Here is a 144,179-nt window from a genome sequence, read left to right as displayed (position 1 = left end):
TGCTGTGGTGGGAGCTGACCCCGCTAAGGGCTGGATCTTTTGAAATACAGAGTCCGTTTATGAGCTTGTCTAGGGGCAGACCAAGAGGTCTCAGTGACCCTTGACGGACAGCTCAGTGGTTTGAGTGTCAGGGGACATTTATCACACAGCTATTTGTGCTGACATGCACTCTAAACATAGGCTCACATGCTCATGTAAAATGGTTTTGGATGCAGCTTGGTTGACAAAGGCGTTGTATGTTCTTCAAGCATGCCAACACACACGCACACACACACACACACACACACACACACACACACACACACACACACACACACACACACACACACACACACACACACACACACAAACACACACACACACACACGCACACGCACACACAGTTATTGTGACCGCATGTCGCATTTACTATGAAATCGTACATTTCTATCCGTCAGTCAGTCAGTGACTGCCAATGCCAAAGCGCCAGCGCTCGCCAAGCAGTCTGCTGGCGGATGCGTGCACGTGAGGTCGCTTCTCACCCTCAGGCGTCCTACTCAACTGGTATTAAACTAGTTTGATATGCATGCGCATTGCGTATACTTAAGGGCTGTATTTAATACATATTTGCCTTAGCGCAATTGTATCCCCTTCCATAATTCCAAACCGATTCTGATCTATCAAACTGTCTGCACAAGGTGCAAGGCAGGTTGAGGGACTGAGCAAGAAGTGTGCCTGGCCTCATTAATACACATACAGTATTAAGTATTGTGAATCTAAGTGTAGTGTCTGTAACGAGGATTTCAAAACTGCTACCGTAAGTGTGAAAAGGTGACATGACCACGGTCATTTGAGCAGGCCGCCAAAGCAGAGAAGAATGTTTGAGCACAATGCTCCATTCCCTATGTAGTACGTAACGCAATAGCAAAAACAACAGATCTAGCTCACAACGCTTGCATCACAAGATGTTGTGGGATTGGCTATTTTTTTTAAATAAATAAACAATTTTGAATTTAAAAACAGTTGGACAAAATAGGGATGCAGGGTTATTATGGAACACAATTCTACCCTTTTTAAATGAAATTGTTACATTGGGAAATCATCAAACATATCAGTCTACATTTCCCAATGTGTTTAATTCAGTCTGACCAGAAGTAGGGTTAAGGTGGCTCTCCACCAAACAGACTACTTCAGACTACTACAGACTGGCAGTCTGGTTTGACGTCGGATGATGTCGGATTTTCTGGTGCCCAAAAGTTCTGGTCGCCACATCGCACAAAACTATTGCAAACGATTGGCCGATGGCACCATGTTATGTGCATGTGTTAGAGGAAATCAGATGAAATAACTATACACGCCAGGAGCCTGCAGTCCTCAGAGAGCTTGGACCAAAACAAAAACACATTTTTGCGCTAGTCGTACTACTGCTTTGCTTTGAAGTTGATCGGTATAAGAATTGAGAGTTGACATAGTTCAAAATGTGCAACAGGCAATGTCTCTGTCTTATCTAGGCTTGCTCCTCAAGAGATCTACTTCTCTACGGAGCCTTTACCCCCCAGCTCTCCACCACCCCGCTGCTACTGACGGGCAGTAGCTGTCAGTAGCCGACCGAGCAGGTTTGGTCGGCTTTCGACGTTTCCCTACAATTTACGCCCCGACACGACAGCACGCACACCACCCAATCGACACATTTCGGCCACAGAAGCTTTCCAACGCACAGTGGAGTGGAGAGCTACTTCTAAACATATACCCCAACAAACAATAGCCTTCACTGCGGTGATGACAAATGGGCATCTGTAACAAACAATAAAAAGTCGATAAAAATGAATGACCAAATAGAATGTGGGTCAACTGTAACGGAGAGTGTTTCTCCCTGGTGTACGATACGATGACAATGACTGTGACCCATGATGTGACCCATGACCTTGTTTGTTGTATATTGTTTTTTGTTATGTTGTTGTTATGCTTTGTGGTGCTGTTTACTTGTTCTTTCTTTGGGGGGGATTGTACGTTGTTTTTTTTGTTTCGTTTTGTGATGTGTTAAAAAAGGGTGAGAAAAAGGGAGACATTATTTGCAATGACCTTTGTCAAATTATGCTATTTAATTGTCCTCAAATAAATAAATTAATATATTAAAAAAAATTACAGGGGATATCAAAAGCAGAGGCATGGATCCCCCCTCAGCTCCTTGATATGATTACGTGGATTACAGACGTACACACACGTACAGACACGTGTTGCATTTTATAGTAGGATGGTAACAGTAGAGATGTGTTGGGTGGACATCTAAACTATCTACAATGAAGCCAATATTCTAGCTAGGGATGTCATGTGGGTAGAAGAAGCATGCGCGCACGCACGCACACGCACACACACACACACACACACACACACACACACACACACACACACACACACACACACACACACACACTTATCCCATTACTGGTTTGTTGTCTTTCCACAGCTCATGTTCACCAGATGCGCCAAGAAACAGATGAGAAGGGAGAAAGGGAAAGAGCAAAAAAGAGAGGAGAGAGAGAGAGAGAGAGAAGAGAAGGAGAGAGATACTTGACAGTCTTGGGAAGGTGAGATCAGAATGGAAGGAGTGTAGACGTAAAAGAAAGGACATCGAAAAAGAGAGAGAGAGAGAGAGAGAGAGAGAGAGAGAGAGGAGGGGGGGGGGGGTTCGGGGAAAGGGAAGGAATAGAGATATGTGCGTGTCTGATGACTCACGCCTGCAGGGTGGAGGAGTGGAGGGGTCAAGGGGGCTGCGGGGAGGGGGGAGACAAGCCCCCTTGGCCAAGCTGAGGAAAACACATGCTGGTCTCTCGCTGATGTCTGTGTTAGCCACGGGGCCAGTCAGGACAGGTCTCCTCTTCTCTCTCTCTCTGTCTCTCTCTGGTAGTACTCTTTCACTCATTCCCTACTCTCATTGTTCCTTCTCACACTCACACAGACCATTTGCTCCCTTCATCCTCGCTCTCCCTCATTTCGTCTCCTTATGGTTTGCCTTCCACTACAGTAATTTCGCTCTCTTCTCTCTTGCGCTCTAACTCTCTCTCTCTTGCTCTGACAGCATTTTTGGGCCGTAACTATATACATCCAACCAAAAGAGATGGGGAAAAAACCTTCCCTTTTGAGATATGCACTAGACTAGCTTTAGCTGGTCTCTAGCAGCTGTGCCTCTAAACATGTTGGACTGTACATTCACTCTGCAGCAGAGTTCTATGTTGGCTATAGAGTGAAAGCAGAGAACTCCGGAAACACCCAGGAGAACCCCTTAAGGGTGATTTATACTTCATAAATAGCAGGTCTACAAGCTCACAATATGTTACAGTGCGACGTGTTGTGAGCTTGTAGATTGGCTATTTTCGTTTCGACACGGTGCCCAACCAAGTTTAAATCAGGCATCAGAATGTCTATTGGCATTATTTAAGGTTAATGCTATCTGGAAATATACTGGCACTGCAGTGAAAACATGGCTGGTTGATAATTTCTAAGTAATGCCAAACATGCCCAAAAAATAAAGAAGCATCTCTCTCCCTCTCTCTCAATCCGCAGGCCTCCAGAGTGTTCGCCTCCTTATGGCACACCAGCAGCACTATTAGAACAGGGTATACGGGTATGGGAGTTGTGGGAGTGGGTGAGTGGGTGTGGAGGAGTCGGGGGGAAAGCTAGAGTATCAGGGGAATTATGTTGAATGGGGGGGGGCTGGCCCAATAAGGGGGGCCACGTTGGATGGGACCAAATGTGTGTTAAATAAAGACAAAGAAATGTATGTACAATATTACAATTATAGGCCTACTAGAATAAAGAAATGTGTGCCTACTAAAGAGATGTATGACTTTGTAACATTGTAGGTCAAATTAACTTTAAACTACAACCAAATAAAGTGTGCTTTTGCTGTTAAATATATAGACCTAAACATAAAAAAAAAAGGAAATGAAAAAAGGGAGATTTATTGGCGTGTGCCAATAAAAAAAGGAAATGTGAGTACTTTATCCTCCATTAATTTGAAGACAATCCATTTGAGGGTTTAACATAAAGCATTACTAATATGGGTATTAATGAATCTGCTTATAACATTATATACTTACAGTTATAAGCACTCATAAATACTCAATGCTTTATAACAATAATCATAAAACATTATAAAGCATTTGTCATAAAAGCTTACTTCATAATTGCATCGTCACTCAGACTTTTTCTTTTGTCCAGGATCATAGTGTATTATAAATAATTCTCATCAGGGGTTGACACTAACGACTGCCCGACTGCCCGTGGCAGTTCAATAAAACGTTTGTGCAGGTGGAGTTTGCTTTCAGGTTGCCTGACAGGCAAGTGCATTTGAGTGCTGAAGCAGCTGTCTTTACTTCGCTATAAACACAACACTAGATGTCTGTGGGATTTAAAATAAGTAAAATAAGTCATATTGTATAGCTATTGAGATATTTGCCGTAAATATTGAGGTATGTCAACCCCTGTACCATGCTGTAATATATTCTTAAGTTATTATAAGTAGAGCGTAAATTGCATTAAATATATATTAAATATATGAGCCCCTCTAAAATTTCAAGGGGCTATCCTCTCAATAAATTCTTACCAAAGTATGATTATAATGCACTAGTTAATTGTATTTAAATGTATCTACTCTGCTCTCTCTCTCTCTCTCTCTCTCTCTCTCGCTCCCCCCTCCAAAGCCACTCACACACGACTCAGTTTGCTTAGTCTCTGACACGGAAAGACAGCCAACATGAGCGATGGCGAGAGAGGGGAATAGGGTAAAAAGAGAGGAGAGAGGGGAATTGTTAAGAAGCAGGAGGGAGTTGGTGAAAGAATAGGCATGCAGACAAGAGGCGTGGGTCGTACTACGTAGTATAGGAGCTTGATGAATTTGGAAACTGCCTCATTTTTACACTTTTTAAGGCGTGTTTTTTCATACAACATAAAATCCAGGATGGGAACCCCTTTTGGTGTTGTTTTACTCTTCAGGACGGCAACCCCTTTTGGGGTTGTTGTTGCTACAGTATATATAGCAATCAAAACATTTTTGTAATTTTTTCAGAAAACGTAGGTCAGGATTTAGAAGGCGTTTTTAGAATCCTAAACTGTAGTCATCGCTATTGTAACAAGTTATTGTAACAAGATACTGACTATAGAAAAGAAAATCATGGCTTAAATTTACATTCAGGGGAAACAGGGAAAACAATCTTATACCAACAGCTGAATCTTTTCACAGGCTGCAAATTGTGTAGTTACTGTGAATTGATTGATTGATTGATTGATTGAAAAATGTATTAACAGTTTGCAGAATTACAGTACATTTCAAGCACAAACTCAATACAAAGGCTGTTTGTTAACTGTGAGTGGACGACCCAATTAAGCATTACACTTGTTTCCAATAGGGTCCACCATGTTCAATTCATCAAAAACATTTAGAGACGTACAAATAGACACTTCTATATAGACAAAGGACAGAACAGGAATTCATCATAAAGGAGGTAAAAAGGGAAAAGAAACAGTATAATTACATCAGATGCAGATGCTCTTATTTAGAGAGAACAATGATTATAGTTTGCACTGTCATTACGCTAATGCATAATCCCACAATGTTCTCTTCACATTATGTTCTATACATTTGAACTTCTAGACCGGTGCCCGGCTGTAGCACCGAGTCGGTAACGAAGTTGGAGATCCATGCCACACCCGGCTATGCAATACCCGCTGTACCTGTGTCAGAGAACCAGTTCCACCCATATCTGTCTGTCACTTTTATGCCCAAATGGAGATTTCTGTACCTGTCTCTCTGTATCCCTTTATTCCTATATATGGAGTTCTGTCAGGCATGCCCAAATATGAAGTGTTGTGATATCAGAATAGGCCAGCTCCATATATGGAGATGTCAGAAGTTACATATTTGTGATGTCAGAACAGGTCAGCTCCATATATGGAGCCTGGGCAGGGGCCCTGTCCAGAGCCTGGGCAGAGGCCTTTTGTGGCGGTTCTGGATAACCGTGGGTCCGACCGGCTTGACACTGGGCACTGCACTCCCTGTGGGGGTGTGGAACGCATGTGTCGAATTTGAAGTCGGCGGGGCGAACGGTTCTCGAGTTACGTGGATTACAGACGTGCACACACACACACACACACACACACACACACACACACACACACACACACACACACACACACAGAGAGAGAGAGAGACTTGGTGCATTTATAGTTAGATAAGATAGATTTAATGGAAGTCAAAGAGCGCAGATTGTCCAAATTTGGACACGGATGACATCATCGCTAGACATCGATTAGACTCTTTCAGAACCAAGCCAAAGAAGTGAATGGTGGCAGTCAAAATAGGTTGCCCAAATAAGGAGGCATATGTCATAATAGATACATCATAGACGACTGGCGTCATAGACTGACCACATGAAGTCCGAGATCCACCTTAAACCATTATTGGACCCAGTCTTGTTTTTGTCATGACTTCCCAGTTTCCACCAGATGTGTGGGAGTCCTGACTGCTCCAGACCATCCCTATAGATCCTTAAAAAGAAGATGCAAATAAAATGTGCAGGGAGAAGATGTGTTCTGGGGTGGATTTTAAGGATCAACTTAATATTTGTTTTATATATACACTGCAGCAGTTATGGGGAATGGGTTACCTGTAAGCATTAAGTCGATTAGCTCTGTTGTTAACTTCAAGTCCTCCATAAAGAACTGGTTGAATAGCAGCTGGAGCCAATTATAACCACGAATTAGTTGAGCCCTAGCAGGTTTCATTTACCCATGTTGTATTGTAATGGTTTTGAATGTCTTTATTACCTACATACCCCAAAAACACATAATGAGTGGTCATCCCTCGGCTAGAAAACGTGGGTGTTGACATCAAATGCATAACGCCTTGTCAATGCATTGCAATGCGAGCCTATAAACTGCTATTTTTGCTATTCATCACATGATGATGTACACCAGGCTTAAGTGGCATGTCTCAGCTTTTGTCAGTTGTAAGAAGGGAGGGTGTGTGGTGGGTTCAAAGAAAAAGGGTTTGGAACCACTGCTATAGTTGATATCTGGGTTTCAGGCGGTGCTGTTTCGAAGTACTTATCTATATCTTTCTATAGCCTACTTTACACAGTTTTTGTTCATTGTGAAAGTCAGAAAGTGATAGCCCTATGCGAGTCAAATTCCTCATCTGTGAACATACTTGGCCAGTAAACTGATTCTGAAAAGGTCATTTGCACTGTAACCTCGCCCTCCAGACTGGCTCTCTTGGCCCTCCGCGCACGCACGCACGCACGCACGCACGCACGCACGCACGCACACACACACACACACACACACACACACACGCACACACGCACACACACACACACGAGACAGCTGGCCAAGCTAAACCTGTGTCAATGAACAGCAACAAGTTCATTTGAAGACCATTTGAAGACAGGGGTTCTCTTTGAAGTCGTGTCACTCAGTTGGTAAGCCAACACCATTGTGAGCGGGGGAAGATTTATGACCTCTCCATCTCACCTCTGCTTTTCCTACAGCTGCTCCAACACAATATCCTTGTGATGTCATAGCAAGAAAAGCTGAAAAAAACTGACCTAACCCAAAGAACTTCATTATGTGCACTTGCTTCCAGCAAAACAAGAATGACCATAATATTAAAAATCACAGCCTAAGTGTCCATGTCAAATAAAAGTTCTGCTCCAGATGTCAAGCAGAGCTATCAGATTTGTGGCTTCATTCAGTTAAACTATGAGCCACCAGTTCTCAGAAGAGGGAGATGTGGAATTCTGTAATGCCTCTATTATTGCCTGAAGAACTAGAGAACTAGGGCCCCCTGGTGGCAGTACGAAAAAAAACACTCATGTTTGGGAGTTGATACCGGTATACTATTGGTGTGTGTCTGCGTGCGTGCGTGCGTGCGTGCGTGTGTTGTACCAGTCTTACCAGTCCAAACAGGGGGATATTTGATAAGTACAACTTATATTGCTTTAAGGCAATATAAAGTGTGTGCAAAAACAGTGTGTAATGGGTAGGTAGGTACCTGGGGGTGACCAGTCAGATCTTTGGGACACCCAAGGCCGCCCCCTGGACACCCAAGGCCGCCCCCTGGACACCCAAGGCCGCCCCCTGGACACACTACTGATTGCTTATACAAATAAATGAACAGCAACTCTTGCTGCATACATGTCCATATCCATGGATGTTGACATCATAATAGTGAGGATAGTATATCCACTTCTGGAGACACATGTTGGGAACTTGGGATCAAATCCCACCAGACCATTTTGCCGATGTCTACATTCTTGTCCATCTCAGCCAGCGTCCGCTGACCTACTGTCTCACTAAATAAAGAAAATACAGTCTGAAGAGACAGCTGCCCTGTCCTCTCTCCAACATCCTGTCGGCCCCCACAACACTGCCGCCCAAAGAAATCCCATAATTTCTACATTTTCCAATTTCTACATTAATAAAATCCTCAATGTACTAGACTAGACCAGGGGTTCTCAACGTTTTTGGCCAGGGACCCCCGGAAATGCTTTGGCGACCCCCCGGGGGGTCGCGACCCACGGGTTGAGAACCCCTGGACTAGACTACCTGCCACAAACACGCTGCAGGAGTGCAGCTGTAATGCAAAGTCTTGTCCTGCATATATCTCACGTTGGAAAAGCGGATGCATCTACAAGATGAGGTCCCACAGTCTTATTGGTACACACCGTGTTCTAATCTAAGCTACTTCCTGAAGCCTAATTTCTCCTCCAGTTTAGGTGTGATGGTGTCGCTTGTCGAAAATAGTTGGAAGGCTGCCTAGTAACCCACTAATATACAAGAGAAGGTTTAACTTTACTTTAAGCAATCAATTGTGCAGAATTAATCTCTGCTTTGAACGTAACAATGAAAGTTAACTTGTAGATCAGTCAAGAGGTGCACTTGTCAGCAGGCAGAAAACATGCTTTTCTTTTTATTACCGTTATTTCCTTGTTTGCTGTGTTATTTTGATGTGCTCTATTTGATTTATGATTTTGCCAGTGTGATATGCATGCTTTTGAGTTGATCATGTTTTGTTTGATTATTACATTTTGGTTGTGTGTGCATTTATTGGTTTCCCTAATGATTGTTTTCTGACACGGCACCCAGGACTCTAAATGACTATGGACAGCAGCCGTGTGATGTAGGTAGCGATCAGCTGGGACAGTAGTAGAGCTCTCGGCCAATCCGGTGCCGAGGTCAGTCGATGGGAGTGTCCCCGACACACAGGCGCGGCGCACAAATGTTTGACAGAACGCCGACAGAGAGAGACGAGAGACGGAAAGCAGTGGAGAGGTTTCGAGAGGAGAGTTGGATGTGCAAGTAATTAACTGACGGAGAGCAGGGGATGTGTTTATAGGGAAGGCGGTGGCACTACGCACTTTAGGAAGACGCTGGATGGAGGATCCGTTGTGAGGAGCCAGAAGTGATTGTTCCAGTCCAACCAGAGGCGAGGCGGCGTTGCGGCGGAGAGGTTACAATACTGCAAGCCAGAGACAGATCGGCCCAGGTGTAATAAGCCTGGGGCGCCTGTAAGTACCCAACCGCAGTATTATCCACGTGAACCTTGCTGTTGAGCTGTGAATGTAGAGTGCCCCGGACCAGATGAACTGGCGTCTATTTGATTGTGTTTCAGTGACTACAAGAGGCGTAGAAGAGTACCCCCTTCCCTGACTGCCTGCACAACCTCCCCTTGCTATTTTGCACATTGTTCTTTTGCACGTTGCTCTCCGGACCTTTTACGCCACCCTTGGATTAAAAGAGTCAAGGGAACTCTGACTCTCAACAATAAAAGGACACTCAGGTTTGATATTAAAACCAGTTTAAAAAGAGCAATAAATTAAGGAAAACCATAGAAAGACTGAAACGGGATTAATGTGGGGGATTACAACAATAATTTTATTTGCCTTATACAGGGGCACACTAAAATGGCCAATAGAAAATACAAATGATAAAAACACCCTAAGCCTAAAACCCTAACACATCCTATATAACTAACTAACTAAAATCCTAACCAAAACAAACAAAACAATTAAAAAGGTCCGGAGAGCAACGTGCAAAAGAACAATGTGCAAAATAGCAAGGGGAGGTTGTGCAGGCAGTCAGGGAAGGGGGTACTCTTCTACGCCTCTTGTAGTCACTGAAACACAATAAAATAGACGCCAGTTCATCTGGTCCGGGGCACTCTACATTCACAGCTCAACAGCAAGGTTCACGTGGATAATACTGCGGTTGGGTACTTACAGGCGCCCCAGGCTTATTACACCTGGGCCGATCTGTCTCTGGCTTGCAGTATTGTAACCTCCGCCGCAACGCCGCCTCGCCTCTGGTTGGACTGGAACAATCACTTCTGGCTCCTCACAACGGATCCTCCATCCAGCGTCTTCCTAAAGTGCGTAGTGCCACCGCCTTCCCTATAAACACATCCCCTGCTCTCCGTCAGTTCATTACTTGCACATCCAACTCTCCTCTCGAAACCTCTCCACTGCTTTCCGTCTCTCGTCTTCAACACTTCTGCTGTGTGCATCTTCTGTTCCATTGCTCTCTTTACTGCCGTTTTCCTGGCTTGCCGTCCGGCGGTCCCTCTCGCTGGTTTGGTCTCTTGCCTTTTTCTCGGTCTCTCCCGGCGCCGTCATCTTCTTCCATTCAGAGTCCTGGCGGTGCGTCTTGTCCGGAGCCGCGAAAGGGTTTCGAACCGGTTGCAGGAAAGAGGGCTGAAGTGGTCTGTCGGATGATAACGGGTTTTGATTCTCCTTCTCTGCTGGAGTCCAGTGCACATGTCCACACCACTTCTGTCCCGCGGCCTTCCCCACAACACAACGGTAGTATAACCTGTGATTCTGTTCACGAAGATCATGTGTGATCGCTTGAAGTTCCACCATGGAGTCTGCATGATTTATGCAGTGGGATGGTTTCACACTAAAGGAAGGTTACAACATTAATACAACTTCCTTTAGACATCATGCAAGTCCCAAACATTAACACATCTATGAATATGGTGTGGGTATAGCCTAGCGGATAGCCCTAGCCCCTTTCTGGACCCGGTTTACCCTTTTTGTCTTCGGGAAGGCGGTATCCCAAATTCAAAAAAGTTAACCCATTTAGACCAGAGGACGAATCTACAAAGGTCTTCTAAATTCTGACAGTTATCTGAAAAACATCATGTTTCTGTATCAGTGGTTCTCAAACAGTTTAATGTCAAGGATTTGGCCACTGACCCCCATCTGAAAAATAAAAATGTTGTTCCAGGGACCCCCACCCCCAGATTTGAGTTAAAAACGTTGGCTCTGAAAGAATATATATTCAAAGATTTGTGCTAGGGGCCACATTTTCACGATTTTCAAAAATAGCAGACCTACTGTACAAGCTTGTAGCGCGCCGGAGCTTGTAGATCTGCTTTTTTTTCAATAGCTAAATTATAACATGTTTAAAACACAAAGTTCCCACCCAAAATGGGTTTTAAACAGGGTCCTAAAGGGACTACTACACCTATAAGCGTAATAGGAGGAATAATACAAGCTATACCTTGCGTTTTGTGTGAAACCAGAGATGCAGATGTAATAGCTCTTTCCTTTGTTGAATAAGTTGCTCCTTTACACCTGACAGGGGGGAGTTTCCCTGGTTGGACGTAGCGCGTGGAAGGAACACGTTATTCCAACCAGTTCCTTTCCCCTCCATCAGGCGCCCCGGCTGGCCAGGGGGAGGCAGTTTAGAGACCAGGATTACTGCATGTTTTTTGTGAGGGTACCTACCCTAGGGGCCACGGGGAGAACATGCAAACTCCACACAGAAAGGCCCTTTCGCCAACCCCGCCTCGGGTATGGGCACTGATGACGCGGAGGAGGAAACACGCCGCCAGCACCCACAGCGTCCCGAGCGGGAATCGAACCCAGGACCTTCTAGCTGTGAGGCGACAGCACTACCAACTGTGCCACCGTGCCCCGTTTCCCTCGTATCTATTGAGGTAGTTTTGTAGAGTAGACCTTGACTGAGCGAAGACCACATTGTAAACAGCCATCTCATCCTCTGACAGCTTGACCCGGTGGACCTCACAGGTCCGGTCGGGAAGGTATACCGTTGTCTACCTGAGCCTTCCACAGCTTGTACTCGTCAAAAGGAGCACAACGCAGGAACTTGAGCAGGGAGTACATGTCCAGCAGATTGTTCTGAATGGGGGTTCCAGTGACGGCCCAGCGGGCCTGGGCTCGGAGCCTGCATGCGGCCTGCGACTGTTTTCTTGCGACTGGTTTCGGTGGTTTTGATAGCACCGGTTGGTTGTTGGGTGGAGGCCCCGTCAGGACTCTGAATGGAAGAAGATGACGGCGCCGGGAGAGACCGAGAAAAAGGCAAGAGACCAAACCAGCGAGAGGGACCGCCGGACGGCAAGCCAGGAAAACGGCAGTAAAGAGAGCAATGGAACGGAAGATGCACACAGCAGAAGTGTTGAAGACGAGAGACGGAAAGCAGTGGAGAGGTTTCGAGAGGAGAGTTGGATGTGCAAGTAATGAACTGACGGAGAGCAGGGGATGTGTTTATAGGGAAGGCGGTGGCACTACGCACTTTAGGAAGACGCTGGATGGAGGATCCGTTGTGAGGAGCCAGAAGTGATTGTTCCAGTCCAACCAGAGGCGAGGCGGCGTTGCGGCGGAGAGGTTACAATACTGCAAGCCAGAGACAGATCGGCCCAGGTGTAATAAGCCTGGGGCGCCTGTAAGTACCCAACCGCAGTACTATCCACGTGAACCTTGCTGTTGAGCTGTGAATGTAGAGTGCCCCGGACCAGATGAACTGGCGTCTATTTTATTGTGTTTCAGTGACTACAAGAGGCGTAGAAGAGTACCCCCTTCCCTGACTGCCTGCACAACCTCCCCTTGCTATTTTGCACATTGTTCTTTTGCACGTTGCTCTCCGGACCTTTTTAATTGTTTTGTTTGTTTTGGTTAGGATTTTAGTTATATAGGATGTGTTGGGGTTTTAGGCTTAGGGTGTTTTTATCATTTGTATTTTCTATTGGCCATTTTAGTGTGCCCCTGTATAAGGCAAATCAAATTATTGTTGTAATCACCCACATTAATCCCGTTTCAGTCTTTCTATGGTTTTCCTTAATTTATTGCTCTTTTTAAACTGGTTTTAATATCGAACCTGAGTGTCCTTTTATTGTTGAGAGTCAGAGTTCCCTTGACTCTTTTAATCCAAGGGTGGCGTAGTTCGCCTACAGATGGTTTTAAATGAGTCTCACAGTACAATGCACCCCGCACTTTAATTAGTGCACTTTAACTACACTGTTTCTCGTAAAATTCTTGTGACTTAAACGGCCACACGTCACACACTCACAAAATACACATGTCTGTTATTTTGACGGATGCTACTGGATCAGAATAGTTAATAATTAAGGTCCACAGACACTCTTAATGCTCCCAAATATGGATGAATTGACTTGTAGATATACTCACAAATATTGATACAAATTACCCATTTACTTTGTCATACGCCCAGTATACTTTTATTTTTAAACATTTCTTTACACCTTTGACCATTTTGACAATGTTTTCCAAACATGTCATGCCCAAAGTAGGGATGCCCGGTTGAAAGTGCGGTTAATCATTGGCATTTCATTTTAAAATTAAACTTCACTTTCAGGCTTGCATCCTCTCAGCTATCAAAAGCAGCTGTTGCAGCCTATATTGATAGGTTGAGTTCAGTGGTTATCACTCTTCACAGAGGGCTCCATTTGTGGCCCTAGATTTACCTTTTAGATACAAATGTAAAAAGCCACATCCAGCAAAAAATACAGCTGTGTTTTCATAAAAGCATAATGTCTTGCACAAATATGCAAACAAACAAAGCCAAAGAAAAACTGGGGTCTCCAAATTACTACGTGCATAACCATGAAATTACAAGGTAACATAATAGTTTATACAGCTATAAAAACCATAATTATGTACTGTGGCTTTATGAATAGCGCGGTTGGCAAAATTAGGTCTCTCTGAAAGGCTAAATACCTTTCTGTTAATTTGTTCCCTTTTCCCAGCCCTTTGATTCAGCCAGTGTGGTGAGATAAACGTTTATAAATCATGGGTTTAGCGACTGAGACACTTTCTGAGAGCACACAAGCGTGTTGGGCCAGAATGAATTTTGGTTTTGATTTGGAGCACATGCTGACGTTCCAGCCAATGTTTAATCGCCAGGGAAAGCTAGTGAAAACCATGATGGATTTCACAGGCATGGTTTGAGCTTGGGGCTTCATCGCAAATCCATTTGGGGGTTTTATTTAATTTGGTTAAACATACAGAGTCCTTTTTATCTTTTTATGTGTCCATTTTTGACCCTCCAGCCTAGGAGGAAAGTATGATGTTGCTGGGGGAATTTCCTAAGGGTCCTTGCCAACTTCCTTTTATGAAAATAAAAAAATATTCTGTGTGGGTGTGAGAGAGAGAGAGAGCAGAGACTGGATATATCCAACAGTATAAGCCAGACGTCTGAAGCTTTGTGCACTGAGGAACGCAGCGCGAAAGAAAAACAGGACGACAACTAGAAAAAGTGCCCTTCTGGGCACAGGTCTCCACCAGGAGGATAGGACTGTGTGAGATGTTTGGCAAAATGTTTAGGAGTAATATAAACATGTTTTTTTGTTGTTATTTTGCAACAATTTTCTTCATTTTGTTGAGGAAATGCTGAGCCAGATCACTCATAGCATGAGGATAGAATTCAGGATGAGCAGGACATGTGCAGCATTTCGTACAAAACGGGCCACTCCTGAAAACTTTGGAAGGCAATGTTAGCCAATCAGTGTAGAATCTGAGAAATCCAACAGACTCGTCTTGATCACATGACTACAGAGATCATGTGTACCGATTTGCGTGACATTTGAATGAAATCTGTGCGACTAACATAAGCAATGTGTTTTGCAGAAATCGGCCTCATGGTGGCGCTATAACCGGCAGATGTGGAGGGATGCAGGGACAATGTTTTTCCATGGCCTCTAGGGAGTGCGCATACATAAGTTGTATACAGATCGATGCAGTTATAGCTAAAAACAGGAATTGGCCTGTTATAGCGCCACCTTGAGGCTGATTTGTGGAAGAAATGAGTGGCATGTCGTCCTCGGCCTAGTGGAAATGTGCGTGTATAATTTCACGGAAATTGCACACTGTGTTTGTGATTTGTGGCATTTTGTTCGAAACGGACCAATCATGTGAGCATTGGAAGGCAATCTTAGCCAATCAGGATGGAAGATGGGAAATGGTGCAGATCCGTGTTGATCACATGATACACTAGATAGTGTATACCGAATTGTGTGATGTATGGATAAAATGTGTACGAGTAATCTACAGAAATGTGTTTTGCCTAAATGGGCCTCATGGTGGCGCTATAACAGGCCGTTGAGGAATATTTGGGGCAGAGGTTCGTCGTTGGCATCCAGGGAGTGTGTGTGCAAAGTTTGGCATGGATCGGGCCAACGGTGGCAGAGATTAGCTGGTAACAGACGGACGGAAGGAAGGACGGACGCACACACACACACACACACACACGGACGGAGTGCAAAACATACTCTCTCCCCATGCCTTCGGCCTGGTGGAGACAATTAACAGCGACTGGTGACCGCTGTCCAAAACACTGCTTTGTTGGAAAAGCAATGTAGCCAGATTACTAACATGGGGCAACCCTCTTGCACCCACTGATCCAAGTGAGACAGCCAGATAGTCCGGCAGCCAACAGGCTTCTTTGGTTTAAAGCGGGAAATTTGGTATATAGTCTTTTTTATTGGCCTAAAATATTATCTATATACATACATTAATGAATCCACTTGCTGACCGGCTGTTTATAGGAGTTTCTTGTGACCCTGCCATTAACATCCTATGGCTGGCAAAAATGTCAAATTTTCCTTTTGCTTTAAGTAGCATGTGACATGTCAAACTAGGGGTTTTTCATGATTCTGAATTCATTCCAAGCATTCGTTTTGCACAAAATACACTCCTTGGGCTAAAAGCAGCCATAGCCACTTGCCCAAATGTGCCGTTTATAGCCCAAGGAGTGTATTTTGTGCAAAACTAATGCTTGGAATGGATTCAGAATCATGAAAACCCCCTAGTTTGACATGTCACATTACTACTTAAACCAAAAGCAAAGTTCAACATTTTTGCCTGCCATAGGATGTTAATGGTAGGGTCACAAGAAACCCCTATAAAGAAAATTGCCCAATACGTTCAGCCGGTCAGCAAGTGGATTCATGAATGTATAGACTATATTTTAGGCCAATAAAAAAAACTATATACCAAATTTCCCACCCGTCCACCTCGGCTGCCGGACTAAGACAGTCTGACCGACTGACAGAATATTAATGAGTGAAAAGCAGTGGAGCGACTGTGGCGTTGCTGACTGGCCTGTGTGGAGGACAGGACATCCACAACCCTGATCCCTAGAGATCAGTGGTTCCCAAACTGGGCCCCCACATTATTATTATTTGTGTGTGTGTGAGTGTGTGTGTGTGTGTGTGTGTGTGTGTGTGTGTGTGTGTGTGTGTGTGTGGGTTGGGAGGTTCTCATTCAACAGTAAACAAACCAACATACAGTCCATGGGTGTATGCACATTTCTAAGGTGACAATTTAATTACTTTTAAGACCTTTTTAATACCTAATTGGCCAAATTGTCAAATATTACATAAGAAAGACAAACATTGTGAAAATAGCCGATCTAAAAGCTCACAAGTACTTCGACTATTTTCACAATATTTATCTGTGGAAGTCAAATGCCTGCAAGTGCTTGTCATGGTGGGGGTCTCATATGATTAGTGATTAGCATGAAAAGTTTGGGAACACTTGCTATAGATGACCTGAAGTCACAATGTGAAGTTACAAGTACAACCGCTGAAACATAATACATAATGTGGACAGACATAAAGGTCAGTAATGTTTTTGCATAATAGTCTTACATCTCTAATCCATAGCTCATTTTGAACATTCAATTCTTTCTTAAATTCGATTCTTAAACAATTTCCTTTAGTGCAGTTGGTGTCGTTTACACTTTACAACAAACCCTGAAATGACAAGATGAAAATAAACTATGATTTTGAGGTCATGAATTAAAACATAGCCAACAGCCATATCATGACATCTAGATATGGTTGCTTCCAAGTTCCAAGCAGAAAACCAGGCCTTTATCATAGCTTTACTCATAGCCCATGTAGATTTGCATGTGTAGAACCGCCAACGTGCTGGTGTGTGGCCCACACATGTTTGCGTGCGCAGGCCTCATGTATACTGTTGCCACTGACACATGAAAAGCCTCGCTGGCTGTTGTTTCTGGAGACTACATGGTCCATGGAAAGGTTTCTGGAGACTACATGGTCCATGGAAAGGTTTCTGGAGACTACATGGTCCATGGAGGAGACTACATGGTCCATGGAGGAGACTACATGGTCCATGGAGGAGACTACATGGTCCATGGAAAGGTTTCTGGAGACTACATGGTCCATGGAGGAGACTACATGGTCCATGGAGGAGACTACATGGTCCATGGAAAGGTTTCTGGAGACTACATGGTCCATGGAGGAGACTACATGGTCCATGGAGGAGACTACATGGTCCATGGAGGAGACTACATGGTCCATGGAAAGGTTTCTGGAGACTACATGGTCCATGGAGGAGACTACATGGTCCATGGAGGAGACTACATGGTCCATGGAAAGGTTTCTGGAGACTACATGGTCCATGGAGGAGACTACATGGTCCATGGAGGAGACTACATGGTCCATGGAGGAGACTACATGGTCCATGGAGGAGACTACATGGTCCATGGAAAGGTTTCTGGAGACTACATGGTCCATGGAGGAGACTACATGGTCCATGGAAAGGTTTCTGGAGACTACATGGTCCATGGAGGAGACTACATGGTCCATGGAGGAGACTACATGGTCCATGGAGGAGACTACATGGTCCATGGAAAGGTTTCTGGAGACTACATGGTCCATGGAGGAGACTACATGGTCCATGGAGGAGACTACATGGTCCATGGAAAGGTTTCTGGAGACTACATGGTCCATGGAGGAGACTACATGGTCCATGGAGGAGACTACATGGTCCATGGAAAGGTTTCTGGAGACTACATGGTCCATGGAGGAGACTACATGGTCCATGGAGGAGACTACATGGTCCATGGAGGAGACTACATGGTCCATGGAAAGGTTTCTGGAGACTACATGGTCCATGGAGGAGACTACATGGTCCATGGAGGAGACTACATGGTCCATGGAAAGCCTCGCTGGCTGTTGTTTCTGGAGACTACATGGTGGAAAGGAGGAAATGAAGGCAAAAACAACAGGGAAGTGTGAGTGCAGCAGAGGAAGTCTAACAGCTGATTGCATTCTCACGGCTTCAGAAACACCACCACGCCATTTGACTGCAATCAACGCCAGCTCGCTCTCTCTCCTTGTGTTGGGTAAAGGGACAACAACTATCGGTCATCTTTCCATTGGAAAGAAAGAACTAGTATAATATGTATGTGTATAAATGCTCTGTTGCGCAAACCAAATAAATCAAATAAAATCTGCCCAGCTTAGGTGGTTCGGGCATCTGGTTAGGATGCCTCTCAGGCGTCTCCCTAGGAAGGTCCTCGATGCACATCCCGCTGGGGAGAGACCCCCGGGGCAGACCAAGGATGAGTTGGAGGGTTTATATCTCCAATATCTGCAGGGACCGCCTCAGGATCTCCCAGGATGAAGTTACTAATGTTGCTCTGGAGAGGGAAGTCTGGAGTTCTCTGCTGGAGCTGGAGAGAGAGAGAGAGTGCATTTTCCAGCAACGGCATCAGCCGCGGAACACCCGCGGCAGGCGGTAGTGTTTCTCGGCGGCATCAGTCCGACACTCTACCCCAAACTCTAGACCTAACCGTAACCGCAAGCACGACGCAACGCATGGCATCAGCCGCGGAACACCCGCGGCAGGCGGTAGTGTTTCTCGGCGGCATCAGTCCGACACTCTACCCCAAACTCTAGACCTAACCGTAACCGCAAGCACGACGCAACGCATGGCAGCCGCGGAACACCCGCGGCAGGCGACAGTGTTTATCGCGGCATCAGTCCGACACTCTACCCCAAACCCTTACCCTAACCCTAACCGCAAGCACGACGCAACGCATGTCGGACCAACGCACTGCCGCGGAAATGAGCGGCAGTCGAGTGTCTCAATCCCCCCAGTTTCCCCGGCAGTTGCCACCCCTTCTCCTGGCACCACCACGGTTGTTACTGACAGTTACCGGCAGTAAATAATAGAATAGCATGAGCCTGAAAATACACTGATTAGGATGAGGGCTACAAAAGTGATGATAGGGCGCTATAAATCATCATCAACTCAATAGGCATTGTGCATAACTGTACTAGTACTGGCACACATGTTTCCTAATGACATGTGAAGGTGTCCTTTGCGTTTCCAGTTCAAACCTGCTGCTGAGCCTATCAAACCGAAGCTATGGGAAAATGGATTGGAACAGGAAACAGGTGTGTCACCTTCTGAGAACTGGGACTACAGTTATGTGTGATACGCTCCTCTGTTATTATTATTCATATCATAGGGTATTAGGGATGTCCGATATTATTGTCCAACTCCTAATTTCCGATGGCGATATCAACCGAAATAAACTGATATATGCGGTCATGGAATTAACACATTATGCCTACTTTTATTGTGATGCCCCACTGGATGCATTCATAAATGTAAGGTTTTCCAAAGAAAAATAAACATTATCCTAAATTTGGGAGAAATTTAAATTAATTCAAACCGATAAATATATTTTCCGATATTACATATCATATATTATACATATTATGCAAATATCAGCTGATAATAATTAACGAGACGCAATGTGTGAAATATTGATGATGATGATGATGAAGAGAACATATAATATAATTGCCTCAGTTATCAAACCATGAGATTTTTGTTGGAGGAAAAGTTCAACTATTGATTGAGATGATAAATCATCATAAATGTAGTGCAAAATATGGTAATTATTTTAAAACATCACACCTGTGTGAACTGAGTGGTGTAAGGTCTTATATAGACTGATCAGCTGTGGTCTGACGTAATGTCTGACGTAATGAAATCACACCCGTGTGAACTGGGTGACCATAGCAACCATGCTCATTTTTTGGTACGAACAGACAGACAGACAAACTAACAAAGCCAGTTGTAGGAGTGGTTTACACCACTCAAAAAAGACAATGTTTGTAAAGTATCATAACAAACGACCTACGGTATTTATTTCCTGAGTTTCTGTTGGTAAGGCATTGCTAGGGAGTAAAAGGTACCTTTGTATTGCGACAGAAGGTCGCAGTTAACTATGGAATCGAGCATGGCACCTTATATGGTGCCCACCCGGTCTCATGACATCATGTGACATCATCAGGGATGGAGCTGTGGAGACCCTAATGTCATAGTAAATACGACCTGCTGTCACAGTTAAGCCATATGGAAATCCCTGATGTCATCACTATTGGCCAGCGACTCTACATCTGACCTCAAACCTCAAACCCTTAGATCTCCATATATGGACATTCCATGATGATCTTTCCCCATCCATCCTTCCTCTTCGATGTCTCCATTTTAGTCCCTTTTGACTTATACCTGTCCATTCAAATTTCAAACTCTAGACGGGCCTGCCCCAAAGTACTTAGTACAGCCGCGCCCGGCAGCCGGGAAAACTAGGGTTCTCAACAGGCCCATCTGTCCATTCAAACTCTAGACGGGCCTGCCCCAAAGTTATTAGTGCAGCCGCGCCCGGCAGCCGACGAAAACTACAGTTCTCAACAGGGCAGGCCCGAAAATGAAGGTCCGGCCCTACCTGGGCCCTCATCAAACCCTGTACACTCAAGACATGCTCCTTACAGGTACATTGTAGGACTAGTAGCATGCCAAAGTTTGTGCTATTGCCATTGAGAATGCATTGGGCGTTTAAGTAACTCAGAAACTACAAATCATTTCAAAGTAAAAAGTTCCAGCATTTGTCTTCACAGTATTGAGCCATTGAGCCCCATTATAAATTTATCAAATTTGAAAGCACTATATTTCTAAAACTATGAAAAATTTCAAAGATTTCTTTTCAGGCAAACATGTCCACCGTAAGATGAACCTAAATAGGTTTGAATGGGGTTTCTAGGTGTAAGTATGTAGGACTAGTAGCATGCCAAAGTTTGTGCTATTGCCATTGAGAATGCATTGGGCGTTTAAGTTAAATACGGGGAGGAAATATGACAGCAAACTGCCTGTCATATTTTCTCCCTATTCCAAAGCCCCCCCAGGTAGGCCTACATTATATATTTAAACTATTTTCAACACTTATTCTTTCAGTGGGTAGATCTTGTTGAGCTGGTCATTTTGAAAGTAGATCTCACGTCATAAATGTGTGGGCACCCCTGTTCTAGCCCCTAGGATGACCCGAGGCCCACCACTTAAAAACCACATGCTACGGTGCCCAAATCTGAATTTAGGTGCTCAAATGAACTCAAACTGAAGCAATTCAGTAAAGGCCAACACTTCCTCCTGGGTCATTTTAGGGGCTGGGACCTCCAGTAAAAGGCCTAAATACTCTCCAAGAGTTGGGGAACAACATATCAAGAGAGTGGAGTGGTAGGCCCTTGGATTGACCCAGGACCAGTGATTAAATGTACCCCACTGAAAAATAGCAGATCTACAAGCTCGTAGCGTGGCACTCTGTGCCGCACTACGAGCTTGTAGATCTGCCCAAAGTTGAAGGGCTTCAACCTTGGGTACTGGGTAGCTGAAGTTGAAGCTCTGCCCTTCAACTTTGGGCACTTTTACATGTAGGCTGACCCAAAGTTGAAACAGTTGCAAGGGGGACATCTTTGGGCCTGGGGTCCTCATCGTTGGATATGTTGTTCCCACAACCAAGAAGAGTATTTTACCCTTTACTGGAGGTCCTAGGCCCTAAAATGACCCCATGAGGAAGCGTTGACCTTTACTGAATTGCTTCAGTTTCAGTTCATTTGACCACCTAACTTCAGATTTGGGCACCCTAACATGTGGTCTTTAAGTGGTGGGCCTGTGGTCATCTTAGTGGCTAGGAGGTCCAGTGAAAGGCCTACATACTCTCCCAAGATGGAGGAACAACATTTTACAATCTGGGAACCCCAGGCCTTTGTATGGCTACAATGTGACTGGTTCAATCCTACCCTAAATCTAGGCCTAAGACGTGACACCTCAAAGTGGGGTACATTGCATCCACTGGTCAATCCAAGGGCCTACCACTCCACTCTCTTGATATGTTCTTTCCCAACTCTTGGAGAGTATGTAGGCCTTTCCCTGGACCTTCTAGCGGCTAGAAGGTCCAGGGAAAGTCCTACATTGTAGGACTAGTAGCATGCCAAAGTTTGTGCTATTGCCATTGAGAATGCATTGGGCGTTTAAGTTAAATAACTCAGAAACTACAAATCATTTCAAAGTAAAAAGTTCCAGCATGTGTCTCCACAGTAAGCTGAATTATAAAATGTGTGAATAGAGTTTCTAGGTGAAAGTAATTTTTTGACGTGCCATAGAGCTGCCATTGAGCCCCATTATAAATGTCTCAAATTTGAAAGCACTATATTTCTAAAACTATGAAACATTTCAAAGAGTTATTTTCAGGCAAACATGTCCACCGTAAGATGAACCTAAATAGGTTTGAATGGGGTTTCTAGGTGTAAGTATGTAGGACTAGTAGCATGCCAAAGTTTGTGCTATTGCCATTGAGAATGCATTGGGCGTTTAAGTTAAATACGGGGAGGAAATATGACAGCAAACTGCCTGTCATATTTTCTCCCTATTCCAAAGCCCCCCCAGGTACATTATATATTTAAACTATTTTCAGCAATGGTACACTTCTTTTTTCAGTGGGTAGATCTTGTTGAGCTGGTCATTTTGAAAGTAGATCTCACGTCATAAATGTGTGGGCACCCCTGTTCTAGCCCCTAGGATGACCAGAGGCCCACCACTTAAAAACCACATGCTACGGTGCCCAAATCTGAATTTAGGTGCTCAAATGAACTCAAACTGAAGCAATTCAGTAAAGGTCAACACTTCCTCCTGGGGTCATTTTAGGGGCTGGGACCTCCAGTAAAAGGCCTAAATACTCTCCAATAGTTGGGGAACAACATATCAAGAGAGTGGAGTGGTAGGCCCTTGGATTGACCCAGGACCAGTGATTAAATGTACCCCACTGAAAAATAGCAGATCTGCAAGCTCGTAGCGTAGCACTCGGTGCCGCACTACGAGCTTGTAGATCTGCCCAAAGTTGAAGGGCTTCAACCTTGGGTACTGGGTAGCTGAAGTTGAAGCTCTGCCCTTCAACTTTGGGCACTTTTACATGTAGGCTGACCCAAAGTTGAAACAGTTGCAAGGGGGACATCTTTGGGCATGGGGTCCTCATCGTTGGATATGTTGTTCCCACAACCAAGAAGAGTATTTTACCCTTTACTGGAGGTCCTAGGCCCTAAAATGACCCCATGAGGAAGCGTTGACCTTTACTGAATTGCTTCAGTTTCAGTTCATTTGACCACCTAACTTCAGATATGGGCATAATTACACCATTGCTTCAGTTTCAGTTCATTTGACAACCTTCTTTCAACTTTGGGCACTTTTACATGTAGGCTGACCCAAAGATGAAACAGTTGCCAGGGGGACATCTTTGGGCCTGGGGTCCTCATCATTGGATATGTTGTTCCCACAACCGAGAAGAGTATTTTACCCTTTACTGGAGGTCCTAGGCCCTAAAATGACCCCATGAGGAAGCGTTGACCTTTACTGAATTGCTTCAGTTTCAGGTAATTTGACCACCTAACTTCAGATTTGGGCACCCTAACATGTGGTCTTTAAGTGGTGGGCCTGTGGTCATCTTAGTGGCTAGGAGGTCCAGTGAAAGGCCTACATACTCTCCCAAGATGGAGGAACAACATTTTACAATCTGGGAACCCTTATAGGCCTTTGTATGGCTACAGTGCGACTGGTTCAATCCTACCCTAAATCTAGGCCTAAGACGTGACACCTCAAAGTGGGGTACATTGCATCCACTGGTCAATCCAAGGGCCTACCACTCCACTCTCTTGATATGTTCTTTCCCAACTCTTGGAGAGTATGTAGGCCTTTCCCTGGACCTTCTAGCGGCTAGAACGTCCAGGGAAAGTCCTACGGTATATGGCCAATACAGAATTCATTCCATGTTGATCTGACCCCCATGCCAAAGCGCCAGCGTTCGCCCAGCAGTCTGCCGGCAATGCGATACGGATGCATGCGCACAACCTATCAATAGTATGACTCCTCTATTATTTGAAGCCTATCTTACAATTATCATCTCATGAACAACTGAATTTATGTGATTGGTTAGCCGATTTGTTCATCTACATATTACGTACTTTTTTCCCTTCATTGTCAATGGCATTTAAAATTTGTGTTGCCACAAATTTATTTGGCGGACATTTGACCTAATTCCTCCTTTTCATTGTAAATGGCAAATATTGAGACGTGTGGGGACAAAAGCTGTATATAGGAGGGGCTAGGGCCCTTCAAAAATAATGGTAATGCACGTTTTGAATTTATGTAAAATATCGGATATCGGCAAATATACAAATTAGTATATCGGATCAAAATGGAAAAGGATTCTAAAGCCCTAACCACACCAAAGGGTCACCATGCAACCCCTTGGATCCAAACGGATGCAAGGAGTTAACGCTAAAATCGCCTCGACCCTTTGGTGTGGTTTGGGCCATTGAATTCCATGCGCTGAATCACTAGGGTCAACGTGGGTCAAAGTGCAACAAGACATATCCCACCACAGGGACAACGCTAAAACCGTCTTGACCCTTTGGTGTGGTTAGGGCTTAAGGTTTCCGGATCAGAAAACAACGTAAAAAATGTGATAAAAAAAATCCAAGACGGAAAAGTGAAATGGTCAATCGAATCTAAAAAATCACACCGGTGTGAACTGAGTGGTGTAAGGTCTTATATAGACTGATCAGCTGTGGTCTGACGTAATGTCTGACGTAATGAAATCACACCCGTGTGAACTGGGTGACCATAGCAACCGTGCTCATTTTTTGAGCACAGACAGACAGACTAACAAAGCCAGTTGTAGGAGTGGTTTACACCACTCAAAAAAAATACATTTTCTTCTGCTTTCTGTTCCAAGAAAGGTGTTTTTGGTGACAACAAGCTATGTTCAACTGCCTATAATAACTAAATCTCTTTTGAGATATTTGGTGCTTACACAGTCATTGAATTTAAATAATGTAAAATAAATTCAACATCACATTAAAAGGGCTGTTGTATGGGGAACCTGCACATGTCCTTGCATTTGAGAAATGAACCAGAATGTGATGAAGAACCCCGGTGCAAAGACAGGGTCTGATAACGGCATGGGTGGCATGGGTTAATCTCTGGCCTCAGATTGATGAAATGGTGGGATGGTGTGAAAGATATTCACCCAAAAAGAGATTATGCCCAAATATGGACATGCCTGACATCACAGTACTGACATCATAGACTTTGTACCAATTTCCCCAGTGCATCACAGTACTGACATCATGGAATGTCCTCCAAGTAGGGTAGTGACTATTTGGATTGGACATCATGGATTGGCACTGTTTCTGAAAAGGTCTTATCTCTCTGTCCGACCCCACCTCCACCACCTATAAACCAGTGATGTGTCAATAAAGTTGAATCTGATTCATTGGTCTCTTCTCCTTCTTCCACCATGCTGCATTGGCGTTTATAGCCAGGTGGGAGAAAGGAAGGCCAGGTGAAGACAACAGGGACGGTTGTCTGGACGTTTCCCTCGAAAAAGTTGAAAACAGGGTTCCACCAGGTCCTCGACAGGTAGTGGCTGGGCACCCGTTGCAGTGCATGCATATTGGCCATTTCGTGGTACGCCCAGAATAACCTGGTGGTGAAGAAGTAGGCAATGACGATATCGATGCTGTAGTGCTCATGACTAATCAGGATACAGATGATCCCCGTGGCGCTAAGCAACCAACACAGCCAATGGTACCACCACAGTGATGGCGGGGAGTACTCTTTGATGAAGAGGTAGAGCAGAGACAACATGACAGTGTGCCCACTGTAGAGATAATCACCACACATTTGATGAGACTTTGTCACAGCCATACCTCCTCCTGACATCAGCTTTAATAGCCTCCAAACCTTAGCGGTAGTGTCATTATGCAACTTGGCAGTGCAGACAATGTGTATGGAAGGAACGGGCAGAGTTGTAATGTACATGGTGACACAACGATACATGTACAGAGTAGCAAGTAGAAAGAAAAACCTACGACTTACTATAGACTTGTGTTTTAGAAACAGCCACTGGGTGGCCCACAGTGCAAGCAGTACTAGTCCGTTGATCTCGGTTACTGTCATCGCCCAGGCGATTCTGTCCACGACGTAGTCGAAGAACTTATCAGGGAGGGGGGGGTAGACCGAACTTTCGGGCATGCTCTCGTGCACAACATGGAGGGTTACCGCCGTGAGGATACCGATAAGCAAGGTGTAGAGGAAGGCCAGGCCTGTCTTCCACCACTCGTCAGGCAGCCGGTCTGTGTGGCCCTCGGGGATGGGGATTTCAGTGTAATCACAGGGATTGATGTGGTTAGTCTCATCGCTGTCGACGCCACAAGCACCCATTACCGCTGGAGACGTGTCAGTGGTGGCGGAAGATGTAGGGGAGGGGGGCGGGCGAACCAGTTCAGAAGCGGCCATGGAAGGAAGCGAAGACCCAATGTACGAGCTTGTTGGTCCAATTATAACGTGTTGACTCCTCGAGAATCACAGCCTCAGGAATGTATCAGCTGGCCAATCAGTACAGTGTACTGTTTCAGTCACGTATACAGTAGGCTATCAATATCAACACAGGGTGGATCAGATCAGATCCAGCCTGAAATCAATTCAGACTTAATGTGTTCATCTAAACATCTCCTCTTTTTAGCCTTCCTTCCTCCTCTCTTCGGGTGCAACCACGTGCTGTTTGCAGAAAGTGCAGGGCAGCAATTTTCCTTATTAATATGTTCCAGCTTCAGAACGTTGAATATAAAAGATTAAGTCTAGTGGTTACCGGTTATATAGCCTACAGATGTTCTAGTCACGACTTATGATGCAATATGGTTTCCCAACAGCACCATATTTGGAGTCCGCTGTGCTCTAAAGAGCAGACTGATCAAAAACAGTGAAATCCGGGTATAAAAGTAGGCTTATAATTGTATGTAGAATAATTTCTTTCATGTAGTATCTGAAACAAGGCTGTATTCAAATCAGGATGTAGTGAGTGCAGCACCTCTGTGTGTTCCCGTCTATGAGGCACCATTGTCGTTGCAAATGCACCAAGTCTCTGTGTGTACGTCTGTAATCCACGTAACTCGAGAACTGTTAGCCCCACCGACTTCGACACACGCGTTCCACCACCACAGGGAGTGCAGTGCCTGGTGTCGGTCGGACCCACGGTTGTCCAGAACCACCCCAAAAAGGCCTCTGCCCGGGCTCTGGACCGGGCCCCTGCCCAGGGTCCATGTAAGGAGCTAGCTTGTTCTGACCTCACAACACTCCATATTTGGGCATGCCTGACACAGAACTCCATATAGGAATGAAGGGACACAGAGAGACACATACGTCGGGCATAAAAGGGACACAGACATAATATCTGGGTGGGGCATACATTTCCAACTTGCATCATTCCAAGTAGGCCAGTGCCCAACGGGCACAGCCATACACTGACACCACGCTAGACAGGAACGCCCAAAAACGTCACATCCGGTTTTAGCCTGGGTTAAGAATTTTCTATGGCTGCCAATGCAACTTGGTCCAATCCTTAATCACATACGGACAAACATCTATGCCGATGCTATCTAACTTGCGGAGGTAGCGTGCCTTGTCCACGGGCAACAGATCTTTCAACGTATGGCATTGCAAATACGTTTGATAATCGCTACTCTGCTCAATATTGTTTTGAAAATGCCGCAAATTGCATTGCAGTGAACGAGCGCAAATCACAACTTCCCCCGGTATTGGGCGGAGTCACAGTTTGAGGCGCTGTTTACGCGCCGTGGTGTCAGTGTATAGAGGTCCCACAGGCACCTCTCTCGTTATCTAAAAGACAGCTTGAATTACCATACTACACAGCATACAGAAATAGAACAACAGCAGAAAGAAAGAATTTGCCACCAAGCCAGTCATGAACCAATGAATGCAGCAACTCTGTCACAACACTGTAGATCTACATCAGTCTTGCTGACAGAATTCGACACACGCGTTCCACTTAAAAAAGCTTGAACTTAAAAGGAAATAGCAACTCACACAGGATAATTGAAGTGACCAAGAGCCATACTGTACCCTGTCACTCACAACTCACCATATTCAACAGCAGAAACAACACAACATGCACATTGTAGGTCAATCTGCATTCAATTTCGGAGCCACTAACAGTCACTGAACATGTTTCATTGCCACCCAGTCATTGGGTCCCAAAATGCCAGCAATGGTATAGCTTGAATCACATTAGTATACCACAGGTCCACCGTCCACAGCATACAAAGAAGCAAAGGAAAAAAATAAAAGGTACCTTGAGAAGTCTTTACTTGCCTTCATCAGTTGAGTAAGTGATGGCAATTTGGAACTAATCCTGGAGAGCCCTCGTTCCTCTCCCAAGTTCGTCCTTGGACAAGCCCTCCAGCGGCGTTTCAGACTGGAGATGACTGGAGACTCCATTCGTCTCCATCTTCCAATATGTCCTACTCCTGGTCCAGCTAGGTTCGCCAGTACTTTCTAAATTAATATTAGATTTAGTAATAGTATTTTCAATTTGTACTAAACTAAAGCATTATTCATCAACAAACTCTGAATTGTGCAGGGGGGGGGGGGGGGGGGGGGGGGGGGGTATAATGGTGTGCACACCCAAGATTTCTCAAATAACGATTAATTATTTTAATTTTTGTATTTAGTTTTATTACTTTTTATTACAGTTGTATTACTGTCATTTTACTGCCATAACTGCAGAACTCAACTTACAAAGAATTTTATAGTTTGAGCATAGATTAGCCTAGGGCCAAATGTTACTTATGTATCTGTACCATATTGCCTACACTGTAGGGCCAGGCTATAGCCTACAAGCCTTAAGGGAAGCCCTACATGTCTGGCAAACCCCCCAAAAACGCTATATAGCCTACTGAAAGGTTTTGTTTTACCAAGTAAAATATTCAAAGTGATATGACACACAAATACGCCCAATTTTATGTAAATGTAAATGCTAAGCACAGCATCTAACTGTACCAGTACCTAGCTACACTAGCAATTAACTCACCTGTAGTTCAGATTCAGAACATTCCCCCAATGCAGTTATTATTGGCATGACGACGATCATTATTAAATGCTATACTTCTCTTTCAACTGACTCACACTGCTCGTCTTTTAGCAGTAATAACTCCCTAGCAATTCTGACAACTAGCCTACTCACAAATTCCTTCCATGTGGTGCAATGTTACATTTAATAAAAGTTGTATATTTCCCTTTTAAGGCCTCTTTTATATACTTAGTTACAATTTACAAATAACGAGCTTGTGCCAAACTGTCTCCGTCTCATATGGGTGATGAGAGCACCTGAGCGAGTGAGCGAATCCAGGCTAGGAACCCCCATCACGGAGTGTCTACCTTCTGAGCCTGTTGACGCGAGGTTAACCTTCTCTAGGGACTAGGGAGTGTCTGACAATATTAGGCATATCACTTATTTTGTGGCTGCCTTTTCTTTTTTCTTTTAAAGAATATAGCCTATTCATAATGAATAACCAAGAGAAAGAAAGGCTTTGTTTAAACTGAGTGTGTTCAATTCTAGGAAACAAAGTACAAAATTCAGTCAAAGTAAAATAAGGTGCTCATATAGGTTTCCCTGTAGGGTGAGTAGCCTATGTTGTGCCCCCTTTTTTGCCTTTTAGGCCTACTCGATGACTAAACAAATATTTGCTCAATAAAAACGAAAAATACATATTAATGACTTGGATTATGTTGGTGGTGTTTATTTTAATTTAATCTCAAACATAAAAGCCACGATTTCTCTCTCTCTCTCTCTCTCTCTCTCTCTCTCTCTCTCTCTCTCTCTCTCTCTCTCTCTCTCTCTATTATTTTCTTTAGCCTTTAATTAAGCCTAATCAGTTAAGGAAGTGATAACAGCTGTGCAAGAGCATGCACAAGTTTGCTGTTGTGATCGATGACTGATGAGTCTGACCCTCATACAAGGTTTCGTCGATTATGCATGTACCATGGTACCACCTCAAGAGCACTAGGCCCTTTAAACAAGGCTCCAGACTTCCCAAAACAAACTGGTCAGGCTACTACTTGGCCTTACTCCCAGAACCCACCTCACCCCTGCCCATTTTGATAGGCTGGAATGGCTTAGGGTTGATGACAGAGTACAGCAACTTGCAATATAGGGTATGCGCATGCTTAAAGTGAATGGCACATCGAGTGGCAAAGCAACATGCAAAGTGAGTTTAACATTGTCGATTATGTCAATCAGATAGGACTTTTCTGTTTGGATGCATGGGTTGTCAAGGCCAGAAAGTAGTTTTTTGCCACTCAGTAGGCATTCCTGCCTAACTTCCGGGTTTGATGATGATGTCATGCGCATACCCTCTATGGACCATATGCAGACCGCAAGTGTGTGTGTGTGTGTGTGTGTGTGTGTGTGTGTGTGTGTGTGTGTGTGTGTGTGTGTGTGTGTGTGTGTGTGTGTGTGTGTGTGTGTGTTTGTGTTTGTGTTTGTGTGTGTTTGCCGTCACTGTGGGTGGGGGACGGACTGGTTGCGTTGTTGCAAGCAGCTGTGTAAATATGAACTGCAGATGATTTATGGGGCCACCTATGGGGCTACGTACAGGCTCCTAATGACTCACCCACTGATTACCTGCTGGCTGGCTGGCTGACTGACCTTAGCCTCGCGTAGTCAGACTTATCTGCCTTTGCAATGCAAATTGCCCCAGGCAGGCACGTGTGTGATATTGTCTGGCTATGCAAGGTTATGACTGACTGACTGACAGACAGTCATTGACATTTGTATATACTGCACCTGATCTTTTATGATAATATTTCCACTCATTTTACCCCCTGGTGCCCCCTAGGTCAGGCCCCTGCTTTGACAGTTGGATATGGCTGCTGGGTATTACCCAGGTGGGTGCACATTGGTGGTGGTAGAGGTGAGCTTACCCCTTTCACAGTGGATCGCTTTCTGTATCAAATATGAAGCTCTAAATAATAACATTATTATTATCAGCTTTCCAGCCAAATGCAGTGCCAAAACACAATGAAAACACATTAGGTTGTGTGGTAGAATTGGTCATTTTCAGGTGGTTAGTTTCAACCACAAGTCATAGCACACCCTGGCAAAGGCCTGCTAAAAGAGGGTCTCTGCCTTCACCGCAATGTCAACCACCATGACTAAGGTGACATTCACACCAGAAAGCTTTACTGCGATTAAAACGAATCCTTCTGCGCATTGTCCGAAAGTTCGCTTAGTTTGGCAGGTGTGAAGGCTCATTCGAATCCTAATGCGCAGCAAAGAACCGCATTCTACTCCGCCCAAAAACGGGGATTTCGCTTCGCTTCCAATCGCACTTGATTTCGATTCGGTGCAGGTGGGAATTAACCTGACTCAGCCAGATGGGGCAGCAGAGAGTACACTGGGTTCCCCCCTCCTGCTCCCAGCTCTTATAATATCAGAGCACAAAGACATTTGATACTGAATGGGAGTGAATGGGACTGAATGGGACTGAATGGGAGGTACTGTTACTATGGGACTGATACTATGGGAGTGAATGGGACTGAATGGGAGGTACTGTTACTATGGGACTGATACTATGGGAGTGAATGGGACTGAATGGGAGGGAATGGGACTGAATGGGACTGAATGGGACTGAATGGGACTGAATGGGAGTGCATGGGAGTGAATGGGAGGTACTGTTACTATGGGACTGATACTATGGGAGTGAATGGGAAGTACTGTTACTATGGGAGTGAATGGGAGTGAATGGGACTGAATGGGAGTGCATGGGAGTGAATGGGAGGTACTGTTACTATGGGAGTGAATGGGAGTGAATGGGACTGAATGGGAGTGCATGGGAGTGAATGGGAGGTACTGTTACTATGGGAGTGAATGGGAGTGAATGGGACTGAATGGGAGTGCATGGGAGTGAATGGGAGATACTGTTACTATGGGACTGATACTATGGGAGTGAATGGGACTGAATGGGACTGAATGGGAGTGCATGGGAGTGAATGGGAGGTACTGTTACTATGGGAGTGATACTATGGGAGTGAATGGGAGGTACTGTTACTATGGGAGTGAATGGGAGTGAATGGGAGTGAATGGGACTGAATGGGAGTCCATGGGAGTGAATGGGAGGTACTGTTACTATGGGACTGATACTATGGGAGTGAATGGGAGGTACTGTTACTATGGGAGTGAATGGGAGTGAATGGGAGGTACTGTTACCATGGGACTGATACTATGGGAGTGAATGGGAGGTACTGTTACTATGGGACTGATACTATGGGAGTGAATGGGAGGTACTGTTACTATGGGAGTGAATGGGAGTGAATGGGAGTGAATGGGAGGTACTGTTACTATGGGACTGATACTATGGGAGTGAATGGGACTGAATGGGAGTGAATGGGACTGAATGGGAGTGAATGGGAGTGGATGGGAGGTACTGTTACTATGGGACTTATACTATGGGAGTGAATGGGAGTGAATGGGACTGAATGGGAGTGAATGGGAGTGAACGGGACTGAATGGGACTGAATGGGAGTGAATGGGAGTGACAGTCCCATAGTAACAGTACCTCTCATTCACTCCCATTCACTCCCATGCACTCCTATTCAGTCCCATTCACTCCCTTTCACTCTGAATGGGAGTGAATGGGATGAATGGGAGTGACAGTCCCATAGTAACAGTACCTCCCATTCACTCCCATTCACTCCCATGCAGTCCCATTCACTCCCATAGTAACAGTACCCCCCATTCACTCCCATTTACTCCCATAGTAACAGTACCCCCCATTCACTCCCATTTACTCCCATAGTAACAGTACCCCCCATTCACTCCCATTTACTCCCATAGTAACAGTACCCCCCATTCACTCCCATTTACTCCCATAGTAACAGTACCCCCCATTCACTCCATTTACTCCCATAGTAACAGTACCCCCCATTCACTCCCATTTACTCCCATAGTAACAGTACCCCCCATTCACTCCCATTTACTCCCATAGTAACAGTACCCCCCATTCACTCCCATTTACTCCCATAGTAACAGTACCCCCCATTCACTCCCATTCACTCCCATAGTAACAGTACCTCCCATTCACTCCCATTCACTCCCATAGTATCAGTCCCATAGTAACAGTACCTCCCATTCACTCCCATTCACTCCCATAGTATCAGTCCCATAGTAACAGTACCTCCCATTCACTCCCATTCACTCCCATTCAGTCCCATTCACTATCAGTCCCATAGTAACAGTGTCAGTACCTCCCATTCACTCCCATAGTAACAGTACCTCCCATTCCCTCCCATTCACTCCCATTCAGTCCCAATCACTCCCATAGTATCAGTCCCATAGTAACAGTACCTCCCATTCAGTCCCATTCACTCCCATAGTATCAGTCCCATAGTAACAGTACCTCCCATTCACTCCCATAGTATCAGTCCCATAGTAACAGTACCTCCCATTCAGTCCCATTCACTCCCATAGTATCAGTCCCATAGTACAGTACCTCCCATTCACTCCCATTCACTCCCATTCAGTCCCATTCACTCCCATAGTATCAGTCCCATAGTACAGTACCTCCCATTCACTCCCATTCACTCCCATAGTATCAGTCCCATAGTACAGTACCTCCCATTCACTCCCATTCACTCCCATAGTATCAGTCCCATAGTACAGTACCTCCCATTCACTCCCATGCTGTCCCATTCAGTCCCATTTACTCCCATTCACTCCCATTCTATCAGTCCCATAGTAACAGTACCTCCCATTCAGTCCCATTCACTCCCATTTTGAAAGGTGTGTTAAAATGGCCTAAATCACATTTTATTATGACTTAGGCAAAATTAAATGGCCTAAGTCTCACTCTTGACATAGGCCATTTTTTTAATAGGGTGTAACAGGCAGGCCTTTTACGTTAGGGCTTAGGCGATTTTACCAGAGGTGGCCAGCATCACCAGGAGTTGATTTAGGCCAAAAACTCATTTTCGGCAAAAAATGGTACATATGTCTTAACCACTAGACTAGCTCACCCAAAACATACTTCCATGGACCCCCAATCAAATGATTAGATTATAGCCTCCTGACATTAAAATATGTTAAACATAATTGTACATGTACAGATCCTCTTGTGATCACTAACTACCCCTGTGATAGTGCTGAGGTGTCCTTGAGCAAGATGTGAATGAGAATCTGTCAGTGAACATTCCCCCCCAATCAGTGATCATTGTTGTAGTTTCCAGTTTCGAATGATCTTGGAAATGATAATTTATGAGGGTAACTAGCCATGACAGCACCACTTCAAGAATCTTTATGATAGTAAAAATGCAAGTCCTGAAATAAACACATGGTGGCAGTAAAGTTCTGATTTAAAGCCAAGAATGTATGCTGACCATTATGGAATTTTGTGTTCACATGTGAATAAACTGGTAGACATATCATTCAAACTAACCCAAGACTCCACTCAAATATTCTTCTAATGAAATTACTGATAAAATATTTGCTCGCGCTTTGGATTCACATGAAGATATAAACTTCATGGTTGAGTTTCATTGACTCAACTCCTCAAATACACCTTCAGTCAGCAGATGGTGCACTTGTTCTGTACAGCATAGGCTACTACAACTGGCGGCCCCATATAGGGAACTTTCCTTTGGCCCCTGGAACTCATTCAATATTTCAATGTAAAAATAATGATAAAAAAATAAAAAAATAAAAAAATTATATATATATATATATATATATATATATATATGATGGTTGGTTATACAAAACCAATGGCATTAGGGATGACCATTTTGATTAGTTTTTCATGACGAAAACAGTTAATTAACACATTAATTAATAAGAATAAAGTGTAGTCTATATTATTTAGAATGTAGGAATGGCTGTGACTCACTCAGGGTCATCTGCCAGGACCGCATTTACAGTCATGATTCATGATTGAAACGGGTATAGTTTGTAGAATGGGTACAGTTCAAAAGAAAGTACAGGTCACGGGTAAATTTAACCCTTGAGTACATTTTGGAGTCAATTCTCCACTCTGGCTGGTAGGAAAAATGTATTTCATATAATCTACTTCTGTAGATCTGTGGTGGCTATCACACAAACATAACAGTGGACAACATCACTGTGTAAGATTGAAAGGGGGGGGGGACTGTATGGGTATACTGTATATCAAGAAAGGTTCATAGAGTGATGACCTGCAAATCATGTTTGTACAAATACAGTAGAACAACCTGCCTTTCCTGAAACATTTGCAATAGGATTTTAGCATTTGTACTAATTTATTCTTATTAACGTATTATATAGTGTGTGTGTGTGTGTGTGTGTGTGTGTGTGTGTGTGTGTGTGTGTGTGTGTGTGTGTGTGTGTGTGTGTGTGTGTGTGTATAGTGTGTACTGTATACACACACAGTTGAGATGAGATGAGATGAGATATACTTTATTAATCCCCGAGGGGAAATTGAAGCGTTACAACAGCACAATGTGACACATAGAAAGCTAAAACTACTGGACAGACAGAAACACAAGACACAAATGGACATAAACCACACAAGACCAGCACCACCAAGGACCATAATATGGTCCTTAATTATGCCAATTGTATGTACAGTATTCTGTACATAGATGATGACATATGATACTGATGCACAAACTGTTGCAAACCAAAACATTCAGTACAGCACGACAATGGACATTATGGCCTGAACATGTAATTAAATAGACTAGCTTCTGGAATGTATACCACATTCAGGAAATGGGCAGAATTTGGAGTTTGAAATTTATGTGGCTGTTGAGTCCCAAACAGTATCTCAAAGTCACAAAGTTGCAGATGGTATTACATTTGCTTTTGTCATTCAAGTAAATGATTTACTGTAATTAACAGAGCAACTAAACGTAATAACTCACATAGTACACAGAACCTGTGGCTGCCAAACCACCTCTCTCTTGCTGCAGTCCTTAAACCAAACAAAAATGAATGAAGGAATGCTAAAACATATTTTGAGCAAGGAAGCCTTGGCTCTGAAGAGGAATCTGTCATTCTTAGAGTGCTGCTGATATGTGAAAACATGTGAGCTAAGTCCACTGCCATCTCTAATGACTTCAAGAGCCTACATTCAAGTGTTAATTCAAGAGTATTTGCATGGGTAAATTGTTACACCCTCAGTTAACCTCTTAAGCCCTATTTTACACTTTGTCTACCATGGTGTTGTTTGACAAATAGCCTATCTACAAGCTCACAAGTTGCGTCTCAGGCAGCACATTGATCTTGTAGCCTAGATCAGTGTTTTTTTATGATTTGACATTTTTTTCTTTCTTTGAACAATGTTTTTATTTCAGTTTAGGCAACTTTACAAAATGCATTATGCATATTTTTTTACAAAAGATTTTTCCGAATAAGTTGTAATTGGTTAAATTTTCATAGACTATAGCTGTTTTACTGTTTAAGGGTGTACTGTATATAGTGTCAATCTGAAACAACGGCACAATAGCCCCCTACCGCAATCCCTTCCATTCCATGGGACTCATTGTGACATGGATTTGTGCTCACTCAAGGTGAAAGTGTTACATGTTGGAACAATGTGCAGCATGTACATCACTTCATACCAAGTCTGGTCACCCTTCCTCACACGCACGCACGCACGCGCGCACGCACGCACGCGCACACACACACACACACACACACACACACACACACACACACACACACACACACACACAAAAGTGAAAGGTGAAAGGTGAGCAAAACCGTGGCCCCAGACAAGTGAACGCTCTGCTGCCCCCCTGTGGTTGAAATGGTGGCCACATTGTAGTCTTCCACCCTCCAGACACACACACACACACACCACCGGGCTACATTGTTACATTCTTGCTCCCCGTTCACGGCAACATTTTGTCTTCCGTGATCTAAACTAGGGAACCTACGCTTCTCCAAACGCATGCAATCACGGATTAATTTGGCATCAGGATAGAAGACACCCGTCAGACCGTCACCATGTAAGATAGTCTACTTTATTATTATCCAGACATTTTTGCAGTTTCCCGACCAAAATGTGATCTGATAACGTTGGGCTATCACGGTTCTACAAGGGGCGAGTCAGGTTTTAAAACATTTTGTAAAGCCAGTGCTTTGATAACGAATGTGGGCATTCGGTTGTTGGGCGGCTGAGAGTTAAAAGAAGAAGAAAAATATACAGTTAAGCTATAATTTGATAGACACCTGCGCTGCTGCGCAAAAGATCCATGGACGAGCACTCGTTTTCTTTACTGGAATAAAAGGAGTAGTATAGTGTAGTGGTGCCAAAACCCGTGTTCTGGTAACTACGTGAGGCTTTTCATGGAACCGCGATCTAATACCAACAATTATGCAGCGACACAGACGAGCTTAATGACCACATCTTTCAAATAAGAGCACAAGCACATCATGCCATGTATTAACATAACCTCTCTCTTTGTAAAGCAGAGGAGAGAAAATCAATTATAGGATCCGTGACGTAGCCAAAAGGTGCAGGTTCACCGCTCTTTTGTTGAAGTGTATCACTTGCATACTATGTGGGAGTTGTGCTCTAAATTATACTTCTGTCTGCATTTCCCCATTTGTTTTCATTTGAAAGCTCCAAGTATGAGGAAGACTGTCAGTAACCTGTCCAGAGGCTGACAGGGAGGGATGGTGCTGTTGTGAGGAGGAGGTCCAGTGTGGGTTTGGAAGAAGCGTCCCTGGAGCAGGAAACGCCGTGACAATATGACCATTTTCAACCAGCAAAATGTTGAGGAATTTTACGAAATTGGAAATGAGCTCGGGAGGTAAGTTTTGTATTTGACACTTACAGTGGTTCTTAAAACTTTTTTTTCCTGTTTTTCTTTATTAAGGACCCCCATCTTGATATGCATTAGAGTCTTACTTAGACCACCGACCCCCATAACTCTGAGAGTGTACAATGGAGCCAAATGTATACACTGTCAGAGTGACAAACCTGGTTCCTAGAATAACTATCACTCAAAATGATTGATAGTGGTGATGGATAGCTGGAGACCCACGGGTCATTGAGGTGGCCTAGGCTAACTGGGCTTTAAGCCTATTACAGGGTAGCATTTTCCACTCTATAGTATGACAGTATGAGCACAATGCCTTTAAATCAGGGGTGTCAAACTGGTGATCCGTGGGCAATCTGCGGCCTGCCGACAGGTCCAAAGCGGCCCGCGACGAGTCCACGACACGAAAAGTGAATTACCACTACCTCTAAGCCAGTGCAAGGCTTGCTTCTCTAGCACCATTTAAAGTTTAAATGGTAAATGGTGCATTTATATAGCGCCTTTATCCAAGGCGCTTTACATAGATTGTGCATTACATTCACCCATTCACACACACACACATTCATACACCGATGGCGGCGGAAACCATGCAAGGCACCAACCAGCACATCAGCAGCAATTAGGGGTTCAGTGTCTTCAGTGGCGTGCACAGATAGACACTAGGGGGTGCTAGAGCCCTTTTGGCAATGTGCCCTTTTGAAAATAAAATAAAAAATAAAAACTTTTTTTTTCTTTTTTTTTTTTCTTTTTCAAAAATAGCAGACCTACAAGCTCGTAGCGCGCCACTCGGTGGCGCGCTATGAGCTTGTAGATCTGCTATTTTTCAATAGCTAAAGCATAACATAATGCTAACACCAAAAGGGGTTCCCGCCCAAAATAGATTAAGGCAACCGGCCGGTTCCACGCGCTGCACAAGGTGCCCTTTTTTTAACTTGAGCACCTGCCCCTCTAAATGTCTGTGCACGCCACTGAGTGTCTTGCTCAAGGACACTTCGACACTAACTCTGGGGGAGCCCGGGTTCGAATTGGCAACCTGCGGTTACCATCCGGCCACTCTTCCCCTGAGCCATTGCCGCCCCTGCCTTTGTCACCGGTTAGAAGGCTACTACTGAGTGCAATTTGAACTTCCTTTTTATTTGCTATGGTAGAAGACTAATGATGAATCTTCAATTCAGACGTGTTTTATGTAAATGATAGAAGCTCGACCCGCCTAACGCCATGCGTGTGTGTCGCAGTGTGATCCGAGTGAGACACACACACTTTATCTTTGCCCACTGACCATGGGTTTTCCGTGCTGGGCAGGTTGTGTTGTTGTTTTGTGTTTCTCTGTGAATGTCGTGTGGCTGCTGCTCCGTGTTGTTGTTTCTCCATGAAAGTTGTGCATTACTGTCTGTGTATATTCTCGGGGAATCGCATCACGGAAAGGGAAACCACGGAGCTGGGTTGAAGACGTAGGGGTAGGGTCGGTGACGTATCGCAGCTGCGGAGCACGGGCGTAGTCGGCGCTTCCTCATGCGTCGCGGCCTATGACTTGCCCAACTGAACTGTGCATGAAGTGTGTGCTCGTCGTTCACAAATTGTTACCGTCTCAATTGTATATATAGATGGTCCCATGGTGCAACGGTATGTTGGTGCCCTCAATGTATGCAAAAGGCTTTTGGATGCAGTTCATTTAACAAATGCCCACACACACACACACACACACACACACACACACACACACACAGTATTTAGATGGCAGTGTTCATAGACACACATGCTGTTACACATGAGTAAACATGCATGGGTCATCAACACTTGCACATGCAGGCACACACATTCTCTCTCTCTCTCACATATGCACATGCACACACGCACGCACGCACGCACACGCACGCACACAGACCTTTACACAGACAAATACATTTGCTTGCACACTTGTGCAGTCTGCATGGGTCAACACGCACGTGCGTGTGCACATACTCATCCCACGCAGTGAGATATGCCTGACTGGCGCTGATTGATGTTCTCATTGTCAGTGAGGTTAGTGTTGGTTATTGCAGTGGTTCTTAAAGTGTGGTCCATGGACCCCTAGGTGACCCTGAGAGGGTTTCAGGTAGTTAATACAGCATGAAAAATTGTTTAACCACTTTATCCAGCTATTTCAAAATGGCCAATCTACAAGCTCACAACGTGCTGCAAGAATCTCGAAAAAGTTAGAAACATCTGGAATGTTTTTTTTAAACATTTTAACCAAAACAAATTCTTACATGGCCACATACATATTCATTTGTGGGTCCTTGAAATGAAAGACTTTGAGAACCACTTTTTTCAATGGTGTCTGTGTCTCATCAGCAATAGCTGATGAGACACAGAGAGCCGGCATCAAAGGTAGAATGGGTTAAAGTGGAGAAATAATGGACCAAAGTTAAGTTTCCAAACTTCTGTTGCTGAGTTTACTAGTGAGGCCTGCCTCAGTTAACCAGGTTATGCCTCAGTTCCTCCAGTCTAATTCATGTGTTGTTGCAAGGTGCCCATTTGCAAAGGGATGAAAGATGTTGAGAGATGGGGGTTAAAAAATATGGACTCTGCTGTCGCGATTTTTAGCACATGCCATGGAAGACAGGTGTGCATAAATGACAAATAGCTCTTACATGTGGCAAATCCCAACACCATCTACAGAGCAGAGTTGGTGAGTGCAATGTGCTTGACAGATGATAGGTAGGCTACGATGCATAAAGCAAGCTATATCAAATCCTGAATGTTATTATAAACCTGTGAGTGTTAAAATTCTAACTGACTGAGGAAGATATTGATTTCCTAATCCTAGTCTGAAATGAAACCATTTTTGCTGAAATAATAACAGATTTCTTCTTTTTATTTTGTAGGTTAACGATGAAGCATGATCTCTCAAAATTAATTTAAAATAAGATTTGGTTATTTGAACATTCTAAATGTTATTTAGAATGTGTATATATATAATAATAATAATAATTATTATTATTATTATTATTATTATTATTATTATTATTATTATTAATGTTTTCTTTTCTTTTTTGTATTTGGTCCAATGGGGTTTTGTCTAGTTTAGATCAACATTCTTAATTTTAACCGTTTAACCAGTGTTCCTTTTATTACTACTATTCGTGTAGTTTGTTACAAAACCATAATTTAAACGTCTGTGAATTTAGTTGCTACTCGCTGCACACTTCCTTACTTGTTGTAAGGGTCCTTTTATTCACACTCAGACTTAAATTAACACTCAGAATGTAGCAGTCTACCAGGGGGAACTGGAGGCTCTTGACATATCCAACGTAGATGAAGACTTATGTGCAGTTTTATCTATACAGTATGGTGGGCATTATGCAATGTGTTTTACCCTATGGTCGGCATCATTCAATGCTTCTCAAATGACTGCTGCAAACATGGAAATGAAAGGCTCTCTGATATGAAGGCATGTACCCCATACCTGTGATAGTCAACCAATTGTGTTCTATTCTCTGGGGGCTGTCGTGCTATGCTGCTTCTCAGTTCAGCACTCAACTTTCTGCACTAAGGGGCACTGCTGAATTTGGTAGTGGCTTCATTCAGCTGCACTGGTAATAGAGAAGGTTGGGGAGCCGTGTCTAATGGTATTGAATTTCTGCCTGGAAGCAAAGTAGATGGCTACACGAGTGCGATAGGTCTTGTTTGGGACTTGTTCCAGTCTGGGTCGATTGCCCACTGCAGTCTTGCTCAGGAGGAGATTCTAGACATTCTTGGTTGGGTTGCCTGCTATAAGGGAATGATAATCATCATATCATATCATAAGTGTAGCTCATATAATAGCATTTTTACAGGTGTCAACTGTCAACAAACACCCAGAGGACTAGTGGTGATGTAGTGGCGAGATTTTCATGATTAGCTGGCTTCTAAGCCAATAGGATTCTAAGGCCAATGGGAGACTAAGCAGCCACCTGTAAATGACATTTCATTTCTTGTTTCAGTCTGGTCTAATGTAAATTGTTCTGCATCTTGTTTCAGTACTCTGGTCTAATGTAAATTGTTCTGCATCTGTCTATAAAGATTGGAGGGACCAAACTCCTACCCACTCAGCTATTTCTCATGGCCTTTTTACAGCATTGTTTTAATTTTTATGCAGAGACCGTCATAAATGGTAGTCAGACAAAAAATATTAACCAGCTAAGCCTAAAAATCTCCCAGTTTTCTCATTTGAATGCTATTCTGTTCTGACAGTGGAACTAGACGAAAGGTCATGGGTTCACCAAAATCAATAGGTTTCTGCTACATCTCAGAACCATGAATGTTCATGGTTTTGTACTACTAAGCCTTTGGGAGGTACACTTAATTCAAAATTGAAATTTTGGTCTGATGGTGGTGCTAGAGAAAAGGTCACAGCGTCACTAAAATCAATACATTTTTTCCTCTTGGGAGCATGAAAGTGCACAGCACATTTCATGGCAATCCATTTGCTACTTTATATGTTGGTCACAGACAGACAGTGGTGAAAATATAATCTTCTTGACAGAGGTATGATATACTAGAGATTAAGATAAAAAAAGGGAGAGAGGCAAGGTTGAGCTGGTTTAGTCATTTGCAGAATCTGAATATTTTTGGACTCTCCTGTTGCACAGTATAGGGAAGGGATGAATGCAAGTACAGCACAAGTTCATACACACGCAATAACCCTAACAACGTGGCTATGTTATTAAAATGCTCAACCAGTGAAATTGCTGGACGTCAGCTTAAATTGAACACCATGCTGCTCAGATTAAATGTTTTGCAACATATAGTAAATGTCATGCCATTTATGAGTTGATTCATAAATTGATACTCACAAACAGGTGGGGTTGATCAAGGGACCTGACTGTTTATGATGAAAGTCACTGAGCCTATGTGTTCATTGGCTAGATTACAGTGGTGTGACCGGCTCTGTAATTCCTTTTGATCTGGGTGTATTCCAGTCTTGACTCCGTCTGGAATTGGAATGAAGTGCATTTGGTTTGGCAGAGTAGGGAATTACCCAAGTGGCGGTGAGTTAAGCCTCTCACTGACGCCAAGTCCGCTTTGGAATGCTTGATTTCACCAAAACCTGGTTTAACCACTTAAACCCTAGCATCCATATTGTGGGGAGAGGTTGCATTGAAAATTGCAGATCGACATGGTCACGTCACTCAGAACGTGTTGAGTTTCAAGGCGTTGTGAGATTGTAGATCGTCTATTTTCAGCGAAACCCTTCTCCCATTGTTTATATTGTGTTTAGTTTCCAAGATGGCCGCAGCACCAGGAGGGGGTGGGGCGGAGGTGAGCGGGTGGGGTCGACATATGCCCTTACTGGGCTGCATTCACAAATTCAAGACACCTGTCTTGCGTTTGTCTTGTGTCTGTGTTTAATGGCCGCTCCAATGCATTTCCAATGGAAGCCCATGTGGTTTGACCAAACATTTTGTTTGATGGGGGGAGGGGGGGCAGAACACATCCATCAAAGCTGTGTTCAGACACATTTCAGGTGTCAGACACAAGGCAAGTGTCCTGAATGCAGCCCAGTAAGGGCATCTGTTGACCCTGCCTGCTCACCTCCGCCTGCCCCCACCCCCTCCTGGTGCTGCGGCCCCACCCCCTCCTGGTGCTGCGGCCATCTTGGAAACTAAACACAATATAAACAATGGGAGAAGGGTGGGGCCGAGAAAGGCCCTTATTAACAGGAAAGAGGACGGGGGGGGCTGGAAGCGGCCAAACAGAGGCGGCCAAGGGCGGGTCTTGGCATCACCTTAGATTGTACGCCCCTGAAGGACTGGTCAACCATAATCGGGTTTACGTTGTTAACTACGAAGGCTTATCTTTCTCAATCTTGTTTGTAGGGCTGCACGATTTTGCCTGAAAATAAAACCTCGATTTTTTTCCCCTCTGAAACCTCGATTTCGATTTTCTTTTTAGTAAAATAAATACATTGTCTCAAATGTTGTTTTTATTCTTTTTTAAATGCAAACAAATATAAATTTTCCTATTGGAATAAAGTCCAAACCTTCAACAAATCTCTTTGGGATTAAACAAGTGAAAACGTTGTATATTAACCAGGCAGAGGTCAGCCATGCTGGCTTGTGGTGGACATTTTAGCCTATTTATTTTTTTTTGCCACAGACATACAAAATGAGTGGACAATAACATTACCGAAAACACAGAGCTAGCCCTGAATGACCATAACAGGTCTGTAACTCTGGTCCATTTGGTTCCATTTGTACACTCTTTTTTTTCTTTCCCCAAGATATGTAAGAGCTTTATACAGATCATCTTCTCCTCTTAACCACTTGAACCCTAGAATCCCTAATTTTGGGGAGGACATTCGTCACAAATAACTGATCTACAAGCGCACAATGTTGTAAGCTTGTAGATTGGCTATTTTTGCCGAAGAGATACGGTGTAGATGGGGGGGGGAAAACTAGAAGGTTTAAGTGGTTAGACCATAGTAAACATTGCTATGCTAATATTTAAATACTGATAATTTGTTTAGTCACACCCTAGCACTCTCCAATTCCATGCATTTAAACTACTTGTAGACCACTTTGCAGCTGGTGACCTACATCCCACTGGGGGGCATACAGAGGGAGAGGCAACCTAACCACATCATACCAGAGATTCACATCTGTTGGTGTGGTGCCACAACAGCAAGTTGTTAGCAATACTGTTTCTTGTTATTTTTAGTGAGTTGTTTGTGTTCTGTGGAGCCGGGAAATGAAGACTCCCGTACATTTACTCCATAATCCCTTTTGGTCAAGCGTGGGGAGGATGGGTTCCCCTTTCGATACGTTTTGGATCCTCGCGCAGCCAGAAGGAGATCCGGGTTCAAATCCAAGTGGTAACATCTAGGTGCATAGTTATGTCATACACAGAGCAAAGCTGAGAGTGGACTGTACGGGCCAGGAATACAACCAGCCAGCCAATTCAAAACCGTAGTGACAGGGAGGTAACGTTATGTTCACCAGGCCACCTAATGCATCATCTATAATCCATCATATGACGGTGTCGGATAACGGTTGCATGCCGAAAATAGCAGATCTACAATCTACAAATCTGCTATTTTTGGCATGCGACAAAGAATAAATACGTTTTAGAACATGGTTGAGTTTTTGAGCTTGAATGCCTTAATGGTTTCATGACATTAATTTTCATTTGTTTCGTTTTTCTTTTAGGTTTTATGACCTCAATTACACCCAAAAGACCTGAACTTTGAACATTCAGTGGATTTTCTGTGGTCTGGAGTTTTCGCTGGGGTTTGGAAGCCTTTTGAGCTGCAATGAAAACAGGCAAAACAGTGACATTTGCAGGCTGTGACATCACAAACGGCAGGAAAATCAGAGCACGTGTTTGAGCCAGAAAACCCCAGACCACAGAAAATCTACTGCATGTTAATCGTTTACCCGCCAGGAACATAGGAATATTAACACGTAGAATCTTGTAGCCTGCCACAAACGGAAAAGCCGTTTTAACAGCGATGTATTCATTAATGCATGTTTTAATACGATCGTATCGAAATCTACCGTCCGTTAGCTTTGTTATGCTTCTGACACAATGGGCGCGGTCATTTTGAAAATGCGCGCGCATCCACTAACATTGCCGGCTCTGTTTTCAGACGGCTTTATCTCACAGAAGCGACATTGCAGAGGACGCTTTGTCCCAGACAAGCGTTTTCAACGGCCTGTAGCAGGCGCTGTGATACTCGCGGTCCACTTTTTCCACCACCGACCGAGAGAACGAGCACCAGCTTCGTCAACACACACGGAATGGTTTCATAGTAAAATGCGATACGGATATTTGGCTCTTCAAAGTAAGTGTCACGCGTGATTAAACCATGGCAATACGCAATCGAGGGATTAATTAATGGCGGCAGGCTAAGAGTTAAAAGTTCAGGTTTTTTGGGTGCAATCGAGCTCAGAATAGCTGAAAGAAATTAAGAAAAATTACAAAAACCTTTTTTTAATGTCACAATCCCTTTCAGCCTTTTGATAGCACCAAACCAAACTGACTTGTTGCAGTTTGCTGGAAAGTAAGAAAAAAAGAAAAGAAAATGTACCTCCATTAAGGCAATCCTCAAGGAGTATAATTTTCCAGAATTAATCTGCACAGTCAATGGAGGATAATTGGAATCCTGCCAACTGTGTTAGCGGGTGAATAGCAAGAGTGTGTGAGTGTGCGTGCAGCGCGCAAGCGTTTTGAGGGTGGGGGGTGTGTACTGCTGACAAGCCATTGTGGTCAATGAAGAGAGAACTGTGGTTAGTCAAGCATGCAAACTGAGAGGCTGTGATAGCAAGAGGATAGCCAAGTTTCCCTCGTCCTTTCTCTTGGTAGGTCATCACATGTCACCCTGCATAATCTGCATAGTTATGCTGAGTGTGTCGAGAATCCGATCTTCACCCCTACAAACCACAATTGACAAAACATCAGCTCACTGTTGAGTCACCACAATACCTATTATACTTGGACACATAAACAGAACACAGTGCAATAATATATTTTCTGTCAGTGATGAGGACTTAACAAAAACATGAACCAGTTGATAACTTCTGTCTCCGCAAATCTGTCAGCCACCTACAGTACAAGTCCAGAGAGCAATTTTACTAGATGCTTTATTTTGCACTCTCCACTATTTATGATGTCCTTAACCTTCATTCAGTCTCCCACCGAGCTGTTTGTTGTTCATTTCCTTAACAATTAGGGATGCTCCGATCAGGTTTTTTGGGACCGATACCGATCACTGATTGTTTTTCTCATGATCGGCCGATACCGATAGGTCCGATACGATACTGATCTTGTGAAATGTGAAATTTCCAAAATGATTATATCATTATATCATGTCAAAACTGTTCCTGTGTGTGGGGAGAAAGGGGAGAATGTTTAGGCCTGTCACAAAAATGCAAAATGATGTTATACTATATATCTAATTGACATTTATACCACTTAAATGGTGTAAAACAGGGGTGCCCAAAAGGTAGATCGTGATCTACCAGTAGATCACAAAGGCTATGCAGGTAGACCACATGACATGCCCCTAAATATATATAATCTATCACTTGTATTAAGGTGACTTTATTGATATAAAAAGGGCCTGTCAGCTCAAATCCACAAGAGTGTTGCGAAAGAAGAAAACCTACCAATTCCATTTCTCCTCTCTATTTCCTGTTCCAAGTGTGTCTTATGTAACCATTTCCAGCAAAGGGATAATTATTTTCGTCAGTAGATCTTGTTAAGCTGGTCATTTTGAAGGTAGCTCTCAAGTCAAAAAGTGTGTAGACTTAGATAGTATTTTAAACAGACTTGTAGCTTGTTACGTAGACAGCTCTAGAATTGCACTTTATGTAGTCATAGCACTTTATAGTACACATGTATAATATATTATATAGTATAGTATGTATAGTTTACATAGATACTCCACTGTTACGTTCTTAGTCTACGCATGATTCATGATAACTACTTTTTATATATGTGATGTATGCCATGCTTTTGTTATTGCTTAATGTAAATCGCTCTGGATTAAGAGCGTCTGCTAAATGCCTAAATTGTAAATTGTGTGGGCACCCCTGGTGTAAAAGATCAGTTTCTCCAGATAGGGTAAATGCCGATTACCGGCTGATATGGCCGATCACCGATCGCTGGCCGATTATCGGAGCATCTCTAGTAACAATCATTGTTGTATATTTGATTGTGTCTGCATCATTGGTGGAACGGGAAGGCTTGGTTGAGTTAAATTTGTTTAATGTTAAATGGGTGCAGGTTAGAGTTGGGGCAATAAAATATATCAAAACCGATATTTAGAAAATTAGAACCAATAACCAAATTAATCTTGCTCATGTACGTTAATGGATGGATTATTATTATATATGTTTTTCACCACCTGTCCGCAACCTAACACACACACACACGCACATATTAACTGTATATATGGTGATTTCGGGTGTGCCAGTACAGTACAGTACAGTACAGTACAGTAGAGGGACCCCCACACGGTAACTCTGTCATTTCTCAACCGTTTCGGACGCGGGCCGATTGTTGATAATCGACTAAATCGGTTCGTTTAATTATCCACTTCACCCTTTATTATACTTTGTTGTATGATGGTGGTGTTCAGAAATGGTGAAAATAGCAGTTATACAAGCTCACAACACATTGCGATGTGACGTGCTGTGAGCTTGTAGATCTGCTATTTTCACAAAACGGTGTTGTTAGGGTTAAGGTTACATACTGTAAGTGTTGGAATGCACCTCATCTGCCCGTCTCACCTGAGTCTAAAAGGTTCTCGCCTTCTCGTCATTTCAGAGGCACTGACAGCAGAGACGGAGGGTTGAGTGTCAAGCTGCCGCTAATGTTTTTCTCGAAACTTACAAAACCAGTCTGTGTGCCTTCCAGCACCAACTGCGGTCGCGATGACAGTTAACCACCTCGAAACCAGCGGAATGTCAGTTTCAGCACGCATATGGGGGCCTGGGCTAAGAACACAGAGCGAGGAAATAAAGCAGGAGATGACAGATGGACCAGCTGATGCCCACCACCACCACCACAGCCACCACCATGCCTCGCTGACAGCTACCACCGTCTTGTCTCTTGAGTCTGGCACAGCTTGTGCTTCTGTTTGTGTCTAATATCGCCGCTGTCAGATAGAAGCTGCCTATCTATCTCCATATTTATTTTTTTTGTTTTTCATAGAATGGACACTATATTTTGTCATATGACAGTGTTAGTGTATCACAAAAGTTTTATTTTTTCAATGTTCAGCTTTAATAACATGCTCCACTATAAGGATGCCAGGTTGACAGTGATTAAGTCTGTAACTCATTTTTATATAAAAAAATTAAATGTTTTTTTGTGGCTTTTGCCTTTTATTTTATTTTATTTTATTTTTAATGGAGGGACAGGCAGTAGGCTGACAGGAAATGGGGAGAGAGATGGGGAAAGACATGCAGTAAAGGCCGTCGGGATCGGGAGTCGAACCCGTGGCACACTGCCAGACTGGATTGCCAGCCAAGGTGCCTGGACCACTGAGCCATGGCCATGTCCAGTTTTGTCAAATTTAACCAATGAAAAGTATTCACACAAGCTTGTAACTAACTAATACATTGAAAAAGTGCTCCTCCGAGCACAGGTCTCCGCCAGGTCAGGTAGGTTATTGTGGCCTAGCAATGTTTGAAATTTGCCAATATGAAAAATCGGACAGATCTGTCTTGATTACATGACTATAGAGATAATGTGTACCGATTTGCGTGGTGGGTGGTCGGGCGGACGGTCGGTCAGGGTGAAAAACATAGTCTCTGCAACTCGCCTACGGCCTGGCAGAGACCACTAGATCGGATCCTTTGGAACACAGGACTTGTTTCCATTAACTGAAAAGTAACGGTTTCTGCCCGATAGCAAGAATATCCAACCTAGCTTAAACAAATCCTTTCTCTTTATAGTATCTCTTCAACTGTCTCCTCTTTGTCTGCCTCAATTACGGCAGCTGTCTTGTCAGTGTTAAAAACGTTGAGACAACTCTACCTACTGAACCAGTTTACACATTACGACCCAAGTCGACCTCAAACCTGAGTCATTCATTTTGCAAGTTATCAAAATGCGCTACAGAGAGATTATTGCTTCTGTACATTCTAAGAAAGATGGCATCGTTGATTGTACTTTACTTCCTCAACTCATCCTATTGTTCCACATCTCTCCTCAGTTGTTGCTGGGTATCTATCTAATTGATTCTCTTTAAGGATAAGTCACTGTAAGGCTAGCTGTTCCCATGGTCTGATAGAGCAGCGGCGGGTCATGACCTTAATTGTGTTCACCAGATGGCATACTTTTGTCTTATCTCTAAGCTGAAGATTGTAAAGGAGAACTGCTCTGGATGCTGCTGAATTTAAGCTTTTCCTGTGAGTTTGGTTTGTTATACCTCTTACCTCCAGTTACAATGTGTCCACTGTTGCCTTTAAGCTGGGGGAGGTGAGTGACATTCCAGTGACATGCTGAATGGCCTTTCACTGTGAGTGCAGACAAGTGCAAACACTGGATACCTGCTCTTATTGTGGCTTTCTTTTCCAGTCATGTAGCTCATAGTTAGACGTTGCAACCACGCCAATGTGCTGATCTTTCCTCTGAAAGAAAAGGACACTCCTGGTGTCAATACATGTACGTTTACTAGAAGGATAAACCCCTTGAGATCATTAATCAACTCATTTTCGAGGAGGACCTTTAATAGAAAATACAATACACAACAATACAACACAAATACATCCATACGAACACAGCTCTCTCAGCTCTAGCCACTCCCACGCTCCCTGATTACCCCCAAAATGCATACAGTAAATGTAGCACGTGTACACATACCCATTCAAAGCTATATACAAATAAAGACAAACTGCACATGCACCTGCATGTTAGAGAACAAATTTCCATGATTATGTCAAGTAGAAATAATAGCAAGATGTTGATCTAAGTAAAACGAGATGCTTAGTTTAAAGACATGGAAGTAGATAATGGAGCTAAATACACAGGATAGGTTGTTCTAGTTTGATGGATCTATATATTTGGAGGCACAGTATTGAATTACCACATATCATAGTAGACCTGTATGTTTTCTAAACTTTTCTTCATTATAATAATTACTGTCATTACCTGAATAATTGAGTCATTGTTGGCTAAACATCATTGCACGGTTAAGACATTTTGGGTGGGCGGGCACACCCACAGATTTTCTTATTGTGTAAATCCTTTGCCTTTCTTTATTTCACAAACTGATGCAGAGGGGCATTGGGATGTGCATGGTTGCAGATTTGTCCCGTTTGAGTCGGCTTAGCTTGTGATAATGAAAGCAGGGGTTCACTGACTGTGTAGAAGGATGAGCAATGCTACCCTTTCCTGAGGTTTTAACTGGAACTTTCAATTCTCACATTTGTGCACTTGACCTTTTAAATTGTCTCGGTTGTCAAGCATGGAAAACATTTGGTTCCCTAAATGCATTTCATTGAAGTTGTCGGAGTGGATATTTTTAGACCATTCATCCGTCGCATTGTTTACCTTGTCATGAATACTTGATAGCGTTTACAGCCCAGGACAGAATATATCAGTGCTGTGTACAGTGAAGTGTGAGGAAAACTCAGGAAATACTAAATACCCAGGACTGCACGCACGCACGCACGCACGCACGCACGCACGCACGCACGCACGCACGCACGCACGCACGCACGCACGCACGCACTCACTCACTCACTCACTCACTCACTCACTCAGAGACATCCACCCAGTATTATCCATTGCACTCTCCCCCCCCCCCCCCCCCCCCCCCTCCAACCAGTGGTGGTTCCTCTTCTCAAGCACTGAATCCTGTTGCCTTGGTTACGTTTCCGCCGTACACAAAAGCCTAGTGGTTGCATAATGTTTGACTGCCGGTGCAGTTTGTAGCCCACGCTGCAGCTGAGTGCACAGGCAGCGTTCGGAGGGATCCTCCCACGCGTACGTAAGCCTGTCGCGCACCAAAAAGATCTGATCTACAAGTTCACATCGCATTGCAGCGCATAGCATTGTGAGCTTGTAGATCGGCTGTTTTTAGTACGGGACACTGGCAGTGTTTTCTGCCTGATTCCGTATGTATGTAAAATAATGAATAGCTCAGCCTCACTGGGGATTTTTTCCCTTCTTTTTAAACAATATATTTATTGACATTCTTTTTCAATTATATAAAACATTACAGTTATAGCTCTCTTGTTAATAAAATGTCCAGAAAAAACAAACATAACAGAAAAAATACAATCACAACAAACACAACTCAACAAACTAAAACTAATAATACAGATATGGTCCCCATTTTCCAGGTCCTAATGGATTGCTGTTCATAAAATGCATGAACTGTCCCCATATTTCTTAAGTCATCAGATTTCCCTTTAATGGCTAAAGTCAATTTTTCTAGTGCAAGACAATTTGACAATTCTTTGTACCATTGCTTGATGTTTGGTTTGTCTGGGTTTTTCCAAAAGAGTGCAATTGTATGTTTAGCCTGTAGAAGAGAGTAAGTAATCACACTCTTCTTTTTACTATTAATTTTGAAGTTATTAGGAAATATACCCAAGATACACAGTTGTGGACAAATAGGAATATCCTCTGAGATTATCTGAGATAATATACCAAGTACTTCTTTCCAAAACTTCATGATCTCTGGGCATTGCCATAAACAGTGAAATAATGTACCCTTCTCCACGTTGCACTTTACATATTGGTCTGGTATATTAGGATCAAAACGATTGAGTAGAGAAGGAGTAATATACGTTCGCATCAACCATTTGTATTGTAGTAACTTGTATCTGGTATTGATCGTCTGTGTTTGGGCTTTGTAGCAAGCCCTCTCCCAATGTTCAACACTTATTTATACATTTAGATCGTTACACCAGGCCAATCTTCTACACTCAGAGGATTCCCAGACAACCTCACAAACATATCATAAACCAGAGATACTTGACCACGACTATCAGAATAACTTACAATAACCGTTTCTAAGACTGATAGAGATGGCAGCTGGATTGAGTTATCTTGGGTACTTGAAATAAAACTTCTTATCTGTATAGGTACTTAAAAAAATGATTTGATGGAATATCATATTTCCTGCAAAGTCCTTCAAAAGACATCAGTACATCCTTTTCATACAGATCAGAGATTTTGGCAATCCCCTTGTCTGCCCATGATTTAAACCCCCCATCATGACTCCCAGGTTTAAAATTCTGGTTACCCCACAAAGGAGAAAAACTTGAAAGTTTAGTATTTGAACCAAGGTATTTTGGTGCTTTAAACCAGACTTAACAAAGGGGTTCTTTGTCTTTTTTGTAATTTTTTATGGGAGTCAGAGTATAAATAAAGGCAGGAAAGATGTTGTGTTACGCTCTATTTGCACCCAAGATATGCAAGTTCTATCAGAAAACCAGAACATTGCTGCTCTTATCTGAGCTGCCATATAATTCACTGGGGAATTTGAACACTGAATGATAGTATACACCTCCCAATTGGACAATGAGGAGCATCAGAGCTCATTGTTACCACTGTGCCACACAGGGCAGATCATTACTGCCACTGTGCCACACAGGGCAGATCATTACTGCCACTGTGCCACATAGGCAGATCATTACTGCCACTGTGCCACACAGGGCAGATCATTACTGCCACTGTGCCACACAGGGCAGATCATTACTGCCACTGTGCCAGTGCCACACAGGGCAGATCATTACTGCCACTGTGCCACACAGGGCAGATCATTACTGCCACTGTGCCACACAGGGCAGATCATTACTGCCACTGTGCCACACAGGGCAGATCATTACTGCCACTGTGCCAGTGCCACACAGGGCAGATCATTACTGGATGACTTGCTGTGATAGCACCACTTAGGCCCAAACGTGAAAGGATCCCACATGGGCTTCTTTGATATTCCAATATATTCCTTTTTTGAGGAGCGCTAGCCCCTCCAACATCTGGCTTTCAATAATTCCGTCATGTGGCAGCAAGCCAAGTCTATGGACTTTTAATGTTTGAAAAAAACAGCACCACTTGTGATGTCATGGGGCAGCCAAGTCTAGTATGGACTATTAATGTTTTGAAGAGAAAAAAAAACCTGTTGTAACTTGTGACATCATGTGACTGTGGCAGACAGTGGGCGCCCCTCACTTATCACGAGTGCGATTTTATGTTCATATACCTTTGTCCAAGGTTACAGCAGTACAAGGAAAGAGTACATTTGTTATGTGCTAACTTGATTCGAGGTGTGATGTTCAAATAGTTTAATTGGATGCTTGATGAAAAACGGTTTAATTCATGCGTTAGTATAACAACTCCCGTTCCTATTTATGCCGACCAAAATTGCTATTATTGTTTTTCTGGGTTTCATAGTTAACGATACAGTACTAACCCAAAATTATAGTTTTACAATTTGCAGTCCTGAAACCCGAAAAGCTGGCCCATAATGGTCCCATCACCTGATTTCCATGATTCTTTGACACCCAGCTTTGCGTGTCTGTGTGATTTGATTGGCTGAGCACGGAATGTGATGTATGAAAATGTATGATGATAAGAGCAGCCCTCACTTCACACAAGTGTGATTTTTCAATTCATGCAGAAAACAAGGTATATAGTTAAAATTAGTTAAAAGAAATAAGCCTAAGCCATAAGATAATTTCTACAAAATGTTCTACAAAATGTTACACCTGTTAATATCTAACTAAGAATTTTGAAGCTGTTTGTGCCATTTTTGAGTGGTGCAACCACTCCCTTACAGAGCTATGTGTGTGTGTGGCTGGCTGGGTGGCTGGGTGGGTGCGTCTGAGCACGAAAACAGCATGGTTGTTTTTCACCACCTGTGCACAACCTAACACACACACAAACACACACACACACACATATTAACTGTATATATGGTGATTTTGGGTGTGCCAGTACAGTGACATTACAGTACAGTACAGTAGAGGGACCCCCACACTGTAACTCTGTCATTTCTCAACCGTTTCGGACGCTGGGCGGCTCGCCGGAATCGGGCCGGCAACCTGGGTGCGTTCCTGTGGGTCTGGAACTTCCGCCCCCCCTCCCCCCCCCATCCCAGCCCCACACGGAGTTGCACCACTCACTTCACAGGGGTGTGATTTTTCTTTTAAACACAAGCGTTAATTGCTTGTGTGGTTCAAAAATCATGTGTGGATTAGTGGGGATTATCTTGTTGAAATGTCTGAATATCATAAGCCTTTGTTTGCTACAGAGCTTATTTTCTTTTATCCAAGCCAAATGCAAAAAAAATCCATTGGAAATGGGAGATAATGTCTGCGTTTGTTTGGTCTACAAAAATACATCATCCATACAGTATAGCAATCTCCCTTGATAAGGTGCACAAAATTAAAATTACTATAGAAAAATAAATCGATAATTTCAAATGTAACACATTTTGTATTTTCATATTTACAATATTTAATGAATGTGCATATATATATATATTTATTTATTTATTTATTATTATTATATATATTCTTTTGTTACCATTATGAAGGGTTCCAGATTCATAATAAAGATTTCTGTTTATGAACCCTCTTCAGTTCAGTGTTTTGGGTTTAGATGCAGAGACTGTAATGGTCATTTATTTTGTGTTCTGCGTTGTTTTGTGAGCCATTGTCTCATTGAAAGGTCTACCTGTGGCATTGACATTTGCATACATTTACAGATATGAGATTGATATCCACGGTAGAAGTAGATACGTGACTGAAATCTTTATATACAGTTGATCTGGACAAGAGCCTCTGTGCTGCTGGCAGCAAAATAGGCCCAAAACATGAATGATCCACCACCAAATTTCACTGTGATTAGGAAGTGCTTTTCCTGGTATGCTACTGGAGAGACAAGGATGAGGATGACCCTCAGTCCTTGACCCATCTGACCATGCCTAGTTGTTTTTCAAGATTTTTCAAAAGTAGCAGCTCTCTACAAGTATATCTGCTGTTTTATTTTTGAATAGCCAAAGTATTAAATAATAGATAAAGTGGTTAAAATGACTTGGATGCTTTCTTCATGGGTTGAAATGTAAATAGCCTCACAGCTTGGCAGGATGACAGTTAAACAGGCAAATCCACTACTCTATTTTAAACAGTCGTTTTGGCTGTATGGGGGAATATTGCGAGCCTGCCAAACCCCTAGTCCATTGTGTTGAATTGTTCAGTCAGGCTGCACAAAAGCTGATTTGTCAGAAAGCAGATTGAAATTGAGGTTTAGGTGTTATTAGAGGGACTCTGTTAGCCAAGTCGATATGTAGACCTGGATTGAATGAGATGCCATATAGTGCCTCTCATGAAACCATCTCTTGGGCTTGTCTAAAAAAGGATAGACATAATAAATATACTCTAGACAGTAATAATAACAATGATGATAATAATAATAAGTCAAACTGGTTGCCCCATAAGCAGTATACTGCTTCATTATGTAATAATCATTGTATTAGCAGCTAAAACTACAGTATGTCCACCAGAGGTTTCTTGCACATGTCAAATGTTGCTCAAATGTGCATCTATAGGTTGCCTGTTTTATCAGTATCCTCCAGTTAGTAGTACTACGGTATATTCCATCCTCCAGTGGCCTCGCTGTTTTGAATCGTCTGCGGCAATTTAGCCATTTCAGCCTGGTGCCCCTATTTTGGGCATGTCATGATAGGCAATTAGATTGTTATCTTCTTCAAGGTTCATGGTTGTCTTTATTGGTCTCCCTTGGGAGAAATTTGTCTTGGAGACAGAGTCACAGCTGCATACAAATAACATACACGTTCACATAAGAAAAGGAAAAACACCATGAAACACCCAACATACAAAACAGAGATTCTTTACATTAGCACATTAAAGTTGACAATACAGAAGAGAAAGAAACATTGCCAACAAGGGTAGTGTTGTTCCTCTCATACTACGGAATATTAGAATGCACGTTAACTGAACCTGAAGTTAATTTTCTACCTTGACAAGTAGGCCAATTTGACATGAGTCACCTTCATTCTTTTCACTTTTCAGTGTAGAAATGTCTACTGCAATCGTGTTGCAATAAAGTTCACCAAAATGTTAGCCTACTTAATTGTGTTAATAAATGTCCTGCCTGAAAACGCCACCCGACCGCCACCAATCAGAATGTTGCATGGACACACAGAAGATTGTATTGTGACGAATGAATGGCAACTGCACGGTGGGAGAATGCGGTTTGATATCCGGTATTATTGACCAAAAAAATGTTGTTATCTCCCTGGCCCTGACTATTATTGTGATAATGATAGCAGTGTTTCCTGTCTAAGAAAGAAAAGTGCACTTTTTGATAATAGCCAATCGGCAATAATTCCTCTAATGATAATATTGATTAATATACTCACCTGCTCAGTTGTGAACATAGTGAAATATATGCTTGAGAGGTAGGTATTGTAATAGGTCTCTTCCATTGTGTATTCTGCTGTACATGTGGAGTTTAGGCTCCATCTGAAAGACTGTACTACTGTATATTTACTACTAGATGGATTATATTCGGATTGAGGCCAAAGATTAAGAGGATAGATTGATGTCACACTTTCCTTTGCCACCCATGACTGCAACATGTATATCCCTAGATTGTATTTTGGTGGACATTTGTTCATTTATTATAAAATAGGTCTTTGTCCCCCCTCTCCAAAACCTGCTCCTCGACACTTCCACTCGGTATACGCACAAAGTTATAATTAATAGAGACGGCACCGGAATTCGCCTCCCATCCACTTCTTGCATTGAGTTGCTCACCCAGCGCATGAGGCGTTTACTTTTCACCCCTTCTTCCGGGTTGGAAAAGTGGTGATCACACCAGGCGATGATTACTTTATTTTAGTAATCCTTACTTTATTGTATTTATACACATTATCTATCTATCTATCTATCTATCTATCTATCTATCTCTCTCTCTCTCTCTCTCTCTCTCTCTCTCTCTCTCTCTCTCTCTCTCTCTCTCTCTCTCTCTCTCTCTCTCTCTCTCTCTCTCTCTCTCTCTCTCGAATACTTTATTAACAGTTTGCTAAGAGGATGTTTAATCAGCGCGTTTCCATTGGGGTCCAATCACCCAGAAGAGAAAGGCATATAATTGCAGCATTGTGTTAAAATGAGATCTAAAAACACACTAATGTTTAAAACGCAATGAAAGAAGGGGTGAAAAGGCCTCATGCACTGGGTGATGGGAGGGGAATTCCAGTGCCGTCTCTATTATTTATAACTCTATGCTCATATCGAGGGGAAGTGTGTAGGGCGAGTGGCGATGAGCTCGTTTCGGAGAGGGCCACACTGTGAGCTATGAGATCTGATATTAAAAATATATAATAACATTTGTGATAGAAAATGCAATATACACCATGGGGGGATATTATATAATATACCACACTAACTTGTTTTCTCTTCTAATATTAAGGTTATAAAATAATCCTAAATTCTGTGAAAGCCATGCTAGTTTTTGTTCATATATGAACAGCTCAACCAAAGTGTTTGCTCTGCCCGTTTTTCTTCCTGTTTCTTCCTGTCAGTTGCAGACATTACACACACACACACACACACACACACACACACACACACCTGATACTGACGTTGCTTAGCTTATTTCACTCGACCTGTTAATCCCCATTGCTAACACAGACAGAAAGCAGAGGGCTTTCTTCCTCCGGGACAGCAGTTGGTTGTGACACTTGCTTTTGTTTGGAAAGTTTGGCTAATTATCCACCTTGTGTAAGTTGTCATGGTGCCGCAAAGAAGAGTGCAATAACATTGAAACCATTATAATAAAACATCTATAAAGCTGTTTTATGTTTGGTGTGGCTAATTGAAACGGGAGTAGCAGTATGTCTTCTGCAGCAATCTGTTGTGCTCTCTAAAGTTAGAATTATTTTATTGTTTTTTTTATATTTATTGTTTGATTAATTGATTGAATGATTTAATATTGTATTGGGCATTTTTAAGGTAGAGGCAGTACAAGTGAAAAACACGGCATATGGATAACAGAAAAACCCCAAAGGGGTTTTGTGGACTCGAGCATTAAACATTCAATAGAAAGTCTTCTGAAGTTCTGATGGTGGTTTGTCTATGTGGCTGTGTAATGCTTAATTTATGCTCTGTTGTACAAGTGTTGAAACATACCCGACCTACAAGCTCATAGGTCTGATATTGTGGTGCATGACACCTTTGTACGACAAACATTAAAGTATATTCGGGCTTAGTAGAAAATTCAACAATGCCAGTTTTTGCGGTGTGTGTGCATGTCCATGCCTGCCGGTGTACAAGTCTATTGCTGCTTATAATGCACTTGACAGCTAATGCACATGGCCTGTCTGTTATAAAGGCCATTCATATCAAGGGAAACAAATATAACCATACATCTGCAGGATGTCTCCTGAGATGAAAGCCTTACAACCTTGCAGACAGTTTGTGTGAGAGCAACACTCATTTATTTTTTATTTATTTTTATACCCATCTGACAGGCGCAAAGAAACTCTCTTCTCCACTCCCCTCCCCTCCCCTCCAATAGCTTTGTGGAAACAAGTAGGCCAAAAGTTGGAAGCCTCGCCCTCGTCTGTCCTTAACACAACAAAAGAGGAACAGCAACTTGATCCAATAGACTTTGTAGGGTGTTTTGCACTGCCTGGTGTGTGGATGGGTGGCTTGAAAAAACGGTCTCGCTACAACTGTTTGTCAGCGATTTCCAAGCTCTGTTTTTCACCGCCACTCGCCCATAAATTCTGCTCCTAAACTTTGTGTTTATTCAGCAGCCTGCGAGTGAGTCTGAGAGCTTTCCCCAAGGATACCTCCAGACAGAAAGGGATTTCTCAGGTAGTTTTTGCTAACCAGAAGTCATTAAGTCTCATTTGCCTGAACATTATGAATTGTTGTTCACAGCCGTCACTATATTCTGAGGAAAATTGAATAAGACGGGGGTTTATTATTTGGAGTACAGCAGTACTTTAGCCCTATTTACTTAGTTGTATGACAAGTAGCGAAATAGACGATCTACAATCGCACATTCTGATATTTTCACTAGGCCTACTGTTTGACATTTTCTTCAAAATGTTGAAAAATGAAAAATAATATTTGTAAGAAATTTTAAAAGTTGCCCAAAAGAGCAATGGCATTGTGCAGGGCACCTAAGCTACAATGTAGCCTGACAGCGCGCTGAAGGTTCGAGGCCATATCCGGACGGCCTTTGCTGCGTGTCACCCCCCATCTCTCTCTCTCCCCTTCCTGTCTGACTTCTCTACACTATCAATAAGGCATAAAAAGCCCCAAAATACATCTTAAAAAAACATTTATATTTGAGGTGTTTATTATTTGAAAATCAGAATCAGCTTATGGTTCCTCTACTATCTCAACAAGGGAATTGGGCTCATTTGAACCACTGCCATTTCCCATATGTTTTTTGTATGTGTGTGCAGCTGGTGTTGTTAATGAAGGGTGGGCTCACTTGTGTGTGTGTGTGTGTGTGTGTGTGTGTGTGTGTGTGTGTGTGTGTGTGTGTGTGTGTGTGTGTGTGTGTGTGTGTGTGTGTGTGTGTGTGTGTGTGTGTGTGTGTGTGTGTGTGTGTGTGTGTGTGTGTGTGTGCCTCACACGCGCAGTGAGGTAGATTTGGAAATAATAGCTTTGTGATTATAGCAAGCCTCCCAGTAAGTGCTTCTATAGGTAGTTTGTTTGTTTTTTTCCTGATGTGACTGTTAGTCCGTTGGTTAGCCTCACCTCAATGCAGCTCAATAAAACCAGTAAGATGCCTGAGGTCGCGTGCACACATCCGCCTGGGTGACAGAAGACTGGCCTGCCCCAAAGTTATTAGTGCTTTCGCCGGTAGCCGGCACTAATAACTTTGGGGCAGGCCCGTCTAGAGTTTAAATGGACAGGTATCAGTCAAAAGGGAGACATCGAAGAGGAAGGATGGATGGGGAAGGATCAACATCACGTGATGTCACATATGGTCATGCCTGGGGTGACCAACCAACCATCCAACTGACTGACGGGAAATGCACGATTTCATAGTAAATGCGACCTGTGGTCGCAATAACTCATTATAAACATCAGTACACTGGACAGCTACAGAAAGAAAGTACTGCCAAATGGGCACCGCCACATCGAAATACTGTACGTTGAATTGCAAGACAACAGAAATAGTACTGCACTTACATTAGAGACACTGTGGCTAAAGCTGTCATGTCAGCTTTATATGTTAAGAAATGGCTTAGCTAACACTGTCTGCCCTCTATGTTACCCAACCCTATGTTACCCAACCCAAGCGGCATCTTTCTTTTCACATCCATCCTAGCATGAAGCAATCATTCAGAATTACTTTGCTTTAACCACTTTCAACCTGGCATCTCTATTGTGTGCATGTCTATATAGGCAATTGTTTTTGCAAACTTTTGGAAATTCGGAAATGTATACAACAGAAAGAACAATAAAAATCACTCCTGTGTGATGTGAGGGGCGCTAATAAATTAAAGTTAGGTGATGTAAAACAAACGGTGTCAAAACAAACATTAAATTATCTTTATTGTTCATGGCATTTAATGTTTGTGTTAGGGACAAGATGACGTAAATATAACTGATGATGTCATGTGATGTCACGAGGCATGACCATATATGGTCATGCCTGGGGTGACCAACCAAACAACTGACTGACGGGAAATGCACGATTTTATAGTAAAGGTACACTGGACGCGTTTTCGGATTGCTCTCGCAATAAATGCTAAAATACTAACTTTCCAGGAAGAGACAGGCTGTAGTTGATATGAGCTTGGAATATCCATCAACGATGGATCAATTATGATCAGCCTGTGCCATCTTCTAATGAGCATTAGTGAGGACCAATGATATGGAGCACCTTCTATGTAGGGGTGTTCCTCTGCCTGGCCTCCTGTTGTCCACGATCAGCTTTTTGGTCTTGTTGAACTCTGAGATCCAGGTTGTTCTCTCGGCACTCCTGACAAAGTATGAAATAGGTATTTTTTTTGCTTCACTGCTCGTCTTTGTCTATGCTTGCCTTAAGCAACTCAAGACAAATTACAGGAGCTATCATATCCCAATATATACCAGTTCTTTCTTGGTGCAACACAGAGATGTCTGTCATTTAGTATTTAGACTTCATAAGCGTTGCATTGCATTGCAGTTTCAATTGTTTGTTCCTCATCTGTTGCGGAAAAAATAAACATTATGGTGGACCATACATTGGAAACTTGATTGAATACTTTATTAACATGCTTATTAACAGTAACGGTATCTCTGAACAGAAGGAAAGAAGTTATTGAGTCATCAGTCCATCTCTGGAGATGTGCACAGTCTGTGCACCCCGACTATGTGCAGAGCTGGAACCGCGACTACAGTACAGATAGCCCCACTAAAGCTGAAAAATGTTTGGGAACGGCCACATAAATGTATAAATGTTCCCATCCAGGGGTCTAGTGTATAAATGTTCCCATCCAGGGGTCTAGTATAGAGCCATTGTGAATCCGGTCAACTAAGTTTAGGGTGTAGTATAAACTGCCCAAGTGGTTATTGAGGAAAGGGAAGTCGGTTTTCTTTCCTTTCCTCATTGCAACCGTTTTATCACACCAAACAAAACAAACAAAGGTTACAAATCAGACTGACCTTTGTGGTATTTTTCAGTTCCTTGCGATCTGCAAAGTTCCTGGCTGTGTGTAAGAAATTATACAACATATTGTGTACAATGCAGTACTATGAATCAACAATGACCACATGTTACGTTAGCTATTTGCTTAACAGTTGGCTTGAAAGCGTTCTTGTTCTGGGCATGTCATAATACTCAACTTCAACTTTATTGTCTTTTTTTTTAAATTGGGTGAAATGCTCCCACTATTTGTAGTTTACAAGAGAGGGGGAAAGAATAGAGATACAAGAGACTATGACTAGCATTAATATATACATGGTACATGGTTAAAACACGCAAACATCAGTGATAAATCATAAGCTCAATTTTATTATGTGTTTTGTCGTGACTCGTGAGCTTAGCTTTTTTCGGTGAAATTTGATTTAGTTTAGTTTAGAGATTTGGTTTAGAGGTAATAAAGAAGGGGGCCAAGTACAGACCCCCTGGGGACTCCGGTCAGCAAAGTAGGCTAGTAACAGTTTAAGTGGTTAATTTGAGTTATTAGTATACTATTTAATATACTCATTTTGACTGTAATGTCCAGAACCATGTGCTTATAATGTAGGTTTACAACTACACTTACATACCAATGTAGCCAATTTTGCTTCTACAATTTTTCGCCTTAGAGGATTTTATAACGTCATGTTGAAATAGCTGTCAGGCACTCGTTAATGTCCATCTCTAACAGCGAAATCCGCAGTGTTAATTTAACTAAGTTTATGGTCCCTTATGGGTATATATTTACGCTCTGAGTTGAAACTGAGAATTTTACTGTGTATTATCTCATCGGAGGCCCATCTGACTTTGAGCCAGGTCCCACAATAGGATGAAGCTGAAATGAATAGGGGGGTCGTCGGAAGCTACATTAGCATGAGAAAGCCCCCAACCCCAACCCTCCTTTCCTCCTCCTGTCAACAAGCCTCTAGCTCTTCCTTAACAAGCCAGATGGCTTGCTCATACGTAGAGTTGAGTTCATATTTCCAAATGTTTTTCTAAGTTTAGCATTGGGTAGAGATCAGGTGTGTGCCCAGGAGGCACAGGAATCATATTTTATTATTTTCACTTCGATGGGCTGGAAATCATCTCCTTTGCCATTTCAATCATATAGCCTGATATTTACTCCACAAATATTATATCCACGCAGTATTACAGATACAGAAGACCTATAACTGCAGTATTACAGATACAGAAGACCTATAACTGCAGTATTACAGATACAGAAGATCTATAACTGCTCTGGTTTACTTTCTATAAACTGTCCACTGTGCTTATGGCAGGATGATTTGAGTCCGATGACAATTTAGAATTTAGGCAAATAGCAGACGCTCTTAACAGTTATCGCGCCATTCGTGTAGATCTACGCCAATTAATAAATGCTACGCTCCACGCCATTGCCGTTGATGTCCGGCAATTGGTGTTTTATAATGCTTTTGATTGATCAAGTCATAATGCTACTCACGTTAGCATCGGGTTGCTAGCTGTTGTTGTGTCATAACACAGGATCGCGCCTAGGGATGTTGAAAAAAGTTGAAAATCGACTCGATTTTCGACTCATGCCTTCCGCGACTCAAAAACGTATGAGTCGAAAAATCGTTTTTATTTTATTTTATTTTTTTTGCGCCTGTCAGCGCCGCACCTCACATGCATGCCCTGGCTGCAGTTAGAGCGCCATCGTCCAAGGGTGTGGGGTGAAGGGGAAGGGTATCTTAGCAACACTGAATGCTCTGTCCCATTGGTCGTGTGCTCGTATCATGAGCCAATGGCTGCAGCTCTGAGCCCCCAGACCCCAGGTTCGCAATTCGCATCTCATTGCTCACGCTCAAAGACAGGTCCGCTCTGTTCTGAGCTGTGAGCGCTCTTCTCTTCTCGTGAAGAAAGCAGGACAACGTTGTCAAATAAATCCCGCCGTCATTCATACTGTATTTATTCCCCGACCCGACATTAAAATACGGAACAACGTGCGTCCCGTATCAGTTCATTACGGGACTTGTGACAGGCTGCTGCAGACACTTGAGTTGGGACTAGCTGATAGCATAGCAGCCGATAGCGCCGCTGCTCCTTCAGTGTCGTTGTTTACAAAATAAAGTTTATTTTTTATTATTGGGCTTTGATCATTGATGCAAATTCTAAACATATGGATGCAGCTGCAGAAGTTGTGTTGCTTAAAGGAATGCATAGTTGCGTTCTCCTCAACTGCTGCGCAGCAACAACAAAAATAAAAAAATAAAAAATAATGGAAAATAAATAGGAAAAAAAGTCGATCGACTCGTCGATTTGCGGCCTCGATTTATCGATTGGCCAAATATGAGTCGTTTGGCATCCCTAATCGCGCCATTAAGATCATCGTGGCCATAATCACCCATTCTATCTGTTTCTTTCAATCGCCTGTATCTCCCATTCCTTGTCCCAGATGGCATTTTTGGGCAAAACAAGGTTTATTCCACGGCCCAGAGCAGAATCTGTGTTCCCTTCTATTAGACTGACGTGACCACGCATAGTCCAACTTCCTAATATAAGATCAACACCGGAATTCTGGCTTTTCAAAATAAGAGCTGAACAGGGAAAAATGCTGGTGTGAATTATATCACAGTTATCAATAAATGCTGGCGTAGTTTGTGTTAATCTGACTTACAGTAAGCAGGAACAAAAGACATGGTAGTACATCGAATACATAAAAATAGTCATCATGAATCATACGTCTGCTAAGATCCGTGGAATATTTATATAATGAACTATGCAGACTAGTGCTATGTCTACATAAAATGCTATCTAAGTTACATAAGTTGTAGCCTGGGTTCCAGGCCCAGCCTGATTTGCTGCGTTCCGCGGATCTGAAAATGTCACTTCGCAACTCAGTCTGGCCAGTCTCCTAATATCCAAGGTAGGCGGGACATATGAAAGGTTGAAATAGAATCGTGGCTTCTGATTGGTCTGTGGTGCGGGTTGAGGAAAAACACCAGTTTGACGTTGTGTTAATGCGCACTGCGCAGCTACTGCTGTTGTCCTGCAACGTCCCCTTATCATTCACTAAACTCACCCAACACAGCCGTCATTTTTTTGTACTACCGAATCTGACAGCGGACTACTGAATCATTTACTTTTTAGGTTTTTACTCTCACGTCTCGAACGGCGGTATTTATTTCAACGGTGAGAAGCATGGACAGAGTGGCGCTGGCTGATGACGTATCTGCAACAACGTGGCTACGTAACAGGTGACGTTATGAAATGCGAGTCAAGCAGCCTCTTTCCAGACTAAGTAGCGAGTGACAATTCAGAAGCACGGAATGCAGCGATTCAGGCTGGAACCCAGGCTACATAAGTTGAGCCTTTGTGTACGCCTGTAAGGTCGTCGGGGCAGTGGCAAGTGCTACGGCAAGTGCTACGGCAAGTGCTACGGCAAGTGCTACGGGCTAAGATGGAGTCTGAAGAGGTGGGTTTTCAGACTACGCCGGATGACAGACTCAGGGACATCTCTTCATTATGTCCACTGCTTTTGGCCAGGACAGAGGAACTTGGAAGACATTGGAAATGTGCCTCTGTCACTGTCTACACATTGTCTCCATTTTTGCCTCTATTTTCCCCTCTCTCCCTCACATCTTCCCTGTCACTCACTCACTATCTTGTCTGTCTGTCTGTCTGTTTCCCATCTTCCTGTCTCACTCTTTAACTCCTCCCTCCCTCTCTTAGCGCGTGTGGTATATTAAGTGTCTCACTCTTTAACTCCTCCCTCCCTCTCTTAGTGCGTGTGTGTGTGGTATATTAAGTAACTCCTCCCTCCCTCTCTTAGCGTGTGTGGTATATTAAGTGCATGACTATTGCCTGAGGCACGAGGAGGCACGTGCGGCGTGGGCGTCGACAGACCCCAAATGTTCTTTGCTTCCTGTCGAGTGCTTATATGTTTTCCTGGTTTTGTTTTGGTAGCCTGACATGTTGTGTAGCAGTGGTGTCAGCGTTATCCCATCTGGTAGCAATGTTCAATAACAGACTGCTGCACAGGGACATGATGGTGGAATTTCCATTACAGAGTTGTCTGTCTTTTTTCCTGACACACACTCACGCCCATCACCCATTGCAATATCAGAGTCGCTGGTGTAGGCACTTGTATTAGATGCACACTTTCCATTACCTCCACATACTGTGCGCCCCTCATCCGTCAGGACCGTCACGGCCTGCTAGTTTTCTAAGTGGGAGCTTTTTTGCACATTTCATTATTTTCAAAAGTCAAAGATCACAATGTCACACGGGATTGTAGATCAGCTATTTGTCGCACAAATAAGTACATGATTAGAGCTAAGGAAACAAAGTTATTTTCAGGAATGGAAAATCTGTGTTCCGTAGATCCAAGTTATGTAGTCACAAGCTCTTATTCATACAAATACACAGACAGACTTTCAACAGACCACTTTCAACCTATCATCCCTATAGGCGAAGATCTTTCTAATTGTATCTAAGCAGATCTACAAGCGTGTGGAACTGGAATTTTCACTACTTTCATGTGACAATATGATGAAATATAAAATAGTGCATTAATTTATGAAAATACATAAAAGGTTAAATATGGAGATATAGACTTTATGCCCCACAGCAATTTTTCCCCTTAAGTTTCACTTTAACCTTTACTTCACCGGGCACTTCATTTGCAGAGGTTCTTCTGTTGTGATGTCATGTGCGGTATTGGCTATGAGTGATCGATCTACATTAATAGACATACTGTACATACATACTGTATAGTCTTATACAGACCCTGTTGTAGATGGCTTGGCCTTTGGCCACCTTGGTCAGGGAAGATATTGGGGCGAACTGGCAGGCTACTTGGTTACACTCACCTCCCTTTGACCTCGGGCAGGGCTACTCCATTACACTTGTACATTCTTATGGTTTGTGAATTTAAAAACATAATACACTAGGTTGATGAACAAGTGACAACGAGTATTTGCCGTTTTAGCCAACCTAGTATCATAACCACTATTGTTGTAGTAGTAGGTTTCACATTGAATATTGAATTTCAACAAAGTAAACAAATGCCTTCCAGTTCTGACGAAATCGAAAGTTGGTCAATCCTGTTGTGCAGCATTCAGGGTGTGGAGCATAATATTGCTCCTTGGATGCATTTCAACTGGGAGTGGTGTCACTGGTAGTGCGCCATGAGGCTCTTCAGCAGCAGGGGTCCCCAACCTGGGGTCTGCGGACCCTTGGTGGTCTGTGGATCATTCCATGGTAGTCCACAATGAAAGTTAGTTTTATTTGATTTGATACATATAGGCTAATATTCACGACCATTGTCTGTGGAACAGCTGTGCTGAGTATCAACCGAAACTTTCATGTATTATCATTGTAACATTTACGTAACATTTAATGCCAGGGTTAATTTATACCATGGGCACGGTATTACAGTTCCAAACCATGGATTGTTACTGTAGATGGTACCACTGTACCATACCGCATACCACTATTACTGTACAATATTTGAGGTCCCTCTGCGTCTAATGTTTGTCACAACAATGTCTAGAATTAGTTTCCTTTTTTCATATAAACTCGGCAATAAAAGTTCAAAAATTTTACTTTGGTCCATTATTTCTGTGGCTGCGTATGGATCTTCAGACGCTACTGAGTTCCCTAACACTGGGTGTAAAATGAATAGTGTAAAAATGGCCAATATGTGTTTTTTCCCCCCGTATTACTGTGTGAGAGTTCAATCATCCAATCCACTAAGGTGTTTGAGTTGCTTAGTGACTAAGCAACTCAAAGCAAGGGTGAATACCAAGTAACCACTTGCCATTTTGGCAAATTGTTTGGAGGCACTACCCCCACGTTTAGCTGTGTTCATTCCACGAATGCCTGATCCTTACAAGCATTACTGTAAAGGTGACTAATCAACGATTAAAATGATATAAAATACAATACCAATTGGTATTATTAAAGTGTAGAAATAATGGACCAAGGGTAAGTTTCCGAACGTTTGTTGCCGAGTTTATTTCACAGTTATTTCCTTAGTGTCTATTATTTATGATTTACACACATAAAGGGGAATTTGACAGAATGCTCTGGATGGTGATATCATTTCTTGGCTCTATTTTCTTGAGGAGGGTTGCATAATCCCAGCAACAATAACTGAGATTTATTGATTTGTTTTTTTGGTTCAGGAATTTATTTCATCAATGCAGATCATAAATTTAGTTTTGAGTGTTGTTTATCAGTATTGTGTATGAATGCCGGTCCTCTTATTTATGTATTCTTCTATCCCTAGTTTATAGTCTATTTCATGATCAAAAGCTATCATTTGTTTATCTTCTAAACTCCCTCTTCTTGCCTTTTCTCATTGGCAGCGGTCAGTTTGCGGTGGTCCGGCGATGTCGTCACAGAAGCACCGCCGTGGAGTACGCCGGCAAGTTCATCAAGAAGCGCCGGAGCAAGTCGAGCCGGCGCGGCGTGACACGGGACGACATCGAGCGCGAGGTGAACATCCTGAAAGAGATCCAGCACCCCAACATCATAACGCTGCACGAGGTCTATGAGAACAAGGCTGAGGTCATCCTCATCTTGGAGCTGTGAGTTGCCTGCTCTTGAAGCTATGTTAACCCATTAAGACCTGTCACTTTAGCTTTTAACCACTTTTGTTATACTATAGTTATTGAAAAATAGCAGATATACAAGCTCATAGCGCTATGTATGTGTGGGAGCAGTCTGGAATGTCCCCTCCGTGGGCAGCCCTGAGCTGTTGTCCCCCCCCCCCCCCCCCCCCCCCATCTTTTAAGAATAACATTGTCAAAATCAAGTCCTCCCTCGCTCTTTAAAATCTGCTCACCCGCGACTCATATCCATGCTTCACATTTTGTCTCGTTGTGGCAGCTATAGTGTAAGAGGGACGGGTGGAGGACGGGTCAGCTGGCTTGTTTTAACACACAAGGTCATTATTCTCCTTGTTTATCGGTTTGTGTAGAGACTAGAGACTATGTTGAATCGATATCACTTGGGTTTACTTTCACAATCTCCCATATAGGTGAGTTATCTTTAAAGTGAAGGTATTCTGTCAAAGTGAAATATGGGTTTAATCTGTTGGAGGTGATGTGGGGTAATAGGTCATATTTACACACTAGTTCATAATTAGGTTCACAACAATACCCTGCATGATCATTGTTCCTTAGAGCAGTGGTTCACTGAGGGCCTAGAGTGCAAACCAGCAGCTATTTTTTCATTTCCTGAGACTCCAGGTGAAGAGAGAAAATTAAACAATAGTAGTGGTCTGAAAGTCCAGGACGGGAAGTGAGAACAAATTCCCAAGCGCAGCAAACGACAACAGAATTGCAAAGTTATGGGTTAGATGCAGAGAGGGTTAACACCTTGACAGTCATCAAATAGCAGATCTGGCTCTATTAGAACACCTATAAGCATGTGTAAGATGCGACTGTATTTTTCCTTTTCATGGAGAGTGACACCTCCGAAGGCATAATGTCCTTTATGTCAGGATTTGGAACCTTGGTTAAAGAGGGAAACCTCATGCTCGAATGCCATACCTGTGCAGTGCAGCTGCTCTCCATGTTGGCTTGTTGTCCCTTTCTCTGCAATATCTAACTTAGCAGACTTAGTTAGAATATACATACATAATATATCTCCACATGATAGAAGTTTCTCTTGTCCATATTCCACTCTAGGGGCGAGGCTTCTAAACAAAGAAGATGTTTGGCTGTGATATTTAAATGTAAATTTCAGCTGCCATATTTATCAATGCCCAACCATTCTTATGCTGTGTGATGTGATCCATGTTGGTAAGATGATTTCAGCACTCGGATATATATGCTGGTTCCTTTCTAATAAATGATTGTTCAGGCTATCATTACATCATTATTACTAGAAAAAGTGCCCTTCCGGGCACAGGTCTCCACCAGGAGGATAGGAGTGTGTGTGATGTTTGGCAAAATGTTTAGGAGAATTTTTTTTTCCTTCATTTTGTTGAGGAAATGCAGAGCCAGATCACTCATAGCATCTCTGAGGATAGAATTCTGGATGAGCAGGACATGTGCAGCATTTTGTACAAAACGGGCCACTCCTGAAAACTTTGGAAGGCAATCTTAGCCAATCAGTGTACAATCTGAGAAATCCAACAGACTCGTCTTGATCACATGACTACAGAGATCATGTGTACCGATTTGAGGCATTTTGTTCCAAAAATGTGTTTTGCAAAAATCAACCTGTTGGTGGCGCTATAACAGGCCAATGTGAAAAGGGTGGGATATATTCCTCAGCCTAGTAAGAAAATGTGTGAAAGATTTCACGTAAATTGCATGCTGCGTTCATGATTTGAGGCTATTGTTCAAAACGGGGCAATCTTGCAAACTGTGAAAGCCAATTATAGGCAATTAGGATGTAATATGAAATATCAGACAGATCCGACTTGAGCACATGACCATAGAGATACTGTGTAACGATTTGTGAGATTTTTGGACAGAATCTGGAGGAGTAATATCAAAAAATGTGTTTTACAAAAGTCGGCCTCCTGGTGGCGCTATAAAAGGCAGATGCGGAAAAGGCAGGTAAAAGGTTTGTCCTTGGCCTCTAGGGAGTGTGCATGCAACGTTTCACGCAGATCGGTGTAGTTTTAGGTAGAAAATGTGAAAAGCTGCCTCATGGTGGCGCTATAACAGGCCGTTCTGGAAAATGTGGGGCAGAGGTTCATCGTTGGCATCCAGGGAGTGTGTGTGCAAAGTTTGGCATCGACCGGGTTAACGGTGCCGGAGATTAGCTGTTCACAGACGGACGGAAGGACGGAAGGACGGACGGAAGGACGGACACACGGACGGAGTGCAAAACATACTCTCTCCCCATGCCTTCGGCCTGGTGGAGACAATAAGGATAAGAGCTGTGGTTGGTTTAGGTTTGGCATAAACATAAACCAATGGCATTACAAACCCTGCTCTAAATGACTTGGCCTATCTCTCCATGTTGCAAAAATGGTTAAATGGAATTGCTTATTTACGTGATATGAATCTAGGAGAGACACCAAGCCTCGTGATTGGTATGCAACGCCGCCATGATGCTTAAATATTAACTATTACTGTACAAGAACAGAGACAATTATTCCAGTGAATTCCAGATGTGAAAGTGAAACTTAGCTTATTACCACACTAAGTGGTGTACATGCAAAACCTGTGTTACCCCCCTTTTGTGTCAGATTTCCTTCCTTTTCCCCAGTTTTGAAGAAGGTTATGAGCCTGGTCGTCTGAAGGCTAGCTTTCTGGTGTGAATATGTGTATTGGTAGTGTCCAGCAAACCTGCCCCTCATTAAAACAAACTTAGAAAAGCTACCTAGAAAAGCTGGCCAAAGGACAGCAGCAGTGCCATGTATGATGCCTCTTTGCTTTTGGCACGTATCCATGCATTTATTTCTAGCAGAGTAGATGATGAAATAAACATTCCAGAAATAGCGTGGTGGAGGGAAAGGTCTCAAGGTTATTATCCTCCTTATCATCTCGTTCCAGATGTGTGTGTGTGTGTGTGTGTGTGTGTGTGTGTGTGTGTGTGTGTGTGTGTGTGTGTGTGTGTGTGTGTGTGTGTGTGTGTGTGTGTGTGTGTGTGTGTGTGTGTGTGTGTGTGTGTGTGTGTGTGTGTGTGTGTGTGTGTGTGTGTGTGTGTGTGTGTGTGTGTGCAAGGTGATGGATGTGTTTGAGGATAGACTAAGCATGGCAGTAATTACAGTATCTGGTCTCTCTCCTCTTTCTTGCCGTGTCTTTCATTATCATCTGCACCCAAGATGTGTCCAATGCTTTCTTTTTCTACTCTCTTCAAACCATTCTCTTGTTTCACTTAATCACTCCATCACTAAAAACTAATAACTTTAGATTCATCAAATACCAATATCAAGAGGCAAAGCTATTTGTGATATTCTAATGATTTCTGATTTTTTTTTACCCCCCAACCATGCCAGCATCAATTAAATGCACTACAGTTAGTAAAAATCACTGAAATGAAAATGTATTTGTGTGGATAAACTATGTCAATAGAGTTGTCAGAGATGATTGCTATTTTTGGAAAAGATAAGAAACTTTCTGTTTAAAATGCCTTGAAGCAGAAAGTTGTGGATAATGTCCATTTATATGACAGTCTGACAGCGTGCACTGCAATGTGATGAAATATACAAAGGATCATAATTTGATTGTGCTTGATTTGATATTTGTCATTTATTGTACAGCAGACTCTATACAAGTCGCAATAGAAAACCTACAACTTTCTTTTAACATCCTCCAGGATGCCCTTGGTCTCAGATTGATGTTGAACATCAGCAAAACAAAATTCATGTTGTTCTCCAGAGCCAAAAAAATCTCTTATAATGACATTCGCATATCTTCTATGAATGGAGCTGATATCGAAAGAGTCACAGAGTATAAATATCTTGGTATTTGGATTAATGAGAGACTTACTGTCATTAGCAGAAAGAGGGTAGTTGAGGCAGTGTTCCTGTCTGTCTTGGATTATGGAGACATCATCTATAGACATAGACATGCAGCAGCATCCACTCTTAGGGGCGATTCACACTATGGTCCCGGGTGCGCACTCGGGACCACTTGGCAGATGTTGTGGTAATGTGAATGATGCGTACCGTTCCCGGGAGCGGATCGCCCAACCGTCCCCGAGACCGCATGGGGGCGGGTCTCTGGACCGTTGAAGTGTATTCAGATACGGATCGTTCCAATGTGAATGCATGCGTACCTAAAGAAGGAAGTGGACTGTTTTTTTTTAGAACGTGATGATCTCTAGTCGACGAGTCAAGCGTCAACAAAAAAAAACACAGACGCTGCACGACGCGTAACACCAGCTCATTTCTCAATGCCGCCCGTCTCCTGTTGAATCTGCTATACGCGCAGCACCGCAGTACGCGCTGATCTTGGACTACACATGGCTCTTGGGCTTTGCTTGGCATAGTTTCCAAAGTAAAACAAAATAATAATAATAATGCTTGGCATAGTTTCCAAAGTAAAACAAAATAATAATAATAATGCTAAAGTAGAATCCATTAAACTAATATCAAACAAGACACTGGAGCACAGAACTGACTGACACAGTGAATAGCAGGCAGGCTGACAGTGAAGTAGTATAACGGCAAAGAGCCAAAAGAGGCAATGCAATGCAGTGCGTCTGGATTTATTGGAGACAATGTCGCAGAGTTGATGGTCAGTGTCCGTGCGCACCAGCCATCAAGCACACCGCCATCTGGAGGATCAAAGTGTGTTATGCAAGTGTACCCGGGTGCAATCTCGGGCAATGTGAATCATGGCCATCGGGGACCAGGCAACCGTATTCGGAAAACGGTTCCAATGAAACGGATTCAGTCCCTCTCAGTGTGAAATGCCTATTAAATCCCTAGACTCTGTTTATCACTCATCGATTCGATTTATTACGGGTGATAGCTATGGTACTCACCTTGTATCTTATATAACAAGGTTGGATGGTCTCCCTGACTGAGAACTGCATTGGCAGTGGCACCTGTTCTTGTATAAAGCCATGTTTGGAGATTGTCCTAAATACATCTCATCTTTTCTGAAATGAGACTCTGAACCCTACCATACCCGGTCAAGTAATTTCCCCAAATTCAAGGTACCAAAAGTTAACTCTGAACTTGTCTTTAGCTTCTGTGGCCCTAATACATGGAATGACCTGCAAACAACATTGAAATTGACCACATTGGTACACTTACGTCGTTTTAAAACCTTGGTGAGCATACAGACCCCCACAATATGTAACTGTTTTTAGATCGTTTTGAAATTTGTCTTAGCTTTTTTGTAAACCTATGTAATTCACATGTATACCTTTTAGTTTTTCTTTTCCTGGTCTTCTGATGTATTGTGATGTTTTTCTATATGATATTGTATTACTCGACGACACTGAAAAGGAGTTTAATTACTCAGTGTAATTTCGAGAATAAATACAACTTGAATGAATATACAGTAGCTGATATAGTAGTGGATTCAGATCTAAGCGAGAATAAGAGGATTAATGTCTAAACTAGACTTGGCTCACAACGTGTTCATCGCAATTTGATTAGTGGTGAAAGTAGATTGATTATCTTAAAGTTTTAGGGCTTAAGTGAAGTCTGTCACACTGGGTTTTCTCGGATTGTTCAGAGTCCATGAAAATGTGTATCCCAACCCTTTAGTGTTAGTAGTACAGGGAATGGTGCTGGGGTGCAAAACAGTCTTTAAATATGCAATGAAGTGGTTTATTTTCAGCCCCTAACAATGAAAGACATTGATTAAAATCATGCAGGGGTGAATGTGTTGGAATCTAAGATTAGTGCTGCCGTATTAAGGAGATTGGTAGTCACTGAGCAGATGAAATCCACCATTTAATTCTCTCTCTCTCTCTCTCTCTTCTCTCTTCTCTCTCTCTCTCTCTTCTCTCTTCTCTCTTCTCTCTCTTCTCTCTTCTCTCTTCTCTCTCTCTCTCTCTCCCCCTCTCTCTCTCTCTCTCTCTCTCTCTCTCTCTCTCTCTCTCTCTCTCTCTCTCTCTCTCTCTCTCTCTCTCTCTCTCTCTCTCTCTCTCTCTCTCTCTCTCTCTCTCTCTCTCTCTCTCTCTCTCTCTCTCTCTCTCTCTCTCTCCTCGTTTCTCCTTCTCTTTGTACAGGGTGGCTGGTGGTGAGCTCTTTGACTTCCTGGCAGAGAAGGAATCCCTAACGGAGGAAGAAGCCACACAGTTCCTCAAGCAAATTCTAGACGGGGTCTTCTACCTGCACACCAAACAAATATCCCATTTTGACCTCAAGGTATGACTGCAACACACACCCAGATATAGACACCACTGGTTCTTATTGTCAATGCAACACATCACTGTTCTTAAACACGGCGAGGCGGTGAATCAGAACCATGCACTCTGAATAACAAAAAATGGAAAGGTTGACACTGAACATCAGAAGTTTAAACCGGGAGAGTCTTCTATCCTCAGATAATCCTCTGTGCCGATATTTCTGTTCTATTACTGAATCACTTAATCTCCATCTCTCTGATAAATGAACACAAAGCCTCAACATGCTGTAATATGAGGGGAAAGTAAAGGGATGCTGGTAGTGCAGTGTGCTGTAATATGAGGGGAAAGTAAAGGGATGCTGGTAGTGCAGTGTGTAATATGAGGGGAAGGTAAAGGGATGCTGGTAGTGCAGTGTGTAATATGAGGGGAAGGTAAAGGGATGCTGGTAGTGCAGTGTGCTGTAATATGAGGGGAAAGTAAAGGGATGCTGGTAGTGCAGTGTGTAATATGAGGGGAAGGTAAAGGGATGCTGGTAGTGCAGTGTGTAATATGAGGGGAAGGTAAAGGGATGCTGGTAGTGCAGTGTGTAATATGAGGGGAAGGTAAAGGGATGCTGGTAGTGCAGTGTGCTGTAATATGAGGGGAAGGTAAAGGGATGCTGGTAGTGCAGTGTGCTGTAATATGAGGGGAAAGTAAAGGGATGCTGGTAGTGCAGTGTGCTGTAATATGAGGGGAAAGTAAAGGATGCTGGTAGTGCAGTGTGCTGTGTAAAGTAAAGGGATGCTGGTTGTGCTGTGTAAAGTAAAGGATGCTGGTAGTGCAGTGTGCTGTAATATGAGGGGAAGGTAAAGGGATGCTGGTAGTGCAGTGTGTAATATGAGGGGAAAGTAAAGGGATGCTGGTAGTGCAGTGTGTAATATGAGGGGGAAGTAAAGGGATGCTGGTAGTGCAGTGTGTAATATGAGGGGGAAGTAAAGGGATGCTGGTAGTGCAGTGTGTAATATGAGGGGAAGGTAAAGGGATGCTGGTAGTGCAGTGTGCTGTAATATGAGGGGAAGGTAAAGGGATGCTGGTAGTGCAGTGTGCTGTAATATGAGGGGAAAGTAAAGGATGCTGGTAGTGCAGTGTGCTGTAATATGAGGGGAAGGTAAAGGGATGCTGGTAGTGCAGTGTGCTGTAATATGAGGGGAAGGTAAAGGGATGCTGGTAGTGCAGTGCAGTGGTAGATGCTGGTAGTGCAGTGTGCTGCGATTTGTCTTCAGCACCACAGGGTTTGGCTTTAGACCTTTTATGCTGTCCTCGTTTGGTAAATGTAGAGGGTGGAACTTTATGTAGCGGATAAACAGAAGAGAAGGTTCTGGCAGGATGCAGTCCAAGGCAATGTGAGACTTGACACCACTTCAGGGAATTATATAACATTTTGGTTCACTGTTATGACAGTTTTTTAGTCAACTTTATTGATTCCCTGACCGCTTAAGGGACAACTTTGCCGATTTTGAACCCAACCATATTGTCCTTTCTTGAGGAGGACGTTAAAAAATGATTTGTGTCTCAAGTACCGTATGCTAGTTTATTTCCAGGACCCTTTGAGCGTGATCTCTCGACCAACAGAATGCACTGTGCGAAGTCAGAATTATACAAGTCCTCCTGACAAGAGAATATGGGATTCATTCAGGTTTTCAAAAATTGTGATGTTGGCGTTGCCCTTTTAAATAAAGAAATGTCCTCTTAACTTTAGAGCAGGCTTCTAAAGAGCATCTCTCTGTCCAGTCAGACTTTCATCACTTAACCTGCTTGAACCATAAGTCAGAGTTCAGGCCATAAAGCCCTCCAGGCCCACTTAAACGATTAGAACTGTGCTCAACCAGCCACATCCAATCAATGGCAGAGCAAACACCAGCCCACCCCCACCTCCGCTTATTGTTATTTACAGTCTAGTATTGACTAGCATGACATCATTTGTTTGTTAGTTGAATTCTGTGATGTCATTTGTAAGGCTATTTGAACTTGAGCATCAGCTATATATATATATATATATATATATATATATATATATGCCTAATTATGGCCCAGTTGACTTTTGTGAGAAAAGATTCTGTCAAATCTGTTCCATTAAGAAAAGAAAATATATTTTAAGCCCCATGGCCTTACGTCACCGGTGATCATTGTCTTCCTCACTCGTGCATTAAACGACAGAATAAGATTATATGAAATATAAGATGATTGGATATATGTTTCTTGATAAACCAATAGCTAAATCAGAACCATTGAAATCTTCTGCCTTCTGATATTGCCATTCCATAAGCGTGAGTGGTTGACTCCAAAGTCACCCCAGTGACTGCTATTAAAACATTTCAAAAAGTATAAACATGTGGAAAAAACCTTAGTGGAGGTACCTCTGTGGCCTACTGATGGTGTGCACAAAACAATGGGTGCTAATCTGACAGGGACATAAGACAGACCCTCTGCAGGAGGCTAGCCTTCTATGGGATCATAGAAGGCTAGCCTCCTGCAGAGCCATGCTATAAAAACAAGACCGATACTGCAGATATAATCCACCCATCTTCTGACAGAAACTGGATCATGTGCTTCTTAACTCATTTAAACCTAAGTTAGATTATGAAAAACTTTAAATATTTCCATGCCAGTACACTACAATATAAACGCAGACCAGTGGCCAGCGTTTCTATTGTAAAAAAGAAAGTTGAAAAAAAAAGGTTTTATAAAAATAATAATATATATATATATATATATTTGCGGACTAGTGGCACTGGAAAATAGCAGATCTACAAGCTATTTTCGACGACGCCCGTGCACAACTAAGTACAAGCTGACAATGTGTGGTGCTATGACGCGTTGATCTGCTTGTAGATCTGCGATTTTCATTGTGTGACACCTGCGCACAGTAAAACCAACGTGTTAAATTATTATTTTAGGAAGAAGTGCCATCCCAGGTGCAGAAATTGTCTCCTAAGTGGGCGCCAGGATCTGATGTCAGGTCTCGTGAACATTACCATGATTATTGTTGCTAGAAAATGATGATAGCAAAGTTGATTTTCTCCTGATTTGTCTGAAATTAACCATTTGTCTGAAATTGAGTAGCTGCTGTGGTTTACAAGCAACCTGTTATAGTTCTTTCCCTTGACTAAATCCCTCAATGTCGGCCTCAAGACGAGTCAAAAGAGCTTTTAATGCATTACGCCTTGAGAACAGATAGCCTCGGCTAAAGGAGGTGTTGTGTTCATTGGAATGTCCAGCCTCTGTTGTTTGGCTGTACTTTCTGCACATCTTTGACTTCCTTTCCTCTGCCCACTTCCTCGAGAGGCTTTACCCCTGTTTTGCATTGGATTTCCATGGCTGACGGCTCTCATTCCTGTCAGCATGTTCCTGGTTTTGTTGTTTGTATTTTACGACTACTCTAATCGGTTAAGGATTAGTTAACTGATTCATTTTTATTTTTGTTTTTGTGTGTGTCTCCGTCTGTCCCTTTAGCCGGAGAACATCATGCTGCTGAACAGAACTGTGCCTCATCCGCGCATCAAGCTCATCGACTTTGGCCTGGCTCACAAGATAGATTTTGGCAACGATTTCAAAAACATTTTCGGAACTCCAGAATTTGTAGGTCAGTGACCCTCTACGAGACTGACCTCGTCACATCTCGCTGCAGTGTGTGTGGGTGTGCGCATGAATGCTCATGGTCTGCTATTGTGAAGAACAGGTTTTAGTGGTCTGTAGAGTTAGAAATACAAACATGAGAGTTAAAAAAAGAAGACACAAAGACATCATGCATGTGCAGTACTTTGCAACACACACAACTGCACATGTAGGTCCTGAACATTAGCACCACTCTGATTTCCCCCCCCCCCCCCCCCAATGCCAGAAAAGCAGGTGCCAACTGGGCCATTGGGGACTCAGTAATTGGCTGGAGATTATTAGAGGACTACTGCTCTGCCATGCCAAAACACACACACACACACACACACACACACACACACACACACACACACACACACACACACACACACAGTCACACACACACACACACACACACACACACACACAGCCCTGGCCCTGGCCCTGCCCAGGCCATTATCTGTGCCTGTTGACCACCTGCTTGGCGGCTGTGCTCCAAACCTACCAGTTCCCAGCTGCTCATCATCATTGGTATGCTATACATTGTTGTGCGTGGTGTTGCATACCGGAAATAACCAATCTACAAGCTCATGATGATGCATTGTGAAATTGAGTAATCTGCTATTTTCTGTGCACAGCACCGGAGCGCAACTCAATTTAAATCCAGTTTTACCCCTCACCGCTGAAGCCAAACCAGAGCCTGTGCACGGCTCATTAGTGTCCACTCTGTGCCAGTGGTCTAAATAAAGACCAATCAATGGCCCTGGTAGCTGACACTAGAGAACAGTCCTTGCCAAAGTGCTTGCATTAGATTTCGGGGGACAGAAATCATTTGAACAGAATCAGATGTTATAATATAATAAATGTCTCTATAAAGATAATAATGTTGGACCACTGCAATGCAAAATTAGATATTTGCTTCAGAAAGGCATTTCATATTTATTCCCTCTATTTTGTTTATGACTCTTCATCATCACGTCTTCCATCACATGTCTCTCTTTCTCACTCTGTCTCCATACACAGTTCTTATATGGTCATTATTGACACATAATTTGACTTGTCTATCTTCATGTCAAGACTACACTGTGATACATGGATCATGGTTACTTTACACATGAAAGCAAAATGCATAGATGAATATGGAAAGTGTTGAACTGAACATAATTGTTTGTCTTGCAGCCCCAGAGGTGGTAAATTATGAGCCTTTGGGCTTGGAGGCAGACATGTGGTGAGTACGCACGCACGCACGCACGCACGCACGCACGCAGGCACGCACGCACACACACACACCCAATGCTCATCATTTAATACACATACAGTAATTTCACTTGTGTATATCTCTTGAGTGCATGCATGCATGATTTCGTTCCATTTTGTGCATTCATTAACACTGCATCACTTTGAGCTCGTTGTTTATCTTAATTACAATGGATTCAGATATTCTCTCTCTGCTCTACTCTTTCCCATTCTCTCCCAGGAGTGTTGGTGTAATAACCTACATACTGTAAGTACTTTACCTGACAGGTCACTTAGAGAGAGAGTGTGTGTGTGTGTGTGTGTGTGTGTGTGTGTGTGTGTGTGTGTGTGTGTGTGTGTGTGTGTGTGTGTGTGTGTGTGTGTGTGTGTGTGTGTGTGTGTGTGTGTGTGTGTGTGTGTGTGTGTGTGTGTGTGTGTGTGTGTGTGTGTGTGTGTGTGTGTGTGTGTGTGTGTGTGTGTGTGACTTTGTGCACGGCAGGAACAGTTATTTTCCTGTCAAAATGTCCTTGAGCAAGACATTGAATCCTTGACCTGTTCATTCATTGTAAGCCAATCTGGAAATGTGCGTCACCTAAATGACAGAAACTGTGCTGTAATGTACATGTGCACTCATCCAAGTGAGTGTGATTCAATTAGAGCTGTAGACTGATCACTGTGTGTTTAACTACCTACAGTATATTCTTAGTCTCTACAGAGGGAAATGCTACTGAAGCTCTCCTTGTTACATCATGACCATACCTAATCAAAAGGGAATCAAGAAATATCTCTTCTGTGTTATTAATTACTTACAGTAGGCCTATAAATCAAGGGTAAGCCGGCACACTCTGCCAATAATTCGCCAGCAGTGTCCTCTTGGTTTGGTACTTGATTAGAAACTGTCTCCTAAGTGGGCGCCAGGATCTGATGTCAGGTCTCGTGAACATTACCATCATTATTGTTGCTAGAAAATGATGATAGCAAAGTTGATTTTCTCCTGATTTGTCTTAGTGTAAGAATGTTTGGTAGGGGTGTAGCTTGCGAAGAATGGGTTTAATATGTTTGGGACTAAAGAACCAGTCAGAAGCTGTGTTCTCCCATTTATAATGAATAGACTAAGATCTACTTCTGCACTGGTGTCCTAAAGAGGTGGCCGGTCGGCCACATACGTCACACAGATACGGGTAAACGGGAGATGGTGGGTTTGATTGATTGAATACTTTATTAACAAGATTGTTAACAGTACATGTTGTGAAGGTAGCACAGTCAAAGGTTAGGCTAAAAGGATAAAAGCCCCAAGAGGCTTGTTTCCATTGTGATCCGTTGTACTCAATCAGCAATGCAATGCAATGCAATGCAATGCAATACAATGCAATGCAATACAAATCATATTGGAATAAAACTCAGTAGAATCATAAGGAATATCTACAGAGACAATAGGGGTGCGGTTGTGTTATGCCCAATGCCCATGGTCATCACTCACTCTAGAACACTGAGCACTGCATGATCCTCTGAGTATCTTAAAGACCAGGCCCATTGAGAGATATTGCACTCTGTCTCAGACATTCCAAAGTATTTTGGGCTGATTGTGACCCTAAACTATCACTGTGGATGTGGTGTTGCTGATTTCGGTGTGACAGCAATATTCTGTTGACAATGTGCTAGGTGAATAGTGCATTATTTACCACCAATGACGGCTATCTCAAACTGGCTAGAAGCATAGATTCACACACTGACCTTGCATCCCACCAGAGCTTGTTAACCCTCCAACCCCTTCCTCCCCATTTCACTGTTACCTCTCAGCAGTCCTACTATACCAGTAAGACACCCTGAGGGCGAGAAGCCCTAAAGAGTGAGGTCACATGCACGCATCCGCCTGGTGCTTTGGCATGGGGGGTCAGATCAACATATGGAATGAATTCTGTACTGGCCATATATGGAGCGTGTCTTGAGTGTACAGGGTCTGATGAGGTCAGATCAACATTATGGAATGTCAGAACAGGTCAGCTCCATATATGGAGATCTAAGGGTGTCGGCGGGGGCAGTGTCTTGAGTGTACAAGGTTTGATGAGGGGCTAGGTAGTGCCGGGCCTTCATTTTCAGGGCCGGTTGAATGTTCAGGTATCATTCAAAACTGAGATATCAAGGATCAACATATGGAATGTCAGAACAGGTCAGCTCCATATATGGAGATCTAAGGGTTTGAGGTCAGATGTAGAGTTGCTGGCTGGCTCCATATACTGTATGCAGATGTAAGTGATGATCCAGGGTTTGATGAGGTCAGAGGTCAGTGTCGTGATCTTCTGTGGACCTCTCGAAAACGAGATATTGTATCTCAAGGGGTATTCCAAATAAAGAATTTCAATCTATATGGAGCGTTGAGAGCTGTAGCGATGCCAGCAACATAGTTTGGCCATATTGTTTTATGCCACTGTGAACACACTGACATTGTGTGACACTTTGATCCTATATACTTCATGTTCATTGAAACCATGTAGAGAATATCCTGTTGGATATCTTAAGCAAAAGTTTGGCCCATTCATTTGGTACCACTTATTATCAGCTTGTACATTACAATTTAGGCATTTAGCAGACGCTCTTAATCCAGAGCGATTTACATTAAGCAATAACAAAAGCATGGCATCTAAAGGCCATACATTTAAAGGCCATATGTCATTGTTGGTGTGTTTGTGTATATAACATGCACAGATATAGATAGAGAATACATCTTTTGTAGGATGTTTCAGAATTCAGATGCATATATATTCTATAAAACAAAAGTTAGGGAAAATGTCATTGTAATTGTACTGTAAGTCAATGTTTCCCCACTATTATTGTCCTGCACTGTGACTAATTGCTTTTATAATTTGTTTGTGTAGCTGCAATTCATATAGTCTGTATATTTCTGCCAGACTTAGTCTGAGCCGGACCCTTTACATTTTGTCCCAGCTGTCATGGTAATTAGTCCATGAGCTGGACAGTGTTTCATGGAGCAGGAAAGACCAGTTGGTCAGAGTGACACATTTGGTTTAATTGCCTGAACCAATTGTGACTGACTCCACGTCCCAGCCTCCCAGGACGTGACCATTTGACAATGTGTGTGGGGCGTGTGTTTTTCTCTTGTAATGCTATGTTTGTGATGACCCAGTGTTCTCTCAAGGATAGCTTGATGAGCAAAATCCTGCAACGTGAAGACATTTTGCGGGTCCTATAGTAATGTTGGGGCTAAAGGACCATATCAATGGTCTGATATGTTTAAACTCACAGTATACAGTACCCGATATTACTACCCAACATTTTCGTTTTTGAATTACCAGGATTACTGCATGTTTTTTGTGAGGGTACCTACCTACCTAGTACCTACTCTAGGGGACATGGAGAATATGTAAACTCCACACAGAAAGGCCTGTTTCGAATCTGTGAATATACAATGACGTATTGACATCAATATGTCTCATCTAATGTTTAAGGGTTAGGGGTGTTTTGGTGAAGATTTAAGAACCATTTGAACCTATCTATGTTCAATATAGAATATGAATGAATGATTCATTTTATTCTATTATTCTCTTGGCTTATACTAATAAGGTTCATTCATATACAGTAATGGTTTAAAATAAAACCCAGGCTGTTAATTGTAGTTTTATGGAGAATGGAAATGCATCGTTCCGAGCGACCTGCTGTGATGGAACAATCTTTCTCGTGACATGAAACGGGAAATTGCAATAAAACCAATCTATTCAGTTACACTCATGAAGCCTAGAAATTTGTAATGTGTTTGTGTAAATAAAATTAAGGCACACTAACTAATGTCGTGAATTTGACCGACATCATTACCAAATGGATCGTCCATTTCAGTTGGATCTACATTATCATGTTCAATCAATTAAAGGAGCATTCAGTGATTTGGGTGATTTGGAAAACCACCCAGTCCGCCCCGGTAACAAAATGTGCACATGCACGCTCTACAGTGGGGGGGAAGTGCAACAGGCCAACAGCATGTGCACCAAGGCCCGCCCCCACTCGATCATGATTGGAGGAAGGCCCCTCTCATCCTGATTGGATGAAGGCTTTGCCACCCGCCACCAAAACTGAAACTAGGGTTTTTTGACCCCAGGGGCTCACTGGGGACAGGGAGGAACTCCTTATATGGTCAGCACACTCTATAGTAGGGAGGATTATCCAGAAAAAAAGAAAAAACAAGTGATATTTGAATTAAGTCAAATCACTGAATATACCTTTAAAGTGATGTTGTGTGATTCCCATGTGCATTCAGTGCAGTGGTTCTACCCAGTCGGGGTTGTCTGTCTACTCACAGCCAGGGAGGGGTGTAACTTGAAGCGTAGCTTTGCAGTCTGCAAACAGATGGCTCTGGGATCTTACAAGGCCAGTACAAGGTTTCAGCAGCCCAGGGACCCCCATTTTTAATTCCAACCTTCATTTACACATTTAAATGTTTGTTTTAATATTTGAATGTAGGTTTGAATGTGGAATATTCGTTGACAGCACTGCCGCATAATACACACCAAGAAGGTGAAAAAAACACATTTTTATTTCAGCCAGACTTCTAAGTCAGAGGGAGAAATGCTCACCAGGTTTGCTAAAAAAATAGCAGATCTACAAGCTTACAACACGTCGCAACGTGACATGTTGTGAGCTTGTAGATCGGCTGTTTTTGGATAAGAGATTTTGTTGTAGACGTTGTCCATGTACAGTTGTAACTCAGGTCCGTCGGACTAAGAATAGAGGGTTTAAGTAGTTAACATTCCTGAGGTCCGATCTGAGTGGTACTGTAGGAGTAGATGAGAGGATTGAAAACAGTCCAAGTGGCTTTCCCCTTGCTCGTGTTTGACTTCCACACTCCTTTAGGTTGATGTCGGCCTGCTGCAACTAATGAGCCAGCAACAAAGGCTTGTTCCGTAATCACGTTTTCACATCAACATGGTCTTAGTTTCAGTTTCCAGGGCTGAAGCCAATCAGTGCAGTCACTCCCTGAAATGAAATGCAATCCCATCTCCTTCCTTTTGATTACTGGACCCCACTAGGGACAAGTAAGATCATGACAGACAGACAGCTGCTTTGGTTGGCAAAAGTTTATTTCAGACATTTTGAAAAAAAGAAAAAGCCAAAATAGCAGATCTACAAGCTCAAAAGCGCCGCAGTTAGTTCTTCTTTTTTTTTATAATATTTATTTTATTTGGAAAAAGCAGTACAATAACAGCATTTCTATGCATACATAGGACTCAAGTGCAGTTCCCAAGGATTTATTTTTTCACCCCTCTTCCCTCCCTCCCCCCTCCAAGTGACTCCATCTCCAGTGTCTCTGTAACATCCTTGCTTTCTTCAGGACTACATATGGCATCAGGTCAACACTTAACAGGGGCAAAGGGCAATATCGCTTCAGAGTGTATATTTCAGAAGGAGAAAAAGAAGAAAGAGTGGGCAGACAAAAGAAAAAGACAAAGACAAAAAAACAACAACCAAAAAAACGAAAGTATTTACAATATTGCTGCGCAGTTAGTTCTTAATCCATTGATGCCTGAGGCCGAATCTGGGAACGCCTTCTCGGGCCTGACCTAATGTTTCTGAAAACCTTCAAATTCTGATTCATTCTGATTCTGTTCAAGGCAGCATTTGCGGTTTCACTAAGTGGAGTTGTTTCCTGTTCCAGTTTGAGTGGTGCCTCTCCCTTCCTGGGTGACAACAAGCAGGAGACGCTGGCCAACGTGTCGGCCGTGGACTACACCTTCGACGAGGAGTTCTTCAGCAGCACAAGCGCCCTGGCCAAAGACTTCATAGCACGACTACTTATCAAAGACCCCAAGTATGCACAACATAACGCTTTTATCTGACTGATTACACACACAGGGTAATATTGTGATTGTCTCCACCAGGCCGAAGGCATGGGGAGAGAGTATGTTTTGCACTCCGTCCGTCCGTCCGTGTGTCCGTCCGTCCGTCCGTCCGTGTGTCCGTCCGTCTGTGAACAGCTAATCTCCGGCACCGTTAACCCGGTCGATGCCACATTTTGCACACGCACTCCCTGGATGCCAACGATGAACCTCTGCCCCAAAAATTCCAGAACGGCCTATTATAGCGCCACCAGGAGGCCGCTTTGTGCAAAACAAGTTTTTGGACAGTACACCTACAGATTTTGTCCAAACATCACGCAAATTGGTACACAGTCTCTCTAGAGCCATTCAACGAAACGGGTCTTTCAGATTTCTCAGACTCCATCCTGATTGGCTAAGATTGGCTTCCAAAGTTTGCAGGAGTGCTCAGTTTCAAACAAAATGCTGCAAATCATGAACACATCGTCGGATTTCCGTGAAATTGCGCACGCACATTCCCACTAGGCCGAGGAAGAAATGCCACGTGAACATTTTCAACTCAGCCTCATGGTGGTGCTATAACTGGCCGAAAAGTGTTTTTACCTCCAACTGCACGGATTTGTGGATAACTTTGTATGCCAACTCCCTAGAGGCCAAGGAAAAACCTTTGCCTGGAATTTTTCACATCTGCTCTTTATAGCGCCACCAGGAGGCCGACATATGTAAAACACATTTTCTAATATTACTCCTTCAGATGTTATCCAAATTTCACGCAAATCGGTACACATGCTCTCCATAGTCATGTGATCAAGACGGGTTTGTTTGATTTCTCATAATCCACCTTCATTGCCTACGATTGGCTTCTAAACTTTTCAGGAGTAGCCCGCTTTGTACCCGTTTTGTACAAATCGCCACAACTACTCGACGCAGCGTCCGATTGTGGTGAAACTGTGCATGCATATTCCCACTAGGCTGAGGAAGAAATGCCACTTGAGTTTTCAAATCAGCCTCATGGTGGCGCTACAACACGCCAAGCCGTGTCACACACACACACACACACACACACACACACACACACACACACACACACACACACACACACACACACACACACACTTATATTACTCCTAAACATTTTGCCAAACATCACACACACTCCTATCCTCCTGGTGGAGACCTGTGCCCAGAAGGGCACTTTTTCTAGTTGCTCCTCTTTTAGTCTGTGAACAAAATAAGTTGAGCAACGCAAAGATTTTCATGGACATGGTGAGGATGATCGGCAGACCACAAAGAGATGATTAACCTTTGCGTCCAGATCAAAATAAGCCTACATTATCAGATACTGTGTTGCAGGAATAAAGAGATTGGGGTTTGCGCTCCCATGCCCCTTTGTTTAATTCCAAATAGATTATACAGTGAAAATCAGTGTTAGGGCCTGTAACCCCACCCCTGGGGGGGGTTACATGAGACATTTGAGCAGCCATCTGCTGGGTGAAGACAGAAAAGTAATTTTCCCTTCCCCTAGGACCAGACAATACTCCCTCTCCGCTTTCCTTTCCCTTTCGACGTACTGTACTGTACTGTACTGTACTGTACTGTACTGTACTGTACTGTACTGTACTGTACCTCTTCGGGTTTTTTCATCAAGTTAAGAGTAATGGACATTACACTATCCTATTTAGTTTTCTGGTTTCCAGGGGAAACCAGAAACCAGAAGGCTGTGACTCAAACTCATTCTGTCAGTGAGATATACTGGGTGCAGTCTAGAGCTGCTAAATTGAATTGTGTTCCTTTTTATGCTTGTCCTGGTCCTGGATGCAGAGCACACTGTTATGTTAAGAGATTCCAACTCTTATGCCTTTTCTATTCTAGAAAGAGAATGACCATTCAGGACAGCATCCAGCACCCCTGGATCAAGGTTAGATCCATCAGCCGAAGTTCATATTTTAAATGTTAATTTTGTACAGCAAAACTTGATTTATTATAAATATAAATGTATAGATACTATAGATAGATGGATATAATCAATATAGATATTTATTTAGTGTTTTTGGCTTTGGTTTAAAAAACAATATTTTATGGTGACAATCGATATTCACCACTTTCAACCTGGCATTCCCTTTTTGGGCATGTCATTATGGGCAAGATAAAGAAATTTATTTAAGTTTTCTTCCTAAATTAGCAAAGAATAGCTGTACGGTTTTACTAAACTACACCTCAATTTAGCAACTCCCACCGCAAAGGGGTTATTGACGGATGAAAACAGTGCCTTACTCAAGCATAGATGGAACACACAGTACTGGCTTAAGCACGTTTTATTTCACTCACACATTCACACAACAACTCAAATATGCTAATGCTAACTGAAACTACCACTTTGTACAGTAACCCTGTTGTTTTCCAACCAGTATCCAGCCAGGTAATCGACTGTAGGGACACAAAAATATACACAAACACAACATCAATAATATGAACATATCAGTGATTGTATCCGACACATATCTGAAGCATTTATAGTAGTTATATGCCCAGTAAATAAACAATTATAACCACATTTCGTCACTCACCAGCTCAACTTCACCCGTCAACAACAATGTCGATTGTCGAACTGAACTGCGGCCAGTCGACGCATGCGCAAATGAGCCTACCTGATGCAACACACCTAAAATTAACAAATATGCACTCCAACAATAGACACAGGATGAAAATGACCACACCATTAATTAAAACCATTTAACTCCTTACAGCATCTGTATATTACACTAATTCGTTTGGGTCTAACTATCCCATAATTACTAAATATATATGCCAAATAAACACCAGAAGCGATACATTGTGCGTGACCACTACTACCAGAAGAGGTCACTATTACACCACTCAATACAAAAAAGGTAATAGAAAAAATAGCAAGAAATGTTTATATCAAAAATGGGATAAAACCACACACCTCCCACCTGGGCTATTGGGCAACGACCAAGTAGGCCATAATAAACACACAAACAAGCGATTATTTCACAGCTCCAAATCCTGCTTTGTAAACAAATTAGACAAATCGTAAACATTTAAAAGAAATGGAAAACTTCAAAGTCCGTGGAGGTAGAAAAATAATCCAACAACTTTCCAAACAGTAGCTAACTGAGTCCGGCATCACCTCCTTGCTCCTCAACTGGAATCAGTACCACCAGCCTCCGCACGTCCCTGTGGAGGATGGTGGAAGAACAAGGGGCCCCTTCCTTCTTCACGCGGGACCAGCTGATCGGAAGACTGTGGCAGGTTCGCACCTTGACGTCCCGAACGACACCTTTGCCGTCAGGGAAAGCCTCCACGACCCGACCCAGTCTGAAACGACCCCGGAGGGCGTTTTGGTCCGCCAACCAGACCAGGTCTCCAGCTGTAATATTCCTGGCAGGAAAGTGCCACTTTTGACGGACGAACAGGTGAGGACCTGCCAGCTGGCTCCAACGCCTCCAGAATTTGTCGACTTCCACCTGGACTGCTCGTAGACGGCTGAAAGGATAAGCAGGGAATTCAAATCCCTGGGTGTCACCTCCGGGCCCCGCCCGCCCCAACAGCAACATGTTGGGTGTCACAATGTCCACAGTCTCATCTCGAACTTGTGCTCTGGCACCGATCGGCCTCTCGTTCGCGAGATTGGCAGCCAGATAAAGGAGGGTCTGGAACTCTAGAGTGGTCAGCTCACCACCCTCACCAACGCTGCTCAACGCTCTCTTCAACACACGGACAGCCGCCTCCGCTGCCCCATTTCGGTGTGGCGAGTCCGCTGGGCTAAACTCCCAAGTCCAGTCGGTCCCAGCCACAGCCGCTCTCCTCTGTATCTCCTCTTTGTTGAGACCCGCCAGGAAGCTGTAGAGCTCTTCAAGTGCTGGTTTGGCCCCCACAAAATTGGTGCCCTGGTCAGACCAGAGCTTCTTCGGATGGCCTCTCAAGGCGGTGAATCGCTGATACGTTTTGAGAAAGCTGTCAGTCGACAGGTCTTCAACCAAGTCTGCATGAACCGCTCTTGAGGCCATACAACTAAAGACCACTCCCCAGATCTTCCTCTTCGTTCGCCCTTTCACCACGCTCCTGACGGTGTACGGGCCAAACAGGTCCAGTGTTGTATACTCAAAAGGAGCCGCTGGACTGGTGCGTACAGGGGGGAGGTTGCCCATCACTTGTGTGCTTAACTTGGCTCTTCTCTTCCGGCAATGTATGCACGCGTCGACCACCTTGCGGGCGACTCTAGGGCCTTGCACTACCCAAGCCCTTTTTCTCATCCGAAGGAGGGTTCCAGCAACGCCTTCGTGGTTGGCACGGTGGGCTTCTTCGGCGAGAAGAATGCTGATACGATGTTTGTGGGGTAGCAAAGGAACCCCACGTCTCTCCTCATCCACGGACTGGACACGGCCGTGGCACAGTAAGAGTCCTGTTGCATTGTCTTTGTTCACGACGAGCCGGTTAAGAGTCGTCGTGGGGAAGGCTACACCGGCTTGGGCAGCGAGGCATAGGTCCTGGAACGCTACTTTGCGCTCCTCGACTGTGAGCGCCGCCTCCCACCGTTCCCGCTTGCCGGTTCGATGTTTCACACTCAACCATGAGTGCACATATCTGCGGACCTGTCCCACAGCGCCACAGAGCTTGGTCAAGGTACTGCTCCTTGAAAGATCCACCTGATCCACGAGAGCTGAACCCCACAGTCTCTTCATACTGCAGACGTCCGATGCCGTTGAGGAAGACCTTGTAGTTGCACCTGGCAAGGACTTCATGATTCCGACCAGGGAAGACCCTGCAGTTGCACCGTCTTCGACCATGCCACCGACACCGCTAGGACCACCTGGCGTAGACAGCTCCTTCACCTGGGACCTGGTAACGACTGCGGAGAAAGCTTTTCTCTGTAGCTTACTCACAATCTCCCTGGTACCAGAGGCCACCTCTGCTGCGGACTTCATGGGCCATTCCTTCACCGGTCTGGTCAAGAACTCAGGACCTCTCTGCCACAGGGAGTCACCGTCAAGCTGTTCAGGTGAACACCCTCTTGTGACCAGATCGGCCACGTTGTACTGACCTGGAATCCACCACCAATCCGTCATGGGTCCGGCCTTCTGTATCTCTCCAATACGGTTCGCAAAGAAGGTTTGGAAGCCATAGCTCTCCCTCTGGATTGCGCCCAATACCGTCTGGCTGTCGACGAAGTGGTACCACCTTTCCACCTTCAGCCGTCCATGTTTCAGCAGGTAGCCCTTCAGTCGCGTGGCGAAGACCGCGCCACAGATCTCCGCTTTAACTGCGTCGCCCTTCTGGTCGAGGGGTGTCAACTTGGCCTTGGACTCCACCAGCCGGGCCACAACTCCGCCAGAAGTCTCCCAGAGCAGGTAGAGGACCGCTCCATAAGAGTCACAGCTCCCGTCAGAAAACGTAATCCCCCAGGGCTCACCCACCCAGCCACGGGGAGTAATGCACCTGGGGAAAGTGATGGTACTCAGCCGAGCATAGTCTTTGAAGAGCTCGACTGCTTTCCCGCGTAGCTCACCAGACAGCGGCTTGTCCCATGTATCCTTGGACAATGTTCCAGCCTCCTGAAAGGCTCTCCGGACCAGAATGACGCCCTTTTGTTTCAGGGGCGTCGCCAGACCAATGGGGTCATAAAGTCCTGCTACCTGGCTTAGCAACACACGGCGGGTGAGAGGATCTGGCGTTTTGTCCTCCACGTCCTCTAAGGTGAGGTTGAGTTCGGTGCGCATCTTCTTCTTCCTCGTGGAGAAGTTGACTGACACCATGAGGAAGAGTTCGTCTTCCTCCACGTGATATCCAACTCCCAGGGCTTTGTTGTCCTCGTCACGAAGCTGGTTGGGCAACAAAATAGTCTCTGGTTTAGATGGACCAACACCTTGCCTCCCACCTTGGCCAGACCGGACCCAGGGCTTGAGGAAAAACCCGCCGGTTGCCAGTATGGTCTCAACCCCCACCAGGATCTCGTCCAGCCTCTGGGGGTCGTTGTGAGAATACAAAAAATCATCGACATATGCACTGTCCACGATGACATTTCTCTCCTCCACCTTGTCGGCGAATTGTGGCAGGTGGGCGGTCTCACGCATCGCGACCTGGGCAATGCAGCCAGCTGGCCGATCGCCCATATTCACCCTCACCACGGCGTAGTCCTCAATGTCATCGGCCGGGGAGTCCCTCCACAAGAAACGGTGAACATGCACCTCCTGGTCCTCCAGCCACACGGAGTTGTACATTTTGGCCACGTCTCCAATCGCTGCGTGTTCTCCCTCCCGGAAACGAAGCAGCACCGCCCTGATGGGGTTCAAAACGTCTGGACCCTTCAGCAAAATGCCATTCAGGCTCACACCCTTATATTCCTGGCTGCTGTCCCAGACAAGTCTCACCGGAGTAGTAACGGAGTGGGGGTTGGGGGCTGTGAGATGGTTCACCCACCACACCGCTCCGTTCCAACTGTCCATCACATCCCTGGAAAGCTTGATGGCGGCCCCTCTCGCGACCATGTCGTGCACCTGTCTCGCGTAGGCTTCCTTCCACACCGGGTCCTTCTCCAAGCGTTTCTCCGACCTCAGGAACGCTGCCTCGACAGCTTTGCGGTTATTGGGCAGGGTAGCAGGGTCCTCCTTCCAGGGGTACTTGGCGTCCCAGTGGGGTTTGTCACTGTGCTTGTCGCTGACCTTAAAGGTCAGTCCTCCCCTGATGATTTCCAACTCTCTCTCATCAGCAAGTGACATTTCCTTCCCACCGGGGGCGCACTTCCCGCAACGGCATCCACCACATACTGGGTCGCAGGCGGCACCAATGCTGTCCCACTGAAGCCATTTAACAACCTCAGCATTGCACGCAGCCGTGGTTCCGACCTCCACGCCGCTCTCCAGCTCCGGGCAAACGCGGAGAACATCAACTTGTCTGGCCTCCGCCCTCATGGAGCATGCAAAATGGGTCGATGACTGACGCACTGTCACTTCAATGCCTTCAAACAGTTCTGGATGTAAACCACTGACGACTTTCCCAAGAGGTCCGTCCCACAAAACCAAGTCGCCGCACCTCATCATCCGCTGTGGTGCCAGGCGCCCTTCCCGCATGCTGATGAGTAGCTCAACTTTGTCTGGGCGGATCAGCTCCCCCGGTTCGACACCGGGGAAGTACTTCTCCAGGCGGCCAGAGTCAACTGCGTGGTCCATTCTGGCTATCTCGTCCAGACCATAACAGGTCATCTCATGAAGTCGCCATGTCCCCTTCTTCGTCGCTACTTTCAAGCTCAGGAAGTACCTCGATGTCTTGACCTTGGCCTCCATCCCCCCCACACCACGTATGACTAGCATGATTGGTTCACCAGTCAGTCCAAGTCTCTTCGCAGCCTGGTGTGTGATATAGTTAGTATCCGAGGCCAGGTCGATCAGTGCTCCTATCCAGTCTCCTCGCTTTGTTGTGACGTCCACCAGCATCATGAGGACGGGGTGCTCCTTCGGTCCGCTTTCGTCCACTAGACCCTCCACGGCACAAACAGTCGAAGATACTTTGTTGGTGCAGGCCTTACGAACAGCATCCAGTTGCGCCGGGGTCAGACCCAGATTGGCAAACAATGTCTCCTGCTCTTCAGTCGGACCACGAGGTTCTCTCCTCCTCTCTCCCTTGGTCTCCTCTCTGGCAGTGTCTCTTTTGACTGGTGCTTTAAGGCATAGGAAAAAATGATGGTCTGCTGGTGCATCACCCTTCTTGCACTCATCCTTGCGACACAGAAAGTTCTTATTGCACAGTCCCTCACTCCCATGGAGATCCAAGCATTTCAGGCAAGCATTCAACTTTTTGGCCTCGGCCCTCCGTGCAGTCGGAATGGCCTTCCTAAAAGTCTTGCAGCGGTATAAACGGCCAGTATGACCTACTTCACCACACATGCCACAAGAACCCTGCGGGTGGTCGCCTCTTGCCTCGCTCGCCGTAGCCCTTGTGGATGAACGCTTCTCCTGCATTCTGCCGCCTGGTCTTTCTTTTGGCTTCTCGCGTGGTTGTGGGTCACCCGCCCTGGCGGAGGTTGGCCGTTTGGACTGTAATTGCTCCATCTGCACCAGAACAGTCTTCTGGTCTCTCAGGAACCGCCACAACTTGTCGAACCGGTTACGCGGGATGACATTATTTGCGGTATCGCACCGGTACAAAAGCCACCTCTCCTGCATACTGTCCGGCAGCTTACTTTCCAGCGACCGGATCACCAACTGATTCTTTAAAGCGTCCTCACAACCCAAGTCCATAAGGTCCAATAGCGCCCTCTCCACCGCTTGGATCAGATGCAAAGCCTCTCTTGGTTGGTTGTTGCGCGCAGCCGGTAACTCCTGTAACTCCATTACGATGTCGTCCGCTATTTGCGACATGTCTCCGTAACGGTCCTCCAAAACCCGGAAAACCTCGTTCGCATCACGGCAATGTGACAGCCGGAGTTCACTTTTCACCTCATCATTAATGCTGTCCAGCAGGTGAAATAGCCTACACTCCGGGGAGCCTGTGGGTTCTGCTAGTCCCTGGAGGGTCCCCCAGTTCACCTTCCAGCGCCAGTAGCTCCTCCTGTCCCCAGAGAATTTCGGCAGGCGTAGTGGTGCGAGCGCTATCCTAGGTCCGATTGACCCCAGGGAGTTGGCAGACACGCTCGAAATGTTCATTGGCGCAGCATTTGCCTGCCGCGCGCTGCCTCCATCCGCCGGCAAAGCAAACGATCTCTGCTGCCGCGGTGTGCTGAAAGTGTCTGGTTCAAACCGTGGTGGTGGTGGGCGCTGCGGTGGCGCCTGGTGAGACGTTAATGGGGCGCTTACGCTTTGCGCAGGGAGGTTCACATTACTATCCGGTGCGCCGGTCTGGTTAGCGGCCAGGCCCGCGCCTCCATTTTGTGGGTGTGCCGCTGTCAAGCCACCGTCCCCACCACTGCCAGTGTGTCCGCTGGTTGCATCAGCGGTGGCCGTTCCGCCACTGTGCGCCTCACCTTTAATGTCCCCCCCAACTGCACCACTGTGCATGTGGTCAGCCCATGCAACCATAGTTTTCCTTTTTTTCTCTTTGTTTTCATTGAGGCAGGTCCGGATCTCGTCCACTTGTCCCTCGGGGACACATCGGGACCATTCTCGCACAAAGTCCTCCAGCGCTTCAACTCTGCTCTCCAACTCAGCGCACGCTGCTTTATATTGTTCATGAGGCAATTCTTGCTTCAGGAGTGTGTCGGCCTGATCAAAAGCAAACTTGAGATTGTCTTTCAGACCGTTAAACCGGTCTACTGCACAGCGGGACCACAATGTCTTTTTTAGTCCAAGCTCCGTGGCAACAAACTTTGTGCGGCACTCTCCCAGCTTTACCCTAACTTCAGCCACATCTGATGCGTATGCGCTTTCATCCTCCTCCTCCAAGGCACCAACATAATCAAAACTAACATTACATAGTTTCTCATAATCTCCCTTGATAGCATTCAGTTCAGCCAATAGATCATACTCAGTCAAGTGGTCAATGTTAAAAGCAATGGTATTGGCCCTCCTAGTGAAAGCCCCTTGTAGAGCAGCACGTTTCTTCTTATATTCATCAATATCCCCCATAGTCAAATGACGTTTTGGTACGCTCCCGTTTGACGCTGTTTTGACCCACTTCCGGTTTTCCGCCTCACCTAAGATGGCGGCCGCTCCACTTCCGGTCCGGCGGGAGCTAGCTTAGCAATGTCACTGTTAGCTAACAGCTAGATAGCAAAGTCAAAGAGCAGCAAACGGCTTAGCCTACACCGTTGCAATAAACAGGCCAAACACAACACACTCAATCCCACAATGAATGTTGATGCAATGTTGACGTTGGCTTGTTTGGTCCTGAAGCGACGTCGAACGGCCGGGATGCTCCGCCTGGCTCCGATGCGACGTTAGCTTTGTTGTTGTTAGACACCGTCCGGTCCTCGCTTCTCCGTCACGGGACTGGTTTGGTGTCGATTACTGTACGGTTTTACTAAACTACACCTCAATTTAGCAACTCCCACCGCAAAGGGGTTATTGACGGATGAAAACAGTGCCTTACTCAAGCATAGATGGAACACACAGTACTGGCTTAAGCACGTTTTATTTCACTCACACATTCACACAACAACTCAAATATGCTAATGCTAACTGAAACTACCACTTTGTACAGTAACCCTGTTGTTTTCCAACCAGTATCCAGCCAGGTAATCGACTGTAGGGACACAAAAATATACACAAACACAACATCAATAATATGAACATATCAGTGATTGTATCCGACACATATCTGAAGCATTTATAGTAGTTATATGCCCAGTAAATAAACAATTATAACCACATTTCGTCACTCACCAGCTCAACTTCACCCGTCAACAACAATGTCGATTGTCGAACTGAACTGCGGCCAGTCGACGCATGCGCAAATGAGCCTACCTGATGCAACACACCTAAAATTAACAAATATGCACTCCAACAATAGACACAGGATGAAAATGACCACACCATTAATTAAAACCATTTAACTCCTTACAGCATCTGTATATTACACTAATTCGTTTGGGTCTAACTATCCCATAATTACTAAATATATATGCCAAATAAACACCAGAAGCGATACATTGTGCGTGACCACTACTACCAGAAGAGGTCACTATTACACCACTCAATACAAAAAAGGTAATAGAAAAAATAGCAAGAAATGTTTATATCAAAAATGGGATAAAACCACACAATAGCAGACCTACAAGCATGTAGATCAGCTATTTTTGCTATTCATTGTATGACAAAGTATATAGGGCTTAAGTTGTTAATCAACGTATTTCCGCTTTGTCAAACCAGCCAAAAGACACACAGCAAGCACTGAGCCGGAAGGAGTCTGCTGTAAACATGGAGAAGTTTAAGAAGTTTGCAGCACGGAGAAAATGGAAAGTAAGTCCTTTGTTCATTTATATGCATGCACTCAGACCTTGCATTTAGCATAAACTTGACCAATAGCTTAAAGAAAGTATTTATAAACAACACGCACATCTAATATAATTACAGTTGAACAGGTCTTTGCCATAAGGCCCATGCTAGTATTAATGAGAGCAGCTGTCTGTGGTGGGTTGACTGCTCTCACACTGTCCCTCTGGCGTGTTGTGATGAGCATCGTAATGAGGAGGCAAGCAGAGTACAGAACAAAATGTAGATTGTTCAGTTGAAATAAAAAAAGTACAAAACAAAATCTGACCTCCAAAGACACAATTTGAATGACAGAACAGCTCAACAAGGAGAAATCAAATACACACACAGAGTATATGACAATTGAGGGGGAACTAACCATGTAGAAAACGTCAACTATTTTGACACACACACAAACACACGTACCACACACCCACGCCCGCTTCACTCCACAAACCATAATGGCTTCCCTCTTCCCATTTCCAAGTTCCTCCCCAGCTAAATCAATTCCTTTTAACGTGACCTGGCCATAGCCTTTCCAGTCAGGTAGACACTGGATAATCATTCACTCGTATCTGTTCTTCTCTGTTCCAGCAATCGGTTCGTCTCATCTCCTTATGTAACCGCCTGTCCCGTTCCTTCCTGTCCCGAAGTAACATCAGTGTTGCACGGAGTGAGGACACACTGGTAAGCTGCTGCTTTCCCTGATTGCAATGGACCATATTGACATGGCAGCTGTTGGTCAGTGTCAATCATTGGTCGGTGGAATTGATGGTCAATAGAATCAATGGTCAATGGAATCTGTGGTCAATAGAATCAGTGGTCAGTTAAATCAATGGTCATTTTACGTTGCAATTGACATTATTTAGCAGACGCTCTTATCCAGAGCGACAATTGCAAATTCAGCGTAAATGGAATAAACCCTAGTCTACAGAGTAACCTGACCACTCCCAATGGTCGGACTCGTTAGAGTCAATGGTCAGACGTATCTCAAAACCCATTAAAGAGCATTGCTGGATTTGATAGGAATATACTAGAACATATCCATATTGATACAGGTAGTCTACCCACGGGTAGGCTACCCACTGACATGCAGACCTGCCAGGCCGATATATATATATATGTCAATAATTGTTTTAAAGATTATCCCCTGCTCATTACTGTGCATAAATGTAGCCTAATGTATGTAGTGTGTACAGTTAAGCCTCAGTCACCTGGATGCGACTGAGTATCTGCCAGCATGAGAAAGAACAATATTGTCTACCATCGCTGCTACAAATCGCTGCTACAACTCCATCCTAAGGAAATACTGCTACTGTTACTGTTTTATCGCCTCACCATATCTTCAGTATAACCAGCCGGTAGACCGTTTCAGATTGTGGTTCAATTTGCAATGCTGATTTCATAGCTTCCAGTTACACCTCAGCTACTTTGGGTTCAATTACGTTTCTAAGAATGTCCTGGCAAAACTGATTAGTACCACATTCCCCAGAGTACCATGCTTGTTTGAGAAGCAGGGTAGTCTCAGGGGACTAGTGTTAATGAATGTACTTCAGCTGAAGAAAAATGTGTGTGTGTTTAAGCGTCTGCATGTGTGTTTGCCTACACTGATCTTGGGGTGTATTTATGCAGGTGATCATAACATGCTGCCTGGTGTGTTTGTCTGTGTCTACACAGTAAAATCCGCACTGTATTTTGCCGCTTGTATTTTGCGAAAATAGCAAATCCACATCCTCACAATACATCAATTGTGAGCTTGTAGATCGGCTATTTTAGCTATCTGACATTCAAAAAAGCATATCGACCAGGGGTTAAGTGGTTGACTCTGACTGTCAAATTAACAAGGAGGATTGTATTGTGAACAGGCAGTTATGTATCCTAGATGTGTCGCTGTCCCTATGTGATCTCAGGCTTAATGATCAACAAACTAAGGCCTGCTGTTTCCTTATCTAAACGTTTTATTGCAATTTCCTCATTTCATTGGAGAGCTGATAGACAGTTGACACAGTTCAGGTAATTCAACAATAGATATAGTGTGATAAAAGACATTTTTCACATAACTTGTTAATGACTGTAATTTGCATGCATTGTATCGTGCAGGGCACCCATTGCCCAAATTGCAAGTGATTCTGAGGTGTTTCTCATTAGTGCCCAATTTTGTGTTAACCATGTAGTCAAGACCCAGTATAATGAACAACGAAGCCAACATATTCCACCATGAAAGGCATTTGGCCCCCTTTTATTATGGAGGGAGGGATTGTTTTCTTTTTATATTTGAGGCCACTGATCCCTGACCAGTATGTGGTCTATTCATCGTAAAAGAAAAAACATATGAATGAATGAAGGGAAATTATCTGTGATACTGGTTCTCTAGACCCGAAAGATACATTTCACTAAAGTATAATATTTTATTTTTTATTTTTGTCTCCACCAGGCATGGGGAGAGTATGTTTTGTACTCCGTCCGTCCGTCTGTCTGTGTGTATGTCCGACCGTCCGTCTGTGTACAGCTAATCTCCGGCACCGTTGGCCCGGTCAATGCCAAACTGTGCACACACACACACTCCCTGGATGCCAACGACAAACCTCTGCTCCAATTTCTCCACAACGGCCTGTTATAGCGCCACCATGAGGCCGATGTTTGCAAAACACATTTCTTTATATTACACATTTTAGCCATACATCATGCAAATCGGTATACACTATCTCTATAGTCATGTGATCAACACGGACCTGTCTGCTTCCCCATATTTCATCCCCAATTCCCCATTGGCTAGGATTGCCTTCCAAAGTTTGCGGGATTGGTCCATTTTGGCAAAATGCCTCAAATCATGAACACAGCGTGCGATTTCTGTGAAATTTTACACACATTCCCACTAGGCCGTGGAAGAAACGGCACTTAACATTTTTCAAATTACCCTCATGGTGGCGCTATAACAGGCCAACTGCACCGATCTGTGTACAACTTTGTATGCACACTCCCTAGTTTATAGTTGCACATTAGAGAGTGCGTCGCAACAATATAGCTTTCATTTATTTATTTATCTTTTCTTGAACTGAGAATGTCACAATTCTGTAGCCTCGGAAACCCAGACGTTTTATTTACAATTCTGTGATGCACAGACTACACACTGCTAGTGGAGTTCATAAAGGGCCAACCTCTGGCTGTGAGAGCAGTGCTTCTCGAATATTTTAATGTCAAGGACCCCAAATTAATATGCTTTTGGCTGTGGACCCCCTTCAGAAAATATTTTGTGCCAGGGACCCCCAATGTTTCGGCTGTTTTCAAATAGCCGATGTAGTGTTAAAGTGGTTGAACTGATTTTGATGCTATGTAAACTAATTTAGCTGGGGACCCCAGGAACCCCCTTAACACAATCAGCGCCGGGATTCCTTCAAAATAGGAGCTCTGGGGTGCCGGAAAGACATGGCCGCTTTTACTCTGAAACACTAGCTAGCTTACCTTGCTCTCGATTTGATTTATACGATACATGATCCAAAAAGCGTTCATATTTTGAACGAGAGGCCGATGAGGAGCAGAAATGAAGCGCTAGTATATCCATCAGCTCAAAACCACGGAGAGCGCCCTGGATTAGGAGAGACGAAGCTTTCTTTCTGCCGCGCTACCAGGCTAGTGAACGGGAAGCTATATGACCGTAGAGCGAAGCGTAGGGTGGCCGAGACTCCGACTGAAAAAATAAAAAGAGAACATTTCAGAATATTGATATCACTGAGGATGCGCTAGGACGTGTACACACGTCCAATCCGTCGATTGGATTCCCTATGACGTGTGGTCACGTCAGATGGACGGAAACGGTTAAGAACCTCTGGGAGGTCCCCGTACCCCACTTTGAGAACCACTGCTCTGTAATACAGTAATAAACAGTACCACATTGTTACTTTCAATTTGAAAACAAACCAAAAACAATAGCTGCACAATCTACAAACAATGTAGAAGGTTGTATTCAATATAAAGCTGTTAACTGCAAGATGCCAGTTAAAACGATACACTCCCAGGGCAGCCGCTGGCGGAGGTGGACCGCTGGTCCACGTCTGTGTCATGTGCCTGCCTGGTTGGCCCGAGAGATCACCACTGCCCTGGCAGCGAGATGAAGTTGGAGAATGTGTTCCGCATGGCTGGGCAAACTCCCTTGCACACACACATCCGCACACCCGTGCTCTCTCTCTCTCGCTCGCTCGCACGCACGCACGCACGCACGCACGCACGCACGCACGCACGCACGCACGCACGCACGCACACACACACACACACACACACACACACACACACACACACACACTCCTCTCCTTGCCTCCCTCCTCCTTTCTCTTTGATGTATTTTTCTCTTTCCTTGTATCTGTGCAGCAGAGCATTCCGGCTCATTTCGGTGCTGTTCCACTGATGCTGTTTGAAGGTTATTGGGTCACATGCCTAGCTGGCGCCTGAGAAAGATTCTAATGAGTTCTGCTTGCCTTGTTATTCATCTGAACGGCAGCGATGGAAGAATTAATTGCTGAATTTGGTGAATTTGTGTGGCTGCTGCATGAGGTCGTCTGTTACCCAGACTTGGTGCCTATAAGAAGAAGGGACAGAGACGGTAAATTTGTGAGAGCAAGAGAAATGTCATTGGAGAGAGACATAACCTGAGAGAGCATGAGAGGGACAACATGCTGCACTCAGCTTGTTATCGGGGTTTTAAATGACGAATGACAAGCAAAATATTTCATTTATCAGTGGCTGTCAATCCCCATATAGGATGAGGAAGACTCCTTCGTGATGAAGGCCATTATCCACGCCATCAACGATGATAACGTGCCCGGCCTCCAACACCTGCTGGGTTCCCTGACCAGCTACGACGTCAACCAGCCCAACAAGGTGACACACTCCCACAAACACAAAACCAAGGGCCTTTTCCCAGCCTGAATGGGTATTATCTACTAATGTCATGTCACATTACATTACATCATTTGGAGAAAATGGCTGATCTACATTCTCACAACGTGCCGCCTGCCGACTTGTTGCTAGCTTGTAGATTGGCTATTTGCTATTTGGCTATTTTCGGTGCCCAACATCATTGACGGAAAGTCTGCTGACAAAGCATACACCCCTCACAAAAGAACAACTAACTAACGGTTCCTCTTGTTTTGTTTATTTCTGGCAAGCAAATCTCGCAGGCAACCATGAATTCTCCCTTCTTCCAGCGGCTCGCTGGCTTCCACTCTTGACAGGGAGGAAAGGCTGTTTGTTTGACAGCTGACGGGGGGCGTGGGTGGGGGATGTAATGGTAAGGGGCTCAGTCAAGTATGAACGAAAGGCGAGTGAGCAATGAGACGGGACGGGCAAAGAGAGAAAGATGGAGAAGGACCATACGTCAAGTCACACAGAGTGCAAGGGGGCAGGCGTTAAAGAACGGGAAAACAAAGAGACAGGAAGTTAAGACAGAAATGGAACGATGTACATTGCTAGGAGGCAGCCAGCTGCCTGGATGGATTCTGGACTACTTCTCTGTATCTCCCTCTCTCTGTCTCACTCTGTCTCGCCCTCTCTCTTCCTTCCTCTCTTGACTCTTGCTCTCATCCGTTCTCTGTGTTTTGGTCTTGTGTTTCCACTACCACACTGATATCCAACTAAATGTGGGTTGTTGTTGTGAATACAGAGTCTTTGCTGGGGAATGTCACTGTTTGTCCTTTGTCCTTTGAGGGCTCACACTGGCAGAAACTTAAAACTTGGCCTTCATCTTACGTAGACAGTCTGAGAGTTTCCAGTATAAAGGGCGTCAAATATCGGTGAAGCTGCCCTTTAAAGAAAATCTAATTGTATTATACTTGTCAATTTGAACACTGAAATTAACACTTAAATTGTGTGTGTGTGTGTGTGTGTGTGTGTGTGTGTGTGTGTGTGTGTGTGTGTGTGTGTGTGTGTGTGTGTGTGTGTGTGTGTGTGTGTGTGTGTGTGTGTGTGTGTGTGTGTGTGTGTGTGTGTGTGTGTGTGTGTGTGTGTGTGTGTGTGTGTGTGTGTGTGTTGTGTGTGTTTCAGCATGGGACCCCTCCCCTCCTGATTGCAGCTGGTGGCGGTAACATTCAGATCGTCCAGGTGCTGATGAGTAAAGGCGCAGAGATCCAGGCTCACGATAAGGTGACAGACTTCATCTATCAGTATCCTGTCGGCAGAACACTGCAGACCTGGGATTCTCAACCTTTTTAAGTTCAAGTACCCCCTGTTTGATATGCATTAGGCCTCTGACCCCCATTTGGTACGACCGTTATCTCTGGATCCCCAATCTGCACTGTAAAATCAGCTATCTTCACAGTTAATTAGCCTAACCCACGATGCAAGTGCAATTAGTGTATCCCTAAGTACTTGCACGCAGTATCGCTGCTCCATCTGAGAACTGACGTGCCAAGGACGCTCTTGCCAAGAGAAGATATCAACAGTTTGCAGGGAGTGTGATAAATGCCTTAGAGTTCTTCTCTTCTCTCGTCCCATGCAGAGTGGAGCCAACGCTATCTATTACGCAGCGAGACACGGCCACGTCGAGACCCTGAAATTCCTGCATGAAAAGAAGTGTCCTCTGGACGTTCAAGATAAGGTACCTTGAGTACCTAGCTCGCTCTCCCTCTCCTCTCTCTAACTTGTATACCCCCACCCCCACCACAAACATTCTGGCATTACTCTCATTCATTAATCTCAGTCAGTACATACTCCACGCTCTTCAAACCTGTTTTAATTTAAAAAGTCACACATCACACCTTCACAAATACATGGTTACACACAGCAGCCATACACAGCACACTGCAGCAGCTACCTGCGGAGAAAACCAGTTACTCTCTCTTTCATCCGCTTATATGCTGTTGCTATAGAAACAAGCCTTGCAGGGAACGGCTAACAGACTGTGTGTGTGTGTGTGTGTGTGTGTGTGTGTGTGTGTGTGTGTGTGTGTGTGTGTGTGTGTGTGCGTGTGCGTGTGTGTGTGTGTGTGTGGCGTGCGTGCGTGCGTGAGTCTGCTTCTTGTGATGCTGGTTTCGTCAAGACTAAAAAGGAAAATCCCGAGGCGTTGTCTCATTTTTAGAATCAGTCTAACCCCAGCAACCCCCCCCCCCCCCCCTCTCCACCCCAGCAGCAGCAGAAGCAACCCCCCTTATTGTTTGTGATTATTGCTGACATGAAGATGGTGACAGCACTAGATTTCAATGAATACATTGAAATCTAGAACTATTATTACTGTGGACCTTACAGCAGTGGTTCTCAAACTTTTTCATGTCAAGGACCCCTAATCTGATATGGTATGTAGTCCCCCATCTGAAAAGATTTACTGACCCCCATAAGAGAAGATTTGTGTATACATTTTTTTTTTTAAATGCAAACATTTTCACAGATTTTACTAGATTTTCTAAATGTTTGGAAAATAGCCACACTACATGCTAACAACACGTCCCAATGTGACGCATTGTTAGCCTGGCTAATAAGCCAGACCGAATCAGCCGTTGGCAAAACAAAATTGCCTGCCGGCGGATTACGGTCTGGAGAGGCTCAATTGTACGCCCATTTCCTACACCAGAGAACTGGTGTGGCCAATCGGGACACGGTATGCAATATGGGCGGGCTTTGGTACAGTAACGTTCAATGCTTGAGACCTTTGACTGACAGTAGCTCTAACCAATTGCGTCAAAGAGAAAATGTTTGAACCCGCCCCCCGGGAAACAAGATCCATACACAGCATCTCCAGACTCAAATATCACACGACAGTGTGATTTGAGTCTGGCTTATTAGCCAGGCTAACGCATTGTGAGCTTGTAGATCGTCTATTTTTACATAGTCAAAGTATAAAATTGGGTTAATGTTGTTAAACAGATTTTGATGCTATATAAACAAACTTTTGGGACCGCTGCCTTAGAGAACGTGATCACGTTAATTAGTTTGTTTGTTTCTGTTTCATTAAAAGCTAACATTTTAGCTGACACAGCATTTGTAGTGCCGGTGGGCATCAGGTAATGGTTTACTTAACGTTTCTCTGTCTGGTGTGCAGTGTGGGGAAACGGCGCTCCATGTGGCGGCACGCTACGGCAATGTGGACGTGATCAGCTACCTCTGCAGTATCCAGGCTAACCCTGACCTGGCCGACAGGGTAGGTACACACCACACACACACACCCCGGACGGACGGACGGACGTTTTTTTGTGAATGAATAGATAGATATAACTGTATCCGTGTCTACGTTTTGTCTTGTCATTCCAGGAGCAGGAGACCCCGCTGCACTGTGCTGCCTGGCATGGCTACTCGGCGGTGGCGCACGCCCTCTGCCAGGCGGGGTGCCAGGTGGACGCCAGGAACCGCGAGGGTGAGAGCGCCCTGCTGACGGCCTCGGCGCGCGGCTTCAGCGACATCGTGGAATGCCTGGTGAAGAACGGAGCCGACATGGAGGGCACAGACAAGGTAGCAGCACTCACCCCCACCATCGAGCTACGTCTCGCTTGGGACAGGCCGTCTTATGACGCTGTCGCCTGCCACAAATAACGCATGTACTAGTTCACAACACGTTGGATCGCAATTGATGATTGGCTATTACGGCTGGTAAATCATTATTTGAATTTCGAATATTCATTGAATATGGGGGGGGGGGGGGGGAATTATATTTGAATATAAAACATAATATTCGATTTTACATGTATAAACATAGATATATACATATACATATACATATACATATACATATATATATATGTATATATATAGCATAACGCTTGTTGTGAAGGAATTTGTAGAATCGGCCTCAGATCTTAATGGGTTAAGTAAGAGTTCAACATTGTGTGTGTGTGTGTGTGTGTGTGTGTGTGTGTGTGTGTGTGTGTGTGTGTGTGTGTGTGTGTGTGTGTTGTCCAGGACGGCCACACAGCGCTCCACCTGGCGGTCAGAAGGTGTCAGGTGGAGGTGGTCCGCTGCCTCCTCAGACACCACTGCCACGTAGACCAGCAGGATCGCCACGGCAACACGCCGCTGCACATCGCCTGCAAGGACGGCAACCTGCCCATCGTCACGGCCATCTGCCACGCCAAGGCCAGCCTGGATCTGGCTAACAAGGTCAGGAGAGCACGGCTTCACTACTCCAGCACTTCTCCGATATTCTTTCATGTCGGGGGACTCCCAAATTGAATGTTTTGTGCCAAGGACACTGACATTTTCACAATCCTTCAAGATTGTTTATGTGTTTCAGAAATAACTAATTGCAGATACCCCCTTGTAGAGCTTGTAGATCACCCCTGGACCCCACTTTGAGAACCAGTGCAACCAGTGCATGAACACACTGGCAGCTGCTGTCAGATATCAAGCTCTGGTCTCGGGTTGAACTAGTGATCAGTAACAGAGACAGGACAGATGGTTGGAATGCAGAGAAGTAGTCTGCATTGAACTAGTGATCAGTAACAGAGAAAGGAAGGACAGGTGGTTGGAATGCAGAGGAGACTGCGTGCATATATGTGACTTTGATCTTCTGCCTTTTTCGAAATGGAGGACATTCAGTCTTTAATGGACTCGCTCGGGTAAAGTTCCTGCCCACCACCACGGAGACTAGAGGTTTTAATTATTTGCAGTGTCTTCGGCTTGGCCAGGCATCCAAATGAGCACAATGGGAAGCCGTGCAACCAGGGAGGGTGATTTCCGTAGTCTTGCTTAGTCAGAATTTCAGAGTGTTCCTCCACATTGCGTTGTTACGTCCTTCCTCTGTTAAACACCTCAATGCCAGGACATCTTGACATCATGCGTAGACACGTGGTTGTCTAGTTTAGCAGCAGTTACAAGCAACTAGAATAAACAGGTAAGCGCAAATTGGCATAAGGACTAAATTGTGAGGAAAACAAATGTCAAAAATAAAAAGTCACTGAGTGAAATGGAATACAGCTCCTGTTTTTCTCCCAGACTTCTCAACCACAATATGGCTTTGATTGAACAATTACCATTTAGATTGTTGTTTTGTTCACATGGTGAGGGGAATGCATGTGGCAAAGAGAGAGGAACCCAAAGCTCACTCTCCCTGTCTCACACGGTTTCTGTTTACGGATCATAAATTGGCATACATTATGGTTAATTACTCTATAATCACACAGTAATTGTGCCCTGTGATTAAACCTAATCAGAGTGAAGCTAATGTGTTTCCTTTTTTGATTTTTACAACTTATTCAACGTATTAAAACATTGGATAGAAGTACATATGTACATATGTATATATATATATTAAAAAAATACCAATTAGAGCAAGTATAGACATGCTGAAATGAAGCCCAACGTTTTCTTAACGGCAGCTCCCACCTCACCCGTTTTTTATGTGAAGGCACATGATGCCTGCCTGCTGTAAGCCTGTGATGCGCACCACTTCCCACAACATTCCTCTGTCTCTTCTGAAGCCGCATCCTATTTTGACACCAAGTACTTTAATGTATTCTGAGACGGGGTTGCTTTTCACAGACAGCCTAAACCCTCTCAGCTTTCACACGGGGAGACATTTTGGGTGGCGATGTGCATCAGGAAGGAGCAATACTAGCCTATGTTTTGATTTATTCATATTGTTGTTGTCGGCATGTATTCAGTTTCTGAAATGTCATATCACATGGGTGGCGAAATGCAGACGGATCTGGGAGCTTGGTCTGCATTTCTGTTTGTGGTGAACGAAAATGTTTGAATCAATGCAGCAGTCTCAGCAGGAACAACATAACAGTAGTTTGTCATGGAGTGGATAAAGTTTGTTGCTGTGGTAAACAACACCTTAAAGCTTGGCTCTAATGCTGAAACCACCAAATTGACTATTTTGCAATAAAATGTGCATGATGACTTATCACCTAAGTAATATTCAATAATGCGTTAATAATACTTTCATTTTCTCAGCCTAGATGTCACATTTTTCAAATTATATATGATATCTTGTGCTCATTAGTTGCATTCTCCTCACTTTGACAGAGTGGAGCATTGTATTGATTTAAGAAAAAAAGGTATTGACATCAGGCTGTTCTCCACTTTTGCCTATAATTAAATATTTGTATGGGTATTTGACTTGTGTGTAACCTCAGAGTGAACAAGCGTGTTCCATCTTGTTTCTTTGTCCAGTACGGGAGAACTCCTCTTCACCTGGCAGCCAACAATGGTGGTCTGGAGGTGGTTCGCCATCTCTGCCTGTCTGGAGCCAACATCGATGCCATCACCAATGTAAGTCATTACAACGGCTTTATCAATGTTCGCGATTATGAAATGTTACATGACGATTAATTGACACAAATAATTCCAGTTAACAATTGTAATTGTGCTTTGTCGTTGAACAAAGGAATCAAAATTACATTTCTGTTCCACAGGGCAGATATAACAAATTAAAAAAAACGACTGACATATTTAATAACTTTATACTAAGCATAAACACAAATTATAATATTTTTGAAAAACCTTTTAGAAAATATATGAACATTTTTCAACATGGAAACTAGCAATTGATGATTGCGCAAAATAATAATTTAGGCGATTACGTAATAGTTGTGACTTGTGACAGGCCTATTCATGTTCTGCAGAGAACACTGTTTGATGCATTGCTCATGTCAAGAATATGTGTGTGGGGGTAACTATAAAGCCAAAGTGTGTTATTTTCTATTCATGGCATGAATATTATTCTATGGCCGTGTATTGAAGGTGTGTTTGCAACAGGACATGAAAGCACTTTTGTATTGCTTCAGTGTTCCGGGCATAAGCGTTGGTTGGTCAAGAGCCTCTTCTGGTTATGTGATTAATGATGCTGCGTCAGTGTGTTCATAGCTGAATAGCTTTGCTGTCCAGTAGAGATGAGAATGCATTAGCATGCAGAGAGGAACAAGGACTTGTCACCAGCAGAGGTTTCAATGGGTGGCTTTGACGTGCTTCCGAAAAATATTATGGATGAACCATATGGCATACTGTATGGCATACTGTAGCTCTATACGTCTCAGCTGAGCTCATCTCTTCTTGGCTCAATTTGTGGACGTTCAAATTAGGGCTTATTTGTGCAATGAGGGTTCGGATAGTTAATTTTCTGCTTGAGCTAGTTTGCATCAAATATGGTAAATGAAAGCAGAAAAGCTGATGACAGATCTTTCTCTCAGAGGAGGGTTTAATATGCAGGCTTCCGCTGCAGCACAAAGAACGAACCAAGTGTCTAAATATTAGGACCGCTCTCTTAAAACTGAGTTGCACTCCATTCCATCCAAAACTGATTTGATTGTTTTCAGAGCTGATTGGCCTAAAGATACCTGTGTCTCTTCCACCGTCATATTGTCGTTGTCAGACAGAAACATTGTCAATTTCATCTTTTTATGTTTTTTCATAATGCCCTATGTGATCATTTATTGTATGAATACACCTCGACAAGCTCACAACACATCACGATGAAACATGTGAGATTGTAGCTCTGCTAGTGCTACTATTTTGAAACATTTTGAAAGATTCTTCAACATTTTGGAATATGTTTGCCTATGACATGCACCAAATAGGGAGGTCGAAAGTGGTTAAGTCTGTGTATGTGTGTTTTTATTAACAGTGCTTGTGTCTAAATAATAACTACATAAGATCTATTGGAACACAGGTTATTTTTCCTGAAAAGTAATAGTTTTGGACAAACAAGGTTTCTGCCGGACAGCGATATGCTCGTGGCTGTGTTTTAGTCATGAAAACATGCTTGCAACTGCATTCACCTATGGAAAGATCTTGTGTTGTATAGTCACTCATTCTATCTACCTCCATGTTCACCGCATGTCAATTCAAATGTCAGATATTTAAGTGGACATTGTCAAGGTATGGGTATACAGTTCCCAACCTAATGTGACACCTACAAACAAATCTGTCAGACACAATAAGTTAATAATGCATTATGCAGAGCAAGAGGTACAAAAGGTGGCACAAGACTGAACAGAAAGTGATTCTGTTGCATGCCTTGAAGCTCTAGTTTCCTCATGAGCTGTAGAGTTGTCATATCATATAACAGAGAATGATGCTCTGTTCCACAAGCCTGTGTGTGTGGTCTAGTCTAGTGTTCTTGGAAAAAACCCATGTCCTACCTAACAACAGGGTCAAAATGTCTCAATGGAAGAGTAGGGACTGGGAGACCACTTCCAACCACCTCAGATGTGCTAGTTATATTTTATTAACATACTATACTACAGTAACTCCCGGATTGTCGCTTTAAAGATTAAATCGTCTGAATGGAAAGTGCCAGTTGAGTTTTTTCCTTCTCACTGTGCTATTCTCTTCTTATTAATATTGTATGATGGCTTAGGCACTGCATGTTTAATCCAGAGAGCAGGTATTGGGATATATAATTCATTCTGCTGTGGCTCATGGTCACTGGCTTTTTCTGAGAAGAGAGAGAGAGAGAGATCCATATTCTGTTCCATATCAATCATGTTTTGGTAATATTTTCAGGAGCCATTTGGACCATTTGTAGATGGTGCATTCATATAGCGCTTTTATCCAAAGCGCTTTACATAGATTGTGCATTGCATTCACCCATTCACACAGACAACCTGCACATCGGGAGCAATTAGGGTTCAGAGTCTTGCTCAAGGACACTTTGACACAAACTCTGGGGGAGCCAGGGATCGAACTGGGAATCTCACGGTTCCCATCCGGCCACTCTACCCCTAAGCCACTGCCACCCCAGTGTAGATATCATGTTCTGCGTGCGTGCGTGCGTGTGTGTCTTGTGTCGACCGACGTGCTGCATGCCGTCAAAACATGCCGAGAACCTCCGCTGACCGTATCTCTGGAAAAATGTCATTCATGAAATGTTGCATACTCTAATTGGATGGGTTAGTTAATGTTCTTTTTTGGCAAGTTTGGCAATGCTGTCATGTCGGCAGTATGAATGCTCAAAACTCAACGTGTCGGTCGACACTTGTGGCTCAAAGCATAATTTGGCCTTTAGACTTAATAAGAAAGGTTTCTTAATCTTAGATTTAACATTTTACAATTACAATTTAGGCATTTAGCAGTGTTAATCCAGAGCGATTAACAGTAATTTCGTAAGGTAAACATGGGGTAATACATCAAATGCTAGGATCTAGGATCATAGGTAATCAGTCTAACAGTATACGTAATATATATTTAAATACAATATCTGCAGATTAAGCATTTAGAGGGTTGGAGTTTATGATTTATACTACAGAATACAGCATATAGCCAATCTATCTCAGGCTTTAGGGTTGGTTAAAGGGGTGAGTGTGAGAGAGAGAGAGAGAGAGAGAGAGAAGAAGAAGCCTGGGCTTCACGATGACAGATTGACAGTGTAGTGGGAGATTGACAGGAGGCTCATTGGAACTATTGTGTGTCTGTGTCAACATGCTGAAGAAGGGGAAATGAAAGAGAGTTGTCAGCTAGGCCATTTGTGGAGATGGATGTACTGTGTGTGTGTGTGTGAGAGGATTTGTGTGTATCTGTGCATGTGTAACACAGTATAACAATCTAACCACAGCAAACGTGTGGTAAGGTATTGTAATCTCTCCTGTCTGTGTGTTTTTGTGTCTATAAATAAAATAATAACATGGTATGGCCAGATTTTTATATGTTCTTTGGGCTTTTCTGCCTTTATTGGATAGTACAGTGAAGAGTGACAGGAAACGGGGAGAGAGAGACAGGGAGTGACACGCAGCAACGGTTGTCAGGCTCGGAAATTGGACCTGCGACTCGCTGTCAGGCTGCATTAGAGCCTATATTAATATCAGCCTTACACCGGGGCTCCACCGGGCGAGTCAGCGTCGCGTCTCCGTCACCGTCAGGGAATGTTCCCTTTTTAATCAATGAAGGGTGGCTCCACTGCCCGCGTTGCGTGACTGCATTAAAATTGCCCCGGTTCATTTTTTGACTCACGCGACGGAGACGCAACGTGCCCGGTGGAGCCCCGCCGTTAGCCTCATAGGGCAGGCCATCGGTGCCCCCATGGGCTGGTTTTCATGAAACTAGATAGGAATGATCAGTGGGCTATTAAGGGATGTGTAAAGGTGACCAAAATGAAAATGTATTACTATATTTCTATTAATAACGACTGTTCAAATAATCGACAATGTGTTTTTTTTTTATGTTTTGGGTGGATTTGTTTGGGTGAAATTGTTTGGGGATTTAAAAAAGATTATCACCACCAAATCACCATCCTATTTAAAATTCTATTTTTAATTACTTCCTGGAAACACAAAATAAAAAATAAATAAATATTACACCCGTACTAGATATTCTCTAAAATGTAGTTACATCGGCAAGGTTTGGATGACAATATAGTCCTTGCGACTGTATTTGTTTTTTCTTTTAATACAAAAAATAAAAAAAGAGAAAAAAAAATAAACTAGAAAAAGTGCCCTTCTGGGCACAGGTCTCCACCAGGAGGATAGGAGTGTGTGTGATGTTTGGCAAAATGCCTTTGATGGCAATTGGATGATTTGAGGCATTTTGTTCCAAACATGTGACAGTGTAATGAAACAGTGTAAACATTGCAACATTATTATCACATCTGCTTCCAAGTTTTAGGCCGCTGCACTTTGTAATATTAGCAAACATTGCTTTTTCTTTGGTCAACAGAAATCTTGTTATTCGTATCAACTGTGTTTAGCTGTGTCAGGTGGAATGAGTAGCATGGCGAGCTGGTGGTTTAATGTGTTGGCTAACAGCTCTGTTTCTTTTAGCCATATACTGGATGTTTGACATTCAAGTATTCCTATACACAGCATCCCCAGCCTACCAAAGCAGTCATCAAGTTTTTGTTCATATAACAAGTGTGATTGCTTGTGGTTCTCAAGTCATCTGAATATTGAATATTATAGAACATTTGAATAATATTATTTTTTTATCTCAGTGAAACAAGCTCTTGATGGTGGTGGCTGTGGCCACAGTGGAGTTGGCCAGTAGGGAAAGGTCCCAGTGGTTGACTTTGGCATGCTTGACTGTCAACACTGGCCTGCATAGAACCTTCATGATGCATTTTGCCCTAATGTTTGACTAGATGTGGGCATATAGCAAGTGTAAATGCAAATTCTGAAGAAAACTTTGATAAACTTGTCTGTCTGTCTGTCTCACGTTGCGCTACGACGTGCTGTGAGCTTGTAGATCTGCTATTGTCGGCTAATGTTCCCCTCGGAATATAGGGATGCTAGGGTTCAAGTGGTTAATGTAAATAAAATAAACTGTTCCTATCACACAAAGATTTGGTACTAACTATGAGGACCCCCTGTTGAAGACCCATGCCTGGCTAGTGACTCATTTGTCTGTTTCTCTCTTCTAGGATGGGAAGACCGCAGAGGATCTGGCTTCCAGTGAACAACATGAACACATTGTTGCGTTACTAGGCAGGCTTAAGAAGGTATGCAGATTTGTGTGTGTGTGTGTGTGTGTGTGTGTGTGTGTGTGTGTGTGTGTGTGTGTGTGTGTGTGTGTGTGTGTGTGTGTGTGTGTGTGTGTGTGTGTGTGTGTGTGTGTGTGTGTGTGTGTGTGTGTGTGTGTGTGTGTGTGTGTGTGTGTGTGTGTGTGTGTGTGTGTGAACTTCTAAGCACATTTCTGATTTTGTGGTATGTGTGGTATGAATGATTACTTTTTTGAAATGGAACAGGAAAACCACACCCAACTTTCACAAATGCTTGATCACACTTCAGCTCTTCTCTTCATGTGATGTGAGGTGCAGAATGAAACGTTTACACCATGGTAGATTGCACTATTCAGTCTCTCTCCTCTGTACTTAAGGCATAAGCTTGTATGCATATATGACCGTACGTTTAAACATATTGAAAGGTTTCGCAAAAAACACAATTTTTTAAGCATTTTCAAAACTGTTCCCATGGACCACCTGCAATTTTGCCATGGACCCCTGTTTGAGATACAGTGCCATAGATAGACTATGCCATCTCCTGAAACTATGAAGATGATGCCTCATCCTGGTGGTAATGTAGTCTGCCAATAAATGCACTGCATTGTGAGTCATTATTTAAGCAGGTGATTCTCCAAGAGCCGATGTGACTCGTGTTCAGATAACTATTCCTGTCAAAACCCTGCCTAAAATGTAAATAATTTCAGATGAGAATCACATTTATTACAGCTAAAGCAAGCACATTTACTAAAGCAAGGTGCCCTTTGAGCATTTCTCCCTGACAACTCTCTGACATCTTCCCATGGAAACATCCGCCCCTTCCTCCCAGACCTACCTCCCTAGCAACCTTTTTACCCCCCACCAGCTTAGGTACAAATGATCGTATTCCATTATGTTTGCCTGTGATTGGCTTCCAAAATTCAAAAAAGCTTGATGGTGCACAGCAAGTTCCACTGCATTATTCTGGATGGAATGTCATGCATTGAAACAATAGTTCCAAATTCCACATTTGTGTACTATTTACATAAATGTAAAGCACCCTAATTTATTCAACCTTTATTTATTTTCTTGGAAATACATTGAAGGCAGAGCCCTCATTTTCAATGATGCCGAGATTACAGAAGGCACAATACACAATACAGGAGCGATAACATTGAAATAAAGCAAGTTACTGTGAAAATAAGTAAAGAACAGAGTATGCAAACAATATTTAATACGACACCTTAAATGGAACATAATCAAAGGCTGAACCCCAGAATTTGGAGGTGATCCAAACACCAAGCTTTTATGTACCACATGACTCATTCAATATAAGGATACAATAGGATTGATATCTTATCTGTCTCTAAATTTGACAAGTAGTTTTACTTTATATGACTATGTACTAACATTGAAAGGAAGGTCTTATTATTATTATATATTTCACTGTGTTGATTTGACAAGAGAGGCAGTCTGACACTGGTACCATAGATGTAGATTGTAGATGGTGTGAAAATCACTTCTGCAACTGAGAAGAACAGCTTGTTGAATGTGAGAAACCTCACAACTGTTTGTCTTTTAATAGACATTTTCAGGCATATGGAAAAGTTAGAGAAGAAGCACGATACTAAATTCTATTTGGATGGATAGAGGTTTTCTCTTATGAATTTGCCTCTGGGGTCACCGCCTGAGTCCGCGTGTAGAGACCGGATGTCGGCTCGTTCACTCGTGCGTGGGTCTTTCATTCCTACTAACAACAAACTACATGGTGTAACAGGGGTTGTCGACAGATTCTGCTGCGGAGCTCTGAATCTGTCTTGGGAGATTAGTTGATGCAGTATGCATATTTAACTTTTTTTTTTGCCACAATTTAGGCATTTAGCAGACGCTCTTAATCCAGAGCAATTTACATTAAAGGAGAATTCCATGCTAGAAGGCTTTCTTACCTTTATTTGTAATTTATTTTATTGTAAAATCGTAATTTTATGTTACATTATCATTAAAGGGGCGACTGTGGCTCAAGAGGTAGAGCATGGGTCGGCGGTTCGAATCCAGGCTCCTCCTGTCTACATGTCGAAGTGTCCTTGGGCAAGACACTGAACCCCAAATTGCTCCCGATGTGCTGGTTGGTACCTTGCATGGCTTCCGCCGCAATCGGTGTATGAATGTGTGTGTGAATGGGTGAATGTAATGCACAATCTATGTAAAGCGCCTTGGATAAAGGCGCTATATAAATGCACCATTTACCATTTACCACAGGTAATCACTGGCATAGGGTTTTTAATTCTGAAAGTCTCAAGACCGTAAGGATCCACAGTTAAATCCATTTACACTGGGTTTCTCTGTGGAGTTGAGGCCTCTCTCTCTTTGATGACTTGTCTTCCAGGATAACAAGAACTCCATCCAAATGCAGAATACTTTGATGAGCATGAAACCAGTTGCTATGATACCAGATTACGACGACCCAGTTGAACGCTTGACGTTACTGAACAGTAGAGCAGAATATGAATGTCCCTGTGAGGGAAGTAGGGAACAGTGTGAAATACTAGCAGCAGTGGTCCAGACCCTGTGAGGGAAGGAGGGAACAGTGTGAAATACTAGCAGCAGTGGTCCAGACCCTGTGAGGGAAGGAGGGAACAGTGTGAAATACTAGCAGCAGTGGTCCAGACCCTGTGAGGGAAGTAGGGAACAGTGTGAAATACTAGCAGCAGTGGTCCAGACCCTGTGAGGGAAGTAGGGAACAGTGTGAAATATTAGCAGCAGTGGTCCAGACCCTGTGAGGGAAGTAGGGAACAGTGTGAAATACTAGCAGCAGTGGTCCAGACCCTGTGAGGGAAGTAGGGAACAGTGAAATACTAGCAGCAGTGGTCCAGACCCTGTGAGGGAAGTAGGGGACAGTGTGAAATACTAGCAGCAGTGGTCCAGACCCTGTGAGGGAAGTAGGGAACAGTGTGAAATACTAGCAGCAGTGGTCCAGACCCTGTGAGGGAAGTAGGGAACAGTGTGAAATATTAGCAGCAGTGGTCCAGACCCTGTGAGGGAAGTAGGGAACAGTGTGAAATACTAGCAGCAGTGGTCCAGACCCTGTGAGGGAAGTAGGGAACAGTGTGAAATACTAGCAGCAGTGGTCCAGACCCTGTGAGGGAAGTAGGGAACAGTGAAATACTAGCAGCAGTGGTCCAGACCCTGTGAGGGAAGTAGGGAACAGTGAAATACTAGCAGCAGTGGTCCAGACCCTTGTTGAGAATATGCCAAGATATGCTGCAATGTTTCCTTCTGTTCATCTTGACCTTGCACCATATTCTTCAGACTCTGTACTAACGTACTGGTGTTGACGTTATCTTGGCTGGTTTGACTCAGGTCTCAAAAATGTATGCACCGATGCACCCGCGCGGGGGGAGGGGGTGCTTTAGATAAAGGTATGCACCACCATAGATGCATACTAAATAAACTATTCATTCTATTAGTTAATTCCGAATGCCTGCTGCTGAATGGTCTCCTAAAGCAGTCATTCTCAACCTTTTTTCCAGGACCCCCTTGTTTGATATGCATCCAATGCATCCAATCTACACTGACAAATCCTCAGTGTAACGCCCAAACCACACCAATGCAACTCCTTGCAACAAAACGGTTTTAAGGACATGTCACTGCCATTGGGGATAATGGTTGCACAGGCCCGGCCCTGTCCAAGCTGGGAGGGGGCTTGGATGCAGTAAACTCAGGTATCTAGTTTGTCGCTGTCCAACCTTCCTACCCCGTGTTATGAACTATTGTTTTTGCCACGTTAAGTGGCAGCAGAGTGTAGCTAAGCCTTGCCAGGGGATTCTTTGATTTTTCCTCATGTTCATTTCCTGTTTACCAGCCTCCAGACCACCATTGTAAGGATCGGCTATTATTAGCATTAGCTCACGCTGTTTATCTTTCGCCAGAAACTTTAACATGTCGGGAGCGATACGGTACAAAATCACAAATGACATCCAAACTTTGGATGGATGCCGATCAACCATGGACAGCGCTCGTCCAAGGCTTTGAAAATCCTACTATGAACGGAGGGAGGTCTATGGGGCCGTGTGCAAATATCCTGGTTGCCTACCGGACCTGTTAAAAGCTGATTTTCGGCTCAACTGCTTCATATATGGTGTAAGGGGGGAAGTATGAATATGAACGTAGCTGGCAGATAACGTCCCATAGGTGGGGGTACGAATATGTATGTAGCTGGCAAAAAAAGAGTTAAAGAAAAACGGTCTGCTCAGTTCAAAGCTTGTATGACTGTTTGGGGGGGGCCTCTAGCACCTCCCAGGGCCCTTGGTGTAGTTAGCGTATTCGGCGGGCCGGCACTGTGGTTGCTTGCAACTACTCACAACTGTTTGGTTGCAAGGAGTTGCATTAGTTGCATTGGTGTGGTTTGGGCCTTAATTGAACTCTGAAGGTGTTACAGACCCCTCGGCGTCCATTTGGTTCCTATCAAACAACCAGTGACTTAACGGACCATTGTCCTGTCTGTTGGATGTGTGACTTAACGGACCATTGTCCTGTCTGTTGGATGTGTGACTTAACGGACCATTGTCCTGTCTGTTGGATGTGTGACTTAACGGACCATTGTCCTGTCTGTTGGATGTGTGACTTAACGGACCATTGTCCTGTCTGTTGGATGTGTGACTTAACGGACCATTGTCCTGTCTGTTGGATGTGTTTTAACGGACCATTGTCCTGTCTGTTGGATGTGTTTTGTACTTTGTTTTGCTTCAGGACAATCTCAAGCTGAACTACATCCAGCAGCTGAGGCCGACTCAGACGGTCCAGCCCAGGATCAAGCTGAAGCTGTTTGGACACTCGGGCGCCGGGAAGAGCACGCTGTTGGAGTCTCTGAAGTGTGGCATCCTGCGGAGCTTTTTCAGGAGGCGGAGAACGCGCATGGCCAACACGGCACGTCACCCCAACTCTCCCGTCAACTCCAAGCCTGCTGGTAGGCCTTAATGTCCTCCCTCTCTCTACAGGGCTATATACTGTCATCCCTGGGCAGTTCAGAAATCAAGGAACCTTAAAGCTCTATGCACACAAGGGATGTAACTATTAGTGGGTGATACTATTAACTACAGAAGATATTGGATGGAGCCCGCACACCACAGGTACAAGAAAGCCGTTCTTTATTGAGAATTCTGACAACGTTTCGATCTATTTGATCTTCATCAGGTCATGTGAACATACACAAAAGTTTGTACTTTCATAATAAGGGAGTGCCCCCATTATCCAATCAAAACACCACATTTTGGTGCCCCTCCTGTCACTGCAGGTGTGACACGTCAACCCTGAGCGATACTATTAACTAGCCTGGTTTCCAGCCTGATTCGCTGCGTTCTGTGAATTTGTTTTGTCACTTGTGAGAAAAAAGTGAGAAAAAAGAAATCAGACGAACGTAGCAAGCAGGCGGGAATCCGCCACAATTTAAAACTTATCTTAATTATCGGTAGAGGCTCAGTATAACAAAAGAAACATATTTAATCACGTCCAAAAGAAATGCAGAACGGAAAATGATAATTCAAGTTTCTTTATTAGGAAAACGACCCCTTGAGATGTACCATCTCGTTTTCGAGGGGGAAAATACCGTTTTGCAGACAGAGGTCCTGCAGCCTATACAAGATGTAGCTTTTTTTTCTTCCAGAGAGATATATGAAGTAGATACTGTATCTGCCTGTTTTCTCCACTACACACATTTTATGTGTTATTTAATTGTATAATCGTGGCATCAAAATCTAGTTATTACAGATCTATAATACACACTGAGCCGTTGTCCGTCAATTTTGCCTGAAAGTGAATCATGTAATGTGCGACCAATTGCGTCCGTGCATTAGTAGGGCCCAATTGAGCATTTTTAATTGGTGGTGCGACGCGTTGGGAACAATGGGAAGTGAGAGGATTTCACTCACATTTGCCCAGTGCAAACCAGAAAGGTTATTTGGACAGCATGCTCATTGCACAGTGAGGCAAAGAGCATGCGTGTGGGTATGTGAAGGAGGGGGCGAGAGAGAGAGAGACTTGCAATACCCACTCCCACCTCATAATCTATTTCAATGGCTGTTTTCAAGATGTTTTGGACACTATCTCTGGAACGGAAGGTCCAATGTGCTCAGTTTAAAGCTTGTTGGATGCGTGACTTTGAGGACATTAAGCACAGCCGGAAGTGTCCCACGGGCTGGAGTTTGAGTATCACTGGTCTATGCAGTCACAGTGTGTTTGGAGCGATGTCTCCCAGGGGTCTATACTGTACATGGTCCCCTCCTTTTTTCCCCACAATTCCAAATATATTCACCAAAAATAAGCTTGACTTGTTGCCAGACGCTAGGGTGCATGTGTGCAAGCAAATGTTTTTATTTTTCCGCTTTCTGTGGAAGCTAGTCCCAGAGAGAGTGATTGCATTTATGTCAAAACTTGAAAGACTTGTTCAGCGTGTTGTGACCAACAGTGACAGGAAGACATTTTCAATCTGTTTTCCACTTGCTCTCTCTCTTTCACTGCCTCCCGCTACTGAAATCATATCAACCATAGTGTCGGTCAGTGGTTCTCTAAGTTGGGTCCGGAGTGTGTGAGGGGGTTCCAGTGGGTTCCCAGCAAATTGAATCAAAATTAGTTTACCCAAGTTTTTTGGCAATTTAGGTGCATTTGATGTAGTTTAAAAGTGAATGAATGGTCTTTGTGTGAGATTGTTATCGCCGCAGTACTTGACGGTAAATGCAGTAGTTGAGAGGCACGGGTTGTGAGTTCACATCTCATGCTGATCAGAGAATCAATCTCTCCTGCTGGGAGAGAGTTCAGCCTGCAATCCGCCTGTGTGTTATGCAAGCTCAAATACATTCAGACAAAATAAAAACATCGTATTACTAATGGAAACCTTCAGACAACAAACAAAAACAATGTATTACTGGAAAATAGTTGGTTCATCATAAGCTATATGTCTGTCTGCCTGTCTGACTGAACCATGCATCTGCAACTCATTCTCTCAGTAGTCTGCTTTGCTCTCTCTCCCTCTCTCTCTCTCTCTCTCTCTCTCTCTCTCTCTCTCTCTCTCTCTCTCTCTCTCGCTCTCTCTCTTCCTCGCACGCACGCACACACACACACACACACACACACACACACACACACACACACACACACACACACACACACACACACACACACACACACACTTTCACATACAGGTTCCTCAGCATTTTTCCTTCTTCCTTTACTACACGGTCTATTTTCGGGCTCTCCCAGGCAATTATCTCCCAGACAGACATGCTGCTGGCTCAGATAATGGTCAGTTAATGTGAGCCTTATAGAGTTATCATCCCATCTGCTGTTGTATCTGTCATCGTTGTTCCATCTGCAGTGGGTTTGAAAGTGTTCTTACCTGTCATTAAGGGTGGTGAGATTGTACTCGCGCCCTTACTGACCCCATGCTGTTTGTTAATATGTGATCTATGATGGAGAGATGTGACACACACAGCATCCACTCTAGTGGCATCATGACCCAGAACTGTTTCCACCACCAGCTTTTAGAACATATTTGTTTCTCTGTTGTCTCAAAGCCTGTTTCAACAGAATGTGTCATAGGCATGGGGGAAAGAAGTAGCCTAGGTATGGTGAGCAAATGTAAGGGGCCCCAATTTAGCTCTTGAAACAGGGCCCCAGATGGGCCCGTTTCAACATTAAATGTATAAAGTTCGACCCTAGTGTCAGATGGGAAAATTGTCAAAATAAATGTAGTGTAACAATTGATATTGTTTGGGTGGCAGTTTGGAAGGAGTACCTCGTCTCAAAATGCTCTGCACTCAAACTATATAATAATAATAATAATAATAATAATGGTAATAATAATAATCTTTATTGTCCCGAAGGATATTCATCTTCACAGGTCTGTTCAACACCCACAACAAAACAACACATAGTACAGAAAACATTACACCAAGACAATACAAAAACATGAAGTCCCCACTGTGTACAGAACGATCCTATCGGCGCTGCAGTTTGTTTAATGCCACGATGGCTGAGGGGACAAAACTCTAAAATGGACCTTTTTCCATGGCAAGGTTCTGTATATTTGTCCTAAGGACATGACGGTGAAAAAGTAATACAGGGGATACAATTTACAATTTACAATTTAGGCATTTAGCAGACGCTCTTAATCCAGAGCGACTTACATTAAGCAATAACAAAAGCATGGCATACATCACATATATAAAAAGTAGTTATCATGAATCATGCGTAGACTAAGAATGTAACAGTGGAGTATCTATGTAAACTATACATACTATACTATATAATATATTATACATGTGTACTATAAAGTGCTATGACTACATAAAGTGCAATTCTAGAGCTGTCTACGTAACAAGCTATAAGTCTGTTTAAAATACTATCTAAGTCTACATAATGTGCTATCTAAGTCTACATAATGTGCTATCTAAGGGGCTAGGCTAGGGCAAGTGCTACGGGCCATGGTGGAGTCTGAAGAGGTGGGTTTTCAGACTACGGCGGAAGATTGGGAGTGAGGCTGCAGTTCTGACTGTGATGGGAAGTGCATTCCAGTGCATTCCAGGGATGATCAGTGTCATGTGATATTGAAAGTGCTAGCCGTGTGATGGCCTTATTGTTCATATCAGACAGTGTGGGTGTGGGAAGTCGGATTATCTTGGAAGCAATACGGATAATACTGAAAGTTTATTTATATTAAGTATCATGATAATGAATAATAGTTGTACTCGGCTTATGGTAAATAATGCATTTATATAGCGCTTTTATCCAAAGCGCTTTACATAGATTCACACACACATTCATACACCCACCAATGGCAGAGGAAAACAACCTGCACATCAGGAGCAATTTAGGGGTTCAGAGTCTTGCTCCGGGGAGCCCGGGATTAAACTGGAAACAAACCTCACCGTTCCCAACTTCCCATCCAGACGATCTACCGGCCACTCTACCCCTGAGCCACTGTCGCCCCTATTATGACCTAGACTTCTGGTTTTCTGGTTGAACTTTAAAAAACAACTTCAACTCTCTCAAAAGGCTGCGATGCCAGGAGAAACACAGATATGGAACAGCTTTCCATCTGTCAAGTCCAAACTTAATCATTACCAGAGAGAAGCCTGTCAGCCTGACCGCAAACCAGTAATAGGGCTTCAAATTAATTTTACATTCCTTGTTCTACTAAGAAAAGTAAGAGAGGTACAGTAACAACTACCATGAACAGAATTATTAGGCGTATATGTATTTCTTTTATCAAACCTTGTGAACTTATTGGAGGAAAACAGTGTTTAACGTATACATTATTTAGTTTGACTGTTTAAGGTGACTGATGATACAGGCTTGTGAGTGCAAGGTAAGCTGTGGTGCAGACTGCAGAGCAAGGAACTGAAGGTCTCATCAAATAACAGCTCTACTGCAGTTTGATGCCTGTATTTGCTTTTGTTAAGCAACAGTGCCCCCTTGTGTCAGAAATTATGGTTTTGTACTGACCACTAATCTTCTTTCATCATCAATTCCTGTGATGGAGGGTCTAAAATCGAAATCAGTCAGTGGCTGTGTCCAAAATCATTCAGTCATTCACTACTATACAGTTAGTTCTATGTAGAGGACGGTATAGTGAACTCATCTGCAAAGTTATGTTCAAATATACAGTGACAAATACCCCCAAAGGAGTGGGGGACAAATTATTATTATAAAATAAAAGAGAACATTTTGACACGACAGGATGCTGTTATGACATCATTGCTGTTACTAGCCAGATAAACATCACTGTAGCCTATAATAATTATCTCTACACATTCAGATACCACAAATTGAATTGTGTCATCTAATCACAATATAGTGCACTGTATAGTGAGTGTTCAGGTTTTCCCAGAGAAATCTCAGGTAAGCTTCTGATTGGCTGTGCTGTATCCGAAATCCGTAGTTTGTCTGTGGTTTCTCTATTCATATGTCTGTCACACCTGTTTTTGTTTTAGGGACAGTCCTTAACTACGTTTCAACAGTTGTGCTTTAATTGTTCGATATCTACAGTATGTAATTGTCTGGTTACTGCAAGACTATACTAACACTCAGTAGACTAGAAATCTCAGACACACAGGTCTGAACTCGGTATCTCCTGGCTGAGATAATCATGTTCCTGCTACGAATAAAGAATATGTATTACCGGTACTTAACCCATTTAGACCTGAGGCCGATTCTAAAAACGCCTCCTAAAACCTAACCTAATGTTTTCTGAAAACCTTCAAATTCTTACTAAAAAAAATAATGATAAAAAATGTTGCTATATGAGACTCAGAGATGTATGTGACACAGAGGGTGCAGCTGGCATTAAAGGTAAAACAGTTCAAAATCCAACATTGCTGAGCTTTGAGAAATGTCTGTTTCGAATGTATTTCTATGCAGGCTACAGTTATTCAAGTGTTTGTTGTTGTGGTTTCATGAAATTCATGATGTAGATATTTTAGATACTAAATGTGTGTGTGTGTGTGTGCGTGTGCGTGTGCGTGTGCGCACGTATCTTCAGTGTCGGTGAGCATCTCCAACCTCTACCCGGGCTGTGAGAACGTGAGTGTGAGAAGCCGCAGCATGATGTTCGAGCCCAGTCTGACCAAGGGTGTGCTGGAGGTCTTCTCCCCCGTCCACAACGCAATGTCCTCTGCAGATGAACAGGCCACCAAGGCTGTTGACATCCAGAATGCCAATATCAACGGTATGGCTCACGCACACATATAAGAGGGAGGAAATGTACAAGCAGAGTGTGTTTTAGAACCCAGCTGATTTTTTTTAATCATTGGTTTTATTTGGTGACAAAAAGAGCACAAAAGCACATTCCGACAAACAGTCAATGTATCACCGAGGATAAAAACACATTATAGCCCAAGGGCTTATTTCCATTGTGGTCCACTTCAACAAATAACACTAAACACTATTTAGTGTTATTTGTTGAAGTGGACCACAATGGAACATAATGTTTACCTGTAAGGAACAAAGTCCTGGATACCTGGAACTGGAAAATCATTCATCTGCATTACACATTGAAAGTAATGACCTGCAAAATAATGACCATTACAAAACCAGGGGCAAATGTTAGATATCTATGTAATTGTCTGGTTACTGCAAGACTACTTACTGGATGCTCTATGTCGTACCCAACACCAAATCTGAGGCAGGGAAAAAAAACCTTGCGTTTTTTGGGCCCTGGGCTTGGAACGATCTACAGACCAGATTAAAATTGGCTTCCTTGATCCCCCTAGTGACTTTTAAGAGGCTTGCCTCTGGCATATTCTCCAGCCATTGCTCCTGCTTTGATGAGTAGCAATTTGCGGTGTTCTTAGTTTTACATTAGCTTAGTAGTTTCTTAATGTATTGTTCTTATTAGTCTCTTTTAGTCTGTACTGGTTTAGTGGTTAGCTATTTAGACTCTCTCTGAGTCTCCCTGGTAGTAGGTTTTTGGTATTACGGATGTCATATGTTTGTCTTGTTATGTCCTGTATTTGTTGTTACTGGCAGAGCGGTGTAACATTTATTTGCCTCTTCTCTTGGCCAGTGCGCACTTGTAAAAGAGACTTTGGTCTCAATGTGATTTTACTGGTTAAATAAAGGTTAAATAAATAAAATACTTACTGACTTACACTCAGTAGAGCATAAATCTCAGACAAACTCATTATATCCTGGATGAGATAATCATGTTCCTGCTAGGAATACAGAATATGTATTATGTCATAAAGAAATATTTCATTTGTATCACATTTGTATGCTTAGAAATCTCACCCAAGTTTCCATCCCCACACACTCGTAGGCGTTGGGGACTTCAGCGTGTGGGAGTTCTCTGGGAACCCAGTTTACTACTGCTCCTACGACTACTTTGCGGCCAACGACGTCACAGCCATCCACCTGGTCATTTTCAGCCTGGAGGAGTCGTACGAGACCCAGCTGAGCCACATCACCTATTGGCTCAACATGCTGAAATCCCTCACCCTGCCCCAGGAGACCATAGGTGAGGAACAGGGAGGGAGGGAGGGTGGGAGGGTACCAGAACCCACCTCACCCCCACTCATTTTGATAGGTTGGAATGGCTTAGGGTTGACAACAGAGTACAGCAACATGCAATGGACCTGGTCTACAAGATGCGCTACACCAGATACCCATGTACCTGTCAAAATACTTCCTTAATGTCACACTTAGACTTTTTACGTGTTACAGCCTGGGGCCAGTTACAATTTGCAGCCACCTGTAGGTGCTCTTTTAAAGTGGTTTTGAAGGATGTTAGGATTTCTTGGCCGAAACTAAGTTTGTTGAGATCAGTGGGGCTCCTTCTGGTATTGTGCCTGTGTGTATCTTTTATGCTACTGAAGTTGTCTGACAGGTACATGGGTATCCCTGTTTCTCTCGCGTATCTTGACAACCAGGCCTATAGCATAATGAGCAAGGGGTTAGGCGACTTCTGGGTGTAAGGCCTAGTAGTAACCTAACCTTTTAATTCCTTTTGACGTACCACAAGGTTCATGCATACATAGTCAAAATAACATTGGGTGAGTGCTCCTGCTACTAGGGCCCCATTTACACTGGCAGCCAAATCCAGCCTGAATCAGATCTGAGCCGCATCCAGATTGGAATCTGATTTGTTTAAATGAGTCATGTGACCATTTAAACCAATCAGATTTCAATCTTGATGTGGCACAGATCTGATTCAGGCTAGATTTGTCTGCCAGTGTAAATGGGGCCTTATATCCTCAGTGTGTTCCTACTGACCACAGAGGAGATCCTGAATAAAAAACTTGGTTGACTGTTCCGATTACTTGTGTTGACAGGTTTCCACTTGAGACGTTGCCCTCTAAGGCCGGCTTTAGACTGCAGTCACATAAAGTCAGATCCGATTCAAATCCGATCTTTTGGCCCGGTCATTCACACTACCGTTTGCAAGTGACCAGATCCGATCTGTGCATTCAGACTGATTTTAACAACGCAAAGCCGTCCTGCATCGACATATCTGCTTTGGTTACCGTGGTAACCGAGTTGTTTTTTTCCGGTTTGCAATGCCGTCAGCCCGTTGATCAATATCACTCACACACACACACACGAGAGTCAATACTGTATTTTTTTGGACCCACATTAATGAATGAAATAAAAAAAGAACACCCCCCCCCCGCAGTACAATTGCACAAATGAACCTCAGTTGCATGGATCTCAGCTGATTTCATTCCACAGTGGCGAGGCGCACAAACTGATGCCTTTCATCATAACATTTAAATATTAAAACGGCGGAAGTAAACACATATGTTTAGCTGTACATTAGCTATCCAACTTCATTTAACTTTGCCATTGTTTAATATGTTGATAAGAGGCGCATGGGATTGTCTGTGAGGGAAGGTTTTTGAAACATCGGGTTTCATGGATCATGTGCGCTGCGGCTGCTGCGGCCTCGTTATTAAACACTACGTAATGAATGTTCACTGCATTAACATCAAGTTCCATATGTTGTCCACCATGTCCACATAATGTTACAGTAGGCTACCTGGCTACAGGCTTATTTGGTCACAAACATGTTTAGTTGTAGGCTTGTAGGCTATATTCCATCGCGCACCGTGCATCATTGATTATGTTGTCCAAAAGAACAGATCTGCAAGCTATCAACACGCCATGAAACGGCGTGTCGACAGCTTGTATGTCTGTTTTTTGGGGGGTAGCCGACCCGACGCACGTTACGCATTGGATTGATTGATTGATTGAAGAATTTATTAACAGTTTGCAGAATTACAGTACATTTCAAGCACAAACTCAATACAAAGGCTGTTAACTGTGAGTGGACGACCCAATTAAGCATTACACTTGTTTCCAATAGGGTCCACCATGTTCAAATCATCAAAACATTTAGAGACGTACAAATAGACACTTCTATAGACAGAACAGGAATTCATCAAAAAGGAGGTAAAAAGGGAAAATAAATATATACAGTGAGGGGAAAAAAGGGGGGGGCGGGGGGGGGGGATTCAGATTTTACGGGGGCCAGTTTCGAATTGCAGCCATCCGTAGGTGCCCTTTGAGAGCGGTTTTGAAGGAGTCAAGGGATTCGCATGTCTTAATGACAGTTGGTAGGGCGTTCCACATTTTGGTGGCATAGGAGCGAAAATAATTTAGTCCCTTGTTTGTGCCGAATCTGGGTTGTACATGGTTCGTTCTAACAACAACAATGCGTAACAACAATCTCACATTGCAGATAGGACCGCGTGTAGCTGTTCTCTACCATTCCGCGAGAAATATCCTAATAAACGGCCTTGTTTCTGTAGCCTACATTTTAAGAAGTTTAGAATATTGTACGGAGGCATCCTCCAGTGCGCCTCCTCTCCAGTGATATGACAGGAGGAGCGTCATTTCACATCCTACCCGGTTTGCATTTACCCGCCTCCCCCCCTTCGGAATTCCAATAACTTCTTCATATCGCTTCAAATAAGAACTGTGTTCCAAAAATAAACAAGTTATCACAGCGGTTTGACTCACATGGATATAAAGAATCAACTGACTGAGAGAAAACGCGAATGTTACTGCCGCCAAATTATTAACATTTTCGCTAGAAATAGACTTTATCAAATATGAGTGACTGACTGATACAGAGACACCTCCCCGACATATCGTTTTGACAGTTTATTTATTTTTTAACCACAATGCTTATATGAGACTATTAAAAAGGAAACTTCTACGACCCTGGACTAGGGGATGAGCAAGTGACGTCAGGACTTTGGTAGCCTACACTACGGCTCCGCAGTATAGTGCTGACATAATGAAGAGACATTATTCCTATAAAACAAACGTGTGTTGCACTATTGTTTTCCTCTCGTTTGGTTGTTTTTCTCTGTCTCTTGTTTAATACTTAAATTAGAATACTACTCGCGCTCTGTAATGAAGTCACGTCAGTAGCGCTCGGGTCGCGCTGCGGGTGACGTTTGGACAGCTTGATATGTGACTCAGGTCACTTCATGTGGTCGTTGCATTCAGACTGAGACAGATCTCCTCAGATCGGATTTAAATCGGATTTGAAACCACCTCTTGAAAAAATCGGATTCCATGTGACCTGTCTGCATTTAGACTTATTTAAGCAAATCGGATTTCTATCTTGAAGTGACACAGATCTGATTCAGGCTAGATTCAGGCTAGATGTGGTTGCCAGTGTAAAGCAGGCCTAAGATAAAACCTCTTGTTAAGACTTTTCATTGATGAAATGTTTATAAAGACTACAGAGTATAGACAGACTTAACCAGAGACAGACACTTTCAACCATTTGGGCATGTCATTAGGTGAAAACGTTTCTGCAGTAACAGATCTACAAGATCACAATACGTTGCATCATGGTGTGTTGTAAGCTTGTACATTGGCTATATTTGCTACTTGTGTGCAACACTTATATGACAACGTATAAATTAGGGCATTCATTGAAAAAAATATATATAGGAGATACAATGTCTATGGCCGAAAGCAACCATTATGTGTGTGTATTTGATAACGTGGCTGTGTGTCTATGTGTGTGCTCGTCTGTTTCCAGCTTTTGGAGGTCGTATCCAGCAGCCTCTAGCTGTGGTTCTGGTGGCCACTCACGCTGACCTGGCTAACGTCCCCAGAGCCTTCTCTGGAGAGATCTGCTATGACAAAGAGAGAGCTCTGCTCAAGGAGGTCAGGAACAGGTATGGTGTTTTGCCCTGTAAACTGATTGACTTTACACCCATATAAACAAGACTGACTCATTGCACGTTATTGTGTAGTTTTGTGTTTGGTAAGAAGAAGTCTTTATTGGTTCTTCAAATAACCAAAAACTCGTTATTTTTGTTGGTGTTGTCAGTATTGTTTGCACTCCACCGATTGAAACAATTCAAATTCCCCAGATCTACATGATTTTAATGTTAATGTTTAATGTTTTTGCATCCTCACTAGTTGTTTCCCATTGGTTTCAGTAAAGATGCTTACATTGCAGCAACCAAGAAATGTTGCTGAAGGTCAAATGTAGGAATTGTTTCAATATCTCAACACTCCGGAATTCAAAATGTAATGTATCTATTTGTTTAGTATTGGGAACTTCAAAAAGGTTCAAGGAATCTATCAATCAAACTCATCATAGAGCTATGACTTGTACAGTATGACACCCTCTTTCGGTGATTTTGGAACTTTTTAAAATGTGCTGTGTGGTTTGTCATTAGGTTTGGGAATGACCTCGATGTCAGTGACAAGTTGTTTGTTATGGATGCCGGAGCCTCCAACTCCAAAGACATGAAGCTGTTGAGGAATCATCTGCTGGAGCTCCGTACCAACATCATCTCTGTATGTTCAACATTCAAACACAAGCACATGCTGTCTCTCTTTCTCTTTGTGTAATGTAAGCGGTTGTCACACATGGGGCGGCGGTGGCTCAGGGGTAGAGTTTCCGGATGGTAACCGTAAGGTCGCAAGTTCGAACCCGGGCTCCCTCAGAGTTAGTGTCGAAGTGTCCTTGAGCAAGACACTGAACCCCTAATTGCTCCTGATGTGCTGGTTGGTACCTTGCATGGTTTCCGCTGCCATCAGTGTATGAATGTGTGTGTGAATGTGAATGGGTGAATGTAATACACAATCTATGTAAAGCGCCTTGGATAAAGGCGCTATATAAATGCACCATTTACCATTCACCATGTACACACAGAGGAGCGGCTAGAAATGCTTTGTCTGAGTAAAACATTGTTTTTAACCATATTTTTAAATATTGTTTTTAACTTGTATGGGCCTCTAGAAACCTATAGAACATTGGTGTGCACCACAAGCTCCTCTCTTGTGAAGTACATTGCGTTCTAAAGGTTTTAGATGCACATAAAAGTTCAAATATTCTCAACTTTTCAGCGCAAGGCGCACAGCATCTGTAATGACACATAACTGTGTGATCACCACAATTGTATTAATTGACTTCCTTTGTATTTTGTTGTCTGCAGAGGTGTAGTCCCATGACCCAGCTGTGGGAGCGGCTGCTGGCCACCCTGCCCGCCTGGAGGAAGCTGAGCGGCCCCAACCAGCTGACCTCCTGGCAGCAGTTTGTCAGCGATGTCCAGGAGCACATCAACCCCCTGGTCAGCCAGGAACACCTCCGTGCACTGGCCTTGCAGCTGCACAGCATGGGAGAGGTGGGTGGTTGCATCATGCATGCACACACACACACACACACACACACACACACACACACACACACACACACAGAAGATGTAACAATTCACAGACTTTCCCACCTATACCGGTCAATAAACAGGGTTGGTTGGGTAATGACTGACTACATGTAATCGGGATTTCATAATCAGATTGTGAAAGATAATGGACAGAGCAAACCTCAGGCTCAACATACTGTACAGGGACAAAGCTGTGGAAAAAGAGCGTTACCTCAGCAAAATCTGGGACATTGACAGACTCGACCCGTATGAACACCCGTTTACAAACAGCCTGCCTATCTGTGCCAACTTTACTCACTGTGTTCGAATAACAACATCGTTACCCTGTCTGGCTTCGCGTGTAAATTGTGTTTCACTTGTAAATTGTGTTTCACTTGTAAATTGTGTTTCACTTGTAAATTGTGAAGTCCTTTCAGGGAGGTCATCATCACTGATTGTCCAGCTCGAATCTCAAAACATTCGCGTTTTGCATCTGTATGCAGCTGTAGTCTTTGCACGAAACCTGTTTATCAAGAACCAGGGTCACTGTAAAGGAGTCATTGTAGATCGGCTATTTTCGGAGAAGAACATGGACATTAATATAACATAGCTGTCCTTATTTAAGTGGTTAAGGTGCAATAATCGACATCTACAAACAGCCTGCCCCACATGGCTCACTCTGTTTATTGTTTTTAATCATTAAGACTTGATTCAGAAGTGAACTGGAGTCATTTTCATTTCCTATGATAATTCCCTAAGGTAGGCTATCTATGATCGACAATGTTTCAAGATTCTAGAACGTTTATTAGAAAGGTAAACAAGCTTCAACAAAACGACGAATAAATAACTCATCCTCCATGATGTTGCCTCCATGCTGGAAAGCTGAAAAATCTTAATTCCTTTATCTACCGCATTCCCTTGACGCGACCTGGTATGGCAATTATAAACTGAGCAAGTCTGCACCATTATAAGTCAAAGTATAAAATAGCATGGAAGAGCCACTGTTTACTAGTCTCTGACCAGCAACATGGCTGTCACCAAGTGATACATCTTGACACCCCCTTTTGGATTTTTTTGTCAGGTGACTAGTGGCAAAAAAATCTAACTGGTCTGGTTCTCAACCCTGTCCCCCTGCTATCCCAATCACACCTCAACTTCACACCGTTGTAAAATAGACAACATTTACATAGTCAATGAGTCCTATTGTTTATCTTCACAATGCTATTGGATGTTTAAAGAGAAAATGTATGTTTGTGGAACTCCACTTTTTGTGCATCAATTCTTTTAGTCTAAATTGCAATTGTTTTCAGTATCTAATTTTGTAGTAATCCAAAAGTATTCAGATAAGATTTTATGTTTCGTAATCCAAGAGGTTACATTTCTAACAAATTACCATGTAATTTGTATTCAGTAACAGACTGACTGCATTTCAAAGTAATCTGACCCAACCCTCGATTGTACCGGCATCTAGGTGTGGATGTTTAACAATGAGCAGTGATTTATATGAAGATACATAGATTAGAATCCATTCCACAGTAACCAATGGTTGGTTTGGGATTGAAAAAATAATAATATAAAAAACAAACAGTTAATCTACAGTACGTAATACTTTACTCTGTCTCTGAGGCATGTTTTGATCAATACATTTCCCTCGCTGTGTCATACCACTAGGGGTCACTGTGTGTTCATCAGTAACATTGTCTCCATGTGCTTTCAATGACTCAGAATGTCCAGAACTGTTTATGGGAATGCCTGTGGTTAGGAGCCAAGTGGATGACACAGCAAACTTTCAAAGCTAGTTGTACATTACTCTGACCTGACTGAGTACACTGCATGGATATCTCCTCTGGGATTTTGTTGTGTAATTCAGAGGAGTATCTACCATAGAGGCAAGGGAGGCAGCTGCCTCCTCAACTCCCTTTGAAAAACACTGACTGAGAAAGAAAAAAAAAACACGTCACCACGGGGGTCCGTGGTGACACGACACATTTTGCCTCCCTAAAATGTAATTCCCGGAGACGCCACTGGTGTAATTCCTTTGTATCTCAGATTTTTGCTTTGTCTCCATTCTCCCACCATATTCTTTATGTTCAACGTCTTTCTTCACCACATCTGTTTGTGACTCTGTTCTCACCTTGTTCCTATTCCTAAATGCCCCCTCCCTGTTTTCACTCTTGGCCACAATCTTTCTTCCCATGTGTACTCCTTCTTTTCTGCCTTTGCTTCCTCTCTCTCTCTCTCTCCTTCTATCTCCGTTTGGCACACACACTTCCTGCACACATTTCCTTGTCTGGACTTAATTTCCCCGGCAATTTTCTTACGAGCCAACTGTCTGTCTCTGTCTGCTTCATCCACCACACAACCCCCTTCTCCCTCCATTCTCATGCTCCTCACCCCCCCACCCTCTCCTCTCCCCTCAGATCAACATCATGCAGAGTGAGACGGTGCAGGACGTGGTCCTGCTGGAGCCACGCTGGCTCTGCAGCAACGTGCTGGCCAGGCTGCTGTCGGCGGAGACGCCCAAGGCCATCCACCACTACAGGGGGCGCTACAGGCTGGAGGAGGTGCAGGCGCTGGCGCCCGACAGCGACGTGGACGAGCTGCTGCAGGTCCTGGACGCCATGGACGTGTGCGCACGCGACCTCACCAACCCCTGCATGGTGGACGTGCCGGCGCTCATCAAGACCAACGGCCTGCACCGCTCCTGGACCGAGGAGGAGGACGAGGAGACGCTGGTCTACGGCGGCGTGCGCCTGGTCCCCGCCGAGCACCTCACGCCTTTCCCCTGCGGCCTGTTCCACAAGCTGCAGGTGATGAACAGTGGTTAGATCGCGATCAATACTGCAATGTGGAACTACTCCGTTACAAGTAAAAGTCCAGAATTCAAAATGTACTTGAGTAAAAGTACAAGAGTATTGGCATCAAAATGTACTTAAAGTACCAAAAGTAAAGGTTCTCTTTATGCAGAAATGTCTCACTCCCATTTCATGTTTCAAATGTATGAACATCATTTGAAAATAGCAGATCTACAAGCTCGCAATGCTCACAATGCGTCTCATCACGACGCATTGTGAGCTTGTAGAACAAAATGTATATAGGGCTGAAGTTGTTAATGTATGTTTTGTAATAATAATCAAGTTTTACAAAGTAACTAGTTACTAAAGTTGTCAAATAGAAGTAAAAGTACTGGAAATTGGAACTCAAGTAAAGTAAAAGTACCTCAAAATTGTACTTAAGTATTAGTTACTTTTACTTTGTGTCCGGGTAGAGCTCTTGCCTTTGGACCCGTTCGATCCCGGGCACCGCCAACTCAGCGTATGAGTAGCACGTCTTGGGTGCAGTAAGTCATGCGGGAAGTACTACTGGGAGCTGATGGTAGGTGTAGCGCTCCACCTCAGCAGTCCATCACCCAGGGGTCTTGCGCATTGTTACGGGGATAGGCTCCTGCGTGTTACAATTTACAATTTAGGCATTTAGCAGACGCTCTTAATCCAGAGTGATTTACATTAGGCAGGAACAAAAGTATGGGAATACATCACATATATAAAATGCATTTATCAAGAAACATGCGTAAGCTAAGAACGTAACTAGAACATATCTATATAATGACACTATACATATTAACTATACATATATACTATACTATGCTATACATATGTACTATGATGTGCTATGACTACATACAATGCAATTATTGTGCTGTCTACATGACATGCTATAAGTCTGTTTCAAATGCTATCTAAGTCTAAAAAGTGCTATCTAAGGGGGTAGGATAAGTGCTATGGGCCATGATGGAGTCTGAAAAGGTGGGTCTTCAGACTACGGCGGAAGATTGGGAGTGATGCTGCAGTTCTGATTGCAACGGGGAGTGCATTCCACAGTTTTGGGGCCAGAAGGGAGAAGAGTTTGGGACGTGTGGAGCGTTGTCCCGGCGTTTTTAGTGAGGGTACTTCCAGCTTTCCTGCGTTGGCTGATCTGAGTGCGCGGGAGGGTTTGTAGGGTTCAATCATGCTTGCAAGATATGGGGGAGCCATACCTTTGGTTGCTTTGAATGCCAGCATCAGAGTTTTGTATTCTGTGCGGGCAGCGACTGGGAGCCAGTGCAGGGAGCGGAGCAGGGGGGAGACATGTGAGAATTTTGGCTGGTTGAAGACCAGACGAGCTGCGGCATTTTGGATCATTTGGAGAGGCTTAAGTGCACATGCCGGTAGGCCAGTAAGGAGCGAATTACAATAGTCAAGTTTTGACAAGACTGTTGTCTGGATTAGGAGCTGGCTGATAGCGACAATAAGCCACTCCCGACCTACTTCTTCTACTTTCCACCACTGTAGGTGAACCTCTGCCGCTGGAGCCACCAGCAGAAGCCAGAGGAGGAGGGCGGCGAGGAGATCGGCGGAGACATCCGCCTGTGGACCAACGGCGCCAAGGTGAGTCAGGCTGGCGCCGAGGCCATGGTGCTGCTGGTCAACCACGGCCAGGGCGTGGAGATCCAGGTGCGCGGCCACGAGTCCGAGCGGGCCAAGTGCTACACCCTGCTGGACACCATCTGCAGCATAACGGAGAACCTGTTGGCCTCCACGCTGCCGGGCCTGCTGACCGCCAAGTACTACCTGAGCCCTCAGCAGCTGCGGGAGCACCACGGCCCTGTCATGATCTACCAACCCAAAGATTTCTTCCGCGCCCAGGTGCAGCGGGAGCCGTCGCTCACCAACACCATGGGCGGTTACCGGGAGAGCTTCAGCAGCATCCTGGCGTTCGGCTGTGCCGAGGTTTACCAGCAGGGCAGCCTGGGCACCCACGTCCACATTTCAGACGTTTGCTTGCTGGCTCGGAGGAAGCTCTGCCGCATGCTGGACCCTCCGGACACTTTGGGGAAGGACTGGTGTCTGCTGGCCATGAACCTGGGGCTGACGGAACTGGTGGCCAAACACTCCCAGGTTGGGACTCCCAACGGGGCCGCTGAGCTGGACTCGGACGCATGCGGCGAGCAGCCCCCGCAGTTGCCCAGCCCCACGGCGGCATTGCTCCAGGAGTGGAGCTTGCGAGCAGACAGCACGGTGGGCGTGCTGATGGCCAAGCTGAGGGAGCTGGGCCGCCGGGACGCAGCTGAATTCCTCCTCAAAGCCTCGCCTGTCTTCCGGGTCAACACGGAAGCAATGGGCGGGGCCACCAACGGCTACGTCCCCACCTGCAATGGTGGGACCTCCTACAACTCCATCAGCTCCGTCATATCCCGCTGATCAAAAAATAAATACAATAAACTACAGTCGGTTTGTTCTCCCGACAGCCTGTGAGGGGTCGAGCTAAACCGACCTGAGACGGCGGCGGGGCACTGGGACATGGACATGAAGTGCAATCTTTTATCAGAGGGACGAGCTGCTCCCCCAGAAGTGTTTGTGTTTGTGATATACAGTATCTACCCATCCTTCCCGTCAATAGGAATGTTCTGAATCAGCTGGCTGTCCCGAGCTCCAAAGACAAAGTCTATAGATGCTCAACTGGTTTTAATTCTGTGTTTAATCTATTGTGCTGCTTTTAACACACCCCCAAACCCCAACGCACATCCATGTCTGAAGCTGTGCTCCGAAGGGTACTCAGCTGTGAAAAGATGGCAGCCATTATATAAAGATGGCTTTTTCCACACGTAGGTTTTCCATAATACAAAGCTGTAAGGATATGATGTCTGCCATCTTTAGACACATCGTCTCTCCCAGCTACATATATTATTTACGATCTCCTTGCATACATTTTGTGACAGTGGGAATTCTGTTCAGTGCTTGACGGGATAGTTGCTGCTTCTTTTTATTTATTTATTTTAATTTTATCAGAGTGCCTTTATGGCCTTCTACCTCCCTGAAGAAAAGCACAATGATCCTGTTGATATGTCAAACAATAGTTTCCATTCAAAACACATGAGGAACTGTGCCTTGTCGACAGTCATAGAAGAAATACAAGCAGACAAAGTGCCCTCTGACATTAGCAAGAGCAAGCATTTTTTTACAGTTGGATTTATGTTATACAAAAATGGTTAAAATAACACCCCAACTTTTTGTAATTTCACTGATTTCTACAACGCATCTCATTTCAATTTGAGTTCATGATACCGTTAATTCCCTATGGACTTGGGAAATACAGTGAATATATACACATACTGTACAGTATGTATACAAAACCTAGGGCTAGGCCTACTGTTTTGTTATTTAACCAATCCTGATACCGTCCCACTATGAAATATCACCCCCAAAAGTCTTTGCATTGATTCTGCAATCCAGTTATTTATGAATCTCTGAATTGTTTCCACCAACTGTTGGCCCCAACATTGAATTTAGATGTCACCTGATATATCGGTAGGAAGATATCTGTGATTGTTTGTCTACGGGAGACTATCAGGAAGCCAGTATCTGTTTTAATAATGATGGATACTAAGTAGGATCAATCGATGCCCATGCCAGCAACCTAGTGTTTCATCTCTCCCTCCCACCATCATTATTAACTATTTAAAATATTGCAATTTGAGTTTTCGGGGCAGTTGACAGCTTTACTTTACTTTACTTTTGGTATAGCCTGAAATGCCAATATTACCACTGCACTTATACATAGGCTATAAATGTAGAACATATCTGAGGATGGTTTCTGTTCCTTCTGCCAACTGCCTAAAATCTACCCCATATCCTAGTCTCACTGTCTTTTCTTTTTTACACTATCATTTCAGACAGTTACAACCTTGTTTCCAACAGGCTGTGTTTAAACACTGTAAGATGAATGTATTACAAGTCCTTCTGGGGTTATTGTGTCAAGTAAAAAAAAAGAGAGAAAAAAAGTACTGACTTCTTTGCAGTACTCAAAGTAATTGAAGAAATGTCCACAAAACATTCTGATCTGAAATGTCCCACAGTAGATTACTTTTCATATTTTATTTTCTTATTTTACACAAACTGTGGGTAAAATCATTGCCAATTATGTGTGCCTAAACACACATCATTCTTCTATTATTGCCTTGTACAGTATATACGCTGAAGTGAGATGTTTCTTAAAGGGAAGTGAGTATGTTTTCCTGTTTCTTGTTAAAAATACAGGCACATTTTCTGAATCCTTGGAACCAATGTCCGAATATTGATAGTTTTTTAAAACTTGTCAATGTTTGGTGTCTGTTTTTCTGGAACATTCTGAGTGGTCCTTGCTCTCAGATATCAAAATACATCTGCGCGAGAGGAGTGGACTTAAAGGTTATTATTATTCTCTGAAATCTTTTTTACGTGTCTTTCCTTTAAGTATGTGCTCTCCACAGTTTCAGGGAAAACAGCATTATTTTGAGTGCATTTCCCCTGGAAGACTCCTGTCTAAAGCGTGATCTATACTTCGCTGCGCACTGGTGTCACACACTGAAAATAGACAAGCTACATGCTCACAATGTGTTGCAACGTGAAGTGTCGTGAGCTTGAAGTTATTTTTGGTGCAGGACACCCTTGTAAAACTAAGTATAAATTAGGCTTAATCGTCTCTTTGCACAAGTCCCCTTTGTTTCTATATTTATGTTACATTCCTTCAGCATGTCTTGGAATGCCATGTCCTTATTACTTCTGACACTTTATAGTGTAACACATTTTTATAATAAATTCTTTACCCAATACTACTGATTCCAATGCCTCATTGAAGCTGTACATTTAAAGTTTTCCCAAATAATTCCCATTAGGGGCTGCCACAGCGTATCATCTATTTCCATCTGTTCCTGTTCTGTGCATCTTCCTCGGTCACTCCAGCCACCTGCATGTCCTCTCTCACCACATTGATAAACGTCCTCTTTGGCTTTCCTCTTGTGTAGCAGTTCCATCTTCAACATCCCTCTTCCAATATGCCCATTATCGCTCCTCTGCACATCCACCATCCCAACCTCTCCTCTCTTACTTTAACACCAAACCTAGCTTCCAACCTGGGATGTCCCTCTAATATCATTCCTGATCTTGTCACTCCTAATGGGAGTCAAAATATCTTCAATTATTATATCTTCAATTAATCTCAGCCTCCTGGCTTTTCGTCAGTACAATCGACAATGTCTCCAAGCCATACATCCAAGCTGGTCTCACTTACTTACTGTCTTATACATCTTCTCTTTCTTTAGAGAGGATGATAAGAGGTGGTGTCAATTGTCCACACACAGGTGGTCTGTGATTCCAATCAGCCATATTCACAGCCATTACAGTATGCATCTTAACAACTTCCTTACAGCCTACTTAACAAGACAAAAGACGTAGATATCAACTCATTGTAAACCATTGAGACCTCAACCCCCAAGCGTCTCAACAAGGTGCTAATGTTAACACGCACACAAATACTTGTGCCTCTCATGCATAGAATTACAATATACCTTAGGTACAGATAGGGTTGGATACCTGAATCTTTTCTTTTTTCTTTTTCTTTTTGAGCGGTGCCTAACCGCTCCATTACATAGCAATGTGTGTATGTACAGTATGTATATGTATGTCCGAGCACGGAAAGCTGCAACACGGTAACTCTGTCATTTCTCGACCGTTTCGGACGCGGGAAGGCTCGCCAGAACCGGGCCGGCCCCCTGGGTGCGTTCCTGGGGGTCTGGGTGTTCCGGTGACACCCACATGGTAACTCTGTCATTTCTCGCCGGTTTCGGGCACAGGGCGGCTCGCCGGAACCGTGCCGCCAGCCCGGGGCGAGTTCCTGGGGGTCTGGATGTTGCGGTGACCCCCACATGGTACAGTTGCACCACTCACTTCACACAGGTGTCATTTTTCTTCACTGGGAGACGACAAGGGATAGACTAACTGGCTACTACTACAAAGGTTCTTTTGTCCAGACCAAGGCTTGCATTTAAAACACAAAGGCATTGATTTAGATGTGTGTGTGGCAACAAAAAGAAGCCTGGAGCACAGGTTTGAACTACAGGTTTGAACAGATAGACACTCTAACTTCTGATCTACTATCTCAATGTCCATGTGAATGTGAGAGAAAGAAGTCCATGAAATTTAGCAAATTAAACACTGGGAACGGCTTTGTAGAGCTGTGCAGAATTCGGTGGGCAGGAAATATGGGTATTTTAGTTGACTCTTCATTGCGTTGCATGTAATAGCAAATTTCAAGCTGATGTCCAAAATGCTTTGAGCTGTAGGAATTATGAAGTCCATCACTCTGATTTTCCGCCTGAATTAAATCTGACACAACCCTTCCCAGTTGTGTTCTGTCACTGTGTCTCGAGAACTCACTCCATTTGGCACTACAAAAACAAAAATGACACACAGAATGCATTGGAGTGTCATGTCAGATTAACCTCACCACATAAAAATCAACAAAGCCCTTTAACAGTATCAGTTGCCAGATACACTAATTATCATTCTACCTATATTTCCTCCAGAACCAGTGTTTCTGTACCATATTTGTTGTGGGTTGACTGTATGCTCTGAGGCTGGCCTGGATTGAATTCCAGGCAGTATTATTTACACTTCCCTGGCCTCATTGTGGGGTTAGCTGGCCTCGGGGACAGGAGAATCCAAAAACATGCACGGTTGTTTTGGCAAGCCCTTAATGCAAGTACATAACAGACTTGGGTTTAATAATAGGCTATACATTTTACTGTGATACTTAATTACATCAGTCTGTACATATCCATTCATATACACTGTTATGTTTACTGATGATATACTATGGTTAGAAAATAGTGATAACTCGTTCAGGCCCAGACCCAGGCCCAGCATATAAACCCAGTTTATATTTATTTTATTTTATATTTTATTTAACTTTATTCTTATATGTCTCGTTTTGGCTCTTGACTTGACTCTCACCTCTACCTATCCTGTACTGTTGTTGCTGCTATGACACCTGGATTTCCCCCCAGGGTAATAAAGGTTTATCGTATTGTGTAAGAGGTAGTTATACAAATTATACAAATTAACACACACACACATTGAGTATAAAGTACACTACAGTAACTAAATGTATATATAAGCTTATTTTTTAAAGAAGTAATGATGCTATTCCCACTTTAATGCCACACAGTAAAAAACATATTCTTAGATTTTTAAATCTTTCTAGTTTGTCTATAGTGAGGACTGTTTTTATACCGTGGTATCACTCCTCATACTGTAGGAACTAGCACTCGAAATTATTATACTATCTATAAAGCTACGAATAACCAACTGCCAGGAAATATTCAAATGGTGCTCTTTCATTTTCAGGGGGAAGTTACATTTAAAAACTGTACAGACGACAATGGAAACTTAACTTTTTGTATTTCAATCTGTGGAGTTAAACTGTGGAACAGTATTAATGTGGAGCTCAAGCAATGTCCAAGCACGAACCTGTTAAACAAATGTATAAGGAAATTGTGTGAGGTTCAGGGATATTAAAGAGCACTAACATTAATTTGGTGTTTAGATATGGATTATTGTTATTATTCCTTTCTTTTTTTTATTCATTGCATTTTTGTTTGGTTCATAGATTTGGTTTATAAATAATTTTTGGTTTATGTGTAAATGGTATGGACATTGGACATAATTTGCAGAGTTTACTTTACTTTGCAGAGGATAGAATAGGTTTCGATACATTTGAACTTCTTCCTACTTCCTACATGTCAGGAGGACTCTAGTAATCAAGTGACCCCATGAAAGCCTCTGTGATTTTTTTTTTTTTATAATATTTATTTTATTTGGAAAAAGCAGTACAATAACAGCATTTCTATGTATACATAGGACACAAGTGCAGTTCCCAGGATTTCTTTTTCACCCCTCTTCCCTCCCTCCCCCCTCCAAGTGACTCCATCTCCAGTGTCTCTGTAACATCCTTGCTTTCTTCAGGACTACATATGGCATCAAGTCAACACTTAACAGGGGCAAAGGGCAATAATAGAGTGTACATTTCAGAATAAGAAAAAGAAGAAAGAGTGGGCAGACAAAAGACAAAGACAAAAAAACAACAACATCAAGAAACGAAAGTATTTACAATATTGCTGAGGGGAACAAAAACAGAACAGCTTTGGACTTTGACCATGAGAAGAGGAAGGGTGTCTTAAACATTTTCTACAAAGATCATAAAGCAGGTTATTAGGACCAGTGAGATCACACAAAGTCAGCTCTCAGAGGGGAAATGTGTACTATCCAGTTGTTCCAAATTTGGTAGAAATTGTCTAGTCTAGTTCTTAGGATGTATGTTAATTTTTCCATTTTGAAAATATCCAGGACTATTCCGTGCCAATCGTCCATTGTGGGTGTGATTGGGGTTAGCCATCTTCTTGTTATTGACTTTTTGCTGGCTGCCAAGAGCACCTGCAGTAGCTTTGTGTATCTCGTCTGGTTAAGACATTCAATGTGGCCCAGGAACAAGGTTGTGAAGTTAAAAGGTATTGGAGTATTAAATACTGAACACAGTGATTTGTGAATATTGTTCCAAAACACCCTCAACTTGGGGCACCCCCAGAAAATGTGAAAGTGGTTGGCTTTCTTTGCAAGCCTCTGTGATTTAACACGGGAATGTCCTGACCTAGGCTGTTTACTACGCTACTTTTAACTCTTTATTTTTGATTTTTTTAATATGCAAGACGAGACACAAACAATAAAATAAAGGCATGCAATAAAACAAAAACATCAACAGAAAAATCAGAATAAAACAAACAAAAAACAAAAACAAAAAAAAGAGGTCATGGGATGTACAGCAACAAGCAACAACAATACATATTACAGAATTTTGGATTCCTTACATTCGTTGACAACCGGAAAGACACAGCCCATATTCACTCCATATCCGCCCCCCCAGCTAAATACTCTATCCATTTCTCCCATCTTCTTTCACCCAGCTCTTTTTGCAGTCTTCACAGCTGAGATAGGATCAGCATAATTAATGTAGAATATTTTCCAGACGACAACAATTAAGAAGGAACTGAAATCTCAGCCACAATACTGCATGTGTACCAAATATCTTACTGCATCGTCAACTGCAAGTGCTGTTATCAGTATTTTAAGCACGCATGTATTTGACTCATCAGCAACAACTACATACACTACATAGTGATTGAGAAGAAAGGGAACTTTGAAAGACACGGTGACACCCTTGGAAAAAAACACAAGTCATTTGAATTGACCTTTGCAGCCAAAAGTGAACTGAGAAAAGAAAAGAAGGAACTGAGAAAATATAAGAACTGTAACGAACTGTATTATCTCTGTAAAAAAATAATACAATGTCATGCTCACTCTTTGAATACATTTTGTTAAAAAAAGAAGGAACTGAACCATGTGTAGGCTTCTTCACTACTTCACATTAAACTGGATCATGTGCTATAGTCAGTATTTGACTCCAATATTTTGAATATTTGTGTGCATGATTGATTATTAGTATCACAATATATAAACATATCATATTTTAATGCTTTGTTGTTGTTAAATTATAGGTAAACACAAGATACATTTTCCAGCCAGGATACCAATTTTATCCATTCAGGAGAGAGAGCATAAGGATGGAAGCCATGAAAACAACACAATGAGCAGACACATTTGGAACACAAAATTGAAGTTGATAAAATAATAAAATAAATAAAAATAATGTTTTGTTCAAAGCACTTTTAATTGCCTTCATGTTGAAACGTGCTATTTAAATAAGCTTGTCTTGACTTGCCAACTCTACACCCTCCCCAAGCCAATAGTATTTTGTATTGATTTGTTTTACTGTGCCTTTACGTTTTATTTACACCACGTTTTAAGTATCCTACTTGTACTTTGCTCATTTTGTTGATCTGTTGTTTCAATATTCCCCACCACAACGTGTTGGAATGATAGTGGGACTGACCATGACGTGTCTGTAGACATGTCGATCACAATAGACATTTGTTTACTTTGTTTTGCAGACCAATGCTGCACACTTACTTGGGAGAGAGTGTCTAATCTGTGAGATAACATTTAGTTATGAGTGTTACAGCCTTTAGGCCTACAAACTCTAAATCATAATCTAATACGATTATATAAAACAAGTAAATACATGCAGTGCAGGCTGTAATACAGCCTACAGGTATTTACTCATACAGGCCGCCTGTATGAGTACACACACTGTCAGGCTACATGCCTTATCACCAATCGATCAGGCCTGTTCTGAAAAATTAAGTAGTGTGGTCATGTCACATAAGTGCAAGTGGTCATCCCACTTTTGAGACGTAAACTATTGCTGCACATGCAGTCTTATTTTGCAATAGCAATTATTCACACATGATTTGCTAAATATATTTTGTCACTTGTCAGCTGGCTCGCTGATAACAAACTATCTTTACACCTGGGAAAAACTGAATCCATTCTCTTTGGATCTAATAGTAATCTCAGCAAGGCAAATGACTTCTTGGTTAGAGTGGGTGACAATGTTATCACACGTAAAGATGAAATTACCTACCTAGGTTCCATCCTGGAGGCTAATCTTTCCGGTGATAAAATGGCCACCAACGTAATCAAAAAAGTCAACCAAAGAACAAGATTCCTTTACAGGATCTCCTCACTGGTCAACAAAAACACCTTGAAGACCTTAACAGGAGCCCTCGTACAAGGTTTGACTATGCATGCACCTCCTGGTACCACAGTACCTCAAAGGCCCTTAAAACTAGGCTCCAGACTTCCCAAAACAAACTGGTCAGGCTCCTACTTGGCCTCACCCCCCGAACCCACCTCACCCCTGCCCACTTTGACAGGCTGGAATGGCTTAGGGTCGACGACAGAGTACAGCATCTTGCAATGGTTCTGGTCCACAAGATTCGATACACCACCAAGATACCCATGTACCTGTCTAGATACTTCCTTAATGTTAACAAAGTCCACACCCACAACACCAGAGGAAGTGCAACCAACCATGTACAACCCAGATTCGGCACAAACAAGGGACTAAATGATTTTCGCTCCTATGCCACCAAAATGTGGAACGCCCTACCAACAGTCATTAATACATGCGAATCCCTTGACTCCTTCAAAACCGCTCTCAAAGTGTACGCACGACGGTGCCCGGCGGTAGAGCACCAATTCGGTAACGATGGTAGTTGCCTGCTATGCAATACGGTACCCGTTGTACCCGTGTCAGAGTACCCGTTCCACCCA

At 43.5% G+C, this 144,179-nt stretch overlaps 2 protein-coding genes across 3 annotated transcripts; one reads left to right on the top strand and one right to left on the bottom strand.

Moving 5' to 3' along the window:
* Positions 1-25,607: 25,607 nt before the first annotated feature.
* LOC306934331 (phosphatidylcholine:ceramide cholinephosphotransferase 2-like) lies at positions 25,608-26,675 on the bottom strand (the record flags this gene model as incomplete). Its single annotated transcript, XM_079516901.1, has 1 exon — positions 25,608-26,675. One exon carries the CDS (start codon positions 26,673-26,675, stop codon positions 25,608-25,610), a length of 1,068 nt encoding a protein of 355 aa, XP_079373027.1.
* Positions 26,676-37,099: 10,424 nt separating this feature from the next.
* On the top strand, positions 37,100-137,725 carry dapk1 (death-associated protein kinase 1). Of its 2 annotated transcripts, XM_079516403.1 has the most exons (27): positions 37,100-37,289; positions 37,907-38,096; positions 68,576-68,797; positions 74,865-75,003; positions 78,477-78,606; positions 79,797-79,845; positions 80,095-80,121; positions 85,519-85,671; positions 87,551-87,596; positions 96,502-96,591; positions 97,198-97,290; positions 101,359-101,478; positions 102,640-102,738; positions 103,094-103,192; positions 104,630-104,728; positions 104,839-105,036; positions 105,484-105,681; positions 107,698-107,796; positions 112,874-112,951; positions 117,680-117,896; positions 123,465-123,650; positions 124,740-124,937; positions 128,478-128,616; positions 129,127-129,247; positions 129,889-130,077; positions 132,516-132,905; positions 134,427-137,725. In XM_079516403.1, the coding sequence occupies exons 2-27, from the start codon at positions 38,035-38,037 to the stop codon at positions 135,333-135,335; spliced, it is 4,350 nt and encodes a 1,449-aa protein (XP_079372529.1). In that variant the 5' UTR covers positions 37,100-37,289; positions 37,907-38,034; the 3' UTR covers positions 135,336-137,725. The 2 variants fall into 2 exon arrangements, with proteins under 2 accessions (XP_079372529.1, XP_079372530.1); XM_079516404.1 differs by lacking the exons at positions 101,359-101,478; positions 102,640-102,738; positions 103,094-103,192; ... (1 more) ...; positions 104,839-105,036; positions 105,484-105,681.
* The last annotated feature ends 6,454 nt before the right edge of the window (positions 137,726-144,179 follow it).

This window comes from Electrona antarctica (assembly GCF_951216825.1).
Source record: "Electrona antarctica genome assembly, chromosome: 12".
NCBI lineage: Eukaryota > Metazoa > Chordata > Actinopteri > Myctophiformes > Myctophidae > Electrona > Electrona antarctica.
This window is presented reverse-complemented; position numbering and strand designations above follow the sequence as displayed.

Bases quoted from the DNA above. Each gene is read 5' to 3' on its own strand.
- dapk1 (XM_079516403.1), top strand. From the start codon at position 38,035: ATGACCATTTTCAACCAGCAAAATGTTGAGGAATTTTACGAAATTGGA. The intron at 68,798-74,864 runs GTGAGTTGCCTG...CTCTTTGTACAG, and splicing joins GTCATCCTCATCTTGGAGCT to GGTGGCTGGTGGTGAGCTCT. The intron at 117,897-123,464 runs GTAGGCCTTAAT...ACGTATCTTCAG, and splicing joins CGTCAACTCCAAGCCTGCTG to TGTCGGTGAGCATCTCCAAC.